Source organism: Delphinus delphis, chromosome 1, assembly GCF_949987515.2.
Source record: "Delphinus delphis chromosome 1, mDelDel1.2, whole genome shotgun sequence".
In the NCBI taxonomy this organism is placed as follows: Eukaryota; Metazoa; Chordata; class Mammalia; order Artiodactyla; family Delphinidae; genus Delphinus; species Delphinus delphis.
In genome coordinates, this window is record NC_082683.1 from 97,407,653 (window position 1) to 97,551,831 (window position 144,179).

The 144,179-nt window shown below is 42.7% G+C and overlaps 5 protein-coding genes and 1 pseudogene across 7 annotated transcripts; 2 read left to right on the plus strand and 4 right to left on the minus strand.

The window, feature by feature from the left end:
- Positions 1 to 12,024: 12,024 nt before the first annotated feature.
- On the minus strand, positions 12,025 to 22,319 carry OVGP1 (oviductal glycoprotein 1). The gene is given in 11 exon segments (XM_060027194.2): positions 12,025 to 12,287; positions 12,290 to 12,439; positions 12,442 to 12,894; positions 13,881 to 14,016; positions 15,220 to 15,336; positions 16,897 to 17,082; positions 17,183 to 17,291; positions 18,580 to 18,704; positions 19,188 to 19,353; positions 21,022 to 21,078; positions 22,058 to 22,319. Coding segments are annotated over 11 exon segments (1,671 nt in total). The 5' UTR covers positions 22,138 to 22,319; the 3' UTR covers positions 12,025 to 12,195.
- A 9,906-nt stretch (positions 22,320 to 32,225) lies between these two features.
- On the plus strand, positions 32,226 to 35,970 carry LOC132435182 (NEDD8-conjugating enzyme UBE2F pseudogene; annotated as a pseudogene).
- A 271-nt stretch (positions 35,971 to 36,241) lies between these two features.
- On the minus strand, positions 36,242 to 73,455 carry WDR77 (WD repeat domain 77). 2 transcript variants are annotated; one of them, XM_060027217.1, is made up of 11 exons: positions 73,411 to 73,455; positions 44,140 to 44,286; positions 43,693 to 43,878; positions 42,766 to 42,907; positions 42,438 to 42,487; positions 39,975 to 40,045; positions 39,784 to 39,838; positions 39,249 to 39,320; positions 38,539 to 38,647; positions 37,929 to 37,997; positions 36,242 to 37,343 (listed from the first exon to the last, which is right to left on the minus strand). In XM_060027217.1, the coding sequence occupies exons 2-11, from the start codon at positions 44,252 to 44,254 to the stop codon at positions 37,184 to 37,186; spliced, it is 1,029 nt and encodes a 342-aa protein (XP_059883200.1). In that variant the 5' UTR covers positions 44,255 to 44,286; positions 73,411 to 73,455; the 3' UTR covers positions 36,242 to 37,183. The 2 variants fall into 2 exon arrangements, with proteins under 2 accessions (XP_059883200.1, XP_059883190.1); XM_060027207.1 differs by lacking the exon at positions 73,411 to 73,455 and having other exon boundaries at positions 44,140 to 44,433.
- ATP5PB (ATP synthase peripheral stalk-membrane subunit b) lies at positions 44,521 to 61,595 on the plus strand. Its single transcript, XM_060027229.1, has 7 exons — positions 44,521 to 44,675; positions 44,952 to 44,988; positions 48,655 to 48,800; positions 51,532 to 51,695; positions 52,084 to 52,209; positions 57,230 to 57,409; positions 58,466 to 61,595. Exons 1-7 carry the CDS (start codon positions 44,636 to 44,638, stop codon positions 58,541 to 58,543), a joined length of 771 nt encoding a protein of 256 aa, XP_059883212.1. The 5' UTR covers positions 44,521 to 44,635; the 3' UTR covers positions 58,544 to 61,595.
- An 11,547-nt stretch (positions 73,456 to 85,002) lies between the features above and the next one.
- On the minus strand, positions 85,003 to 92,007 carry TMIGD3 (transmembrane and immunoglobulin domain containing 3). Its single transcript, XM_060008801.1, is given in 5 exon segments — positions 85,003 to 85,094; positions 86,902 to 87,002; positions 87,722 to 87,788; positions 89,483 to 89,830; positions 91,896 to 92,007. Coding segments are annotated over 5 exon segments (648 nt in total). The 5' UTR covers positions 91,936 to 92,007.
- An 11,500-nt stretch (positions 92,008 to 103,507) lies between these two features.
- ADORA3 (adenosine A3 receptor) lies at positions 103,508 to 107,775 on the minus strand. Of its 2 annotated transcripts, XM_060006825.1 has the most exons (3): positions 107,757 to 107,775; positions 105,831 to 105,935; positions 103,508 to 104,129 (listed from the first exon to the last, which is right to left on the minus strand). In XM_060006825.1, the coding sequence occupies exons 2-3, from the start codon at positions 105,923 to 105,925 to the stop codon at positions 103,523 to 103,525; spliced, it is 702 nt and encodes a 233-aa protein (XP_059862808.1). In that variant the 5' UTR covers positions 105,926 to 105,935; positions 107,757 to 107,775; the 3' UTR covers positions 103,508 to 103,522. The 2 variants fall into 2 exon arrangements, with proteins under 2 accessions (XP_059862808.1, XP_059862802.1); XM_060006819.1 differs by lacking the exon at positions 107,757 to 107,775 and having other exon boundaries at positions 105,831 to 106,213.
- Positions 107,776 to 144,179: the final 36,404 nt, after the last annotated feature.

Genomic DNA, 144,179 nt, shown 5'->3' on the forward strand with positions numbered 1-144,179 from the left:
ACATGAATAGAAGTGATACTGAGGCAGGAACAGTGGCTGACAAGGCAGGGGATGAGGATGGAGGTGAATTGGGGTTAACCTGCAACTCCCTTCCCTTTGACAAAAAGAATCTATTTCTTCCATTAGACAAATGCAGCAGAAAAGAAAGAAGGAATGACTCAAGTACAGAGACAACTCAGTTCAATAAAATCAATGCACTATGTGTTAGTAGAGACCGCTGATGAAATGACATAGAAAAATACATACCTACATCCACCACTACCAACCCACATACATCTGAATTGATAATGCTTTGCATCTTTCTTTCCAGATATGTCCTAATTATATTGGTTGAAGTTTTGAGGTCCCAGAGCAATAACAGTTTTTAATTCCCTGGAGGCAGCATTTCTGCATGGGAAGAACCTGTTCCAGATGATTACTGATAACAGTGTGTTGCAAATTCAGCTATTGGGCTTACTTCAAACAGGAAAAGTGCTCAAAAGTAAAATCCTCTATTGGGGGAGTGGCTAAGATGGTAGAGTAGGAGCTCTACTCTGAGTCTGAGCTCACCTCATCCCATGAGCACACCAAAATTACAATTATTTACAGAGTAACTATTGATGAGAATGACCTGGAAACTAGTTGCAAAGATTTTCCACATTTAACAATATAAAGAAGGAACCACAATGAGATGGGTAGGAGGAGCAGAGATGTGGTATAGTCAAGACTCACACACCCATGAAGGTGACGCACAAACAGGAAGATAATCACAACTGTAGAGATTCTCCCCCAAAAAGTGAGGGGTTCGAGGCCCACATTGAGCTCCCCAGACTGGGGATCCTGTAACCAGGAAGACAAGCCCTCGGAATGCCTGGCTTTGAAGGCCAGTGGGACTTGCCTACAGGAGAATCAGAGGACTGTAGGAAGCAGAGACTCCACTCTTATAAAACACATGCAAAATCTCACACACTCTGAGACCCACTGCAGAGACAGTAATTAGAAAGGATTCTGGGTCTGACCCACTTGTTGATCTTGGAGAGCCTCCTGGGGAGGCAGGAGGGAACTGGGACTCCCCCTGTGGACACAGACACTAGCAGCAGCCATTTGGTGGAGCTCCTTCTACCATGAGGACACTGGTACTAGCTTTGGAGTTCTTCCTCTAGCCAATTAGTGCCAGGGGCTTACCTGCCCACCAGCCAGTGGATACCAGTCCCAGAACCACACAGACTGAGGAGCCAGCCACGTGGGAACTCAGCCTCACACACCAGCCGACCAGCACCAGCCCTGAGCTCCCCCAGGCTCCCCATAAAGCTGCCCCAGAACCCATAACTACCCAGCAGTGGCTGTCACTAGACCCATAACACCCAGGCCCTGCAGCCAGCTGCACAAGGACTTGGCTGCAGCTACCAGTGGGCTAGATTTGGTCCCAGGACCAAGCCTGCATGCCTACAGCTCGTGCTCCTCAACAAGAAAAGCCACCACAATGAGAAGCCCGAGCACCTCAATGAAGAGTAGCCCCTGCTTGCCACAACTAGAGAAAGCCCATGCACAGCAACAAAGACCCAATGCAGCCAAAAATTAAAAAAAAAAAAGAGATCGTTAACTTAAAATAATTGCATACATATATATAGAGAGAATATATATTACTTATGTTTTATATATATCATATATAGGGTTGTTTTATATATATAACTTATGTTTATATATAATATATATTACTTATGTTTTATATATATAGGGTTGTTTTATATATATAAAATATATATATATATATGGCTGGCCAAAAAGTTCATTTGGTTTTTTCCATAGATGTTATATATATATTACAAATATATTATATATATTATATATATGTTACATGATATATATATATATATAAATTACTTTGGTACCACAATCCATTGGTACCACAATCCAAAATCTGAAGGTCTATAATAGACACACATACACACAAAAAGAAAGAAATCCAAACATAACTTAAAGGTAGTTATCAAATCACAAGAGAAGAGAGCAAAAGAAAAAGAAAGGAACAAGAACTACAAAACCAACCCCAAAACAATTAACAAAATGGCAATAAATACATACATATCAATAATTTCTTCTAATGTAAATGCACTAAATTCTCTAATCAAAAGACATAGAGTGACTGAATGGATACAAAAACAAGACCCATACATATGTGGCCTATAAGAGACTCACTTCAGATCTAAAGACACATACAAAATGAAAGTGATGGGATGGAAAAAGATTCCATGCAAATGGAAATGAAAAGAAAGCTGGAGTATCAGTACTTATATCAGACAAAATAGACTTTAAAATGAAGATGATAACAAAGAAGGACATTACATAATGATGAGAAGATCAATCCAGGAAGAAGATGTAACAATTATAAATATATATGCATCCAACATTGGAGCACCTAAATACATACAGCAAATATTAACAAATGTAAAGGGAGAAATTGACAGTAACACAATCATAGAAGGGGACTGCAACACCTGACTTACATCAATGTCAAGATCATCCAGACAGATTCAATGAGGAAACACTGGCCTTAAACAACACATTAGATCAGATGAATTTTTATATATATAATAGATATATATATAAGATAGGTAGATAGATAGAGAGATAGGTAGATAGATAGATAGATAGATAGATAGATAGATAGATAGACAGATATTCAATCCATATGAAACAGAATACACATTCTTTTCAAGTGCACATGAACATTCTCCAGGATAGATCACATGCTAGGCCACAAAATAAGTCTCAATAAACTTAAAATTGAAATCATATCAAGTATCTTTTCTGACCACAACAAAATGAAACTAGGAATCACCTATGAGAAAAAAAAACTGCATAAAACACAAACGCAGAGAGACTAAACAATATACTACTAAACAACCAGTGGGTCACTGAAGAAATCAAAGAGAAAATCAAAAAATATCTAGAGAACAAAAGAAAACAGGAACACAATGATCCTAAATCCATGGGATGCAGCAAAAACATCTCTAAGAGGGAAGTTTATACCAATATGAGCTTACCTTAGAAAACAAGAAAAATCTAACCCTACACCTAAAGGAACTAAAGAAGAACAACCAAACCCAAAGTTAGTAGAAGGAAATAAATAATAAAGATAAAAGCAGAAATAAATGAAATAGAGACAAAAAACAATAGAAACAATCAATAAAACTAAGAGCTGGTTCTTTGAAAAGTTAAACAAAATTTATAAACCTTTAGCCAGATTCAACAAGAAAAAAAGAGACAAGAACTAAATAAATGAAATTAGAAACAAAAGATGAAAAGTTACAACTGACACCACAGGAAAACAAAGGATCATAAGAGATTTCTATAAACAATTATATATCAATAAAATGGACAAACCTAGAAAAAATGGATAAATTCCTAGAAACATACAATCTCCCAAAACTGAATCAGAAAGAAATACCAATTACCTGTATGAAAATTGAATAAGAAAAAAATTTTCCAAACAGACACAAGTCCAGGACCAGTTGGCTTCACAGGTGAATTCTTCCAACCATTTAAAGAAGAGTTAATGCCTACCCTTCTCAAACTCTTTTTAAAAACTGAAGCTGAAAGTATGCTTCCAAACTCATTCCATGCGGCAAGCATCACCTGATCCTAAACCAGACAAAGATGCCACAAAAAAAGAAAGTTACAGGCCAATATCATTGATGAACATAGATGCAAAAATCCTCAACAAAATATTAGCAAACCAAATCCAACAATAAATTAAAAGAATCATCCACTATGACCAAGTGGGATTTATTCCATGGATGCAAGTATGGTTCAATATTTGCAACTCAGTCAGTGTGATACACCACATTGACAAATTGAAGAATAAAGATATATGTTCATCTCAATAGATGCAGAAAAAGATTTTGACAAAATTCAACATCCATTTATGATTAAAAACTCTCAACCAAGTGGATATAGAAGGAACATACCTCAACATAATAAAGGCCATTTATGACAAATCTTCAGCCAATATCATACTCAATAAGGAAAAGCTGAAATCTTTTCCTCTAAAATGAACAAGACAAGGGTGCCTCTACTCACCATCTTGATTCAGCATAGTATTGGAAGTCCTAGCCCCAGCAATCATATTAGAAAAATAAATAAAAAGAGTCCAAATTGCAAAGGAAAAAATAAAACTGTCCCTGTTTACAGATGACATGATACCATATATAGAAAATCCCAACAAAGCCATTAAAAAATCATTAGAACCAATAAATAAATTCAGTAAAGTAGCAGGATACAAATTTAATATACAGAAATCTGTAGCATTTCTATATACTAACAACAAAGTATCAGAAAGAGAAATTAAGAATCAATCCCATTTACAATTGCATCAAGAAGAAAAAATACCTAGGAATAAATCTAACCAAGGAGGTAAAAGATCTGTACTCAGAGAACTGTATGACACTGATGAAAGAAATTGAGGCAACACAAACAAAGGTAAAGGTATACCGAGGTCATGGACTGGAAGAATCAGTATTGTTAAAAAGACCACACTATCCAAGACTATCTAGAGATTCGATGCAATCCTTATCAAAATACCAATGGCATTTTTCAAAGAACTAGAAAAAATAATTCTAAAATTTGTGTGGAAACACAAAAGACCCCAAATAACCAAAACAATCTGGAGAAAGAACAACAAAGCTGAAGATATCATGCACCCTGATTTCAAACTATACTACAAAGCTACAGTAATCATTTGATGGTATTGGCACAAAAACAGACACATTGATCAATGGAAAAGAATAGAGCACTCAAAAATAAACCCACACTTTTATGGTCACTTAATCTATGACAAGGAGGCAAGATTATACAGTGGAGAAAAAACAGGCTCTTCAATTAATGGTGCTGGGAAAAATAGACAGCTATGTGCAAAGGAATCAAACTGGACTACTTTCTCATACCATATACAAATATAAACTCAAAATGGATTAAAGACTTAATGTAAGACCTGAAACCATAAAGCTACTAGAAGAAAACATAGGCAGTATGATGTTTGACATTGTTCTTAGCAGTATTTATTCAGATATGTCTCCTCAGGCAAGGGAAACAAAAACAAAAACAAACCAAAAAAATAGGACTACGTTAAACTGAAAAGCTTTTACACAGCAAAGGAAACTACCAAGAAAACAAAAGAGCCACTTACTAAATGTGAGAAGATATTTGCAAACCATATATTTGGTAAGGAGTTAAAATCCAAAATATACAAAGAACTCATAGAACTCAACATCAAAAAACAAACAACTCGATTTTTAAAATGGGCATAGGACCTGAATAGACATTTTTCCAAAAGATGTACAGATGGTCAATAGACACATGAAAATGTGCTCAACATCACTAATCGTCGGGGAAATGCAAATGAAAACCACAATGAGATATCACCTCACACCTGTCAGAATGCCTATTATAAAAAAGGCAACAAATAACAAGTGTTGGAGACGATATGGAGAAAAGGGAACCCTGTGCACTGTTGGTGGGAATGTAAATTGGTGCAGCCACTATAGAAAACAGTATGGGCGTTCCTCAAAAAATTAAAATTAGAACTTCCGTATGATCCGGCAATTCCACTCCTGGGTATTTATCCAAAGAAAACAATAACACTAATTCAAAAAGATGTATGTACCCCATGTTCATTGCAGCATTATTTACAATAGCCAAGATGTTGAAGCAACCTAAGTATCCACTGATAGATGAAAGAATAAAGAAAATATTATATATATATATATATATATATATATATATATATATATAATGGAATATTACTCAGCCATAAAAAACAATGAAATCTTGCTATTTGCAACAACATGGAAGGACCTAGAGGGTATTATGCTAAGTGAAATAAGTCAGAGAAAGACAAATATAATATTATTTCATTTATATGTGTAATCTATAAAACAAAAGAAATGAACAAACATAACAAAATAGAAACAGAGTCATAGGTACAGAGAACAAATAGGTGTTTGCCAGAGGGGAGGGGAATAGGGGAATGAGTGAAAAATGTAAGGAAGATTAAGAGGTACAAACTTCTAGTTACAAAATAAATGAGTCACAAGGATGAAATGTACAGAGTGAGAAATATTGTCAATAATAATGTAATATTTTTGTGTGGTGAAACATGGTAACTAGATTTATCATTGGTGGTCATTTTGTAATATATAGAAATATCAAATCACTATGTTGTGCACCAGGAACTAACATAGTGTTGTAGGTCAATTATACTTCAAAAATAAATGAACACATAAAAAACTCATAGAAATAGAGGTCAGATTTATGGTTACCAGAGGTAAGGGGTGGGGGGATGCGGGAATTCGATGAAGGTGGTCAAAAGATACACTTTCAGTTACAAGATAAATAAATACTAGGGATGTAATATAATGATAAAAATATCATGTAACAACATGATAAATATAATTAACACTGCTGCATGTTTTTTTGTTTATAAATTTATTTATTTTTTATTTATTTTTGGCTGCGTTGGGTCTTCGCTGCTTTCTCTAGTTGCAGCGAGCGGGGCCTACTCTTCATTGTGGTGCACAGGCTTTAATATCCACTTTGTAGCCAATTTTAAAAGCAGTTAATGGCTTTGCTGATGGAAACTAAAGATTAAGATGTGATAACTAATGTAAAATGCATTGGGGACAAAGGATCCTGGCACCCTTGTCTACTGGGAAATGGCTGCTGGCAACTTATGCCAGAACAATGAAACAATTTGCTCTTTGGCTCCAGAAGGTATGTGCTTTTTTGAGATTTACAGTGTACTCTCTACTGCTTCTCCTTTTCCTCCTTCTTGCTTTGATTAGTCTCACCTATAGCCTTCATATATGATTCTCATAGTCCATGACACACTATGTTTTTTTTTTTTAGTTCATGAATTTATTGAATGCCTACTCTGTGCTCACCTCTGCACTAAGCTCTGGGAGTACAAAGATAATTAAGAAATTGTCCTTGTATGTAAACCTCTGCATTCCTTCTGGAATGACTGAAACATATTCAAATTAGGAGTCTATGTGGCTTGAATATCACTCTAGGCATTCAAATGGATGTTGAATGAATGAGAGTGAAATTAAGAGTATTCATAAAGCAAGCAGAGAGGAAGTGATAGCTCCTGGTGGGATAAAAAGGCTTCACAGAAGAGGTAACATTTGAGTAACAATCCTACAGGAAGCTAGATGAGGAAGTAAGGGAAGTGGAAGAGCCATTGGAGGCAGAAGAAAAGCTTAAGCAATAGCATAAAAGAGGAAAGTAAGTTGTGTGATGAGTTCAAAGAACATTATGACGAATGAACGTAGCCAGAAGGGCAATTCTCAGCATGGTTCCTCACCAGCCAAGACACAACCAAAGGACCTGCACTGGATCTGCGCAATTCTCATCATGCTAATTGTAGCTATGAAAATTATTTTCTGCTCGAGAAAACATTTGAAATGAAAAGGACTATAATGGTAAAATAGGAAAACTCTTGAGTCTTCAATTATATTAAAGCAGTACATAGTCACTACCTTCAGTATTTTAACTATTATTCTGTCAAATTATTTATGACATGCCTTACCACACCAGAGCACCATGTGTGGCACTACTGGACTACGGTACTTGATACCAATATAAGCATGATTGTAAGGCCTATTGATACATGTTTATTTAAAGCATTGTGCTATTGACTCTGCTGTTAATAAATGAACAAATGACCCTCTGGAGGAACAGCTAAAATACGTGCTTACTTTCAGAATTCTAGAGGTACATTTTTATTTATAATTGGATAGACTATATTAATTAACTTTATAGACCAGCATGATTATATAACTTATAGGCTTTGTATTTTTATAATTTTTATTTTTTGCATATATTAAGTGTAGTTAGAAGGTATTTCATTGATTGCTCTCCATAATTCTTTACTTTTTAAATTTTTAAAATATTCTTAATTTTTTAATATAATTTTTAAAGGTTTCCATTTACAGTTATTGTGAAATATTGGCTATATTTCCTGTGTTGCACAATATATCCTTAAGCCAATAGTTTGTATCTCCACTCTCCTACCCCTTTTTTGTTCCCTCACCCCCAACTGGTAAGCATTAGTTTGTTCTCTATAATTGTGAGTCCACTTCTTTTTTGTTATATCCACTAGTTTGTTGTATTTTTTAGATTCCACATATAATAAGTGATATCATCCAGTATTTGCCTTTCTCTGTTGGACTTATTTCACATAGCATAATGCCCTCCAAGTCCATTCATGTTGCTGCAAATGGCAAAATTTTATTCTTTATTACGGCTGAGTAGTATTCCATTGTGTACATATATACCACATATTCTTTATCCATTCATCTGTTGATGGACACTTAGGTTGTTTCCATATCTTGGCAATTGTAAATAATGCTGCTATGAACACTGGAGTGCATGTATCTTTCCAAATTAGTGTTTTTGTTTTCGTTTTAGATATAGTATTTATATACTATAGTTCAACAAGCATTCACAACAATACCATGAGTTATATTAGATTTTTTCAGCTCCAAACTCCTTCCCTAGGAATTCACCGTTCCCCTACCTCCACTTCCTTCAAGAGAGGTAAACCTTGTTAGTGCTCCCTCTCCCACTTCTGGTCTCAGTGATGGGTACATTATTTAGGCCCAGAAAAATTTTGGAGCCTCATTCCCTAGAAACAATGACTGATACCAGGATTAGCACATGACCCTCATGAGGCCACCAGGGTCTTTCTTGCAATTGACATAGAGTTATCATGTGAGATTAGTATTCCTTCCACTGGGAAGATATTACTTTGGGGATTCCAGCAGCAATCGACTTGATCAGATGAAGAAGAAAATTGTCTGCAAAATTAAGGCAAATAAAAGCAGGCAGAGATTGTGTGTGTGTGTGTGTGTGTGTGTGTGTGTGTGTGTGCGTAAGAGAGAGAGGAGAGAGAGAGAGATCCAGCTCTACTGACCACCTCAGAGCAGGTACAGTGGGGTAAAACAGAAAATGAACATCTTCATCTTGGGTTGTGTGATTTCTCAGCCTGACAATTATTAGCATCATCTTACTTTAAATTTGGATTCTGTTCGTATATTTCTATCCCTGCCATGCTTTGGGGAATTTGTATTTCTAAAGCACTCTAGCTCAGCCTGAAAATTCTGTGATTTTTCAAATCTTAAAACAACTCCTCACCCCCCAAAAGTGCACCATCAAGAAACAAGCTACATGGTGATGGATGGAAACTAAACTTTTGGTGGTAAGCACACTGTAGTGTATACAGAAGTAGAAATAATAATGCTGTACACGTTAAAAAAAAAAAAAAAAAAACAAGCTACAAATACTGCACAGCCCATTGGAAGTGTAGACTCTCCACAGCCTGCTTCAGAAGCGGTCATGAAGGAAATGGGCAAGAGAAGGCTCCGAGACAGCAGTCAGGAACATGGCCGGCGTATCACGTGCCAGGCACTCTTCTAAGTGTTTTAAGCATATTAATTCACACACTGAGTCCTCACATTTACCAACAAGGCAACTGAAGCCTGAAGAAGGTAAGTAACCTACCCAAGGTCACAAAAAAGCAAAGATCAGAATAAACACATTCTAGTCTGGATACACACATGAACCACACACTCTGCTTCTTCTCTGAAATGGACAAGAGATTCCTATCAGAGAGAACTAGGGGCTGGCAGGTGAACTAACCAAAGAACTCACACCCTGCCAAGAAGGGAGTCTTTGTAATTCATAGTCAACAGGATATGAACTTTGTAATGTTTCCCATTCTTTTATTTTTCCAAAGGGAATTTTTACTGGGCGAGATGAAAATAACTTGCCTTGTAGTTTATAGGTTATCAGGCCATGGGGGTCAACTTAGGACATAATCACGAGGACTGTGAACCACCCAAAAACCTTGGCCTTTGAGCTGCAGGCAGTAATTGAAGGGACTTTGGAGTCAATTTCCAGGAAGATAATAAGTGGTTCTAAACATAAAAGAAGGGTTTGCACAGATATTTGAATGGCCAAAAGGGCAGATGTATGGCAAAGACTGCTATTTACCCCCAATATCTGTTCTTACTTTTATATATGTCATAGTATAAAAATCTAATATTTACCTGAGTCCATGGCCTACCAGAATAAAACCAGTATTTGTCAGGTTTCATTGCAGAATGAGTTCACTTTCAGAACAAGTTCACAAGAGAATGTGTGACCTCAACATTGAACTCCCCGCTTCCCCTTTACTTGTGACCAGTACAGGGTAGAACCTTGACTGCCCACCGATCTATGTTTTGAAAGAGATGATGAAGTTGGAAGTTCCAACCAATTTACAGCTAAAAGATAAGTTCCCAGAAGCTTATAAGTGAGATTTTTAAAATACAGAGATAAATAGAAACGGCCAGACAAATTACCCTTGAATAAAGCACATGTAGAAAAGGGGACAGAAAAAAAAATCACAAAGATTCACCAGAAATATTTATTGTCCATATAGGAGCTAGTGGAAAAAGCTCCACCTCTATCTCTTTTCTATACTATAAGAAAGACCAATTGACTATATAAGCCCTAACCTTTAAGGAGATGAGTATAGGGTTTATACAAAAAGTAGAAGAAGAAACAAGATAATCCGGTGTCCAGAATGAAATGACAACCCACCTCTATTCCATCAAACCTTAATACGAACATGGAACCCTTTGATCCAATTGCGCTATCAAAGCACGTGTACACACACACACACACACACACACACACACACACACACCTGTAAGTTTAGCTTCTCTTAAACACAGGAATATTGAGCTTGTATGGTAGGTTACTGCGGTAATATCCTCCAGTTTATTTTTGCCTCCCTGTATCCACTTGGATAATTCCCTACCATTCTAACTCTGGGTTTGGTCATTTGACTTGCTTTGGCCAATGGAACTACAGTAAATAAGATTCAAGCAGAGACTTAAAAATTGTCTATTGGAGATTTCTCTCTTGCTTTCTAGTAACAATGAGACCACAACCATGTAAACTAGCCAGTTGAAGAATGCAAGTTCTCATGCAAAGAGACCTCAGTCAGCCCAGCTGAGGCCATGACAAACCAGTCCACCCCAACCCAACCCACTAGCTGATTGAAGATGCCTGAGCCATTCCAGCCAAGACCAGTTCAGACCATAAAAACAACCTGGTTTTTCAATCCAAAAAAAAAAAAAAAACCCCACCTAGTTGAACACAGCCTAAGTTACCAAATTTTAGATCTATGAGCTAAATAAATAGCTGTTTTGTAAGCCACTAAGTTTTGAGGTTGGTTTCTTTCGCAGCTTAACTGATTTGGGATTTATGGTGTGGCAACATGGTCCAGGGAACATGTGCCCACACATGTGTGGATACAGACTACACCTGCTTTAATCATTTATGATAGGTGCCTGCTCCCACAGGTATTTTAATGAGACCCTTACCTTAAAGTCTTGGGAGGCTGCACTTGCAAAAGAAAAGGTAATATTGGTGGTAGATCTGACACTCACTAGCATCACTGTTTCCCAGAAAAGGGGGGCTAGAAATTGGTCCTGTGTCCATATTGACTATGAGGGTCAATCATGCCCAGGAAAATACTCTGTAGGTGGACTGCAGTGTGTAGTATAGGAACTGGTGTTTCTGGAGAAGACCTAGAAGTTTGCAGGTAACACAAAAAATAATGATTTTGTCTTCCCCTCCACCACTTCTTATGGAGAGAATAGGTGGGGGTGTTTTTTCAGAGACAACTAAGACTTTACAAAGTAGGGAATATAATTGGAAGGCACAACCCCCTCCTCCTTCTCTCAGCCCCCTTGGGGAGTATGGAAAACTTCTCTAGAGGAGATTCTGGCTCTGACCAACAGTGAAGTCAGCAGTTGTTCATGGCAGAGAGGGAAGCACATAATGGACACTGGAATCCACATCAGCATGGGCTAGACACAAACTCCCTCTTTCCAAAAATAACAGGAGAGGAAAGTGACCTTGAAAGGGAGAAGCTGATAACTGGCTAGCACAGGTCATTTCAAGAAAAGAACTTCAGAGAACTCAAATGAATTCTTATGCTTCCAGTTTATTCAACAGAAGAGAGATTAACTCAGTGTGGCCTGGGGCCTGCTTTGCCCCAAGAATGGTTTATGAATGGCTGGGCACAGGCAGCTTTGGTCAGGGGACCTAGAAGAAAAGGCAAGGACTTTCCCCAGTTTCTGCCAACAACAGATCTTAGGATCCTCAGTCCACAGCAGAGTTTTCTGGATTTTCTTTCTTTAGAGAGAGAGGACTCACTGGAAGGGTTACTGAGTCATCAGAGGAATGATTCCATCAGTGGGAACAAAGGGCTTGTCAAAAGCAAGAGGAGTGTGTCCTGGGGGTGAGATGACAGGACCAGAGAGTAGCATCCAGTTTTCAGCTTCTGTGTGAAGACCAAAGTAACCCACCAGGGGTTCAGGGTCCACCTCAGAAGTCAAATTCTCTTCTCAAGAGTCTCAGTCTGCCCAGCAGGGGTGACTGTCATCTTTCCTGAGGGGATGGTCATCTTCTCAGGGGCTTCAGCCTTCCTTCTTGGGGGCATGGTTTTCTCTCCAGTCTGAAGATGCATAGGAGCCACAGTTATCCCTCCGGGGGTCACAGCCTGGTGGCCCACAGGGGTCATGGTCTCCTCTCCAGGGGTTTCAGTCTTCCATTCTGGAGCTAGGGGGTGTTTTCCAAAGGACAGAGTTTCCCTTGTAGGGGTCACAAGCCCACCTCTGGGGACTGTGGTCATAGTTTCAGACTTTCTATGGGTCTCGGTGGCCACAGCCTCCCCTCCTGGGGGCAAGATCCCCAAATCAGTGGTCAAATCCTTGATCACAGTCAGCCTTTCTGGGCCAATTCTTGAAGAATTCACAGCAGTTGAGAGCCAAAAGTTTGGTGGAGGAGTTGAGCTGAACTCTAGAGGAAATCATCAGAAAAGGTTGAGATTCCTACCCCTTCCTTCCCATCCTATTACTGGCAGGACTAGACCCACTCCAGGGCTGAAGTAGCTGCTCCCAAACCAGAATTGGAGGATTTCCTAATGTACCCACTTGAGGACATAGACAAAATCTCAACACATGGAAGCCCTGCTCCCCTACCTCATCATGTTAACATGATCCCAGGGACCCATGGGTACTCAGTGGGTCTGTTACATTTCCAGTGAGTAACCCCAAGGATGAGTCTGCCAGTTCTCTATGCTTAAGCCCTTGATTTGACCTTTGCACCTTGAGTAAGACCTTGCCCCCCAAAGCCTATTTCTTACTTGTGGAATCCTCAGGGAGAACCCTTTTGTGTCCCCCCATCCTGGGAGGCACCAGGAACAAGGCTGAGGGCCAGGAAGCTGCTCTAGACAGCATGCTGTAAAGAATTGGGTTGGAGTCCCATTTCCACCCCGACTGGCTGTATTATCTTTCTGAGCCCTAGTCTCCTCACAAAATGAGGGTTATAGACCACCTCCAAGATTGTTGCAGCTCTAGCATGCCAGGTTCCATCTCCTAACTGCCAAGGCAGTCTCTACTATCAAAGAGATATCAAAAAGAAACCTAATTTCCTTTTCTGGCTCTTGTCCCATGAAAACAGGAAAAAGAAATAGAGAAATAAACTAACATATATTGTGTTCACTATGAGCCAGCAAGTTTTCATTCCATATCTCATTTAGTTTGTATAATGTCCTGAGTGTAAGGATTACTCCCATTTTGTAGATGGGGAAAACAAAGCTCACAGAGGTCAAATAGAGCATGCACTCAAACCAAGATGAGAAAGCAGACTAGCGTGGCATCAAAGTTTATTCTCCTCTTTCGGTGTCATGTTGCCTCACCAAAGCCTTTAGATCTAACAGAAAGCACGCACCAGTAGCTGGGTGTGCAACAGCCAACCCCAGTTTCCAAGTCATAGCTACTCACCAGCCTTCACCAGGAGATTATTCAACGTGTAGACAAGGGGGAAAGGGCCAGTTCCACAGAAAGTGCCCCTGACGTCATCCAGGTCCAATGTCCACACCATGGCCCCCCCAAAATGCTCTCTCATTATGAAAAATGCCTGAAAAAGCAGTAGTCAGTCAACCCACTGTACTAGGTACAATGGCAAAAACAGATGGGCTCTCAGAAGGCAATATGGCAGGATGGTTAGGCATGTAGTCTGGATCTGAATCTAGCCTCTACTGCTTATTAGCTATGGGATCTTGAAAAAGTTACATAAAGCTATGTGTCTTAGTTGCCTCATGTGTAAAAAAAAATGGATAATAACATTTCCAACATTTTTAGGATCCAAAGAACTCCTACATGCACATGTTACAACATGGATGGAATTGGAAGACATTATGGTAAGTGAAATGAGCCAGTTACAAAAAGACAAATACTACGATTCCACTCACAGAAGTACTTAGAGTAGTTAAATTCATAGAGATGGAAGGTAGAGCTGGGATTACCAGGAGCTGCATGAGGGAGGAACGGGCAGTTGTTTAATAGGTGTGGAGTTTCAGTTGGGAAGACAAGAAAGTTCTGAGATGGATAAGGGTGATAGTTACACAACAATGTGAATGTACTTAATGCTACTGAACTGTAACAAAATGGGTAAAATGGTGACTTTTATGTTGTATATAATTTGCCACGATTTGAAAAACAATTTTTAAATTCCTACATGTAAAATATTTGGAGCAATGCTTTGCACATAGTAAATGTTCATAAATGTTAAATACTGTCTGGCTCCCCAGCCTGCTAATCACCACTATCATCATATTAAATGATAGATATTGCTTTAGTTTTTAAAAATCACATCAACATACCTTATACCGTAGCGATGCTAGAAAGGAGGAGTAGAGCACATAATATTGTACCCTTTACACATATAAGAAAATAAAGGCTTTTATCCATGATTTTTTAAACTTCAGATATAAATGAAAGGAGGATGTTTAGCCTTGAATCCAGGTTTTATTATTACTTTATGAGTGTTTTCTGTAAGGCTGATGGAAAAGATACAATCTGTCACATCCAAACAGCTCCAAAGCCAAATCAGTTGGCTCCTTCTGGGCTTTACTTCTCCCAAATGTAAAATAAGAATGAACCCCATAATTGTTAAGTTTGAAACTGAAGATTCTGAGATTTTTTTCTACTTACAGGCTAACAAGTTAACCTGCCAGTTTTATAGGTACACACACACATACACTCACACACTGTACAGACAAAGGCCTCATGGAAGCAGAGGGAAACTCTATGCTGGAGCAAGAAAGGAACAAGGTCTCACCTTGTAACTGAAGCTGACGGCATCATCATAGCCAACCCACTCCTTCCCCTTGTAGGCATATGGGACATACTGATCATCAATCCAGCGCTTCTTCGCTCTCCAGATGAAGGAGCAGATCTGCCAAGAAGATCACCAGGTCAGTTCTGTGCCACGGAGGGAAGCGCCAGCAAGGATAAAGAACCCAAGAATCCCCCACCAGGGAGTGAGAAGAAGGCAGACCAAAGAGGGGGCGGGGAAGCCACTCACAAGGGACCTTCTCTCTATTCTGCAAAATTCCTACTACTGCACATTCCTTCCTCTGACATCCGCGATGGATAAACAGAGAGAGAACCAAGGAGTGGCTGACATCCTTAAGTAACCAAACCAGGGTTTGGTAAATAATGTCAATACCAAACTACTACAGTAACAGACTTGACTCTGGACCAAACTGTATCTTTTACAAAGAATTTTCATGAACAAGTATCTCCTCTGTTCATTAAAACCAACATAAACTGCCCCATCTAGGTAGTTATCAAACTAACTTTCGAATCTATAATAAATATAAAGGTCTCAAAGGTAGGGAGAACTAGGTTATTACAATCAAAGAAGCATTGAGTGTGGACTGGATACCCATCCCTGAGCTGGAGACCATAGACTGCAAAGACGTAGATGTGTTCAAGTTGGGCTGCAGAAGTTAATGTATAAGGTTTGTTTTTGTTTTTTTAATTAAAGGTTTAGTCTACCAAAATTTCTTTGACCCATAATGTCTTTCAAGAACACTCCTTCAACTATGTTATCACTCATAACCATGCTTCATTGGACTAGCAGGAAAACATCTCCAGGCAGCCAGCACAGAATAGAGATTGGAGAGACACCAGCATCTCCACTACTACCTCAGGTAAAGACACAGCTCACCCCCTGGTGCCCCTACACACCTGTGTCTATGTGCCTGCTGTTCTCTGCCTAGGAGGTCCTTCCCATCTTGTCATTCCTGCCCATCAGGACTCTACCTGTGCTTCAAAGATCTGCTCAAAATCCACCTGTGCCATAAGACATTCACAGGTAATATAGCCACCCACTCAGTGCCCCTTACTGTCTTCTCTTTTGTTTCACATCCCTTGGGTCCATGTCTCTTTCCTTCAGTCAACAGTAAGCTTTGCTGAGATGGGGATTAGGGAGTGGAATTAGGGTAGAGGAGAAAGAATCTGTGATGGGAGATGCCTTGAATTACTTCAAAATTATCTAGTAGTGGGAGGGAGCGATTCAGGGAGCAGGGAAGAAACAAGATTGGCCATGAGTGGTTATTGATTGAAGCTGGGTGAGGGGTATCTGGAAATCAGGGAGAGTGAGAGGACATATATATATATATATATATATATATAGCAAATATTAATTATGTTTAGGCCATATATTAAGTCAGGATTGACTTAAATATCTTTTAAGATTCTTCTAAGGGGTAAAATTATCTGTCCTGCTCCATTCAGACTCCACCTAGTCCCTCACCCCTAACAAAGGACTCAAATAACTTCCCCAGAAGAAACAGAGAATATCCCAGAGAGTGGGTTTCCCTTGCCCCAGGAAACCACCTCCTTGTCCTGTCTCCAGCCCTCATTCTTGCCTTTCTCCCTGTCCTTGCTCTTGCCCTGGGCTGGGGTGTGAGAGCCCTAACTAATAGACAGAGCTCCCCATTCCTGTCACCTCATAATAAGCCAAGAAGCCAGCTTGCTTGGTGTACTTCCCTGGAGATGCCGGTCCCACAGCTTCTGCCCACAACTCATTCTCAGAGGCTTTGAGGAGGCGAAAAGTACGTCCATAGGTGGGGAGCCCCATAAGGAGCTTCTCAGGTGCTGCCCCAAGCTTTCGCCAGTAGTTCATGGCATATGCCTGCAGGCAGGAAGAACACAAACCCCTCCTTCTTACCAGGAGCCAATGGCCTGACTCAGGGACAGATTTCTGGGCCACATGAGAGCTTTCTCTTTCTTACCGAAGATTTGGGGTCCTTGGGCACAGAGAACAGCGGGCTATTGTGTCCTGTGAACTTTTCCCAGCTTCCATGTAAGTCATAAGACAAGACGCTGATGAAATCCAGTAGTCTGTAAGGGGCAGGAAGAGGAGATATGAAGATCGTGCTAGCTAGATTTTCAAATCCAATCATCACAGCGATGACTAGCTAACTAGCTGTAAATTGGGCACCCAACTTCCCTGCCATTTCTGCCTGTGGGGACGGCCCAAGCTGTGCCCTCCACTTGAGAGGCTGCCCCTGGAACACACAGCTGGTTAGGGACAGCGGTGCATCAGGACCTATGCCATGCTGAGAGTAACCAAGGGAGTGAGCAGGGGTCAGAACAGAAAACAAAGGCATTCAGGCTGATACAAGTGCAACAGAAGTCTGCATAAATCGTCATGTGTAAGCAGTTCTGACCCACAGCATGAAAAAGCTTCTGTCCTTCTACCATTATAGGAACCATTGAAATCTATGTCTTCCAGAAAGCTTTCCAAATGACAAAGTATAATTGAGCCCTACCAGGTCACAGGTGTCCAGGTTAACATGGATTATCTAATTTAATTTTAATCTGTCCAATGCCCTAAGTACTACAATTGTCTCCATTTTAAAATGAAGAAATTGAAACTCAGACCGTTATCTAATTTGTCTAAGGTGACCCAGCTAGGTGAAGGTGGTCTCACTCAACCCTGCCTGGCTGTAAGACCAACACTAGCCAATTGTGCCCCACTATGTCTCTCACCTTTCCTGCCACCATGGAACCACTCTCCTTAAGTGTAATCACATGCAAAAATTGCGTGTGATTTCTGGTGTTCTGCCTCTACCTCAGTTATCACATCTGTGAATACCCGATTCTTGAGCTTTGAGAAAATTAGTCCAGAGCTGTCCAGAAAGTTAGGAGCTCTCTTTGCCTGATTTTGTAACTTTTGCATGAAGACCTGTGCTCTGAAAACTGGGCCTGACTGGGCATTCGTATTTTTGTTTCAGTGGCAGTAGTTGGTAATTAATCCATCTCTATGATACCAGCCATCTGGCACACAGTGTATGCCTAAGGGGACTCTGGGACAGCAGAGGCCAGACTCCTGGATTCTTCTCCTAGAGACCCAGCGATAGGCGATACAGATCTCTACCCGAGAGGATGCTGTGGTGTGGACTGGTACTACATCACCTCCCTCTGATCTCCTAAGGAAAGCCCAGAATATAATGGAATAACCCTTGTCCCCACCTATGCTCCTGATCAGCCCACCTCCCAAAGGTGCACTTACAGCAGGGCAGGAACTTGAAAAGCTCAAGGACAGTGCTTGGGCACCTCTGGGGTTCTGAGCTTCAGATGTCTCCTTCCCTCCAATGTCCTGCCCACCAACGCAGCACCCACTCACCTTCCCAGGAGGTGCACATCATACGCTTTTTGGATGACACGGGGATCCCCAGAGACAGCAGCGGAGAGCAGCAGCCTTGGACGCATGGTGAGCTGCGCCTCCTTCCTGAAAGCAAGCAGGAGCTCCTGGGAGGAAAGAGAGGCAGATGCGAGAACCAGACAAAGCAGAGTCTGGGAAAACAAGACTCATCCAAGAAACCTTTATTTACGGAGCCCCTTGAGCCAGGAGAGTCAGACACAGGCCCTGCCCACCGGCTCGTGAGAAAGGCGGACGTGAGCCAATGTGGTAAGTCATTGAACAGAAGGCTGGCAGCAGGCCCAGGAGCAGAGTTCAGACAGCCCACCTGAGGGAGTCCAGGGGCTGCACAGAGAAGGCATCACTCAGGCTGGAGGGCTGGGCCAAGGCCCGGATGTGACAGAGAGAAAGAGCCGCCATAGGGCCCTTGCTAGGCAGCTCTTTGTCCAACACCTGCAGGTGATGGCAGTAAACAACCTTCTGTTACCATGTCTTGCCCTTGTCCCCGGCCTTAGGCTTCCCCTGTGCCCTGAGCCCAGATATGATCAAAGTAGAATCATTTCTGGATTCGGGAGCTGCCAGGCTGGCCTTACTTCAAGTAAGAAGACAAAGGTCCAGCGGTCATGCCTGGGGCTGCCTCTGAGTCCAGGGTACAAGAAGAAGAGGTCCAGACCATCAAAGCCATGTGTCCTCAGGAGGGCTATCACTGAAGTGACAAACTTCTGCCGGTTGGCGAATGTGGACAACATCGTGGTGAACCTGCAGGGAGACCAGAGGTGAGGCCAGGAGTGTTTTCTGCACAACCTCAGCCTCCTTTACAAGACCCCTTGGTTCGCACCCCATGGAGGGCACGGTGGATGTGACTGAGGAAAGGAAGGCAGGTCTTTGAAACTCTCAGAGCTTCTTAAAGCCCCTCCCAGCACGGGGCTCCAACACCCAGGAATGGGGACTTCAGGCTCCAGGGAAGATTTGTAAACCACAACTTCCCCTGCCAGATGGAAACAAGCACACAGCTTGGGGTGGAGAGAGCAGGCTCAGGCCAGCTTGGCCTCTGAAAACATGGTCCGCCCCTAGCCACGCACTGTCCCTCTGCTGTTTCCTCGTGGGTAACAGCTCAGTCCTGACACCCTGTCCTGGCACTGACTTTCTCTGCCTGAACAGATTAGCGGAAGGAACATGAGCCAAGGGCGAGCATTTCCAGAAAGATCTCTGAGCTAACGTGGCACAGGAGGGCCATGCTCAGACTAGGAGTTCTGTACTCTTTGCTCTTTTGTTCTTTGGCTGTTTGATTGTTTTCTTTCTTTCTTTTTTTTTTTTCTAGTGCTTTCTCTTTCACAGTGAAGACACTATTGGAAAACTTGTAAGTTATCGGAGTTGAACTTTAAGCAATTTGGGACTAGTCCTGAGTGCAATGATTAGAAAATTAACCAGATTCAGACTTAGGCAGGCCTAGTTCCATTATCTGGTTTCCACCCATAGCTGGGCCATCTCTCATGGTCACCTGTGTGAAATATGGTAAGTTTCTTAAGCTCGTGTTCCTGCTTTTCTCTGCAAATTTAGAATGTAAACAGCCACTTTGTAAGCCTCTCCCAAGTAACCACGAGATAATGCATGCAAAGCCTCTGGCCAGCGTTTGTACACAGCGAATGTTCAAGAAGTCGTGGCCCAGGGAGAGGCGAGGCCTGGGGTCAGGCAGAGCCAGTTCTCACCCAGCTCCCTGCATCCTCCCTGCATTGCTCCTGGGTTCTGTGCCAGGTGCTTCCTCACATTCCCCCACTCTCAGGCTTCCAGGTGCCCCTCTCCTACAGCTCCTTCCTCTAAGGCAGGAAGGGAGGCAACTCTCTACCCTTGGCCTCAGCCATGAAATAGGGGGAAAGTTTCTTCAGAGAACATGAAGGCAGTTTGTCACCTCCACACTGCCTAGTGGAGGGTAACGAAGAGTAGCCACCATGCACTGGACACAGACCATGTGCCCAGGTGCTCAGCTGAGCATCTGGTTTATATCACTTTCTTTCCTCCCATCCTTTCAGGTTGATACCACTGGCTCCATTTATAAAGCGAGGAAACCCAGGCCCTGGGAGGCTTGGGGTTTATCCATGTCCTAAACAAGACTCCTCCCCTCTCTGAGGCAAAAGCCCTGCCTCTTCTGAAGCATTGAGGGGACAACTGTGAGCACCCCATTTTCCCTCTCATTTCCCCCCAGCCCCCTTCCCACCACCTCCTGGACCTGCCTTGTCTCCCCTCATTCACCATGGAGGAGAGGTCGGGGGACCCTGGACTCCAGGGCCAGGTCAGGACTCGGGGGAGTACTAGCGTGTCTCCCCACAGCCCAGCTGGCTCCCCACTCTGTCCTCACCTCCGGCCTGCCTGCTTCTCCCCCATACACCGCCCCCACCCCAGAGAGAAGACCTGACAGCACAGTCTCACCTTGATGTGCCGAAGTTCCACCCCCCGATGGACAGCAGTGTCTTCAGCTCCTTGTTCCTGTGATGCAGGACAGAGTCTGTGAGCTGGGTTCTCATTCACTCATTTGGGGACTGTGGCAAGTAAGGGGGATGGGAGGACAGGAACGGAACGGGGGAGAAGGGTGGGGGAACCTAAGGAAGAAAAGAGCAGAGCCCAGCAGAACCCAAGAAGGGAAGAAGGAAAAGAGGGAGAACAACCAGCCCACACAAAAGTCATCACACCCAGGAACGCCAAGGCTGCCCAAAGGCCCCCAAACTCCCCGCTCCCATGACAGTCCCATAAAAAGGAAAAGAAAAAGCCTCCTAAAATTTCTCTTCACTCACTTTCTTAGTCACAAACGTTTACTGAGCAATTATTATTTGCCACTGACTGCTTTAGGTGCTTGAGATACAGCAGTGAACAGAGGATAAGCTCCCTGCTCTCCTCTCCAGAGCTTATAATCTAGTAACATGGATTTTTCCTACCCTTCTATACCATGGATGCAGTGACAGACCACCCCCTGGACAGGAGAGCCCAGGAGTCCTGGGGAGGGAGTACTGAGCACCAGCTCTCTGCCGGGCACTGACCCAGCCACTGGTGAACAAAGATATCACAGACATTGGCCCTTCCCTTGGGGGGCTCATTTGCAGGTGATACATGGTAACAGAAACACTAGCATTTGTGAAGCATTTGTGATGCACAGCCCTCTCTGAAGCGCTTGAACAGCATTAACACATAGACTCCTCAACACGGGGCTTGAAGGGTGAGTTGGGGGATGCCAGGCAGAGAAGAGAGAGGAGGGCATTCCAAGCAGGGGCCACAGCAGCCACGAAGGCAAGGAGGCAAGGACGAGCTGAGAGGGCTGGTCAGTGGGGAGCTCCCAAGGCAGGGAAGCTCCGGAGAGCCCTGGACAGGAGGTTAGGACACAAGAATAAGAGGAAAGTGGACGACTCACAGCAGAAAAGGATTAACTCTCTTCCATTTGTAAAATACAGCCCCACATCCAAAGGGAACACACCTCTCCTTGAGCTTGTTGAACTCTGGGTAGAGGATTTTCTCATCCTGGGGATCCTTAGGAACAATCTGATTGTTGTTCATTGAGGCAAAGGCAAATACCAGGTGGGTGCAGAGAAAGGGGTCCAGGTCCCGGGGCAGGATCGAAGCAGGGCTGGGCCGACTAAATGCCCAGTTGGTGAAATAACACACCAGTTTGTGGGCAGCACCTGGCAGGGGAGAGCAGGCATTTGTTGGCAGAAACCAAGGTGGGGATGGAGCTCAGCTTCCACAGAGCAGCGTGGACACAGCTCAAGAGGCAAGGCCACAGTAACACCCCCCAACTCACACCCCAGAGCTACACTGAAGGCAGGTCCCTCCCCCACTGCTGGGGTCCCCGGGGGCGGGGGGAAAAATGCCTTGTGAAACCCTGGTCAGAATGGATCCTCGAGTCTGGATCCTGGCACAAGGAGTGAGCCAAACAGCAGGTGACTGAAAATCCTCTGCTGAACTGCATTGGGTCAGCGATCCCCGACACGGAGCCAGGGCAGGGCGGGGCTGCAAGAGCGCTAGACATGGAGCACTTCTCAGGTGGACACTCTCCCTGGCTCTGGAGAGGACCACACAGGGTCCTTACCATTGTGGTGTTTCAGCACAAGAACCAGCCCTGCAGGACACAAAGGAGGAATCACACGCAGATTCACAGGCACACCCGGAGTGACACACCCCAGCACACCCTCCAGTTCTGAGTACACCCACCAACTCAAGCAAATGGAGACACACACACCCTTCCCTCTTTCCTCTTCTCTGCACTGAGCAGGTGAAGCCAGATCTATCTGATCTCCTTTCCACTTCAGTAAACACCATACGTATACACACATGCTTTGCACAGGGACAACCATGACATTTAGAAGTCCCAGCAAAAGCTCTAGGTCAATGGTTCTCAACCCTGGATGCTAATTTAAAAGTAGTGATATCCTGGCTCCTCCCCTAGATATTCTGAATGAACTGGTCTGAGGTGGAAGCCAGGCATAAAAATGTTTAATGTGCAGCCAGGGTACCACCACTGCTCTGATCTCTCCTCCCTGGGCCCCTCTGGCCCTTCACTGTGTCCTGTCCTACCTCTACCTAATCCAGGGCCCCGAGTCGCAGAATGCTTCCCAGGAACCAGCGAGACAATGAGCTTATGAAGCCTGGCACCTCCTGAACTAAGAGACATTGTGGGGCTGGGACCCACCACACTCACCAACCCAAAGCAACAGCTTCCCCATCTCCGTGGTCTGAGAGCTGCAGGTCTAGACCTCGAGCCCCTTTATATGCTCTTCCCCAGGTATGACCCTGGGACAACACTGGGATAGCCCAGCTAAACACACACAAAACCAGGAACAGTGATTAATGGGCAGCTGCCCCAGAGTCACAGTGACCCCAGCATCTCCCGTCCTCCCGTCCAGCAGAGCTATAGCTCTCCGATCCAACAAAGCAACAACTCCCTCTGACACTGGCACAGAGCGGGTGTCCACCATGGGCCCTGGCGAGGGCAGGGTGGCACTCAGCCCCTCTTTCTGGAATTCAGCCCCATGTGGACTGAGTATGAGGAAGAAACACTGAAGGGCAGCAGTAATTCTATTGTTATAAGATTAGTGGTTAGAAAAGCTGTGTAATGTAAAGTTTAAAAGGCCCAGTAACATATGTATATGTATAACTGATTCACTTTGTTATAAAGCAGAAACTAACACACCATTGTAAGGCAATTATACTCCAATAAAGATGTTAACAAACAAACAAAAAAGGCCCAGCTATGGACTCAGGCAGGCCAAAGTTTGAATTCCAGTGTCAAAAATTAGAAGTTTTATCATCTTGGGCAGTTATTTAGCTCTTTGAGCTTCAGTTTCCACACCTGTAAAATGGAGATAACACTTGATCTTACCTCATAGGGTTTTATATGAATAGAGATAATGTGTGAAAAACTGTTAGTTCAGTGCTTTGCCTATAAGTAAGGGCTCAGTGAATGGTAGTAGTTATTAGGGATGGCACAGGAGTTTCCTCCCAGAGCAGGGTTCTCAAACTCAAATGCTGACAGGCAGGTAATGTAAATCGGTGAAGTGGACACAAGAGAATAGTTTACTTTCCACTTGATTAGAATAACGGTTCAAGTCCAGTGATACACTTCAACTTCTCTTATCAGGAGACAACAGAGATTGGTATGAACAGGGACAGCACTGAGTAGCCACTAATTTCTGCCTTACAGTGAAATAGAACCAATCTTTTGGAGGATTCTTCAATTTCTCAAGAGAAGACAGAAATCTGAATTTTTGTTTGAGTCAACAATGTTTGAGCCAGTATATGAGCCAATGGTGACACTGTCATGAGAGGTGTCATGAACCTAAGCAATATAATGAACCCAATTTTGGACACCTGGGAGCCAATTTTTTAAAAATATAACAATAATATGAAGGATAAATAACATAGATCTATACTCCAGTGTTTTCATGATCTACTAGTTTTCTTTTCTGCTATCGAGGCTCTCAGATCATGAGTAGGTCCCATATTTCAGGGTGTGAACCTCAATCAGGGGGAACCAGAAACTGGATGTTCTCAATGTATCCACTATGTTCATCCTCTTGGAGACTTACACAGCTCACCTAATCCACATGCCACTGAGGTGCTAACCAGATGTCAATATAATAAATGACACTGGGAAGTAACAATGACTAGTGGTTGAACTCACTTCATTTCCAATATGAAGAAACTAGGAAAGTTTAACTTGTATCAGCAGGTTGCTTGGATATCATGGAATAAGAACAATAAGTTGGTATAGAATGTTTAGGGCAGGGATATTTCACTGAAACTTGGGAAAGCCAGAGAATACCCCACCCAACAGAGGCTGTGTCTCCATTTGTTCAGCCCTCTTTGCCTTCCTTTATGTATTCAATGAATATTCACTCAGCACAGGCCAGGCCCTGATAGGCACCCTGGGTATGTGGTGATGAAGACAGTTTCTGCTCAAGAAGCTTCTAGTTTAGTGAACACATGAATCACACTCCTCAGAGCCAGTATGTGTCCCTCTCTTGTATCTCTCGGATGAGTGTAGAGTAAAGCACATGAGTTTTGTTTCCAAACAACCTTGAGATCCAATTCCCGCTCTGTACTACCATTAGGTCTCACCTGCATGTTCAATGCCACCCTCCATACCTTCAGCTAATATTAATCAGAATCAGGAGATACTTAAGCCTCATAAATGCAGTGCTGGATCAGATTTGGCAACATCTCGCACCATTGGTAGATTACCCCTGGTGCGGTTTCTAACTCTAGTGACCAAGCTCTTACTTGTTTCCCAATTCCCAGCCCATGTGCCTTAAGTCTTGTTTCTGGGTCTCTGCTTTGATTTCTCTTCCTGGTTTATAACTGTAGGCACCACAGTTGGTTCCTAGGGCCTGTGTCCTGACTCATTCTTGCCAGGCTCCTGGGGCCTTACTGCCTGTCTTTTTAGACCACCCTGGTGTGAATGCCTGTTTCTCTCTGCTTCAAAGCCTCCCTTCACCCCACCTCCTGCTCCCCAGATACCACATCACTGAGATTTCCCGCGAGGTTTGTGCCCTTCCACCCAGACTCCTGCCAGGGGCACTAGCTGTTCATGCTGTACCCATCACAGGGCCAGATCTGCCTGCCAACTGAACCTCCTTCGCTTGAACCTGGCTCAGTGTTCTGGGCTCCTAGTCTGCTGCAGTGGGCAAGGCTGGATCCCAGACCTCCCTCTTCCATACATTCAAAAGTGACTAATGATGCTGAGAAGAACGGCAAGATATAACAATGGATGCCCAGGAGTGACGTCTGCTTCATTCCGGGATGACTGTGCCAAAGAATTGGCAACTAAGCCTCTGTGTGTAGGAGATGATGAACAGTGAAATGCTGAGTGAGGGTCAGGTTGAAAGTCACTGTGCCACGTTGCACTGCTCGCTCCCAATCCTCCTCCCTGGGTTCCTGCTGTCAAAAGTATGACCGTTGCTTTGTATTTTCACACACCCACCCAGATGCTTAGAAAACACTCCTTCCCAATGCTCAGCCTGTTCTCACGAAATGAGAAAAGGCACGTACAATACCTTTTAGTTGGCTTGCTGAAGAAATCCCCACTGCAGCACAACCTTTTCCACATTCTACACACTCAACTAGATGAAGGAAAGATCACAGACGTGAAGGGCTGTGGGTTTAACAAAGCATTTGACCAAACTTTTCATGATTCTCATGCGGAAGAATTGGAGAAGTATGACTCGAACAAAAGCAATTGGTTGAATAACATAAGAACACAAAGAGTGTTGACTCCAGATCAGTGTAAACTTGAAATAGCCTTACCACATCTCTAAAATGAAGGAGATAGACTAGAGCATTGTTTCCCAATATTTAATATAAAAGATGATTTTTGGTTGTACGTTAGGATTTTTTAATATTTATGTGGGTTTTTTGGGGTTTTTTGGGGGTTTTTTTGCAGTACACGGGCCACTCACTGCTGTGGCCTCTCCCGTTGCGGAGCACAGGCTCCGGACGCGCAGGCTCAGCGGCCATGGCTCACGGGCCCAGCCGCTCCGCGGCATGTGAGATCCTCCCGGACCGGGTCACAAACCCGTGTCCCCTGCATCGGCAGGCGGACTCTCAACCACTGCGCCACCAGGGAAGCCCCTATGTGTTTATTTTGTGTTATAAAATGTAATTATCCAAAAACGCCATTATTTCTTAGATATTATTTAAGTGTAAAACTTGAGGCAATTTGAAAAAGAATATTTTAATAAAGCAGTAAAGGTAACACTATTTATTCAATCCCCTTAGAAGTCATTTTGAGAACATCACAATCCTATAACCCAGAAACTTCACTTTTAGAAATCTGCCATGCAGACATATCTGCCCAAGTACGCAAAGAAAGTATGTTCACTGCAGGTTTACTTGTAACAACAAAAGACAAACAAAACAAAAGGGAAATCCCAACTGACTAAATAGCCATTATTTGGAGACATATAAATATGTTGCTACACATCCATGCAGTGGCCTCTTTCTTTACTTTTTAAGCCAGTTGTTCTCAATTGGGCAATAATTTGCTCCCCATGGGACACTTGGCAAAGTCTGGAGACATTTTGGTTGTCACGATGGAGGCGGGGTGCTACTAGTACCTAGTGGGGAGAAGCTGAGGATGATGCTAAACACCCTACAGAGCACAAGACAGCCTCCCACAGCAAAGAATAATCCATTATTGATAATTAATAATCCCAAGGGTGAAAAAAAACCCAGTTAAAGCAGAGTTGCTTTCATTGTTGTTCTTGTTCTTTTAATTTCATCACAAACCAGAGATCAGGTATCTACTTACCCCTTATTACCCTAAATTTAAAATTAAATAACTATTTCATCTATTGTGAGCTCTTTTAGTCAGAATACGTGACTGATTTATCTTTGTAGCTCCAGAACCAGCAATTAAATGGTCTGCCTTTGGAATGAATGAGCTAAGGAAAAGCACAGCCAAGGAGCACACTCTGGCTTAGAAAGAGGCAACTGGCATTGGGTCCACTTATAGAAGCAGGGATTGTAACAGCTATATTTTATATTACTTGTTTTTATCTTCCCATTTCCCTCCTGTTACTTTATATGAGGGCACTGTTGATGGCTAATTGTTTAGGTTTAAAGTGAAATTATGAACAAATGAACATCATCCCATGATGATAAATAGCTGATGGAACTTTGGGCATCTCTTGTGTTGAGGTCACGACATTTGACCTGCATTTCGGACAAGAGAGGACAGTAGGGGGCAAACAGGCTGGACCACAACAGATATTTTCCAATTGTCCCTCTATCTCCCCATCCTTCTCCACCTTGCTCTCTGCCCCTGCAAGTCAGTCTGTTTGGACTACATCCAATAGCTCAGTGGGCTCTGCCTAACAGAAGAGTAGAGGGAGGAAGGAGAGTGAGGTCAGGGTGTTTATTCCGCTAAGGATCACTCCCTGTGAGGTCACATCAAGATGACCATAACCCTCCTTCGAGGTTCACTGCTCCTCTCAAGGAAGACTGCTCGACCTGACTATCTCTTCTTCCAGTTTCAGGTAACCTCGCCCTGTAACAGCTCCACTCTTCTAGCCCTGGCTTCCTATACTAGCTCTATGATTCCCCTACACCACTCCCAAAACTCTGTAGTTAGTCTCTTTGTAAATAAACCCTCTTCACATTATCTTAATTTGAGTATACCACCTGTTTTCCTTAGGACCCTGACTGACAGACCATATAATCTTGGATCATGTTGCTTAATCTTTATGAGCCTGTTTTCCCACCTATAACATTAAAATATTAATAATTATGTTTCAGAAAAGACAACCTACTGAATGGGAGAGAGATTTGCAAGTGATATGTCTGACCAGGGAGTAAATTCAAAAATACACAAAAAATTCAGCCAATTCAAAAAACAAACAAATCAATTTAAAAAATGGGTGAAGACCTCAATAGACATTTTTCCAAAGAAGATATACAGATGGCCAACAGGCACGTGAAAAGATGCTCAACATTGCTAATCATCAGGGAAACGCAAATCAAAACCACAATGAGATATCACCTCACACCTGTCAGAATGGCTATCACCAAAAATACAACAATAATAAATGTTGGAAAAAAATAAATAAAAATAAAATAAAATAAATGTTGGCAAGGATATGGAGAAAATGGAACCCTAGTACACTTTTGGTGGGAATGTAAATTAGTACAGCCACCATGAAAAACAGTATGGAGGTTGTTCACAAAATTAAAAATAGAACTACCATATGATCCAACAATTCCACTCCTGGGTATGTATCTAAAGAAAATGAAAACACTAATTTGACAAAAATACATGCACCCCAATGTTCATAGCAGCATTATTTACAATAGCCATGATTTGGAAGCAACGTAAGTGTCCACCAACTGATGAATGGATAAAGAAGATGCGGTATATATGTACAATGGAATGTTACTCTGCCATCAAAAAAAATGAAATGTTGCCATCTGCAACAACATGGATGGACCTGGAGGGTATTATGCTTAGTGAAGTGAGATAAGGAAAGACTAATACTGTATGTTTTCACTTACATGTGGAATCTAAAAACAAAAAGTGAATCAACGTAACAAAAGTAGTAATAATTACCTTTCAGAGTATCCAGATGATTAAAAGTATTACTTTAAATAGAGTGTTTAAAAGGTAAATACTCAAAAATATAATGCACTATTAACTATTTGCATTTGTTAGGTGCAACAGAAAACTCAACTAGAAGCAATTTAATCAAAATTAAAACTTATTAACTCACATTAAAAGAAATCCAAAAGAGGTGGCTTAATCAGCACTGCTTAATTCAGGTGTTCAGCACAATCATCCAGGACCCAAGTTCTTGATGTGTTTCTTCTCTAAAGGACATGGTCACCTGTATCTGAACAAAATCAAAGTCCTGTTGGTAAATATGGAGGAAGGAGGGAGAATAGTTATTCGACAGCCAACTGCGCCTGCTACACTGTTATTAAAGTGTATGTTAATGAGCAGCTGCCCAACCTTTGGTGGCACATGAGAGTGGATGGGGCCCAGAAAGGCTCTTGGGGAAGGGGGCGGGGGTGGAGTCAGCAGAGCAGGGTCAGAACAAGACAGAAAATACCCTTCATAGAAATCAACGAAGAGGGGCTGTTATTCCTGATGATAGTGATGACCTTGCTGGAAGATTCCCGTAACTCTGACAACAGCTTCTATTCACTTCCAACCTCACAGAACATGCAGCATTTTCCCCACTGGACCAAGACAGTAATTGTCAGGGTGGTGAGGCTGCAAACAACAGACACCAGCTCTGGCTAAATCAATCAAAACAGGAATTCAAAGGAAAGCCTGTAAGGCAACTTAGAATCAATGGGCATGTTGTAGAATCAATGGGCATGTTGTAGAATCAGTCTGTTGTTTTTAATTGAGGTACAGTTGATTTATAATATTATATTAGTTTCAGGTGTACAACACAGTGATTCATTATTTTTATAAACTCCATTTAAAGTTATTACAAAAGAATGGCTATATGTCCCTGTGCTGTACAACATACCCCTGTTGATTATTTATTTTATACTTAGTATTTTCTGTCTGTTAATCCCTTACCCCTATCTCACCTCTCCCTCCCTTCCTCCTCTGCACTGGTAACCACTAGTTTGTTCTTTGTATCTGCAAGTCTGTTTCTGTTTTGATATATACATTCATTTGTTTTATTTTTTAGATTCCACATATAAGTGATAACACAGAATATTTATTTTTATCTGTCTGATTTATTTCACTAAGCATAATACTCTCTAGGTCCATCCACATTGTTGTAAATGGCAGAATTTCATTTTATGGCTCAATAATATTCCATTGTATGTACGTACATCACATCTTCTTTACCCATCATCTGTTGATGGACACTTAAGTTGCTTCCGTACCTTGGCTATTGTAAATAATGCTGCTATGATCATTAGGGTGCAAGATTCTTCTCAAATTAGTGTTTTTGTTTTCTTCGGATACATACCCAGGAGTGGAATTGCTGGATCATATGGTACTTCTATTTTTAGTTTTTTTGAGAAACCTGCATGCTGTTTTCCATAGTGGCTCCGTCAATTCACAATCTCACACTGACAGTGTACTAGGGTTCCCTTTCCTCCACACCCTCACCAACATTTGTTATTTGTAGACTTTTTGGTGATAGCCATTCTAACAGGTGTGAGGTGGTATCTCATTGTGGTTTTGATTCGCATTTCTCTGATGATTAGTGATGTTGAGCAGTTTTTCACGTGTCTGTTGGCCATCTATATATCTTCTTTGTAAAAATGTCTATTCAGGCCTTCTGCCCATTTTTTATTGGGTTCTTTGTTTGTAATAATGAATTATGAGAAAGAGAAATTAAGGAAACAATCCCATTTACAATCACGTCAAAAATAAAAAAATACCTAGGAATAAACTTAACCAGGTATGTGAAAGACATATACTCTGAAAGCTATAAAACACTGACGAAGGAATTTGAAAATGATACAAAGAAATGGAAAGATATCCCATGTTCTTGGATTAGAAGAATTAACATTGTTAAAATGTCCATACTACCCAAAGCAATCTACAGATTTAATGCAATACCTATCGAAATACCAATGACATTTTTCACAGGACTAAAACAAGTAATCCTAAAATCTATATGGAACCACAAATGACCCCAAATTGCCAAAGCAACCTTGAGAAAAAAGAACTGCGCTGGAGGTATCACACTCCCTTAATTCAGGTGTTCAGAACAATAATACCACAAAGCTTGAGTACAAAGCTATGTTAATCAAATCAGTATGGTATTGGCACAAAAATCAGACACATAAATCAATGGAACAGGATAGAGACCCCAGAAATAAACCCACACACTTATTGTCAATTAATCTATGACAAAGGAGGCAAGAATATACAATGGAGAAAAGACAGTCTCTTCAATAAGTGGTGCTGGGAAAACTGGACAGCTACATGTAAAAGAATGAAATGACAACATTCTCTAACACCATATACAAAAATAAACTCAAAATGGATTAAAGACCTATATGTGAGCCTTGAAACCATAAAACTCCTAGAAGAGAACACAGGCAGAACACGCTTTGACATAAATAACAATATATTTTTAGATCTGTCTCTTAAGGCAAAATAATTAAAAGCAAAATTAAACAAAGGGGACCTAATCAAACTTAAAAGCTTTTGCACAGCAAAGGAAACCATCAACAAAATGAAAGGACATCTTACTGAATGGAAGAAAATACCTGCAAATGATATGGCCTATAAGGAGCCAATTTCCAAAATTTATAAACAGCTCATACAACTCAGTATCAAGAACCAGTCTTAAAACACAGTCAGGATCCAAGAAAGACTATTTATAAAAAAAAAAAAAAAGACTGCCAGGGTCCTGCCATGGGAAGTCTGGTTAGAAAGTTCCACTGGTGGAACTGGTGCTGCCGCCACTGGGCTGTCCACTCGTCATTGCCAGACACCTATTCTTTGAATCTTTGCTGCACTGCCTCCAGATTTAAGTCCTACATGGGAGCAGCCAAATGGCCAAGCCTAGTTCAGCTGCCTACACCCTGGTGGCTTAGGTCAAAGAAAAAAACAAAACCTAGGCCCCTTTAAGCTTCCATAGTCTCCCCTCCAAAGCACATCAGTGGAATCCATTTCAAAAGCGCATGCAACAGGTTACTTCGCTGTTTGAGATCTTCAGCATGGCTCACAGCACCCACCATCCGGTGGCAACCAACCTCATCTCCTTTTATCCTGCACCCCCACCTCCATATTTAGCCCTAGCTGCAGTGACCTCCTTCTCTAGAAAGCTCTAAGCTCCTTCCACAGCAGGACTCTCACACTGCCACTTCCATCTGGAATTCTTCCCCAGCCCCAAGCATCAGCTAACTCACATCCAACCTTTAGGACTCAATCCAAATGTCACTTCATCAGGGAAGATTTGCCACTTCTTCATGTCTGGCTATCATCCTTCTGTTTAGCAACCTTTATTTCTTTTGGCTAGCACTAAAACATTATTCCCTTCCTGTCTCTCTCTCTAGACTAAGCTGCCGAAGTGTGGACTGACCATGTCTGTCTTGCTCGCTACCACACACAATGCCCAAAAGCTTCTGATACACCACAGCTGCTCACTCTTGAATGGCTGGTGACTTCCCTGCCTGGTTCCTGACCCATCTAGAATTCTCAGTAGATAAAGCCAATGCTTCTCAAACTTTAACATGCAGGAGTCACTGGGGAAGTTGTGAAAATATACTCTGATTTTGGAGGTCTGAACATTCTGCCCTTCTAACAAGTTCTAGGTGATGCCAATGCTGCTGGTGCACAGACCACACTTGGAGGAGCAAGTCAACACCTTATGAGGTCAAATGATAAGCCAGACACATAGCACAAACACTGTACGATTCCACTCATAGAGGTACCTAGAATAGTCAAGTTCATAGACCTGAAAGTAGAATGGTGGTCGTCAAGGTCTTGGAGAAGGAGAGTTATTGTTCAGTGAGCACAAAGTTTCAACTTGGGATGATGGATGGTGGTTGCACAATGTGAATGTACTTAATGCCAGGGAACTGTACACTTAAAATGGTTAAAATGGTAAATTTTATATTTTGCCGTATGTTTTTTTAAAAAACAACTTAAGAAAAACAAACAATGCCCACGTTGGCCCTGCCAAGTACAGACTGCAATAGGGGCCCAGGAATGGTGTGGGGCACCCAGCCTGTGTCTCCAGGTGCCGAGGTCAAAGGTAGCATTAATGCTAACTCTGCCAGGCAAATTGACATTGGATAATGGTCAGGGGCCTGTACCTGAGCCAGTTTCTATCCTAATCAGAGGGTTTCTGTGAGAGACAAGTTGCTTGTTAAAGATCTGGCAGAATTTGAAGCTGATATACTTAAACATGTAAAGTACATTTTCTGATTCAAACAAGCTTCATTCCTTTCAGCTGAGATCCTAGATAAGGGTTACCATTGGAGTGGAAAATTTTAGTTTGAAGTTCCTAATGCTTATAACATGGTGCCTCCCAAAGTGAAATATACCAGAATCTGACAACCAACATCACAGTGACAATGAAATGTTTACATTCACTGAAGGAACTTGCACCCAGTAGCACTGGCTTTCCCACCAGAAAGTTGAAAGGATGGTGTTTGGGGGTGAAACCCTTTACTTACTGACCTTTTGAATTCTGACGATCTCTTATATACTGAAGAAGCAGAACATCATTTACAAGACAAGGAGAGTTTCCAGAATACGTTGAGGACTACATTAAACCTTACTCTAGATGATAAAAGATTTTACGATCAGTGACTGTATCTATAACTTAAAATGAGTTAACACTTCCTGTCCTGATCTTTGCACCTCCTTCACTCCCTGGATTGCACTAGTCCTACGACCATGTAATGAAGATGAAAAACTCCACAACTGCCCGTTTTTGATGGAGAACTCAATAAGAAAATGTGTTTGGGGCTCAAAACTGGTCTTGCTTCCTTTACTTTTCCAAAATCAAGCTATATAGACTGCTGATGCTCTTGAGAGATTTTAATTACATCAAAATAGAGACTAGAGCTTCCTCACCCTTTTCCAAACAAAATCAGTTCCCTGCACAAGTGATTCTAAATTTCAGTGTGACCCAGAGATTGGCAGTAAGAAAGTTGCTATGAATGGTGATTTGATATGAATTCTTTCAGCTTCTTTCACATATGTTAGCTCTCATTAGGTTCCCTAAAACTTCCCTAGGATGCATACAAATATTTGATGTATGTCTTACTGAAAGAAATGCTTATGTAAGTATAGTTTGGAACAAACCTTTTTTTTTTTTCTATTCTTTTAGTTTGTAGATACAGTTAAGTCAAACAACTACAGAAATACAAAGAATATGAAAGCACATTGCTCATATTGTCCAAATGCAACAAGAAATCTGCATTTTACAAATCAGAGCCCTTTACTTTTGGGTCTAGATGTGGCAAGAGTTTTGGAGCCCTCTGTAACTGAGTGATTAAAAAATAAACTACAGAGGGCTTCCCTGGTGGCCCAGTGGTTGAGAGTCTGTCTACCAATGCAGGGGACACGGGCTCGTGCCCCGGTCCGGGAAGATCCCACATGCTGCGGAGCGACTAGGCCTGTGAGCCATGGCCGCTGAGCCTGCGCGTCCGGAGCCTGTGCTCCGCAACGGGAGAGGCCACAACAGTGAGAGGCCCGCGTACCGCAAAAAAAACAAATAAATAAACTACAGGGACCCTCCCACACCCACCGTCCCAATCTCCTGCCCTTTCTATAATGCTGCCCAGAGGAAACATGGCTGGGAGTCCAGAGCAGTCAGAGCTTGGGTGATTTTGCTGCCTCAATGCGACTGTGGATCAGCAGTTAATGCCTATAGAGCTGGTAATTGACCAGCCTCCTACCGTCCTGTAGGGCAGGACAGATCTTGGAGAACCAGCCTGATGTCTGGAGCTGCCTGAAACAGTACTTGAGCCAACCTCAGTGTTTGTTGCTCTGAGCACCAGAAATCAGAGGTGGAATATAGTCGGTCAGGTTAGTGGACTTCACAGTAAGAATAAGGATAGGAAAATGGACTTACTCCAGCAATTGGATATTTGAACCAGTGAAATTAAATGCAAAATATACGCTTGTATGGTTTTAAACAAAGAAAACAAAATGAGCCCATTTCCACCTGTGGTCAGCAAATCTGTGCTCACTCTACTGAAACTACTCCCAAGTCAATGGCCTAGTAAACAGCACTGCATGTGATACTACATTTCTGATTATTTTGAGGTCACCTTCTATTCTGAACCATCTTTTTTTTTCTCACTGTTATAGACACATTCAATCACAATTGTGAGGGTCATTCCTACTGTGACTTCGATTACATTTGCAAATGTCTTGGTGATGATCATGAATAGATGTGAATTGCTTGCATCAGCACAGATCTATCTGAATCTAAACTAATATTTTTTACATTAAGTAACATAGTTCTTCAAACTCTAGGTTTTCCTTCGCTGATGTCATTTTAACCACCTTCACACATTATATTCATTTCCTTGGACTCTTATCTCTTTCACTGACTTTTCTCTCTACCATTCTTCAGTCCATGAGGAACATGCCCACGAAAATTTAATTCCTACCCACCTCACCCTCTACCTCACTTTCTCTAAGTGATCACAAATTTTAAGCTTTTACCGCTGAGAAGAACTTAAGTGTTTCTACCAACACATCCTATTACCCCCCAAGAAGTTACACTTACGAACAGTGAGGGCTTCAATTCCATCTCCCCGCAAACCCGACAGTTAGATCATATGACAACAAATTCCCATGTTTTTACTCCAGGGTAATTGTGAGAACAGAGCTCACGCTCAGCAAGGGTGAAACACAGAAGCTTTACTTACAAATACTTTGCCCATGAAACTGCCCGTTTCATGATATTTTAGCTAAACGAAACTTGCAAAACACAAAGGACATAATTGATTTAATTTAGTTTCAATACAATCAGTAATTGATCCATAACTTCTAAGTGGCAGTAGCCACCAACCAAGTAACCAAATATTTACCTTAAGTTCCAACTAGCTACTCTGGGGGGCTGGGGAAGCACACAAAAAAGTAACAGGCTATAAGAGATACCCTGATGACTCACATAAGTAGCAGGTCTAACGGCACATGACATACACGCTTCAAAAGACAAGCCAACAATGAATCAACTTTTTATTTCACTGACCGGTACTTCCGATTCTTTCTCTGATGCCGAATTCAAAATTTTCAGAGTCCCCCAAAATAGCATTTAGGCTTCCTATATCCAGAAACAGGGGCCCAGAGGCAAAAAAGGTCAGGCCCCAGACTGTTTTCAGGTGGGAAAGTGGCAGACATTCCTATGCAAGTCTGTGTCAGTTTTTAACTGAAATGCCTTTAAGCGCTCCATCCTGAAACTCTTCTATGGCATCTATGACAGAAATACACTCATCTCTCATATACACAACTCCATGGGGGTCGGGGGTGGGGTGGGGGCATTACACAGGTACCAGCCAAACTTCTTATTAAGCCAGAAACTGGACTTCTGGCTCAGTTTAATAACAAGGGATGCGCAAAACTGTGGTGAGTGTCCTGGCTCTTCCTCAAGGTGAGCTGGGCTGGATGTGAATGGAAGCACTGCCCATGACAAAGGTGAATTTAAGCTCTATAAAAAAATAAAATTGCTCCTATCTCTATGAGCTGCTTCCAAGAATCCAGGGATGCCCACATCCCATACCTCACACAGACATGGCCCAAATTCCTCATGCAAAGCTACGTGGGAAGCATAAAATCTTTTGTTAACTTTGGGGCGGGTGCGGGGCAGGGGGGAATGGGGATTGGGCCTTGGGAAAGATGCGGGATGGATTTTTTATTCCTCCCATCAACAAAAACTATTTACCCACATACACACTCAGATCCATGTTCAAGGAAGTTTTTCTTCCCTGGCTACAGGACCCCAGAATCCAGCCTACCCCAGGCTGAGAGACAATGCCTATTAACTGCACAGATCTGGTGTACCAACATACTGTAAAAGGCTCCTGTGTTGTCTCACCAACTGAGAGGGAAGGGGCAAAGGGAGTGGATACTCATTGGGGATTTGCTTTTTGTCTGAAATCCAATCTACTCAGCAACACTCTTAGGTCCAGGCTCTGGGAGAGGTTCTGTGGGCACGATATGGTGGATGACCTGATGGTCCCAGCCCACCGTGGTAAGAAGGGAGTGATTGAGCGGGGACCAAGTAGCATCTCTCACAAAGTCTCTGTGGGCTCGGCTTCTAAACCTACAAGAGAACAAAGAAAAGTGTGGGCATAGTAAGAGACAGAGGAAAAAGCAGAAATGGAAAGAAGAGACCCAACACACCCAGGGCACACCTCGCCATATATATGGCCTAGTCACCAGCATAGTGGTGTAGCTACCCACAGAAGACTTCATCATCCAGTCTAGAACCCTATATTCATAGAAGAAATGATAGCTAGACCAAGGGTAGTGATCTGAGCCAGTATCTGACAGCATCTCATGGCAAAGAAGGAAGTACAATCAGATCTTCTGTCTGGTGCCTTTCACCCTATAGCAGGTTGCATTTCCTGCATGAGGTTCTTTGTGTGAAAAGGGTAGACCATCTCTTTCTGGGAGTCAGTCGGAATGCCAGGCTCAGAAATCACACCCACCACCACATTCCTCCTCTACCAGGGACAGAGCTGGTTGTGAGTCAGTCCCCAGAACAGGGAGACAGTCAGCAGTCGGCCTGCTTCCATTACCAAGTCTCCTTGAAAGAGACAACCCAGTTTTCCAAAGAGAAAAAGGACCCAGCCACGTGTTGCTCCCCTCCCTGATTCCTGATCACAGGGCTCCACGGCACACTTACACCTCAGAAAGGCCTGAGTCCAGCACAGCAAGGGAGCAGTCTTCACTGACAGAGGCCAGGAAGGGAGCACTAGGAGACAAGGAGGAGGTTGGGAAACATAAAGCCCATGGTTCTCAAGACAAAACCTGACTGGGCAGTCCCCAAAGCCCACCTAAAATGATCAGAGAAGGTGGCTTGATCCCCACTTTGGGTTAAGGCCTGGCTACCACTCAAGTCTAGGTACAAGTTCCAAGGAAAGATGAGGAAAATGGAGCAAAGTCAGGGTTGACAGCCATCCTGGCAACTAACCATCCCATCTAGTCCCTCCCTGTAGCTTCAGTGATGATTCAGAAACACAGGTTTTCCAACCACACAGCCCTACAAGCCCACAGTATTAATCATTTTGGGTGTCGAGCAGGAACAAGACCATATTTTAGCCATTTGCAGTCAGAGACCATACAACCCCCAAAATGGACTACAGTCTTAAAGAGATCTTTCACATTCCAAAACCTCAGCTACAACAGTGCCTGCTTTAAGGAGCTACCAATCAGCTAATGCTACGTCAACACAAGCATCCCCCCTCATTCTTCCTATTCATACCCACCAGGCCCTTGATGACAAAGAACAGTACCTGTGCGGGGAGAACACCAGCCCAGTGACACACTGGGAGTGCACAGCTGAGCTGAGGGCACAGCTTCCACTCTTGGTGTCCACAAGGGAGACAGTCCCATTCTCATCACCTGAAGGAAAGAGGGAGTACCTCACAGAGGTTACGAGCATGGGCTGTGGACTCAGCCAGATCTGGATTTGAATGCTAGGTCCTCCATCCTGAACAAGTTAACCACCCTAAGCATTACAGAGAAACATTACAGAGCAAGGGAAGAAACTGAGCATCAGCTTCCTCTTTGGTAAAGTAGGAATAACTAGTCATTTGGGGGTTCTGGAAATTAAATTAATGGATGACATAATTGTTATCATAAACTATGTCACCACACACACAGCCATATCACCGTGTTAATGCAACTGTCCGTACTATACAACCATATTCCCCATGTAGCAATCCACTTGCTTTGCGGTCCACTGACTTCTAGCCATGAATACAAGAGCCACAGCAAAGAGTCAGGAATCAAATCTACGAGGGCAAAAATCACCATGTTCTCCAAAGCTAAACTAAAACCACTTTTGGATCATCCCACCTCCCTACACCCCCATTAATATAATTCACCTTGCGCCCAGGTGTGCTGATGAGACTGAGCAGCCAGTCTCTCGAGTTATGGGGTCAGCTCTCTCACTCAAACTCCCCTCCCCAGAGTCAACACACAGTTCGACATGCTGCCTTACCAAAGACAAAGACTTCACTCTGCTGAGGATGCCAAGCCAGGGAGGCGGGAAGGTAGCCAGAGGCACTGCAGCCTGCAAAGGGAGGAAGAGGGGTCTGGAACGAGACTCCGAGCCCAGCTCTGAGCCAAAGCTTCCCAGGTGAAGTCACTCGAAATCCCAGGAGCACCTTTATTCAGTGTCCCAAGCCCTGCTAAGGCAGTCCTGTCCTCATCCTTGACCCTCACAACCTACATCTACCCATCAGCCTCCTGCCCTTTCCAGACGTGAGTCACGGGCAAGTTTCAAAACAAAGCGTGAAGATAACAGCTCTGACCCCTTTGTTCGCCCATCCAGGAAATATAAGTGACCCACCCAGTAACTAGCCCTTCCTCTTGGGACCCACTGCACACAATGTGCCTCAGTGGGAAAGAAAGCAATTGTGTCATTTGTGTCAGTGACTGGGCATCTGGCAGCTTTGCCTCTGACTCTGGCCAAGGAAAGCCTCTTCCAGGTGGGTTCCTAGTATCACTCTCCCACCACTGGCTCTCAGACTCACCCATCTGTGATGCTGGCTTGGGACAGCGGGTATCCCACAGTAAAATCCTACTGTCCTAAAAGAAGGAACAGAAAAAGGGCTTCACAATCCAAAGAAGCAGCTGCTGGCCAGAAGCCCTCCACGCTAGACTTAGGTCTAAAGGGTCTGAGTGCGGTTAGGATGTGGGAAGGGAAAAAGAGATTATATCTCACCTCACCACATGAAAGAAACACAGAATCCTTGTGGGGAGAGGCAGCAACACAGGTGACCTGCCCAGAGTGAGCTGTAAAGGAGACAGAACAAGAAATAAGACAGAGAAGATGCAGGCATTACTATCAAGCAGCCCAGACACTATGAAGGGGTAGGAGGGAGGGTGTGAGAAATAGGCCTAGTCTCATGATGCAAATTAACAAATTCTGTGAGATTTTTGGATTAGATGAAACCTAAGAGGAAATGTTGATATCATTATAAAAACTCAAAAGGCCTGGAGAAAAATGAATCATGAAAGACATGAAAGATAAATTAAATGCTGAATAAGAACAGGAGAGGAATTTACAGTAAAGACATCCTAGAATAGCAGTAGCACACTTGCCTCCAGGTAGCATACAAAGACTTCTGAGGGAGTTCTGGACACTGCGAGTTTTAAGGGAATTTCTCTAATGTTCTTCTTCCATATTGAACTGAGAAGCTGCCTATAACCTGCCAGCAGTGCTGACCTCTACTCTCACAGTCACCCTTCTCCCCCATGTGTAGAAGAAATACACACCTCTCACCCACCCCAAACCTTACCATGATGCTCAGGAGTATAAAAACCTAAGGCATAAAACAAAAGGGGCTTTTCCTGAGACAAAGAAAGAGCACTTGTGTAAAATTCTGTGAAGGAGGCTGGCCTTTCTCAGCCACACCACAAACACAAGTGTGGTTCTGTGACTGATCTCTTCTCTTTAATAATGAGAATTTTGAAACATATGACAGGTGGTTGTCATAAGGATGTACATAGCTTATCTGAATTTAAAAATGAAGTCAGACTTTTTCTGACTGAAAGTTAAGTCCCACTTGGCCAACTGGCTTAACAGTGCATATGGTTTTTGGCAGTTAGGTTATTTGGTAGATGTTTTACATAAATTAAATGAGCTTAATCTGCAAATCCAAAATTTTGACAAACATATATTATAAAAGTGTACAATAAATGACATGGCCAGATACAACTTTCTTTGCAACTAGTTAAATTTAAATTAGATACTAATTTTAAAATGTGTGAGAGGGTACACTTTTTCAAAATTCTTTTAGGGCTACATGCTAAAAATGTTAAAGCTCTCCGCTAAATGTTAATTACAGGCTGTGGAAACCACCTTCTCCAAAGTGATTTAACCAGACTTTCTGAGATAGTCTGAATGTGGCTCTGCCCTGAGACAGAAGTGTGGGCTCAAACTACCTTCCATAGAATCCATGGAAAGCCAACACGAGGAAAAGGAATGTATTGCTCACTTGAGAAAAGCAAAGCTTTGGGACCAACACCATGGGGGAGTACAAAAGATGAAAAAAAAATATGTGGTTCCTCTGCCCTCAAGGAATTTGGAATCAGTGGGGGGAATAAGAATAAACACAAAGAACTAATTAAAAAGGCTGAAAGGAACAAGTGCTGAAAAATAGTTATTTAGCATTGACCAGAAAAACACATTGTAAGTCTAGGAAACAAAAGGCAAGTACAGTAGACTTTGAGCACTGACATTTTAACATTATTGTCTAACTATCTGCAAGTGACCATGAAGCTCCAGGAGATATATGAGTTTATGATTTTGCTTCGCTCATATCTGAATCACGCACTTTGAAGTTAGAACTGGCAGAGAAAGGCACTTAGTCACTGGGGGAACCCGTGATCACCCATATCTACATCTCTTAGCCACACACACATTAACGCTCTATACATTATCTTCATTAAGATTTGGTATCTTCATGAGGAATGGCTCCCAAAATAAAGTCAACTGCTAGTGCTGCTAATGAAAGTGAGCAGAAAAAGGAACATTAATAGAAAGTGATGGTTCTCACCAAAAAAATGAGATTTTATAGAGGTGAATATTCAAAAGTTCAAGATTCACAAGTATCAGGGTTTATACTTGGAGAATGCCAAAGATCTACTGTGATTGGGTTTAGATAGCATGGTATGCTTGAAGGAGTGACAGGAAAAAGGCTTGAATGCCAGGACATGAACATGAGATTTTAACCTGCAAGCCACAAGAAACCAATGAAAGACTAAAGATTACAGGTAGAACAATGAGATGAGTGCCACCGTCTGTAATAAGATAAAGCCTGAAAGTAAATGGGAGCATAAGAAATGGAATGGAAGGTCACTGACGAAATGGAAAAAGACTCCAAAGAACTTGGGGACCAACTGATAGTGGGAAACAGGAGGAGTGGAAGAGGACTGGGATTTTCAGCCTCAGGTGACCAAGAAGGTGGTGAGGCTGTCAATAAAAAAAAAAATATAGGGAAATTATGAAAAGGGCTAGAATCGACATTGGAGCCTGACCGTAGTTTTGGAAGAAATATACTACCAGGCAGGAGAGCAAAGAATTGATATCACTAACATGCAAGCAAAGTTCAAAGAGCCCAAAGGGGAGAATAAAAACAAAACAGCCAAGGCCAGGACTGAAAAGGAAGGAACATGCACTCACCTCGGTATGAGTTCAGAATCATCTGCTGAGCAAGGTCCCAAACTTTGATGCTAAGAAGCAAAAGGAAACAGAGACTTAATTTGACCTACACTACCTACATAAAAACGTGTGTTCAAATAAGAACGCCCTATGTCTTTGCCTACTGGACTTCTGGTACAGCCTACTTTTACCATGGATTGCAAAAATCTCTAAGAAAACCTTATAGGCATATCATAATTAGTCACTGGGTTCTTATAATGAGCCCAAAACATAATTTAATGAGGCTAATATGATGCTAAAGACACCCAAAGGAGGCCCAGAAACAGGAGCGATGAGAGGAGGGACCCACCAAAAGTCTTTGCTACCACTGACAGCTTGCATGCCAGAGCTTAGGACACTGACTGTAGACACGATGTCATCGTGCTCATACTTGCAGAACTTGCTGACAATTAGTGTCTCATTCTCATCCAGCTCCCACAATTCAACAGCACCTGTTGGGGGTGGGGAGTAGGGTGAGGGAAACAAGCTTGGATTATGCCAAGACAGAAATTCGCTTCTAGGATTCTAAGCTCTCAGGAGACAAGGAGGAAATCTCCCCAATGATCTGAGTAGCACACAGGCCGTATGGTTAAATATTCCCAGTTATTTGGACACTAAAGTATTTGTTGAACAATTTGAATAAATGTCTTAGAGTCATAAAAATATGTTGAATAACATAAAAATATGTTGTACAGTGACTAAGTATAGAAAATCATCAGACAGCTGCCCTGAATATAGAGTGTTCAAGCTCAATCGCCAGAGAGGCTCAATCTTTAATGTCCCACACTTATCCTTCCATGCAATGCCTGCCAACGTCCATATTCTGATTTCTTTTTTTTTTAATGTCAAAGCCTCCATTGCTGAGACTGACATTCAAGGCAAAGAAAGCAGAATAAAGGCATTTAAGAATAAAATGGGAAGAAATGGAAAGAGCACAGATTGGCCTCGGCATCATCTTTAAGATCAAGATTATCCTTGGTTTGGGGTTGGGTGGATACAGAGAAGAAAAATAGTTCCAATTAATTTCTTAATTTTGTTATGGATTATACTAGGAATTTCCACCAAACAATTTAGAATCTTGGGGAAGGTATTTCCTACCTACACAGTTACTCTCCTTCGGGACCAACACCCTCAAGCTCCCCCAAGCACTGAGTATGGGATTTTAAAAATTGAGCACAGCCCGACCTATACCCATGGCCTCCATCCCACCTGTAAGGTTGAGGAGAAAGTGACTCACCTGAATCGGAAGCCACTAGGATACCTCTGTCCCCTACCCAAGTGAGGTCAGCCACTCCGGCCTCCGTCTGGACTCCAGCGGAGCAGAAACCTTCGTTGGGGGCGGCACAAGGGTCCTTGAAAAGCCAGAGGGAGCCAGCCCAGCAGCGGCCACTCAGGCTAGAAGCCCCGAGCAGAAGCGCCCCATCTAAGGGAGATACAAGTTGTCAGCGCGTGAGGAGTGGAAGGGCTAATCTCCCTGGTGACCGCCCAGCAGCCAGCTGGCCGGGTCTGGATCGGAGCCCAGGAACGCCGAGCACGGCTGGGGACTGAGCTCAGCGACGCGAGGCAGGGGTGAGGATGGCATGCGGGGTAAGCGGGGGGCTGGGGGAAGGCTGGAAGGTTTAGTCCCGGGAAAGGGCATTCGGGGTGGGGTGAGGGAACTCCCAGACCCAGGACCTAGGCTCACCCGACCGGTACCGCGCAGCCTCCAATTGCCGCTCCATACAGGCTGGTGCATTAGGGGGAAGGTTCCACTCCCGGGCCTCCGGGGGCACTAGCGGGGGCGGGGTTTCCTTCCGCATCTCCACGATTCCAACTCCAACCTAGACCCAAACTGGACGCCCGTCGGAGACTCAGCTCCGCGAGCCACCACGTGGCCCCGCTATAGGCCTCCGCCCCTCCGGCCAGGCTACAGCCTCTCTACATCTCGCGAGAATTGCTTCTACGATTCCATTCCCGTTTCCAGCGAGCAACCTCTTGCCGCGGGCTCTCAGTGCCCTGTGCTTCTTATCGCAAAAAAAAAAAAAAAAAAAAAAAAAAAAAAAAAGACCGGAAGTTGATGAAAAGGGCACGATGTTCTCTTCTCGCGAGACTTGTGAGCGACCATCTTGTTTCTGCCCCTGACAGAGTCTCCTGTAGCGGTCACTGGGGCGCGAAGACTGTTGTGTGGACGCTATCTGACAATGTTGTCCCGGGTGGTACTTTCTGCCGCCACCGCAGCAGGTGAGAGGTGCAGACCCTAGTCCAGGCTAGCAGAGTGATTGCAAACCAGCGCGTCTAGGGCTACTTGGAGCGGGTGGGAGGAAAGGGGATGAAAGGCGCGGCGGGATTTGGGCCTGCGTGGAGAGTTGATTAGTGCCGCTCAGAAGGAGAGTGTGGGGTCTCGGGGGATAGGAATGGGGGACGCATGGCCTTAGTGATTGGGCTCCGCGGGGACCGAGGAAGGGGCAAACCAGATTTCACGGTGACCTTGCTAACCTGTGCCTTGTGTATTTCTAGCTCCCTCTCTGAAGAACGCAGCCCTCCTCGGTCCAGGGTAAGTGTAAGGGGTGTAATACTCCCTTTTGTCCGTGTTTTATCACCTATTTCACTTCTGGGTAATCTGTTCTTACCTTTGGGCCGGTAATTACCTTTCTTTAGGTTATTTTGGAACGCTTCAAGTCTCATTCAAACATGTGTGCTCCTGTTACTGCCTGGAACACCGTTGTGTCACTTAATGTGTTCTAACTAAACTAGAAACTGGTTTTGGTGTCCCCTAAGCCCCGCCCCTCTCCCTTGTGACCTTCAGCTAGCCACAGCTGCGGCATCTCTAGTCGGGGTTACTAGATTGCATACCCTAGGACAAGTTTTGTTAAATAAAACAGTGAAGCATATTGTTTTTAATCTGCCTCCCAGATTCCAACTTTTACTGTCAGGTCAGAGAAATTATTCGTCGTTTCAGTAGATATTTATCTTGCCACGCACGTAACCGAACGTAAAAAAAATGAGTAAGGTTAAGTACCTGCCTTCGTGGACCTCACGCACAGTCTACCAGAGGAGGCAGCTATAAAATGGTAGTTTACAGCGAGGATTCCAAAGCTGAAAGAGGGTACACCGGGCTCCTCCACTTACAAGTGGGACCTTACTGTGGGACCTTAATTTCCCCTTGTGCAAAATAGAATAGTACATTATGGATTGTGAAAATTAAGGGAATTAATTCCTGGGAACCCTAAAAACAGTGCTTGGTACATAGTATGTGCTTAGTAAATATTAGAAGGTGTTACTGATATTTCATAAAACGTCAGTTTTCTTTGGGATTTCTCTTTTTACTTCCAGACTTAGTCCTAAATCTTGAAAAATTTGATAACAATCCTGTAGCTTGAAAAAGTGGCTTTGGTTTATCTGTAATTTTTTGTATAAGCAATAAAGTGAGGCTATAATTGGCTGCTTCCAACTTCTCAGAGAAGAAAGATTCCATATAGACAAGTAAATAATTGTAATATAGATAATAAATACATATACAAAATGCAAGGAACATCCTTGATTTCTCTTTCACATTTCATGTCTAATGCATTAGTAAGGCTCTTTCTCCAGATGATATCCAGACTCTGACCACTTCTTCCACTACTACTGCTACTGGAGTGTGAACCACCATCACGTTTCACCTAGGCTATTTCAGTTGTCTCCTAACTAGTCTCCTTGAATCTATATTCTTGTCCCATTACAGGCCATCCTCACAATAGCCACAGGGATTCTGTCAGTCCCCCCACCCTTCCCCTGCAGAACCCTCTAGAGCTGCCCATCCCACTTGAAATCAAATCCAAACTTACCTTAACACAGAAAGTTCAACATGGGTTGACCCCATCCTACCTCTTGATTTACCTTCTTACATTCTCTTTTAAGCTCATTCTCTAGCCTTACTGGCCTTCTTGCTATTCCTCTGAAAACTGCCAAGCTTATTGTTGCCTCAGGACCTTTGTAGTTGCTCTTCTCTCTTTTCCCCAGGTCATTGGCTCAAATGTCATCTGATCTACCAAAAAAGCCTTTCCCTCACTCCGTTGCTCCTTAGCCCCTTCCTTCACCTGTTTTTCTTCATGGCACTTAAAACTGTCTGAAATTGTGTATGGACCTATACACTCAACACTTCCCAAACCCCTACTAGAATGTCAGAGGCTGGGACTTTGTCTGCTTATTGTTAAACTCCCGGTGCCTAATACAAGCAGAAAGTCAGTAAATGTTTTGTTGAGTGAGTAATTGTCAACCCAAGATTGGAAGGCCTTTATAAAGGATATACTCAAGATGTTCTGAAGGCTGGTTGGTCTTGGCACTCATTAAGTGAAAGGTATACCAGGCAGAAGGAGCAGCATGAGGGTTTTTTTGTTTTTTTTGTTTGTTTGTTTTTGAAAGCTGTAAGTAGTTCCATATGGCTGGAGAGCAGGAGAATGAAGGAAGATGAGGATATAAAATTTGACAGGTGCTGAATCACGTATCCTGTATTAAGTAGTTTGTTTTCTGTGGGCAGGAGAGAGCCTGTTGAAGAGTTTTAAAGTCAAATTTGCATTTTAAAAACTTTCAAAGCAGCAGGGAGGGGGCTAGGTTCAAGGGGTATTTGAGGAAGAGCCAAGAGAACAGATTTTGGGTTACTTACTTGTTTAGGCAGGAGTAGATGAGGGCTTGACGTGAGACAGCCAGTTAGGGAGAGGATTTGTGTTCCCCTAAAGCAAGTTCTTTAGTGCTATGATTTAAGTCAGTGGTTCTCAACCTGGGGCAGTTTTGCCCTCCAAGGGACTTTTGGCAATGTCTGGAGACACTTTTTGGTTGTCACCACTGGGTAGGAGGGGGGATGCTACTGGCATCTGGTGTACAAAGGCCACAGGGATTCTCCTAATTATTCTAAGTGCACAGAACAGCCTTCCACAACAAAGAGTTGTCAGTAGTTGAAAATGTCAGTAGTGCTGAGGTTTAGAAACCCTGATTAAAATGAAAGAATCTTGAGCATGATTCTCAGATTTCAAAAGTTGGTGAGGTAACTCAATACATTGGGAAGCAGAAATAATATTCAAAAGACAGGCAGTGAACAATAATCAATGAAATAATGTAAACTCTTACATTGCAAGGAGATAAGAGAGAGGGGAGGGGAGGGACAAAAACATACTTAGAATTTGAAGGGGATTTAGCTCGACAGCAGATATGAAAAGGCTAGAGGATTTTATTTCATCAGAATCCTATGTAGCAGTATGCTGTAACTGCTACAGATACAATCTTAGGCTACTTTAAAGATCAGAATAGTTCGCAGATCCATGATAATAGTACAGTGGTTCAAGCCCAGCGATGGCAATAGCAAGTTCTCAATATGTATTGATATTTGTAGGATGAATGAATCAGTCAAGCTATATTTCAGTTCAGTATTGTGTTCAGTTCTGTATACTTCATTTTTGTAAACAAAACCAGTTTGCTGCTTGTGGACAGTCAGGATTGTGAAGGAACTGAGATGTTTAACCCAGATACATGAGTGTTAACTTACATAGAAGAATAATATTAGAACCAATGGATAGAGGTTTCAAGGATGTATGTAGCAGTTCAATTCAAAGGATGATCATAGTTAGAGCTATCCAACACTGAAAAAGCATGTTTCACTTAGTGGTTATTTAGCACCCCAATACAGAGAATATTCAGAAAGGTCAAAGTTCTTGCCATCAGGGAGCTCACAGCACAGTGGACATGTAATAGCTAACCGCTTACATAAAACTTTACCATATGCCAAGCACTATTCTATATACTTTACATTTATTAACTCAGTTAATCCTCACAGCAACCCTCTAAGGTCATATTCTTTGTTCCTACTTTACTTTAGAGAAATCAGAGACTACAAAAGCATAAATTAAAATTTGAACCCAGATAGTCTCGCTGCAGAGTCTATGTTCTTACATAATTCATTGCTAGTAATAGACATATAAAGTGCTAGACAGATGACCCGTAAGACTTAACAGAAGGGATTCTAGTATTGGGTAGAAGGTTACATACAGCTTTAAGTAAGTTGTTTCCCCTTATCACACAGCTAATTATGGGACCCTAACCTTCCTGTTCTTGGTCTGTTCTGTTCCCATTAAGACAGTGGGAAACAGCCTCAATCCTCATCCCTATTTGTTCTTTTCTACAGTTGTTCATACATTGTGTTCTCTTTAAAGAATAGGCTTTAAATTTGTGTAATTCCTACCTGTAGGGTATTGCAGGCAACAAGGATCTTTCACAAAGGGCAGCCAAGTCTTGCCCCTGTACCACCTCTTCCTGAATATGGAGGAAAAGTTCGTTTTGGGCTGATCCCTGAGGAATTTTTCCAGTTCCTTTATCCTAAAACTGGTGTAACAGGTGAGCATTTGCCCAGTGTTTGATAGTATGTTTAGATGGTATGGTTTATGTTAATCTAGCGTTTTAGTGGTCTCTTAACCTCTTCCACATGTACCAGAAAAATCAAGTCAGTTGTTTTTAAAGTAAAGTGTGGAAGTGATTCAATATAAGAATTGATTTGGTTGCTTTAACTTGTCTTTGGAATAAATTTGTTTGGGATTTTAACTTGATTTTATAACATTGTCTCCATTTCTTGTTACGCCAAATTTATTGACTGCCTGCTGTATGCTAGGCACTGTTCTAGGCATACAGTGGTGAACTGAAGTGCCTGCCATCATGAAACATACATTCTTTTGTAGGATAGACAATAAGGAAATGAGTAACTGGGGAATTCCCTGGCGGTCCAGTGGTTAGGACTCGGTGCTTTCACTGCAGGGGCCCGGCTTCCATCCCTGGTCAAGGAACTAAGATCCTGCAAGCCGCACAGAGCGGCCAAAAAAACCAAAATTGAGTAACTGTATAATACATTTTCAGGTAATGATAGAAAGAGCTGTGGATTAAAATAAAGCCAGGTAAGGCAATAGAGACTCTGTGTTGTATGTATAATTACGAAAAAAGAGCTGGGCCATGTTAATCAGGGTTTTTTTTTCCTTTTAAAAAGGCATAGGGACTTACCTGGTGCCGCAGTCGTTAAGAATCCGCCTGCCAATGCAGGGGACACAGGTTCAAGCCCTAGTCCGGGAAGATCCCACATGCCACGGAGCAACTAAACCCGTGTGCCACAACTACTGAGCCTGTGCTCTGAAGCCTGCACACCTAGAGCCCTGCTCCGCAACAAGAGAAGCCACCGCAGTGAGAAGCCTGCGTGCCGCAACTAGAGAAAGCCCGCGCACAGCAACGAAGACCCAACGCAGCCAAATGAATAAATAAATAATTTTATTTAAAATAAATAAATAAAAAGGCATAAACTGTACTGAAACCTTACATTTTTATAATACTATATGCTTTCACTTTATTTAATCCATACAACAGTTCTATGAAGACTTTTTTTTTTTTTTTTTTTTTTTGCTGTACTGTCTGGAGCACAGGCTCCAGACGCGCAGGCTTAGCGGCCATGGCTCACGGGCCCAGCCGCTCCACGGCATGTGGGATCTTCCCAGACCAGGGCACAAACCCGTGTCCCCTGCATCAGCAGGTGGACTCTCAACCACTGCGCCACCAGGGAAGCCCGAGACTTTCTTTTTTTTAATAAATTTATTTATTTATTTTTGGCTGCGTTGGGTCTTCATTACTGCTTGCAGGCTTTCTCTAGTTGTGGTGAGCAGGGGCTACTCCTTGTTGCGGTGCGCCAGCTTCTCACTGTGGCGGCTTCTGTTGTTGCAGAGCATGGGCTCTAGGCACACAGGCTCAGTAGTTGTGGCTCGCAGGCTGTGGAGCACAAGCCCAGTAGTTGTGGCGCACGGGCTTAGTTGTTCTGCGGCATGTGGGATCTTCCCGGACCAGGGCTTGAACCAGTGTCCCCTTCGTTGGCAGGTGGATTCTCAACCACTGTGCCACCAGGAAGCCCTATGAAGACATTTTTATTACCCGGAACTAGAAAACAAAGAATTTGCTGAGATTTATTCTCTCTTTAGTGACTGAGTTGGACTTAAACACAGGTTCTACAGTTAAGTTTAGTGTTCTTACTACTACATGCACTGCCTCTCTTGCTGTTTCCAAATATTGCTATGACCATGAAACATTGAAAACCAAAGTTTTTTTTTTTTTAATCTCTCCAGGGAGTGGCCTAAGGTAGACTAAAATTGCAAGAAACATTAATTTCCTCAGACCTCCATAGCTGATAAAAATGCTACATATGATAGGCCTTTCTTATCAATTCACATTTAAAATTTATACATTGAAGGCAAATTTTTTTTAAAAAATGAACTGTTGAAACTTTGTATGGGAAACTGGGTAAAATATATTTGAGAATGTAACCCTTTTATTCTCATAGTACATCCTAACATCCTTTGGTACCTGTATTGCTCAAAAACATTGTAAACTGCTTCCCCAAAGACCTGCTTTGACCTTACCTAGCATCTAATGCGGCATAGAGGAAAATCCTAAAGAAATGTACCTTATGGTTTGTGTCCTTTCAGAATTCATGGCCTGGTTAAAGAAAAAGATGGCTATATTTGAAGCATTATAATAAGACACTACAGGAGTTGAGAATCCTGTTATTTAGTTCTTTTACATACATGCTTCATAGTTGTATCTGTTTTGTTTGCTTATTTCCAGTGTCAGGTTCCTATTCAGTAAATAGGCAAGAGTGGATAAATTTTATTCTGACCAATGTCCCCACTCAATAAATAGTATATTTTGCTGCACAAATTACTTCTGGAAGTAACTTGACATCTTTATAAAATACTTCCTGTTAGTTGAGCAATTGTACCAGATACTTAATATACATTATTTCTCAATTTCATCAACCCTATGAGGAAGGTACTATTCCCATATTACAGTTAAGGAAACTAAGCTCAGAGATCATCTATATTGCTCAGTGTTTTATAAGTTGCAGAGTCAGATTTCCATGGGTCCAGATCCTTGTTCTTGCAACCCTACCATACTGGTTCTCATCTAGTGTTCCGTCTTTGAATCTGATTATTTAAAATCATGATTAACTTTGCCTTCAACTAATTAAGTACGGAAGTATCTCTGTCTTCCCCTTTTAGACATAGTATATCCATCATAAAATAACTTTTTCTTCTTTTAGGACCCTACGTGCTCGGAACTGGGCTTATCTTATATTTACTCTCCAAAGAAATATATGTGATAACTGCAGAGACCTTCTCTGCCATTTCAGCAATAGGGGTGCTTATCTATGTAGTTAAAAAATATGGTGCCTCTATTGGTGAATTTGCTGATAAACTCAATGAGGTAAGAACCATAAACCTTATTTCCTATTTTAGACCGTAGTAATCGTGTCAAAGCCATCAAGTGATGTTTTTGGTACGAATGATAGGGGCAGAGCGTATAGAAATGAATCTAATTATAATGATTTCGGTTATAAGTGTTAATGTTATTACTAACTTGAGATCAAGTTTTAAAAATCTACCAAACTTTCTCCAGCTTTTCCATAGTGTTGTTCATTCAACAAGATACTGCATAGCTATTTTTGGCAACTCTTTTCACGGATTTGTATAGTTCTCCCTATGTGTGGGTGTTTTCACAAATGAGGGGTATGACTTCGAGGAAGCATAAAATGAAACTTTTTTATTACCCTTGGTACTTTCACTGATCTTTGTTGTAAATATCATAATTGCAGCAAAAAATTGCCGAACTGGAAGAAGTGAAACAGGCTTCCATCAGACAAATCCAAGATGCAATTGATCTGGAGAAGTCACATCAGGCACTGGTTCAAAAGCGCCATTACCTTTTTGATGTCCAGAGGGTAGGTTTCAGAACTTTCTAAGGCAAGTGAAGTTACTCATTTGTGTGCATTTAACACAAAAAATTAGAATCTTATGAGGAATAGTTGGATAAGTTGAGCATATTTTGTTTAGAAAAGAGAATATTTGGGTGGGGGTCTAAATAGCAGTTACAGATATTAACTATACAGTGGACCTATCCAGTAGAAAAATAACTAGAATTATTACTCTAAAACTAGAAAGAGTAAAAAGTATAAAAGGACACATTTTGAGTCCACACAGAGGGAAAATAATTCATTAAGTTATAGCAGATTAAAAAATGGCATTCATTGTAAAATACAGTAGGTGAAATACATGCTGTGCATTTCATACATGCTCACTATAAGAAAGTCTTACTTAACATACTTGCTATAAGAAAATCTGATACCTCACATTCCAGATTCACAAAGCAGATTCAGATGGCCGGAGAGCTTTTTACTATGATCAAAGCATAATTAGATTCTAAAATATTTAGTTTCTAAAACAACTTTAGGAACGTGTTCAAGCATTTTGTTGTTAATTACTTTGAGCCCAGTACTTTATGCCTGATATTTAAAGTGAGATGAGCTTATATTGAAATTTTATGTATAGAAACACCTATGAAATGAAAAATTAGGTGCTAAGGTAAAATAAGTATCTGAAATATTAAGGGTTTGGGCCAGTATTTCCTAGTGTAGTCTCGGTACCATGTGCACCAGTCATCTTTGATGCAAATTTTTGGACCCATTCCAAGACCTGTGAGATTAGAACCTCTGTTAGGAGCTATCCAAGAGTTTGTATTTTTTTTTAAATAGGATCCTGAGAGATTCTTAAGCACATAAATGTTTGAAATCCTTGGAAATTTTTAAAATATCTTTCCGTGCAGATTTAGGTTACAATCTAAATGCTTCCTGCCTCATAGAAACTATGTATGCACAAACAAAATCTGGCTTTTGAAGATGTAGCTTTTTTATAAGATTCAAATGATAGTCATTAAAATTTTTATTTATTTATGAAATATTTAATAGGTGTATTTTATATGTGAACACTGGTCAAGGCAAGGTGCTGGGAATACAGCAGAGAGCAAAACAAAGTCTGCCTTCCTGGGGTCTTTCTCCTAGCCAGGGGTTGAGAGAAGGACAGGAGAAAAATAATTAAGCAGATGTGAATGTCAACTGGTATGAAGTACATGTAGAATAATGAACTTATGTTAAAGGAAAAGGGATTTTAGAAGGAGGGAGTTACTGTTTTTATTGGGCAGGCTAGAAAGGCTTCTAATGTGATAATTTGAATAGAGACCTGTCAAAGTGATGGTTCAGGCTGTGTGGATTTCTGAGGAAATAGTATTCCAGGCAGAGGGAAGAACAATTGCAAGGGCCCTAATCCTGGAAGCTTGCTTGGTATAGACAAGGAAAAGTAAGGAAGCCACTGTAGCTGAAGTGGAATGAGTGAGGAGGAAGGTAAAAGGAAGCAAGGCAGGGAGTGGCCAAGGGCTAGGTCATGTAAAGTCTTATAGGCTTCTATGAGAACTTTGACTTGTACTCAGAATGAGAGAGAAAGTCATTGAAGCTTTTAGGCAGAGGAGTGATATGATCTTGCTCGTGTTTTGAAGGGCGACTCTGATTGCCTTGTTGAAAGTAGCCTTCAATCTTGTATGCATTGGTTCGAAATGCCAGTGAGTTAGCCAAATAGAGTTGTTAGGTAGACCATTAGATATATGAGTCTGGAGTCACTGGGAAGAATTCCAGACTGGAGATGAGGGAATCATGAGCTTACAAGAGGCACAGCTGTAAGACTGGAACATGAAGGAAAATAACTGGAGGAAACAAGGATTATTTTAATTTGTAGTTGCCCTACTTATGGTCAAGTAGTAAGGGTCTAAGAATTTGGCATAGGATTTAGCAACATGGAGGTTGGTGACCTTGGTAAGGGCTATTTGAGTAAGTTGAAGGAAAAAAAAAATGGAAGAAAAGAAATTGGAGTCTGAGTATAGATCACTGTCAAAATTGTGAAGGAGTTTTACTGTATTGGGCAAAGAAATGACTCAGTAGCTCAGAAGGTAGGATGTAGTAATCAAGAGAGATTTTTTAAAAGATGGAAAGTATAACTACATGTTAGCATCTGATAGAAGTTAGTAGAGAGAGAAAAATTGATGCAAGAAAGGGGTGGGAGTAGGGAGGAATTTGCTGGAGCCATGTCCTTCAGTAGGCCAGAGAGTTTAGAATACACAGGTGGAAGGGTTGGCTTCAAGAGCAGAGACAGTTCAGCCATAGTTAAAGGAAGGCAAAGTATGTGAGTATGGGTCCAGGTAGATTGGTTTATATGGTGGTAGAAGTTTGTGAAGTTCTTTGTTTCCTTTTTCTCAGTGAAATAGGAAGGTAGGTCATTTGTTGAAAAGAAAAGTAGTCAAGGAGATATACTAGAGATTTCAGGAGAAAGAAGAACAGGAGAGTGAATGGACTAAAAAAAAAAAAAAAAGATGTACCTAGAAGTATTAAGGGCCTACTTGAGATTAATATCTGAAGCCTTTATATAAAACAGGCAGACCTATAAGCATTCTCATTACAGACTAGAAGATGACAATATACCTGTCACCATTACTAATTCAATGTTATTCTGGCAGTAGAGCTGATATTAGAGAAGAGAAAGAAATAAGAAGTATAAAAATTAGAAAACATAAAGTTATCCTTACGTACAGATTACCTGATGATATATCTCAGAAAGCAGAGAGAATCAACGTAACTCTTAAAACCATAAGCAAATTCAGTAAGGTATTTGGGTACAAAATTAATATCTAATACACAAAATCACTAGCCTTCTGTATATAAATATCAGTTAGAAAATATAAGAGAAAAAGGTAAACCATTTAGGAAGAGATACCTAGGAGTAACTTAACTAGAAATAGAGTCTTTTGGGCTTCCCTGGTGGCGCAGTGGTTGGGAGTCCGCCTGCCGATGCAGGGGACGCGGGTTCGTGCCCCGGTCTGGGAGGATCCCACATGCCGCGGAGCAGCTGGGTCCGTGAGCCACGGCCGCTGGGCCTGCGCGTCCGGAGCCTGTGCTCCGCGGCGGGAGAGGCCACAACAGTGAGAGACCCGCGTACCGCAAAAAAAAAAAAAAAAAAAAAAGGAGTCTTTTTACTTTAAAAAATGTGAAATGCTTGTGAGGTATAAGCTTCTGAGAACCTAGACTCAATAATATAAGGATATCAAATTCTCCCTACTTTAATCTCTAAATTTTACACATTCCTAGAAAGAAAATACTAATAGACTAGGAGTAGGGGGTGTTGGGACTTGAACAAATTGATTATTACTAGAAAAAGTAAAAAATATTCAGGAGTATTCTGAAAAAGAGAAGTAGTGAACAGTCCTACCAAATATTAAAGCTCAAAATTGTAAAGGAACTTTAAATAAATAGCTTGGCACACTACATGAATAGAAAGTCAGATTGGCACAGCACTTGAGAGAGAGGGTCTAGAGATAGACCTAAACTCATAAGGTAGTTTAGATCGGTGGCATTTTCATCTTAGAGGGGAAAGACAGACGGGGTATCTTTGTAGGTACAGAGTTGTTTTCCTACTTTTTGCCTTATACCAAAACAAATTTAAGGTGAATTAAAGATCTTTAGATAAGAAATGAAACCATAAAAGTAGAAAAAGAGAACATGAAAAACAATACAATACCCTTGGAATGGCAAAGCCTTTCTAATAAAGACAACAAAATGCAGAAACTTGTGTGGTGACGTATGTTAACTAGACCCATTGTGGTGATCATTTCACAGTATATACAAATACCGAATCATTGTGTTTGTATGCCTGAAATTAATGTAATATTGTATGTCAGTTATACTTCAATTTTTAAAAATCCAGGAACTATAAGAGGAAAAATTAAGTTGATCTCATTAAAAATTTAAGTTTTACATGTAGAAGTTACCATAAACAAAGTTAAGAGACAAACTAGGAAGAACACATGCATTCCATATGACACAAAAGGGTAGTTACCTTAGGATAGACCAACATCCCAGTAGAAAACTAGGTGTAGGACATGCACAATTTATAAAGATGTAAGTAAATGTAAATGGCTTCTAAATATGTAAATTTTCTCCTTAGAGAATGACAATTAAAATTGATGTTTTTTTCTGCTTATCAGAATAGTCGAGAGTAAAATGTTTTATAAACACCATTGGCCAGGGTTTAGAGTAACAAGCATTTGTGTTGCTGGTGAGAGTATGAAGCAGTACAACTTTTCTGTGGAATTGGACAGTGTTAATCACAAGTTAAAATGGATCTTTAAGAGCCTGGGCTTTGTAGCCTGACTCCTTGTAGTCAGGTCTTGGCTTCACAGTTCATTTGCTCTATAACCTTGGACAAATTCCTTAGCATCTGCCTCTGTTTCCTCCTCACTGTAAAATGAGTATAATAATAGTAACTATCCCATGGTGTGATTTTAAGATTTAATTGAATTGACACACAGTGTTTAGAACATAGTAGGTACTCAACAGTTATTAGCTATTATTTGACCCAGCAAGTATTCACACATAAGTGCAAAGACACATACAATATACACAGCAGCATTATTTGTTAAAGAATTGGAAGCAACCTAATCTATTAATAGAGCTTAAATAAATTATGGATTATGAGACACCAAAATAGTAGAATCCAATGTAACTTTTAAAATTAAGGTGGGTCTTTGTGTCATAATCAGTAAAAGTGATGTTTGTGTGTGTACATATACCTATGTTTTGTTTATTAAATATTTCTGGGAGAAAATACAAGAAATAGAGGAAGATGGTAGCCTATGGAGGGGCTGGAGGAGACTTATTTTTTACTGCATATACTTTTAAATATATTTTTACTATATGCTGTTAGAATTTTTCTACCACATGCATGTGTTACCTATTCATATTAAACAAATGAATTTTGCATAAAATACAGGTAATGATGGGTATTCTAATGGGCAGAATCCTCAGAATGGAAGTGATCCTTTAACTGTGCAAACAGTTTTCATCACTTCTTAATTTTCTTCAGAATAACATTGCCATGGCTTTGGAAGTTGCTTACCGGGAACGACTGCATAGAGTATACAAGGAGGTAAAGAATCGCCTGGACTATCACATCTCTGTGCAGAATATGACACGTCAGAAGGAACAAGAGCACATGATAAACTGGGTGGAGAAGAACGTGGTACAGAGCATCTCTGCGCAGCAGGTACATGATGTTTTGAAGCTTCTGGAGTTGTATTGATATCTCTGACAGGATAAAAATAGCTGGTAAGGAGTCTTTAGCCTAGAGACATTGGGGTGGTCCTGGTTCACTTTTCTGGTTAGTGGTAACCTAGAAGATGCTGTACAACTGCCTTGGTAGGTTGCCTCCCTCCTCAAAGTTTGGCTTCCAAAGAGTCTCTCACCTCATGGATCAAGAGGAGTGGAAAGATGGTTGAGAACACTCGTTGAACAGACGTATGTTCAAGTTCCAACATTTGGGAAATATTAAGCAACATATTTCATTTCTCTGTAAAACAGAGGCTGGACAAGTCTTCTTCTGAGCCTCTTCCATTTTCTGAATAATTCCATGATTTCCATTCCATGCCATTTCCTCTTCCCAGCCACTTAATTCATTGGTCTTGTGTTTTCTATTTTTTACCTAAATGTGATTTCCTTTTTAAATTTTATGTTCTTTATTTACTTTTGACTTTATTTCTTCTTTCCTAGATTTATAGTATACTTAGGCATTTCTGATCATTTTCTGCATAACCATGCAGGACTAGAAAAACAGGGTCTGTCAACATTTAATGCCTTGGGTTTTTTAAAATAAACTGTCTTTTACATAAAAGTTATATACTTATTTAAGAAACTTGAAAAGACAAAAGTATACAAAAGAGACTAAAAGTTATTTTTATTCTTTCTTAACATTTCTCTATTAGTAATGTTTGTTAGGTTGGTCTTTTTTAAGCAGCTATTAGCTGTAAAACCTAACATCAGTGGCACATGGTTACAGGAGTATCTAGCTTCAACCTCTAAACAGGTTTCACTGATGAAAGCTATGAGCCAGGGGACTTTAAATTCCCTCCATTTGCTTAAAATAAATTTTGCATCTCCCCCATGTTAAATAATTAAATAATTTTTTGTAGTCTATCATATTAAGCCAGTACTCCATCTTGAGATTCCGAGGAACCTCTTATAGGAGGTATCCTTTAGAATTACAGTGTTTATACCCTTCCATGATTTGAAAAGTTCTAACCAGCTTTCTCTTTCCTTATCACAGGAGAAGGAGACAATTGCCAAGTGCATTGCAGATCTAAAGCTGCTTGCAAAGAAGGCTCAAGCACAGCCAGTTCTGTAAATGCATCTGTCCCAATTGAGACAGCTAGAAACAGTTGACTGACTAAATGGAAACTAGTCTATGTGACAGAATCTTTCTGTATTGCTCTATACTGAAGTTAGTTTCCCTTTCCTAAAAATGAAAAGTTTGAGTTTCATGTAATGAGAGAATTAAAACAATCTATTGGCCAGGAAGATGTTTCTCTCATCCTTCTTGCTCTGCATTTTGAGTTGTTCCATGATCACTTTCGAATAAGCAGTTTGCTTTGAATAAAGTTTGGTACCTGACTAAAAATTGTCAAGTTAGAGTTTAAATTTGAATTAATTCAGCCATCTTACAATAAAGTGACGGTTGAAACAAAGTTTTTCAAGATGCATAATTTTCTGAAATGTTATTTCAACATTTATTATATGGGTAAAATTAAAGATGTCATTGAGCTGATAATATTGTTTATAAAACTTAGTGGTAAGCTATTTCTTGCTGACAGGTTATGGAGAATTTAAAACTTTTCAATATTCTTAAAATAACTAAAGGAAATATTGTATATCAAATTATATCATTGACTTTATTTTCATTTTAGTAGTATGTCAACAGAAAATTATTATGGACTCAATGTGTCATAAAATCACTCTGAAGAATCCAGCAGATAGTTAGAAGATTCTGCCCTTCCATTGGTTTGTCTATATTTAATTCTCCCATACTTGTATAAGGATTTACTTGTAAACAGATGGATAACTTACATAATAGGAAATATTTGAAAATACGTATCATATGGATAATTGCCATTTTCATTGACTTCCTAAGGTTTTAATTATATAACAGTCATTTAAGTCAGTATTTATTTATTGATTGATGGCTATTGTATTCATCTTATATAGAAATCAAACTGATATCATTATTAAGATGTTACTTAAAGGAGATTTTGATAGGGTCAGCAGAGGTGTTCCAAATTATTCATTAAACAAAGAATTGCCGTGCTAAGCACAATCCTGCAGTGGTCATACAGAGATAAAAAGTTCCTACCTCAGGGAGTTAAATATCTACTGGAACGGCAGTAAGAATATGTGATACAGCACAGATTTTAGGTGTTTTGAGAGTGTAATGACAAGCACCATTTTAAGTAGTCTCAATAACCTCATCAGTTTCCTTGTACCTAACTGTATCAGTCAGCATTCAGTCAGAGAAACAGAGCTACTAGGATATATGTTTATAGGTAAGGGATTTGACTTTATGCTGTCACGGGAGCTGGTTAAGCCATCTCTGTAAGCTCTTAATCTGTTTCTGATGAAGGAGCTTGACGTGCATGGAGCAGGCATTTAAGAAGGGAAAGTGGATGTGAAATGGGAGCGGGTAGGAACAAGTGGAAATAACAAGCACGGACTGAAACCCTTGTCAGTTTTTATTACCTCAGATCTTCATGGTATGATTGTCCTGCAAAACCCCAAGCCTTTCCTCACACACCTGGTCCAAAGGTTAGAGAAGCTGAAGGATGACCCAGAGAAGGGTTGGGAAGTTATAGGCCCAGCTACAATTGGTGAGTTAACAGATTAGCACCAGTATGTATAAGCCACAAAGTTGCTTCTTTGCATTCGCACAGGCAGCTAGGCTAGGCATGAGGCTGTCAAAGTCCTCTGGCCAGTCACTTCATAATGAGAACAGTTTCATCTGGGTCTCCTCATAAGGCTATCAGATCCAAGCAGAGACTGACAGTGTGCCCCATAGTCCCCAGAACCAGGGAGCCAGATGAATGACATCCTGTACTCACAGCAACACTTACAACATGTTTGTATGGTTAGCCAACACGATGCTGTGACACCTGGACTTTACTGTTGCAGCCAGCTGTAGAGCATATGCTGCTCCTTTTGGACAAGGATGTGCTGGGGGAGTTTGTTTACCTGTGCCCAAGGAGCATGGTATCACAACCGAAAGTGAAGCCAGTCAGGAATGAAAAGGAGGTAATAAGCTGAGCAGATTTCCTAGAGGGGAAACGCCAGACTACAGCCCCAAATCTTTACCTTCAGAATACCAGAAGTTCATTTCTATGTGGTGGATGTGGTTTGGTATGTACAAATTGGCTGCATGGTAATTGGTTGTGCAGTCTCAAGAGTATCACAGTTATTTTTTAAATGTATGGTATGAAAAAGTTCAGTTGATTTGAAGTATTTTCGTATTAGCAAAAGAAATAGATTACATTTGTCAATGATAAAAGGGAAATGTTGGGTTCTTTTGTCATAAATTTTGTAATGACCGTAAAAATAATTTCTAATCCATGATAGCTAATAAGAATCTGAAGATCATTCCATCAAGTGGTCAGTTAAGTAATTCACTGGCTATTCTTAGCATCATTCATGGTGGAATAACCAGATATCTTTCCTGATCTGCTGAAATACGAAGTAGTATCACCTGTGATGTAATCTAGCCAGACGTATTTAACCTGAATCTCTCAGGACTTAAGATGTAAATTCCAGTTTCCAGGAAATGCAGGAGATAGAGGGACATTATAAATGACACCAGGGGAAGTAATTAAATTAGGGATTATGCTTCCATTTATTGGGTCATAGTGTTTTTCATTAAAATTTTTAATGTTCTCTGTTAAGGTCCTGTACCTTTTTTTGTAAGATTTATTCTAAAGACTTTCTATTCTTTATTAAGATTATAAAACGTACGTGGCTTAAAAGTAAATTTTCTGTTTGTTGGAGTAAGAAAATTAAGATTCAGATTCCTGCAACTTTGTTGCTGAGGTTAAATGCAATTAAGATGCAAAATGCTGTAACATTTGCTTCCAGTCATGGTAGACTAGGTAATTCAGACCAGCTCTCCTACTGAAGAAATTTTTCGCATCTGGGTGAAATATAAAACATATCTTAAAAATATTAAAGCACCGGATGGCCCTAGAGATTGTCATACTGAGTAAAGTAAGTCAGACAAGGACAAATATCATATGATATCGCTTATATGTGGAATCTAAAAAAATGGTACAAATGAACCTATTTACAAAACAGAAATAGAGTCACAGATGCAGAAAACAAACTCATGGTTACCCAGGGGGAAAGGGGGCGGGAGGGGGGGGATAAATTGGGAGGTTGGGATTGACATACTCACACTACTATATATAAAATAGATAACTAATAAGAACCTACTATGTAGCATGGGGAACTCTACTCAATACTTTGTAATGGCCTATATGAGAAAAGAACCTAAAACGAGTGGCTATATGTATATGTATAACTGATTCACTGCTGTACACCTGAAGCTAAAAACACTGTAAATCAACTGTACTCCATTAAAAATTAAAAAAAAAAAAATCTCTGCCTAACCTAGAAGTTTTGTAATTTTAGCTCCCACCGTAAGGATATGTTACATAATTTGTAGATGGTGTGAAATAAAGAGTTTAAGACTTTTTTGTTTTTCATATGAATTCCCAGTTGTTTCAGCACAGTCTACTAAAAAGATTATCTTCCCCCCCCAAAAAAATAGAATAAAATAAAATAGACAATAAGAACATACTGTATGGCACAGGGAACTCTACTCACTTCTCCATAATGACCTATATGGGAATAGAATCTAAAAAAGAGGGGACATATGTATATGTATAACTGATTCACTTTGCTGTACAGCAGAAACTAACAACATTGGGAATCATCTATACTCCAATAAAAATTAAAAAATGTTAAAGCACCAAGAGATCATGAGAAATCATCAGATCAAGAACTGAGAGAGAGTGGAAATTCAGAGAGGTGAGGTTAGCCCTCAGGACCATTTTTGTCCTGGGAGCATTTGCCCATCTGAAAGACATGGCTAAGACACTTAGTCATGTTTTTGGTCGTTTCACAGGGCTAGAGGAACAAAACATGGAGTTCAGGACCCATCAAGAATAGAGACCCTACATCATTAATCATTAGAGAAATGCAAATCAAAACTACAATGAGATATTATCTCACACCAGTCAGAATGGCCATCATCAAAAAATCTAGGAACAAAAAATGCTGGAGAGGGTGTGGAGAAAAGGGAACACTCTTGCACTGCTGGTGGGAATGTGAATTGGTTCAGCCACTATGGAGAACAGTATGGAGGTTCCTTAAAAAACTACAAATAGAACTACCATATGACCCAGCAATCCCACTACTGGGCATATACCCTGAGAAAACCATAATTCAAAAAGAGTCATGTACCAAAATGTTCATTGCAGCTCTATTTACAATAGCCCGGAGATGGAAACAACCTAAGTGCCCATCATCGGATGAATGGATAAAGAAGGTGTGGCACATATATACAATGGAATATTACTCAGCCATAAAAAGAAACGAAATTGAGCTATTTGTAATGAGGTGGATAGACCTAGAGTCTGTCATACAGAGTGAAGTAAGTCAGAAAGAAAAAGACAAATACCGTATGCTAACACATATATATGGAATTTAAGAAAAAAAAATGTCATGAAGAACCTAGGGGTAAGGCAGGAATAAAGACGCAGACCTCCTAGAGAACGGACTTGAGGTTATGGGGAGGGGGAAGGGTGAGCTGTGACAGGGCGAGAGAGAGGCATGGACATATACACACTAACAAACGTAGTAAGGTAGATAGCTAGTGGGAAGCAGCCGCATGGCACAGGGATATTGGCTCGGTGCTTTGTGACAGCCTGGAGGGGTGGGATAGGGAGGGTGGGAGGGAGGGAGACGCAAGAGGGAAGACATACGGGAACATATGTTTATGTATGACTGATTCACTTTGTTATAAAGCAGAAACTAACACACCATTGTAAAGCAATTATACCCCAATAAAGATGTTAAAAAAATAAATAAAATAAAATATATGAAGAAAAAAAAAAGAATAGAGACCCTAGTAAACCACCACTGCCTACCACCACCACTACCATTCGCACAGTCAGCTGCACTCTAGGAATAAAGATGAAGACAAATAACCAGCCCTTGGGAGTTCCCTGGTGGCCTAGAGGTTAGGATTCCGGGCTTTCACTGCTGTGGCGTGGGTTCAACCCCTGGTTGGGGAACTGAGATCCTGCAAGCTGCGGGGCGTGGCCAAAAATAAATAAATAAATAACCAGTCCTTAATGAACAGTGTCCTGCTGTGAACAGATGACCCAGTAAAAACTCAAGCCCCGAACTTGGATTAAGGTGATCACAGATTGCTGGTGCCCCCAGGTGGCTGGCAAAAGCAATAAAAGAAACCTTGTTTGGAGGAAGATAACATGATTCTAGTCTTGCACTCCGATCACTACATTACGTTGTGTTAAGACTCCATCTTAGCAGGCTGGAGAGAGACTCTCCTGCTGGCCTTGAAGAATCAAACTGCCAGGTTGTGAACTGCCTGTGGACAGGACCACATGGCAGGGAACTGCAGGCAGCTTCTAGGACCTGAAAACAGACTCTAGCTGACAACCAGGGCCCTCAGTTATACAGCTGAAAGAAAATTTATTTGTCCAGCAAATAGGGGACGTGGATTTTCCCCAGTCAAGTCTCTGATGAAACCAAGGCCCCAGCTAATACCTGAACTGTAGTCCGGTGAGACCCTGAAACAGAAAACCCTATTAAGCTGTGTCCCAGCCTCTAACCCACAGAAACTGTGAGAAAAGAAATGTGTACTGTTTTAACCATCTACGCTTGTGATAATTTGTTATACTGTGATAGAAAACTGATACAGCAAGGATCCCTAGCATTTCCATGCAGCATGATTTTTCCTGATTCACCCACTGTGGGTTGCCTTTCAGGGGGTCCAATCCAATTTCCCACTTTGGTGCAGGCTTTAGACTTGGTTTCCTGACCTCATACAAGGCCTTCAGACCCAATCTTCAGGTCACCAAAAATTGGTGGCTATTCCCAGAGCAAACCTTAGCTTCAGGTCTCACTCAACTCTCTCCTTCTGATCTTTGAGGATTTCCAACATCTAGTTCAGCCATGCATTTTTTTTTTTATAATTTTATTTTATTTTATTCATTTTTATTTTTGGCTTTGTTGGGTCTTCGTTGCTGTACACGGGCTTTCTATAGATGCAGTGAGCGGGGGATACTCTTCGTTGCAGTGCACGGTCTTTTCATTGTGGTGGCTTCTCTTGTTGCGGACCACAGGCTCTAGCCGCATGGGCTTCAGTAGTTGTGGTGCTCAGGCTCCGTAGTTGTGGCACACAGGCTTAGTTGCTCCACAGCATGTGGGATCTTCCTGGACCAGGGATCGAACCCATGTCCCTTGCATTGGCAGGCGGATTCTTAACCACTGCGCCACCAGGGAAGTCCCCAGCCATGCATTTTTAAATTATGGTGTTTCAAATGTTTTATCCAGGATTTGCTGGTGTTCTTTAACGAGAGGATCTCTTTAAAAGATCTAATCTGCTGTAGGTCTAGGGATTTCCATTCACTCTTTAACCCACTGAAGTCTGACTCCCCACCACTACTACACCCCAAGCTGCTTTAGCAAAAGAGATCAGGATCTCTTCATTTCCAAATTCAATCAACTCTTTCCAGTCCTCATTTTACTCAGCCTCTCTCTCAGCAGCACCTGGCACTGTTGGCCACAGCTTTTCCTTCCTTCTTTTCCTCCCTGGCTTCTAGTAGCATATGTGTGCTATTACTGCTGTCACTGTTTCCTTGCAATTTCCTTAGCTGACTCCACTTTTTCTGCCTTCCTGTTAAATAGTGGTATTCCTCAGAGTTCTAAGAATGTTTTATTCTCATTCTACAAACTGTACCTGGATGATCTTATCCATCCCCATGGCTTCTATTGATACTATCACGTGTATGCTGACGGCTTCCTAATCTATACCTCACATCTATTAGGCAGGGTAGGTTAGGTTAAGTGAGGTAAGAATCTATCCCAAAATCTCAGTAGTGTAACATGAAAAAGTTTATTTCTTGCTCACACAGAATCCACTGCAGGTCCAGGTGACCCTCCAGAGAAACTATCCTCCATACGGTGACTCAGTGATTCAGATATAGAGCTTGCAGCCTCACCTTCTCATCACAAAATCTCCATAATCACCCTGAAGGGGAAGGGGTCAGAGGAGGTCTTCCTTAAGCAATTAAATGCTTCAACTAAAAGGGAAATACATCACTTTCATTCATAGACCATTAGCCAGAGCTTATCACATGGCACTACTAAACCACAAATGAGGCTCGGAGGCCAGGAGGAGAGGAGCTCTGGTTAGCGTTGAGAACTAGTACTCCCTACCACACAAATCTAGATCTCTTTCATGGGCCCCCAACCTGTGCATCCAACATCCCTCTCGACCTCTCTACCTGAATGCTCCCATAGGCACCCTAGACTCAATGTGTCCAAAAGTAAACTCATTATATATGCCCAATCCTACACCCCCCTTCTGTATTCTCACCATCAGCTGGTGATCCAAGGCAGAAACCTGGGAGTTATCTTGAGCTCCTCTCTCCCCCTTACCTTCCTCTCACAACTGAAAAAAGACTAGATTCATCATCTTTTTGCCCTACCTCCTCTTCCCCACAGCCTGTGCCTCTAATCAGATCATCCCTGTTTCTCACCTAGAACTCTGCCATACTAAAGGACTCCCTGCCCACTCTCTGTCCCACTGCCCCTCACCAGTCCCTCCTACACTCTGTTGGCCAAACCCAAATGTAATCATGTTACATCCTTCAGCACTGTCTCCATTGCCTCTAAGGTGAGGGTTGTTTAGGGTCCTCCAGCATGTGAGCTTGTCCTTCCTCTACAGGCTTTCTCTTTCCATTCCCCATCCCCACCCACCCTCATTCCCTGTAGCACCAGTGACGGTGAAATACTTGCATTTCCCTGAACATCACAAACATGACAAAGCATGTGTTTGCTCAGGCTGTTCCTCTGCCTGGAATATGCTTCATTCCTCTGTCTGCCTACAAAATGTGATTCATCTTTCAAGATGCAACTCAAACATCATTTTTTCTATGATGATTTTCTTGACACCCACCCTCTCTCCTTTTTTTTTTTTTTTTTTTTAGAGAGAAGGCTTGAATTTTTTTTTAAAGAAGATGTTGGGGGTAGGAGTTTATTAATTAATTTATTTATTTTTGCTGTGTTGGGTCTTCGTTTCTGTGCGAGGGCTTTCTCTAGTTGTGGCAAGCGGGGGCCACTCTTCATCGCGGTGCGCGGGCCTCTCACTGTCGCGGCCTCTCTTGCTACGGAGCATAAGCTCCAGACGCGCAGGCTCAGTAGTTGTGGCTCACGGGCCTAGTTGCTCCACGGCATGTGCGATCCTCCTGGACCAGGGCTCGAACCCGTGTCCCCTGCATTAGCAGGCAGATTCTCAACCACTGCGCCACCAGGGAAGCCCCACCCTCCCTCGTTATTGTGCAACCTGAGCCCTTTCTCTCTGAGTCCCACTCCATCCTGTATGTCTGACACAGCATCTACAACATTTCATTACACTTACTCCCAAACTTAACAGTATGTTTGGGTCATAGTAGGTGCTCAGTAAATGTCTGATTAATTAATCCTCACTCTAGGTCTGGAACTACGCTGTTTCCTTCTCTGGCTGCTCTTCCTCCTTCTGCCCTTTGGAGATATCTCTGATCATAGTCTTCGACTTTTTATCCTCCCTTGTTTTTTCTACCACGCTCCTAAACATCTCTCAAGTTCATTTACATTTCTTTGTCTCTCCACTGCTACCTACCACCCTAGTCCAAGTTAACCTATTATCCCTCAACTGGATCGCTGTAATAATCTCTTAACCAGTCTTGTCATATCTATTCTGGCTCCCTTCCAATTTATTCTCACCCCCCCCACACCCCCAGTTTTCGTGATTGTTTAGAAAGCAAGTCTGATCACATCACCCTTGTTTAAATACCTTCAGTGCAGATAAGCCCACCTCTCTTGTCATAAAGACAAAAGCTCTCAGGGAACTGGCCCCCACCTGGTTCTTAAACTGAATCCCCATCATACTCCATACCCACCCCAGCACCCCAGCATCACCTCACACACTTCCTTGCTCTTTCACGCCAGCCTTTTATTCAGGGGGCACGGGGGGACACTTCCTGCCCTCCTTTCTTGCACAGAGCTTTTGAATTTCAATGTTCTCTTCCCTTTGATCGTTACTACCACCACCAGCACCACCCACCCCCATCTTGGCCTAGTGGAACTCCAGCTCACAAAAGATTTTGGCTTATTCTCTTCCAGGAAGCTGTCCCTCGTTCCCTCTATCATAAGCATATACAGCCAGGGATCCTGCACAAAAGGCTGTTTTTTTGCCCACCATTATGTCCTCAGAACTTAGAACTCAGTACATGGCACATAGTAAACGTTCAGTAAGCAATTTTGGAGTGAATGAACAAATGAATTCTCTTGGCCACTGAGATTCAAACACTTGGAGTAATCATGGACTCATTCTGCTATTTCATTCCCTGTATCCAGGTCCCAAGTCTTAGAACTTCCAATCTTATTATACCTGTGGATGCCTCCCCATTCCTGATGCTCCTGCCCTTATTAAATACCTGAGATATTGCCATACTCCTCCAGCTTATTTCCTTGTCTCTTTCTTTACCCACAATTTATCTTATTTGATGTGATATAATCTTCCTTAAAGGCCATGTTTATCATATTATACCCCAATTCAAAAACCTTTATTTGTTTGTCATTAATGCTTAAAATATATTTTTTGCTTGGATTTAAAGACCTCCACAATATGTCTCAAATCTATCTATGCAACTATTTTCCATGTCTCACCCTTTACCAAGGCCCCACTCTTGAACCATGCTGATATCCCAGAAATCCATCACTCAACGCCCAGCAACCAATCCTGGGCTTGGGCACTTCCTCACGCAGTCCCTTTCTTCTCCCCCATCCACCCTCCAGGTCTCCCTGCACACAGTCCTGCCTGATTCTGCCAGCTCTGCCAGCCCTTTCCTTCTTCCAGGACTGCGAGTTGCTCTGCCCTCGGCCTGAAGCTGTCTTCCCCAGGAGGTTCTTTGCCCGGCCAGCTCGTTCTCATCCTCTGGTTCTCAGGGTAAATATCACTCCTTGGACAGGCCTTCCCTGGTCATCCATTTTATCTAAAGATGTTCTCCCATCATTTACTCTCTGGCATGCCCCTTTGCTTCTTTCCTTCATGGCCCGTAACACATCCGTGATTAATCTGTTGTTTTCTTGTTTGTCGTTGCTCTTCTCAAATAGACGGTAGGCCCCATGAGGAGCTTTTCTGCCTTCTCTCTGAAATACCCACAGCACTTAGCCCACTGCATGGCCCACTGTGTTTATTTAATAAGCATATTTATTAATACAAGGTATTAATACAAGGTAAATGATTCGCCTTCCCTTTGAAGAGATCTCCATGATCTTAAAACACTTAAAAGTCTGTCCAGCCCTCACTAAACTCTTAACACCGTTTGCTCTTTGTTTTTCTTTATCAAGAGCATTTCCCTGGCTAGAATAAATGGGACTATGACATACCTGATGACAATGATAATGTCACACCACTGTGACCCCTACTATATCTGGCATGGTGGTCACATATTCAATAAATACTTAATTAGAAATAAACTTATCTCCCTGTGTTCTGGCATTCATGTGTCAAAAGATATAAAAGCAGCTCTCTGCTTATGGAATTAAAAAAATACAGTGTTGGCCACAAAGAGGATGTCTGCTCTGGAGTTTAGACAAGATCTTTGTGACGCACAGCTTGGTGTAGCAGTGCCAGTGGCAGTGGCAGTGGCAGTAATCACTATTGCATCATTCTGAAAAATAGGGGTGGTAACAGAAGCAGCAGGTGAAAAGTTCAGTCTTAGACAATGGCATCTTAGGACCAGACTTTTTCTTAAAAGGTAAACGTGTTTACCCCATGCTTTTAATCTAGACGAAATAATCACCAAAAGAAAATGCTACCTAATTTATAGTGGTTTCTGTACCTTTTTTCTTTTTAACTTTATTTGATGGGGGAAAGGTTGCATTTGAATGCCTGAATTTAGTTGGTAGATTTTATGACAGTCAGTAAGGTTCACCAATGCTGGACAAAATATGAAAAAGTATACATATATAGCACTGTTTCTATTTTAATTTATACTTCTATCAAATGTTTGGAGTGTCGTTTTCAAAGGGAATGTGTTTCCTGCTTTTTTTGGCCTGGATCTGTAAGTAACTATTTCCCTGTGGCGTCATGTGATGGTTTTGTCTTTCAGGGTGGGGGACCGAGCTTTTGTTTCAGATGGCTGTGCTAACATTTCTTTGGGATGGTTGTAAATTCAGAGCCACTCATGGGAAGGTTAAGATTTTATGGAAACCTATGATCCTCCCCTCTTCCACCTCCCCAGTGATATAGTCTAGTAAAAGTTCATAGGATATGTTTATACTATGTTTAGTGTAAAACGTGTATTTCAATATTTTAAAAATACTATATAAATATTTTACAGTGCTCTACAAAGAACACCGTTGACTTTTATATTAGAAAAGGAGCAAAAAGTGCTGGAAAAATTGTCGCCACTGTTGATTCTGCCATGGATGACGGACTTTCTATTCTCATGGCTCAGAATTCTCATCAAATTTCTCTGTTGGCACCTTTCTTGTTATCTTAGATTACATGCTCTTAAAAAGTTTGTTTGATTGTAAGGCACTTGATAATGTTGCTGTTGCTGTTCTAACTGGTACATGGCAATGAGGTGTCCTCCTCCCAATCCTCTCTATGTCCAAGGACTTAGAAACTGATTCACTTTGGAGAGCTGAGCAATTAAACACAAATGATCAATGGCATTTATTGTCTAACTAAATTACCTTAAAATACGGTAGATATAGCAGAGCCAAAAAGTCTTATCATGGGTTTGCCTAAGTATAAAGTAAAATTGTGGGCTCCTAAAATTTTTTGTTATTTGATTTTGTTTAAATAAAAGTGGGAATAATTTTTATCAACAAACAGGAAACTGTAAACGCAAGCTATAGTACATAGCTATAACAGAAAGACCTATCACCACTAAAAGGCTTAAAGAAATTTTCAGTAAGATAGGAAAATGTTTATGGTAAAAATCATAGTAAAAAAAACAAAACAAAACAAGGAGATATGAAAAAGTATCTCAACTAGCTTTTTAAAAATGCATGAAATACAACACAAAGGAAATACACTAAAATATTAACGATAGGTAGTGGAAGTTTGAGTGATTTTACTTTTCTGCTTTTAGGTACTTAATACTTTTTAGTATAAATAAATGAGGGAAATACAGAAAGCTGAACGTAATAGAACTATAGCTTAGATAAGGGCATTTTCACACTCGAAAATATAATGTGTGAACAAAATAGAAGTGTCTGATGCAGCCTAGAGGAAGGACCTTCAAGCACAAGTTAGTCGGTTTATCCAGCGCTGCCAGGGAAGAGTGAAGCAAATGCATCAGACCTAGATGGCACTCAGTGTTAAAATCAGCCATTCTGCTTCTATCATACTTCAGTTCGATGTTCATCAAGCAAAATTATGGTTTTAATTGGCTTTCTCATACATTTTGATAGAATGCACTGGTTATACCAACTTGTTTCTTATGTTATTCTAGTTCACACAGCAGTCTCCTGTGAGTTGGTTGGTGTGAGTCAGTTCTGGAGCAATCAGTCAATTCTTGGTGCCCTGATATGATCAAATTTATGAACCTGCAAAGCTGAGGACTGCCTGCTGAGCTACAGTACTCACACTGTAAAGTATGTGACCACTGATCTCACTAGAACACCCACCCACCACTTGCCTCTCTCCCACATTACGGCTCTAATTTTAAGATCACAGTCTCAGAATTGGCCACTCTGCTGCGTCTCCTTTCCAAGCTTTCTAAGAGGTACCTTTTTTAATTCTCAGGAAAAAGCAACATGGGAAGTAATATTTCCAAACTTGAACCAAACAATAGTAAGTCCAGGACAGAACCCATTACCTGCCTCACTGCTGAGTTAAAAGGGAAAGGAATCACTAGAAACTGCTGAAGGGCTGTAATGAGACATTTCCGAAGTTGGAAAAATCAGATTTTACCATGATGCAGGGTCTAATGCCAAGAAGAGTGAAAAGGGGAGCAAGGAAGAATTATCTGATCCTCCAAATTTGAGGAAAGGGTATCTCTGTGCTCGATATTAGACCATCTGGGTAGTTTACGAGACTCTGGCTCCCTTCCTTAACTGCTATTCTACTTGTGGCATAAGTATTAGAAAAGCTCACTAAGGCTGCCTTTGGCTAGTCACTGTTAATAGCTTTCCTGAAAAACAAATGAACAAAAATAGGCAGCTATTCCCAAGGTCAGATTCCCCAGGACTTTGGCAAATGCTAGTTCTGGGTTTCACTTTTGGTTCTTTACCCCCTGGCCTTGAAATTCTCTGCTTAAGTCCCAGGAAGCATTTGTCCCTAGGGTCTTATTAAAATCTTTAAGGGAGCACCTTGCAATGTCTTTATCAAAGGGACATATGGGGCTGCAGAAATACTAGGCTCTTCTTTCATTTGTGTAGCTGATTTTTGTTTAAGTCCTGATCTAGTTTTCACGTTAAAGTACACAATGTTCTCTCCTTTTGAGGAGCTGTAGCCCTGTCGTTAGTCTCCACTGGTTGCTTGGATAAGGTGGGATATGTGGGTGCCCTTAAGCTGGAGAGAGACATGGCAGATGCACTAATGTCCTTTGTGTTCTCTCAAAGACAGACAAAGCACCCACTCCACAGCAGCCCCGGCAGTGACCTCTGCACCCTGCTTCTCTGGCCACCCCGAGTAAGCAAGCATCCTCCCACCCGTTTCCTCTCATACCGCATGATATTTGACTTTGCGTTGAATGCTTTGCCTTATGGACTTGGGGAGGGAGGTCTGAGGAGAAGGGACCAGAAACAGAGGAGGAACTAAATCAGTTTTTTTACCTTCAGAGTGTGTTTCTTAACCTGGGGTCCCCCAAGCCTCGAGAGACTCATGAATTCCCTAAGCTTATAGATAAAATTTGCTCTGTGCAGTCCTGTGAACATTTTTAAGGGGGAAGAGAGCCACAGCTTTTACTGAGCCCTCAAATGGATCTGGAACCCCAAAGCCAAAAGTTGAAAACCCGGGGGTGAGATTGAAAGTTAATTAAACACTGTGAAAGCTATTTCAGGGATTTACCCATAGGTGGGAAAGGTTACCCTCTGGTCTTTAGGAAAGGACTTCAAAAAGCCCAGCGGGTCATCTGCTCATTTTCTTCACCACAACAGCAAAGAATATTTGGTCTTAACCTTTCTTGGTGGGGTTCTACTGACACTGCTGCTGATGGCCCTTGTCTTCCTCATCATAAAGAGCTACAGAAAATGTAAGTCTCCAAGAGCTGCGACAGCCCTTCTTTTTCTGTCTCCGAGAATAGAGTTAGCTTTAAGGGGGAGTAAAACTTGCATAGCCCACCCTTTCTACAGACCGAGGACTCAAATCCCTTTACTTCTCTCCTGGCCACTCCCACCTTCCACCCGCCCACCTCCAACACCTCCCCACAACCCCATCCCTTCACCCAAGATTGAAGAAAGCAGCTTCCAATTCCTCCAGGCCCCATTGGTGAGACTTGTCCCTCTTCTTCCTGGCACTTGTGGCAGGTCACTCCAGTCCCGGGGCCCTGGATCCCCTCTCAGTTCCTCCAGCCGAGGTAAGATGACCACACTGTTTCCTGGATATGGAGGCCTGCTGCCAGGGGAATTTCCTTCTATCGACTAGAGTAGTGTTATTTCTCTGGACACTGGACAAGTGATTCTTTGAAAGGCTCTTCTGATCTCTTTAAGTTGTTTCTAAATGTCACTTGCTTCTAAGAGACACCTTCCTCCAAATTGAACTCACTCATTCCTCCTCCTTCTTCCTGTGTAGTTTTCACCCCCAGAGGAAGCACTTACCTATGCCAACATGGCTTTCAAAATCTCGAAAGAAAATAGAAATCACCTGACCGTGAACCATTCTCAGACTCGGACTCGTTGTCTACGCTCAAATTAAAGTGACAAACTCACCTTGCCTTTCCAGTGAGGCGTGAGTCCCATTCCTCTCATCTCAGCTCCATTGTCTTCATACATCACTTTCCCTTTTAACAAATTTTGGACTACGACCTGGGTGAAACCACAGTCGGAGTTGTCTGGGTGTGATTGGGCAATGCTAGCCAACAGTTTTGAAGACCAAGGGTCAGTCTTTTTCCTGGCCTGAGAAAAGATTGCTGGCCCTCCCACTTGGATGGACAGCGAGTTAGCCCCTTGAGGGCTGAGACGGCCTTCCTTGTCCCCTTCCAAGTGTGTGGTACAGAGCTCAGGGCACAAAGAGTATTCCCTCAGCATCATTGATCAACTTGGGACAAGTCAACCAAATGAACAATCTAGAGAGGATTACAAATAAAAGCAAACTCTCTGCAATGCTGGCTCCTTCTCCATCATTGGTGTGTCTTTCCCCATCACCTCCAGAGGTGCAGAGCTCATCCACAGCCAGAAAAGCCTAAGGAGGTGATGGTACTCTGGAACTAACTCAGGATCGATTGGGACACAGGTCTCAAACTCTATCACTAACTAGCTGCCTTCATTCATTGCGGCAAGTATGTTAAACTTTTGAAGCTTCTATTTCCTCATCTTGAAAACAGAACTAATAACACTTATCTCTTAATGTAAGAATAAATGAGATATCATATATGTAAGTACTCTGTACATCCCAGAGCTCTATGCAAATACAAGGTCCCTATTGGCTAAAGCACTATTCAAATGTGGATATCCATCTCCTTTCTATAGCATATGATATATGCCTAACACTCTACGGGAACTAAAGATTAATCTAAATGTTAACCACCTCTGCCAAATCCCAATGAATAACCCCATAGACGATCCTAGTAAAAATATGAATAAGATTTTTTTTACTAGGTAAGATTATTCTAACTCTCCTATGTGAACAATAAAAAAGAAAGAAAATCCAGGAAAATTCATAAAAATAAGCAAATAAAATATGGGAAGGCTGGCCTTAACAGCTAACTAAAAGTACTGTTTTCTTAAGAATGTCTAATTAAAACATGTTAATGGTTCATGAATAAATAAATAAAGGGATAAAATAGCAAGACCAGAAATAGACCAAAAGCACATGAGGAAGTTTAGAGTATGATGAAGATGGCATATCAAATCATTTGGGGGAAATTAGTTTATTCATAAATGGTGTTGAGACAATTAAGTAACCATGTAGATGAGAATAAGATCAGATCTATATCTGACTCCTTGTATCAAAATTCCAGATGTGTCAAAAAAATTTTTTAAAAATCGTAAAAGTACTGGAAGAAAATATGGGAGGACTTTTAAAACAACAGAGTGGAGCATGACTTTGAATGCAGGACACCTGTTCAATAAACCAGAAAAGACTAATTAGCTTTACTTACAAAGTAACATTCAAAAGACAAATGACATGTTGGGAAAATACTTGCAGAGCATCTTGTAGACAAAGGGCTGATCTTCTTAATCTATTAAGAGTTCCTATAAATCAACAGGGAAAAAAATCAACAACTCAATAGAAAAGAAAAAGGACAATGGATAATGTTGGGCTAGTCACAGAAAAGGAAATATAAATGCCATTAAACATATGAAGAGAAACTCAACTTTACTCATATTAAGAGAAATCATAATTAGAACTACAATTAGATGATATTTTTCATCAATAAGATTAGCAAAATTCAAAAAGTTTGCTAACAAAACGTTTGGGCAAGATTGTGGGGAGCTAAGACACACATATACTACTGGTGGGAGACTGAGTTGACACAACTACTGTGAAAGGCATTTTGGCAACAGCTAACAACATTTCCAATTCTATTTCTAAGAATGTATCCTACTTAAACATGTGGGGAGTGACCTATGTAATTTGAATTGCAGCATTCATCAAACTGACTAAAACTTAATGAGTCTTGTTATACTCCAATCACTATTCTGAGCGCTTGGCGTGTGGTCATGGAATCCCCACAAAACACTAGGAGGTTACAGTTATTATTATTCTCATTTCAGATACAAAAATGGAGGCACAGAGAGGTCAAACAACTCGCCTGAGTTCACACTGTTACACACTATTACTGAGTTTGCACCTGTATTTGTATTTATTTAGTCTGTCTCTAAAAGAAAACACCACTAACTGATCTTAGTAATTGCCCCAGGGGAGAGGAACGTGATAACTGAGGGACTGAGGGGCAGGGATGGGAGGAGTTATGCTTTCCCTTAAAAACATGTTTGTAACTTTTGAAGTTCTTCATTGACCTTGTTGAGGATTTTCAGGGAGCCTGATACCTAGTGTTCACATTTCCCACCTGAATTCTAGACCAACTGAGAAACAAGAGGACTCAGGAGATGGAGAACAAAATAGTATCTTTATTACAAACATAGGAGAATATAAGCATAAACCATGGCTGCCGAGAAGTGGGCTTCAGAACCCTGAACTCCATGCACCACGGCGAGCCCCCGCCCCTCCCGGCAACCCAAACAGAGGCTCACCTGCCCACAGAAGCTGAAGAAGAGACCATGTGCTCTTTGAAAACTGCACACAAGAGATTTAAAAATGAAGAGGAAGGAGATGGGTTCAAGATGGCAGAGTAGAAGGACGTGCGCTCACTCCCCCTTGCGAGAGCACCTGAATCACAACTAACTGCTGGACAATCATAGGCAGGAAGACACTGGAACTCACCGCAAAAGATACCCCACATCCAAAGACAAAGGAGAAGCCACAGTGAGATGGTGGGAGGGGCGCAATCACAATAAAATCAAATCCCATAACCGCTCAGTGGGTGACTCACAAACTGGAGAACACTTATAACACAGAAGTCCACCCACTGGAGTGAGGGTTCTGAGCCCCACGTCAGGCTTCCCAACCTGGGGATCCAACAATGGGAGGAGGAATTCCCAGAGAATCGGGCTTTGAAGGCTGGCAGGATTTGATTGCAGGACTTTGACAGGACTGGGGGAAACAGAGACTCTAATCTTGGAGGGCACACACAAAGTAGTGTGCACATCGGGACCCAGGGGGAAGGAGCAGTGACTCCATAGGAGTGACTCCATAGGAGACTTGCTGATGTTGGAGGGTCTCCTGCAGAGGCAAGGGGTGGCTGTGGCTCAGGGTGGGGACAAGGACACTGGCAGCAAATGTTCTGGGGAGTGCTCCTAGGTGTGAGCCCTCCCAGAGTCCGTCATTATCGCCACCAAAGAGCCTTTGGCCTCCAGTGCTGGGTTGCCTCAGGCCAAACAACCAACAGGGAGAGAACTCAGACCAACCCATCAGCAGACTAAAGTTTTACTGAGCTCTGCCCACCAGAGCAACACCCAGCTCTACCCACCAACAGTCCCTCCCATCAGGAAGCCTGCACAAGCCTCTTAGATAGCCTCATCCACCAGAGGGCAGACAGCAAAAGCAATACAATGGAGAAAAGACAGCCTCTTCAATAAGTGGTGCAAGGAAAACTGGACAGTACATGTAAAAGTATGAAATTAGAACACTCCCTAACACCATACACAAAAATAAACTCAAAATGGACTAAAGACCTAAATGTAAGGTCAGACACTATCAAACTCTTAGAGGAAAACATGGGCAGAACACTCTATGACATAAATCACAGCAAGATCCTTTTTGACTCACCTCCTAGAGAAATGAAAATAAAAACAAAAATAAACAAATGGGACCTAATGAAACTTCAAAGCTTTTGCACAGCAAAGGAAACCATACACAAGACCAAAAGAAACCCTCAGAATGGGAGAAAATATTTGCAAGTGAAGCAACTGACAAAGGATTAATCTCCAAAATTTACAAGCAGCTCATGCAGCTCAATAACAAAAAAACAAGCAACCCAATCCAAAAATGGGCAGAAGACCTAAATAGATATTTCTCCCAAGAAGATATACAGATTGCCAACAAACACATGAAAGAATGCTCAACAATCATTAGAGAAATGCAAATCAAAACTACAATGAGATATCATCTCACACTGGTCAGAATGGCCATCATCAAAAACTCTAGAAACAATAAATGCTGGAGAGGGTGTGGAGAAAAGGAAACCCTCTTGCACTGCTGGTGGAAATGTGAATTGGTTCAGCCACTATGGAGAACAGTATGGAGGTTCCTTAAAATACTACAAATAGAACTACCACACAACCCAGCAATCCCACTACTGGCCATATACCTTAAAAAACCATCATTCAAAAAGAGTTATGTAGGGGCTTCCCTGGTGGCGCGGTGGTTGAGAGTTCACCTGCCAATGCAGGGGACACGGGTTCGTGCCCCGGTCCGGGAAGATCCCACATGTCGCGGAGTGGCTGGGCCTGTGAGCCATGGCCTCTGAGCCTGTGTGTCCGGAGCCTGTGCTCTGCAACGGGAGAGGCCACAACAGTGAGAGGCCCGCGTACCACCAAAAAAAAAAAAAAAAAAAAAGAGTCATGTACCAAAATATTCATTGCAGCTCTATTTACAATAGCCAGGACATGGAAGCAACCTAAGTGTTCATCATTGGATGAATGGATAAAGAAGATGTGGCACATATATACAATGGAATATTACTCAGCCATAAAAAGAAACAAAATTGAGTTATTTGTAGTGAGGTGGATGGACCTAGTGTCTGTCATACAGAGCCAAGTAAGTCAAGAAGAGAAAATCAAATACCGTATGCTAACACATATATATGGAATCAAAGAAAAAAAAAAGTCATGAAGAACCTAGGAGTAAGACGGGAATAAAGACACAAACCTACAAGAGAGGTAATGGGGAGGGCGAAGGATAAGCTGTGACAAAGTGAGAGAGTGGCATGGACATATATACACTACCAAATGTAAAATAGATAGCTAGTGGGCAGCAGCCGCATAGCACAGGGAGATCAGCTCGGTGGTTTGTGACCACCTAGAGGGGTGAGATAGGGAGGGTGGGAGGGAGGGAGATGCAAGAGGGAAGAGATATGGAAACATATGTATATGTATAGATGATTCACTTTGTTATAAAGCAGAAAATAACACACCATTGTAAAGCAATTATACTCCAATAAAGATGTTAAAAAAAAAGAAGAAGAACTAGAATTCTACAGCCTGTGGAACAAAATCCACATTCATAGAAAGAGAGACAAGGTGAAAAGGCAGAGGGCTATGTACCAGATGAAGGAACAAGATAAAACCCCAGAAAAACAACTAAATGAAGTGGAGATAGGCAACCTGAGCCCACATACCACAACTACTGAAGCCTACACGCCTAGAGCCCGTGCTCCACAGCAAGAGAAGCCACTGCAATGAGAAGCCCCCGCACCACAACCAAGAGTAGCCCTCGCTCACCACAGCTAGAGAAAAGCCCACGCACAACAACGAGGACCCAAGGCAGCCAAAAATAAATTAATTAATTAATTAATTTTAAAAAAGAGAAAACAATAGCAAAGATCAGTAAAACTAAAACTGGTTCTTTGAGAAGATAAACAAAATTGATAAACCGTTAGCCAGACTCATCAAGAAAAAGAGGGAGAGGACTCAAATCAATAGAGTTAGAAATGAAAAAGGAGAAGTTACAACGGACACTGCAGAAATACAAAGCATCATAAGAGACTACTACAAGCAACTCTATGCCAATAAAATGGACAACCTGGAAGAAATGGACAAATTCCAAGACTGAGCCAGGAAGAAATAGAAAACATGAACAGACCAATCACAAGTAATGAAATTGAAACTGTGATTAAAAATCTTCCAACACACAGAAGTCCAGGACCAGATAGCTTCTTAGGTGAATTCTATCAAACATTTAGAGAAGAGCTAACACCCATTCTTCTCAAATTCTTCCAAAAAATTGCAGAGGAAGGAACACTCCCAAACTCATTCTACAAGGCCACTATCACCCTAATACCAAAACCAGACAAAGATACTACAAAAAAGAAAATTACAGACCAATATCACTGATGAATATCGAGGGAAAAATCCTCAACAAAATACTAGCAAACAGAATCAAACAACACATTAAAAGGATCATACTCCATGATCAAGTGGGATTTATTGCAGGAATACAAGGATTCTTCAATATATCCAAATCAATCAATGTGATACACCATATTAACAAATTGAAGAATAAAATCCATATGATCATCTCAATAGATGCAAAAAAAGTTTTGACAAAATTCAACACCAATTTTGATTAAAAAAAAACTCTCCAGAAAGTGGGCAGAGAGGAAACCTACCTCAACATAATAAAGGCCATATACAACAAATCCACAGCAAACATCATTCTCAATGGTGAAAAACTGAAAGCATTCCCTCTAAGATCAGGAACAAGACAAGGATGTCCACTCTCACCACTATTATTCAACATAGTTTTGGAAGTCCTAGCCATGGCAATCAGAGAAGAAAAAGAAATAAAAGGAATACAAATTGGAAAGAAGAAGTAAAACTGTCACTGTTTGCAGATGACATGATACTATATATAGATAATCCTAAAGATGCCAACAGAAAACTACTAAAGCAAATCAATGAATTTGGTAAAGTTGCAGGATATAAAATTAATGCACAGAAATCTCTTGCATTCCTATACACTAACAACGAAAGATCAGAAACAGAAATTAAGGAAACAATCCCATTCACCATTGCAACAAAAATAATAAAATACCTAGGAATAAAGCTACCTAAGGAGGTAAGAAACCTGTACTCAGAAAACTATAAGACACTGATGAAAGAAATCAAAGATGACACAAACAGATGGAGAGATATACCATGTTATTGGATTGAAAGAATCAATATTGTGAAAATGACTATACTACCCAAAGCAATCTACAGATTCAATGCTGTCCCTATCAAATCACCAATGTCATATTTTACAGAACTAGAATTTAAAAATCTTAACATTTGTATGGATTCACAGAAGACCCCAAATAGCCAAATCGATCTTGAGGGAAAAAAACGGAGCTGGAGGAATCAGACTCCCTGACTTCAGACTATACTACAAAGCTACAGTAATCAAGACAACATGGTACTGGCACAAAAACAGAAATTTAGATCAATGGAACAGCATAGAGATCCCAGAAATAAACCCACATACTTATTGTCAATTAATCTATGAAAAAGGAAACAAGGCTATACAATGGAGAAAAGACAGTCTCTTCAATAAGTGGTGCAAGGAAAACTGGACAGTCACATGTAAAAGAATGAAATTAGAACACTCCCTAACACCATATACAAAAATAAACTCAAAATGGATTAAAGACCTAAACACAAGGCCAGACACTATAAAACTCCTAAAGGAAAACATAGGAAGAACCCTCTTTGACATGAATCACAGCAAGATCTTTTTTGACCCACCTCCTAGAGTAATGGAAATAAAAACAAAACTAAACAAATGGGACCTAATGAAACTTAAAAGCTTTTGCACAACAAAGGAAACTCTAAACAAGATGAAAAGACGACCCTCAGAACGGGAGAAAATGTTTGCAAACAAATCAACGGGCAAAGGATTAATCTCCAAAATATATGAACAGCTCGTGCAGCTCAATATTAAAAAACCAAACAACCCAATCAAAAAATGGGCAGAAGGTCTAAATAGACATTTCTCCAAAGAAGACATACAGATGGCCAAGAGGAACATGAAAAGCTGCACAGGATCACTAATTATTAGAGAAATGCAAATCAAAACTATAATGAGGTATCACCTCACACCAGTTAGAATGGGCATCATCAGAAAATCTACAAACAACAAATACTGGAGAGGGTGTGGAGAAAAGGGAACCCTCTTGCACTGTTGGTGGGAATGTAAATTGATACAGCCACTATGGAGAACTGTATGGAGGTTCCTTAAAAAACTAAAAATAGAATTACCATATGACCCAGCAATCCCACAACAGGGCATATATCCAGAGAAAAGCATAATTCAAAAAGCCACATGCACACCAATGTTCATTGCAGCACTATTTACAATAGCCAGGTCATGGGAGCAACCTAAATGCCTGTAAACAAACGAATGGATTAAAGAAGATGTGGTACATATATACCCAATGCAATATTATTCAGTCATAAAAAGGAGTGAAACTGGGTCATTTGCAGAGACATGGATGGACCTAGAGACTGTCATACAGAGTGAAGTAAGTCAGAGAAAAACAAATATGGTACATTAACGCATATATGTGGAATCCAGAAAAATGGTACAGAGGAAGCGGTTTGCAAGGCAGAAGTAGAGACCCAGGTATAGAGAACAAATGTACGGACACCAAGGGGGGAAAGCGCGGGGGCAGGGGCAGGTGGTGGGATGACTGGGAGATTGGGCTTGACGTATATACCCTAATATGTATAAAATAGATAACGAGTTAGAACCTGCTGTATAAAAAAAAGAAATAAAATTCAAAAAAAAAAAAAATGAAGAGGAAGGGCAGAGTAGGCACACCTGGTTCCTACCTCCAGACTCACTCATCAGACAGACCACTCCACCTCCGCTGGGGTGTCACTGAGGAGTGTCCCCGCAGTGGAGCTCAGTCCATGGGGGAGGAAGCTCCCTCCACGAATCTCTCTTAAAAAAACATAAGTAACATTTTTGAATACCAAGGTAAGGAAATTAAAGTGCAAAGAGAGATGACAAAATTTACCCAATGTCTCCCAGCTAGTAAGTGGCAGAACAAAATTTAAATCGAGTCCTCTCACTTCAAATTCCTTGCATCTTGCCTCCACCCCAAGTTGTCCCAGAGTACGTATAGTGGCAGAGAAACTAGAAAGGTAAAGCCAGGGGATGTGTTCGAGAGAGCATGTTCACTCTGAGATGGAGCAGCTACTCCTGACAGCTGGACATGGAGGGGAAGACAGAGGAAGACAGAGTTGATAAATGAGCCCCCATCACCACCTGCAGTGCAGCCAGCCACACAAGGTCAGCAGAGCGCCAGGAATGCCCTTCTCCCCCCGCTGGCTGTGGTGCGCATCCTTGGGTAGGACTCTCTCAGTTTCAGCTGAAACTCTGAGCCGACATCAAAACAATTCTACCAACATTGAAGCTAGAAGCCACATCAGCTTTCCAGTTCAGGGCCAGTACCTTATGAACAGCTGCAAGAGGAGATGTAAACATCGTCCTATGGCCACACAATACGTGAAATATCAGATTAATTGCTCTTCCCTCTGTTTTTTTGAAGCTTCCCAGTTTTAATAGCACAGCCTTGTATTTACAAAGTCTTGTTTTTTTGTCTCTTTATCATGAAAACTGGTGCGTGACTAGCCTTGCTGGAAGAGGAAATGAGTAATTAAATAATTGACCACAGATTCAACAAGTCTTTGCTTGGTGTGGGAAGAAACATGGTTGTGGATGCTGGATCATGGAACCAGAGCAAACCTGTAGGATTCTCAGGGGAAATAGTTTTCCAGATAAGTAAGTGTAAATCTTCCAAGACGTCTATGGATGTCTTCATCTGTTGTGGAATATTGCTGTCTACTATCTTGCCTTGTGTAGTGGGATGTACAAGCCAACTTGTACATCCAGTGTACAAGGCCAGCCCAGACTGGATTGCTATTTGCAGAACTGGTGGGCTAGTGGCTTCTTTATGCAAATTTAATACATGGCCACAGGGGAAGGATTGGGCTTGTTTTGTGGCTGAGGCGAGAGACAGCACTTTTTTTTTTTAAAACATCTTTATTGGAGTGTAATTGCTTTACAATGGTGTGTTAGTTTCTGCTGTATAACAAAGTGAATCAGCTATACATATACATATATCCCCATATCTCCTCCCTTTTGCGTTTCCCTCCCACCCTCCCTATCTCACCCGTCTAGGTGGTCACAAAGCACTGCGCTGATCTCCCTGTGCTATGCGGTTGCTTCCCATTAGCTAGCTATTTTACATTTGGTAGTGTATATAAGTCCATGCCACTCTCTCACTTCGTCCCAGCTTACCCTTCTCCCTCCCCGTGTCCTCAAGTCCATGCTCTACATCTGTGTCTTTATTCCTGTCCTGCCCCTAGGTTATTCAGAACCATTTTTAAAAAATTTTTTTTAGATTCCATATATATGTGTTAGCATACGGTATTTGTTTTTCTCTTTCTGAGTTGCTTCACTCTGTATGACAGACTCTGGGTCCGTCCACCTCACTACAAATAACTCAATTTCATTTCTTCTTATGGCTGAGTAATATTCCGTTGTATATATGTGCCACATCTTCTTTATTCATTCGTCTGTCTATGGACACTTAGGTTGCTTCCATGTCCTGACTATTGTAAATAGAGCTGCAATGAACATTGTGGTACATGACTCTTTTTGAATGATGGTTTTCTCAGGGTATATGGCCAGTAGTGGGATTGCTGTGTCATATGGTAGTTCTATTTGTAGTTTGTTAAGGAACCTCCATACTGTTCTCCATAGTGGCTGTATCAATTCACATTCTCACCAACAATGCAAGAGGGTTCCCTTTTCTCCACACCCTCTCCAGCATTTATTGTTTGTAGATTTTTTGATGATGGCCATTCTGACCGGTGTGAGGTGATACCTCATTGTAGTTTTGATTTGCATTTGAGAGACAGCACTTTTGATGTTGCTTGATCTGAGACTCTGGGTGGGAGGGGGCCAGCTGTGTGGGAACACGGAGGATGGCAGCAATGGAGTGGCATCCACACTCCCTCCTCTCCCCATCAGGGTTCTGAGTAGCTTTGAGTTCCCTACCTATGGAGAGAGGGTTTAGGGTGGAAGCTGAAGGAACTGTGCTCATAAACGAGTGAGTGAGAGCCTGGACCTACACGTGCAGGGCATGTGCAGAACCCTGTCCCAGCCCTGCTCAGACTAGAGGGCAACTGAGTGTCCTGAGTGCAGAGACCGGCCAGCACCCTACCAGAAGAGACTGGAAGAGCAGGGTTTTTATGAGGGCAACAGAGGCAGTGGTGGGGAGCCGCCAGGGTCTGAAATAGCAGGAGAGACACTCTACGGGAAGAGAGGGTGCAGACATTCATGTAGGAGCTAAGAGTTTGGGTAATTCTGGCATTAATGACAGTATCACCTCACCTGCACCCACAACTGCTGATGCCCCCGTATTGATTTGTGTTTCCTGATGTGAATGAATATTTCTCTTAATTTATCACACCTTGGTTTCTCGCTGATCAGAAGCAGGTATGCATTCAGTCTAGTGGCAGTTTCCCATACAGGACAGTCTTCGAGCCAAGAGAACCTAAGAACCCCTGATTTAGCCTCTCTCCCTTTCTTTGGGTAGAACAGCATGTAATACCAATTCAGAAGTAAATTGGAATACTATACTTTAAAAGAAACTTTTCCAGAAATACTCTCCCAGTGATATCCTGAGAGAAGTTAGTCATACCTTGGAGTTCATTCAACACTGGGTCAGAAATTTATTGGCTAAGTAATACAACACAAGTGATCTCCTGGCCCTCTGACCAAGATCTGGCCCTTTTCTTCACCTCTGACAAGCCGAGTGCGTGAGAACTAAGATCTTGAGATGTTATCCGACCGTGGCCTTGCTTAGGCGTGGCCTAGCACAGCCCCTCTGGCTGCCACCGTTCTTACGTAACTGCAAATGATAGCTGGCAAGGTTAGAGGGGCCTTCGAATGCCTGAGATCAGAATCAGTCCCCAAGATGTGGGCCAGTTGTCATGGTGACTCTATTGTAGCATCATTTTATTTTTCAACTAAATAAAAGAAATCTTCAGATCCATCTGTTCAGTATGAGCCATTGCCTTTGGAGTCAGGACATGAGAGAGGGGCTTCAAAGAGTCGTCTACTTTGTTGGAAACAGAAAAGGAAAATTGAGTTGAGATTTGTTGCCTACTTCTGCTGGGCGTTTCTGCAGCAAAAGTGGCAAACTCTGTCATGGGTGCTCCATGGAGACCAAACACCGAAGTTTGTTTTCAGGGTGGAAATCAGATGTCATGCCTTTAAAGGTCATCCCTCAGTCAGCAGGAAAGCTTGGTGCATGGGGCCTGTGTTCACCTCTCACCAGGCTCTGGTGACGTGAATGCAGCTGGACTCCTTCAGAGCCCATAAAGGACCCTGATTGCGGCTGTCACGTTCCCATGGCCTGAGTGTGAGGAAGCAGGCCGTGGCTAAACCAAGTTGTACAACTCCTTGCTAAAAAAGAACAGGGTTGGGTGCCATTGCTTCAACTTGCGTAGCACCACGCATCTCTCCTTCAGAGTACTTACTCTAGTTGATGATCTCACGTGTGTGTGTGTGTGTGTGTGTGTGTGTGTGTGTGTGTGTGTGTGTCTGAGATGGCTTGCCTACTTCCCACTCTACATTATACGCTCCATGAAGACAGATGCTATTTCTTTGGCTCAGCTGTGTATCCCAGAATCTGGCGTGGTCCTTGTTTATTGAATGAATGAATGAATGAGTGAATTAGTAAAAAATCCTGGGGAGTATGGGGTCCTCAATTGATAGAGAAGAAAACAGGCCCAGAGAAGTAACAAGTTTCCCAAGGTCATGCCTTAAGGAAGTGACAATGGGTTTTGCAAAAACCTAGACTCAAATTGTGTCCCAAAGGGAGAGGTCTTGGGTAAAACCAAGCGAGATGTTGCCTTGTCTGCATCCCCCACCTCCACAGTTCCCACAGCTCTTAAACGGCAAAAGGCCAGAAATGCCATGGGAGCCACTGCTTTGATTTCTTAGGACTCCTGCTCTGCCCCCGGGGCCAAATTATCACAGACAGAGAATGAGGCCTCACAGCCTTAGCTTTGGATTTCAGGTTTGTCTGGCTGTAGACCCTGTGTTTCGTTAACAGGTGTTTCTGGTTTGTGTTCTCTCATTCTCTAAAATGTTGTTTCCTACACTTCCATACCCAGAGGAGGTTGGAGTCTGTTTTGTAATTATGCCTACAGTCTCTCCATTGCCCAAGGTATTTCTGTGGCTTCTGAGCATAAAAAGAAAACAATAAAAAACCTATTAGACAAACAGTGGCACTTGTCTGTGATGCTCTCTCTACCCTGTGTCCACTTGAGAGGTTAGCCAATTCACCACATGGTGGCCTTCTTCTATTTAGGAATAGGGCGCCCTACAGATCAGGGAGTGGTGGGCACAGGGCCCAGGATAGAAGGGTCAAGGAGGGAACTTACCGGAAGTGTGGGGACCACAGAGGAAGCTTGGCTGCTTTTCTGGCTTCTGGCTAGGCCTTTACCTGCAATCGCCCAAGGGCAGAAGGAGGCACAAAGCTGAAAGGCCTCTCCTCCCACGGCTCAAGGCTGGGCCTGAGGCCCTTGGGCCTGTCCTCTTCCGATCCTGACCCTTCTTCTCAAGGAGACCTTTCTATGCCTGCTTACCCAGGGGCCCCAGAAGCTCCTCTGACGTCTCAGCCTCCCTCCTCGCTGGTCTACACACATCTCCACTTATGAGGGTTACAGTGCTCTCTCTGCCACCTCTCAGAGAGCATTTGTCACCGTGAAACAGAATTGCCCCTAGCCCATGGGCAGGCGGCACGGGATTCCAGGGGTCCAGGCAAAAAGAAGAGGGTCACATTCACCCATTTGAAAGCTGTTCCTTGACCCCTTTCATTTTCCCCAATTCCCACCCACACCACCCCAACTGCTACCTACCCCTTCTACTCATTTGGCCTCTCCTTCTTCTGGACAAATGACTGATGATAGAGATGGTCCCCAAGCCCGTGCTCAGCATGCAGATGATGGGAATGGTCATCCTGGAAGGAATCAGACACAATCCGTGTCCCTTGGAAGACACCATCTTTTGGTTCTCTGCTCAGGATCCCCTTTTCTGGGACCCGTCCCCTCTCCCTGCCCCTGCTCTTGCCCAGTTCCAGCAATGCCTGGCAACCTGGATTCCTTCAGAGCACCCGTCTCCTCCAGACCACACTTGATTGGACCTGGGGTGGGTGTCTGACCAAGCTGGGCCCAGCCCCCTCCTCGGGAACTAACATGGGACTGGAAGTGGGAGGATGCAGTCTCAGGCTGGCGAGTCTCTTGAACAGGGGAAGAATAAACTCGGCAGCTAGCAATGGATTATCTTCTCCTACGGCAAAGATGAAATATAAAAGGGTAGTGGGGAGAGAGAGAGGAAACAAACACACATAAGCGGAGCAGATTAGAGATGGAGATAAATCCTGATGACATTCAGACCCTTTCTCAGGGCTATCACATCCCTGCCCTCTCATTTCATCAGTCATTGCTCTCTCCTTATGAAGAATTTCCCCCTTTAGCTAAAATAGCCAGAGAGCATTCTTGCTGCTTGTGATCAAGAGTCCTAAACTATATTCTTTTGAAAGGAAGCAAATAGTCACACTGAAGACAGTTCAGGAAGAGAAACAATACACTGCTGAAAAGGAGCAGGTGCAAACCCACCGTCATGCTGTGTTGTTACTGCCCACCCAAAGTCTGCTTGTCTCCTAAAGTCATGACTCACCTGGAGTGATCTGCCTTGTGGACAACTTTGGAAGAACCGCAGCTTCTATTCTTGTTGCCTGATAGGTCTGTGTCAGAAAGGATTTGTTGAGAGTCAAATAAGGCCCATCCCCAGGCCCTTCCTTTGCCTTCTGCATCTCTGCACCTCTGCCTGTCATTCCCTCAGTCTCCAGAGAATTAGTGCCCTGGGTGACTGCTGGGTCAAGTCCAGCTGTTTATGGGTGCCCTGCACAGGGCAGAGGTGGAGGGAACAAGCAGGGCTGTAATCCAGCCCATATACTCGTTTGCCAAGCCATGCACCTTGCCACTGGGCTCCATGCACCTGGAGGAAGGGGCATCTTTTCCAGATTTGCACAAAGGCGCTGTGTTGACTAGATATGGCCTGTGGTTAGAGAGTGCCAGGCTGAGTGCCAGTCCTATCCTTAAGGAACTGATCAGTAGGTAACATAATTGCCACATCGTGCTTCTGACAGCCACCAAAACCCAACGGGAGAAGGGCCACTATGGTCACCCACATTGCCACCTGTGATAAGACTGGGGTGTGGGGTGTGTGTCTGTGTTTCATTTAAACTAAGGAGCACACTTAGGTGGGACTTCTCTCATCCTGAGCCTAAAACTCAGGACAGACTACACAGTTAAGTAAAAGCAGAACCACACAAAGTAGAAACGCTGCAGGCGTGAAGGGTATCACACATTCAGTAAGAGGCTTGCTGAACAAATAACCAGTTGGTCAAGTGTGAGCAAGGCCCTCTAGCACCAGGAGGAGGCTTCCCGGAGCTTCCCTTAAGTCCTCTGTTTTCCTACTGACACTGTGCTCTAGATTGCACTAGAAAAAGGCATCCCTTCTAGAAATGGAAATAATGAGAAGTCACTGGAGGAAAAGAAGAAGAAAAGAAAGATAGTACTTTCCATAAGCAGTGTGCCTGAGACAGGTTTTCAGCATTGGACAGAAGGATTTGGGGGAGCATCTGGAGACTCTATGCCTTCGCCCGGGCCCAAAGGAGCAACACACTGGCTTATACAGACTTACCCCTCCAGGCTGCTCCACCCACACCCTTCCGGCAGCCTCCTGGTGCAAACTGTACTCCTTAAAAGAAAGCACTGACCTCTTGGACCATATTTATCCCTGTAAATTATGAAATTATTTAAGTGGACAGTTTTTGAGGGTGCTTGTCTGGGTGCTTAGACCACTTTTTTTTTTTTCTTTTTTTCTTTTTTTTGCGGTATGCGGGCCTCTCACTGCTGTGGCCTCTCCCATTGCGGAGCACAGGCTCCAGACGCGCAGGCTTAGCGGCCATGGCTCACGGGCCCAGCTGCTCTGCGGTATGTGGAATCTTCCTGGACCAGGGCACGAACCCGCGTCACCTGCATCGGCAGGTGTACTCTCAACCACTGCGCCACCAGGGGAGCCCTTAGACCACTTTTTACAGCCTCAGTCACGCCTCAAGAAGTGAACCTTCAAGATTCTAGACGTGCAAGGCAATGCTCTCGCACCTGTCAGCCTCCCAAGTTCCATCTGTCAGATGGCTGTGAGGGGAGAGAGGTGCCAAGAGCACCCCAGGGCAATGGACCCTCCTCGTCCCCAAATTCCAAGTCAGTTGTCAGCAGCAGCAGCAGCTATCCTACTATGGAGGGAAGGAGAGGCCAGGTTACCCCAGAGAACCTAGGGGGAGCCCGAGTTGTTGCTCTCTAAGTATTTACCACACCAGCTAACATGCACTGCTGTGGGTTACCTGCAGCTGGACCCCCAACAGGCTCTTACCTCTCCCAGACCAAAAATTGTTGGCCAGGGCTCTTCTGTTGTCAGTGACAACCAGCTCTGTAAAATCCATGTCATCCCTGGCAAAGTCCCACTGGATGCTGCACCAGTGCCAGCCCGTATCCTCCTTGGTCAGGCAGGACACAGTGACAATAAGCTGGTTTCCTGTGTCCCTCAGGGCCACACGGTCAGTGCTGTTGGGGGTGAAGGCGATGATGTTGCAATAGTCCCGGAAATAGCCTCGGCACCGGTATTTGGGGTGGTCCTTTTAGTGGGCATCGTAGTTGCAGATGGCAGAAGCTGTGTCCAGCACAAAACTTTCCTTGACCTTTTCGTCCATGACCATAGCATCTGTGAAAACACATATAGACAAACACTATTGTTCTTTTAAACACATTGTAGTTCCTGCACCCTGGAGGAAAATTAATTAAAGCATTGGAGGCCGATTTTTGCCTGCTTTAGGGTTGGCAACTGTTATGGGCTGAATAGTGTCCCCCTAAAATTTATACGTTGAAGTGTTAACTACCCAGTACTATAGAATGTGACTACCTTTGGATTTAGAACCTTTAAAGAGGTAATTAAGTTAAAATGGGGTCGTTAGAATGTGCCCTAATCCAATCTGACCGGTGCCCTAATAAAAAAGATTAGGACACAGACAACAGAGTGATGACCATGTGAGGACACAGTGAGAAGGCGGCCCTCTGCAAGCCAAGGAGAGAGACCTCAGGAGAAAGCAAACCTGCCAACACCTTGATCTTGGACTTCTGGCCTCCATCACTGTAAGGAAACAAATTTCTGTTGTATAAGCCACACAGTCTGTGGTTGTTACAGGAGGCCTAGCAGACTAATACAGCAACCCTGGAGAAGACTTCTTCCCTGGCCTAAGACCGGGTAAAATACATCTCCCCCTCTGCACGAATTTAGGCGGCTTCTCATGTTGCTTGCAGGGGAGGGTAGAAGAGCCTGAGGCTTCCTGTTAGTATATCCTCTGACCCTAGCCCCCCACTCCACCTTGGTATCCTCGAGAAGAAAGTAAGGAGGTTTGAAACAGAAACAAACTCACAGACATAGAAAGCAAATTTATGGCTACCAAAGGGGAAAGGGCAGGGGGAGGAATAAATTAGGAGTTTGGGGTTAACAGGTACACACTACTATATGTAAAATAGCTAAACAACAAAGACCTACTGTATAGCACAGGGAACTATATTCAGTATCTTGTAATAATCTATAATGGAAAAAAATCTGAAAAAATATATATATGTATAACTGAATCACTTTGCTGTACACCTGAAACTACACAACGTTGTAAATCAAATATACTTCAATAAAATTTTAAAAAATAGAAAATAGGGCTTCCCTGGTGGCGCAGTGGTTGAGAGTCCGCCTGCCGATGCAGGGGACACGGGTTCGTGCCCCGGTCCGGGAAGATCCCACATGCCACGGAGCGGCTGGGCCCTTGAGTCATGGCCGCTGAGCCTGCGCGTCTGGAGCCTGTGCTCTGCAACGGGAGAGGCCACAACAGTGAGAGGCCCGCGTACCGCAAAAAAAGAAAATAATTATAGAAAAAGAAAGTAAGGTGGTTTAGAGGTTTCTGATAGATGTATAGGGCTGAAAACAGAGATGTCTGGTTCTATCTGTCCTCAGGGGCTAAGAACTTCATGTTTCCTCCATACCAGACCAGTGTGGGCACATCTGTCATCTCAGGATGTTGCATAATAAGGAAGTCATGTACTTCACATCCAGCATGATAGTGGCTGGGGAAGTGTCTGACCAAGGAGACGAGATGGGCAACAGAGACCACCCCTCAGCCTTCCAGATGTGCACTGGGGCCTCCTCAAATGCTGCCTCAAGTGTAGCTCACAGTGGGTGTGACCAGCCTACAAAGCAGGCTCACATCCTTGATATCATTTGACATGGTATGATATTTTGTTCTCAGATGGACCCCATAAGAAAGATTGTGTGATACTCAGTTTACTGGCCTGAACACTGACTCAGAGAGGTGCAGTGACTTTCAAAGGTCACAAGCCTGGACAGTGGCAGAGCTGGGGCCAGCCTGGTCCTCTGAGTCTCATCTTTGGGGTCAGGCATGGGCAGAAAGTGGGAAGTCCAGTCCTCATATATTAGCACAAATGTTTTTAAGGGGAGAAAGGGGAAAGGAAGGGGAAACTTAAACTGAGAGAGAGGATCCAGACCCCTCATTTTAGCTGAGGGCTTCAAATTCCCCCACAACCCCTTCATCAGATCAAAGAACAAGGACTAATTTAGACAAGATCTATTTCCACCTCCTTTTATTTTCCCATCCCACTCCTTAGGTGGTTTGAGCTAATAAGCAAGAACTCCAGGTAGGAAAGGAAAAGAAAATGCACAGTCTCTGGGAAGCTTGGAGGGCTGGAGATGTTCCTTCCCTATCTCTTACCTGAAAAGACAGTCAAGGAGAGCAGAATGAAGAGCCTCATGACTGGAAGGAAGTGAACCTTCAACTGGGATGACCAGATGGACCCAGTGGTCTTAGGAATCCTAGATCTGTTTTCAGGAAATAGGAATCTTTGAGTTTAAGATGGTTTTATCCTGTTTGGAGTGACCAGGGAAAAGAAGGACCAACCAGTTAACCCAAGAAGTGCTACTATGTATAGGTCCCCAGGTCGTGCACTGCACAAGGGTACCTCATCAGAGGGATGCCATTTGTGGACATCAACTTACTTATATAGTAATATGAGAAAATTCTGGGCTTCCTGGTAGAGCCCAGAACAGCAGTGAAGATCCCCCTCCTGGGTAAATCCACTCTGGCACACGAGGCACACTCAGAAGGGCACATGTGCACACACCATCACTGGCACACATTCGTCTGTGCGACAGTGCCCTGTTCTGCCAATGGTCCAGGTATCATACGAGGCCAGGCCTCTTGTCTGTTCACCACTCTTGGAAGTCCAATTCCTATTTAGCTGAGAGGAAGACTAGTAATGAGATTCATAACTATCCTGCCTTCTGAGTGGATAGAGGGTGGAGCCTGAAGCAGGTGGAGCCTGGCATCCGGAGCATGTGAGCAGGTGAAAGTGAGGGTTTTTGTGCATCAGTAGAGAGGCTGCAGCCTAAAGACATCTTGAAAGCTTTCTTGGGACAAAGCAAGGCTATCTGTCCATGCAGCAGAAGCTTCCCCTTATTCCTAATGGGACTCATATGGCCTGGCCACTGATTTTTAAAGTTTGAATTATGGAACCACCCTCAGTTGAATTTAAGCTGAATGCTTACTTATCACATCCCCAAGCTAGCACTTCTCATCAAGGGCTGGACGTGGGTGATTGTCCAGGTTTTCAATAATGTCCTCTCTTGAGGAAGGAGAGCCTTTCTCTAATTCACACCAAGTCAGTATATGGGCCAGCAGCAGGCCTGCATCATGGTACGTGTTTTACCTGCATCATGGTAGGTGTTTTGCTTATATTGCCTCATTTATTCCTTACGAAACATTTATGAGTTCAACAATTAAACTGCACAGGGAAAAAATGAAGCAGGAATCTATAGATTAAAAGGGGCTTAAGAGACATATTGATAAAATTGCAATATATGGAATTTATTTGGATTCTGACTGAAGGAAACAATTGAGAAAATTTGGACAGTGACTAGATAGTTGATGATATTCAGAGATTATTGTTGGGGGACAGAGTCAAGATGGCAGTGTGGGAAGACGCTGAGTTAGGCTCTCCCCACAACTAGGGCACCTGCCGGTCACTGGTGGGGGACCCTGATGCCCAAGTAGACAGGAGGAACCCCCAAGTGAACCAGTAGGACACGGGGGCACTGAGGGGGAAGAATTGGAAGCCAGACAAGATTGGTGCCCCTGAGGCTGGGGAGATCAGGACAGGCAGGCAGGAGGGACTCTCCGGGAGGAGCAGGAAAGGAGCAGAGGGCGATCGCCTGGCCCACTCAGGCCTAGGGAGGCTGCTGAGCTCCCAGGCCAGTCCTCTGTCCTCCAAGGCCCCCCCACCCCACCCCGGCCGCATTGGTCCTGGGGGCATAGGAAGGAGCCCAAGGGGAGAATAGGAGAGGCAGGCAGGAGGGGGCCTCCGGGACCAGGGGAGCAGGAGAGGGGAGGAAGGCATTTGCCCCACCCACTCAAGTCCAGGAAGCTTGCTGGGCTCCCAGGTGAGGTCCCCTGCCCTCTGAGACCAGGGGTGGGGGACACGCCTGGACCCCTTCTGTTCCTTGAGCCTAAGCCACAGCCCCCAGGGCCTTTTCCAGCCCTATGGGTCCTGAGCATAGGCCCCGCCCAGCACCCAAACCTCTCCCTTGCTTAGGCCCCGCCCTCCACAGCCAAGGCCTTCCCCTCCCCTTTTTTTTTTCTTTTCTCTCCTCCTCTTCTTTACTATTGTGATACTGACGTACCTTCTAGTTGTTGATTCATCTATATTTTTATATTCTTTCTAACATATCTGTTAGTTTCCTAGTCTAATTTTATTTTTTACTTTGTTATTGTTCTCTTTTTTGATTTTTGGCACCCCATGCAGCTTATGGGATCTTGGTTCATGAGCCAGGGGTCAGGCTGAATCTCCTGTGGTGGGAGCTCTGAGTCCAAAGCACTGGACTAACAGAGAACCTCAGACCCCAGGGAATATTCATTGGAGTGAGTGAGGTCTCACAGAGTTCTTCATCTCAGCACCAAGACCCAAGCTCTACCCAGTAGCCTCAAATTCCACTGTTGGAAGCCTCAGGCCAAACAACAAGTAAAACAGGAACACAATCCCAGTCACTAAAAAAAAAAAAAAAAAAATTTCACAGATGAAGGAGTAAGGTAAAAATCTACAAGACCAAATAAATGAATAGGAAATAGGCAATCTACCTGAAAAATAATTCAGAGTAATGAGAGACAAGATGACCCAGAATCTCAGAAATAGAATGGAGGCATGGATTCAGAAAATACAAGAAATGTTTAACGAAGATCTAGAAGAACTAAAGAACAAAAAAACAGAGATGAACAACACAATAACTGAAATGAAAAATACACAAGAAGGAATCAATAACAGAATAACTGAGGCAGAAGAACGAACGAGTGAGCTGGAAGACAAAATGGTAGAAATAACTGCTGAGGAGCAGAATAAAGAAAAAAGAATGAAAAGAATTGAGGACAATCTCAGAGACCTCTGGGACAACACTAAACACACCAACATTCTAATTATAGGGGTCCCAGAAAAAGAAGAGAAGAAGAAAGTGTCTGAGAAAATATTTGAAGGGATTATAGAAAACTCTATAATCTCTTCCTTGACATGGGAAAGGAAATAGTCACCCAAGTCCAGGAAGCACAGACAGTCCCATACAGGATAAATCCTAGGAAAAACACACCAAGACACATATTAATCAAACTAACAAAAATTAAATTCAAAGAAAAAATATTAAAAACAGCAAGGGAAAAACAAAAAAATAACATACAAAGGAATCCTTATAAGATTATCAGCTGCTTTTTCAGCAGACACTCTGCAGGCCAGAAGGGAGTGGCAAGATATACTTAAAGTGATGAAAGAGAAGAACCTCCAACCAAGATTACTCTACCCAGCAAGGATCTCATTCAGATTTGATGGAGAAGTCAAAAGCTTTTCAGACAAGCAAAAGCTAAGAGAATTCAGCACCACCAAACCAGCTTTACAACAAATGCTAAAGAAACTTCTCTAAGCGGGAAACACAAGAGAAGAAAAAGACCCACAAAACAACTCCAAAGCAATTAAGAAAATGGTAATAGGAACATACATATTGATAATAACCTTGAATGTAAATGGATTAAATGCCCCAACCAAAACACACAGACTGGCTGAATGGATACAATAAAAAGACCAATATATAGGCTGTCTACAAGAGACCCACTTCAGACCTAGGGACACATACAGACCAAAAGTGAGGGGATGGAAAAAGATATTCCATGGAAATGGAAATCAAAAGAAAGCTGAAGTAGCAATACCTGTATCAGATAAAATAGAATTTAAAATAAAGACTGTTACAAGAGATAGGAGGGACACTACATAAGGATCAAAGGATCAATCCAAAAGAAGATATAACAATTATAAATGTCTATGCACCCAACATAGGAGCACCTCAATACATAAGGCAAATGCTAACAACCATGAAAGGAGAAATTGACAGTAACACAATAATAGAGTAGGGGACTTTAACACCCCACTTACACCAATGGACAGATCATCCAATCAGAAACTAAGTAAGGAAATACAAGCTTAAAATGACACAATAGACCAGATATATTTAATTGATATTTATACAATATTCCACTCAAAATCGGCAGAATACACATTCTTCTCAAGTGCACATGGAACATTCTCCAGGATAGACCACATCTTGCAACACAAATCAAGCCTCAGAAAATTTAAGAAAATTGAAATCGTATCAAGCATCTTTTCTGACCACAACACTATGAAATTGGAAATCAATTACAGGAAAAGAACTGTAAAAAACCGAAATACATGGAGGCTAAACAGTGTGCTACTAAATAACCAAGAGATCACTGAACAAATCGAAACAGAAATTAAAAAACACATAGAAACAAATGACAGTGAGAACACAATGACCCAAAACATATGGGATGCAGCAAAAGCAGTTCTAAGAGGGAAGTTTATAGCAATTCAATCTCACCTCAAGAAACAAGAAAAATCTCAAGTAAACTATCTAACCCTACACTTAAAACAAGTAGAGGAAGAAGAACAAAGAAAACCCAAAGTCAGTAGAAGGAAATAAATCATAAAGATCAGAGCAGAAATAAATAGAAACAGAGAAAATAATAGCAAAGATCAATAAAACTAAAAGCTGCTTCTTTGAGAAGATAAACAAAATTAATAAACCATTAGCCAGACTCATCAAGAAAAAAAGAGAGAAGTAAATCAATAAAATTAGAGGGGCTTCCCTGGTGGCGCAGTGGTTGAGAGTCCAGGAAGATCCCACATGCCGCAGAGCGGCTGGGCCTGTGAGCCATGGGCGCTGAGGCTGCGCATCCAAAGCCTGTGCTCCGCAATGGGAGAGGCCACAACAGTGAGAGGCCTGTGTACCGCAAAAAAAAAAAAAAAAAAATTAGAAATGAAAAAGGAGGAATCACAACTGACACTGCAGAAATACAAAGGATTATAAGAGACTACTACAAACAACTGTATGCCAATAAAATGGACAGCCACGAAAAAATGGACAAATTGTTGGAAAGATACAATTTTCCGAGACTGAACCAGGAAAAATTAGAAAACATAAACAGACCTATCACAAGTAATGAAATTAAAACCATAATTAAAAATCTTCCAACAAACAAAAGTCCAGGACCAGATGACTGGACCAGGTGAATTCTATCAAACATTTAGAGAAGAGCTAACACCCATTCTTCTCAAAACAGATGGAGAAATATACCATGTCCTTGGATTGGAAGAATCAATATTGTGAAAATGACTATACTACCCAAAGCAATCTACAGATTCAACGCAATCCCTATCAAACTACCAATGGCATTCTTCACAGAATTAGAACAGAAAATTTTACAATTTGTGTGGAAACACAAAAGACTCTGAATAGCCAAAGCAATCTTGAGAAAGAAAAACGGAGCTGGAGGAATAAGGTTCCCTGGCTTCAAACTATAGCACAAAGCTAGAGTAATCAAGACAGCATGGTACTGGCACAAAAACAGAAATATAGATCAATAGAATAGGTTAGAATGCCCAGAGATAAGCCCATGCACATATGGGCACCTAATTTACAACAAAGAGGCAAGAACATACAACGGAGAAAAGAGCGCCTCTTCGATAAGTGGTGCTGGGAAAACTGGACAGTACATGTAAAAGAATGAAATTAGAACACTACCTAACACCATACACAAAAATAAACTCCAAATGGATTAAAGATCTAAATGTAAGACCAGACACTATAAAACTCTTAGAGGAAAACATAGGAAAAACACTCTTTGACATAAACCATAGCAAGATCTTTTTTGACCCACCTCCTAGAGTAACAGAAATAAAAACAAAAATTAAAAAATGGGACTTAATTAAAATTAAAAACTTTTACACAGCAAAGAAAACCATAAGCAAGACGAAAAGACAACCCTCAGAATGGGAGAAAATATTTACAAATGAAACCACGGACAAAGGATCAATCTCTGAAATATACAAACAGCTCATAGAGCTCAATATCAAAAAAACAAACAATCCAATTAAAAAATGGGCGGAAGGAAGACCTAAATAGACATTTTACCAAGGAAGACATACAGTTGGCCAAGAGGCACATGAAAAGATGCTCAACATCGCTAATTATTAGAGAAATGCAAATCAAAACTACAATGAGGTATCACCTCACACAGGCCAGAATGGCCATTATGAAAAAATCTGGAAACAATAAGTGCTGGAAAGGGTGTGGTGAAAAGGGAACCCTCATGCACTGCTGGTGGGCATGTAAATTGATACAACCACTACGGAAAACAGTATGGAGTTTCCTTAAAAAACTAAAAATAGAACTACCATATGACCCAGCAATCCCACTACTGGGCATATACCCCAAGAAAACCATAATTCAAAAAGAGACATGTACCACAATGTTCATTGCAGCACTATTTACAATAGCCAGGACATGGAACCAAACTAAATGTCCATCGACAGATGAATGAAAGAAGATGTGGCGCATATATACAATGGAATATTACTCAGCGATAAAAAGATATGAAATTGAGTTATTTGTAGTGAGGTGGATGGACCTAGAATCTGTCATACAGAGTGAATTAAGTCAGAAAGAAAAACAAATACGGTATGCTAACGCATATATATTGAATCTAAAAAAAAAAAAAAATGGTACCGATGAACCTAGTTGCAGGGCAGGAATAAAGATGTAGACATAGAGAATGGACTTGAGGACACGGGGTGGGAGGGGGAAGATGGGGCGAAGTGAGAGTAGCATCGACATATATACACTACCGAATGTAAAATAGTTAGCTGGTGGGAAGCAGCAGCATAGCACAGGGAGATCAGCTCAGTGCTTTGTGACCACCTAGAGAGGTGGGGTAGGGAGGATGGGAGAGAGGCTCAAGAACGTGGGGATGTGGGGACATGTGTATGCATATAGCTGATTCACTTTGTTGTACAACAGAAACTAACACAGTATTGTGAAGCAATTATACTCCAATAAAGATCTATCAAAAAAATTTTTTTAAAGAAATTATTGTTACATTTTTTTTCAGATGTGATAATGATATTGTCATAGCCAGCCTCTAAGATGGCTCCTGACATTCATGCCATTGTGTAATCCCCTCCTAATCTGAATCAGGGCTAGCCCATGTGATCAGTAAAATATGGTAGAAGGGATGGCATATGACTTCCAAGGCTAGGTCATAAAAGGTGTGCAACTTCCACCTCAGAAGTCACACTGCTCTTTCTTTCTTGCGGAAGTCAGATGCCATGTTGTGAGGACTCTCAAGCAGACATGTGCAAAGGCCCATGTGGAAAGGAACCAACTTGCGACCCACCTTGGGAGTAAATGTACAACCCACCTTGGGAGTAAATCCTCCAGCTCCATCAAACCTCCAGATGACTACAGACCCAGCAACCTCGTGAGAGACGTCAAGCATGACCCACCCAACCAAGATGCTCCTGAATTCCTGACCCACGGAAAGTACAAGAGATAATAATTATCATGTTAAGCCTCTAAGTTTGGGAATAGTTCATTACATAGCAATCAAGAATTAATACTGACATTGTGGTTATATTTTTTTAAGTAGTCCCTATTGCTGAGAAAGCTGCATGTAAAACAAACACTCAGTATTGCTCAGAGGTGGCACACCGTGAAACCGAAGAAAGTACCAACAGAAGGAGATTATGCACAGATATCAGGAAAATGCCCAAGACAGGAAAAAGTAACATTCTAAAGCAAATGACAGGCTCAGAGTTACAGAGAATAAACAGGTGTGTCTATTAGCGTTCTGAGTATTATCTGGTGTTATTAGTTCTGTTGCTCCCTCTAAGGGTAGAATTAATTTTCACTCTATTTGATGTGTAAATAAAAAGGTAAATGGGTCATAAGGATAAACCAAATTTTTAAAATATCTTTTAGAAATACAAACCGCAATGTTTACAGATGAAATAATTTGATGTGCAAAATTTCAAGATAATCAGGGTAAGGCAAGTTGGTGGGGTCATTAATGAAACAAGGCTGGCTGTAAGTTGATCATTATTAAAGCAGGACAATAGGTATATGAGCCTTCGTTATTCTAATCTCTCCACTTTTGTGTGTTTGAAATTTTTCATAACAAAAAGTAAAAAACAAAACGTTGACACAGGTATTACTAGTCTCCCATTTTACAGATGAGAAAAATTGAGGCTCAGTTAAAGTAACTGCTAAATTTAAGTTCACACAGCTAGTACAGCCGCCATGAGCTGATGCTAAATCTGAAAGAAAAAATTGTTCTTTCCATCGCTCAATTCTGCTTCCCCAGTAGTAACAATATCGCAACACTGTAGAGCACTTTAGAGTTGAGATTTTACATTATGCCAGTCATCCGAGTGGTTGGGGCAAGATGCAGCCTCATTTTTCTCATTCCCATTGTACCCAGTATAGTATCTAAGGGCAGAGTTTCTCTAGAAAATGTGAATTTAATTGTAAGAAACTGAAGATACAAACGGACCATGGCCAGACCATATATAAAAATAGAACTCTGGCCCACTACCAGCCCAGGAAACCAGCCCCTTATCTATAGTAACTGGCCCAGGAAGCCAGCCTGATGTAAACCAGACTTATAGGAACTCAGGCCATTATTCCTAGTAACAATTCAGAAAGCCAAACAATAATCCCTGTAACAATTGGCCCTGAATGGCCAGGATCTGATGAATAACTGACAGCTTCCCTAATTTTTGTCCTGCTTCCATCTACGAACCAACCAGAGAAAGTCAAGTATGCCCCCTAACCCATCACACAGGACGCCCCACTTCTAGTCGGCCTGCCTACAGCCTCCCCAGGCCAACAGTCTCCAGTCGGGGTGTACCTGAAGCCTTCTTTTTTCTACTATAAAAGTGTCCCACTCTTCTGCCTGCCTTTAAGTCTCTGCCAAAAAGCAAAGGGCAGTGACTGACTCCTTTGCTATAGAAAGCTCAGAATAAACAGGGTTTGTTTGTTCTCATTTGGTTGGTCTTCACTTATTTCTACTGTTGATTTGATTTTAAAAATTGAGTAAATAAGCCCAGCTACTCAGCATCTACCTTTGTTCCAGTGAATCTGTCTGGAGGAGGAAGGAGCAAGCAAACCTCAGTTTTGTCTCGGTGGTCTTTTTTGTCTTATTCCTTTAAAATGAAAGCCCAACAGCCACCTTTGACAATGTTTAGCTGAAGGGAGCTAGCCAGGAGACAGACTCAGGGAAACTCCAGTGACATTAATCTCTAAACATGAAACCAGGGTAGATCTCGCCGCTTCCAGCCCAACTCCTCACCAGTGAGTCTTGGTTCATCTTTTTTGAGTTCACGCCAAAAGATGTTTCACTGTAAGGGCCTCTTCTGGGCTGGTGGAGTCCCCTAGCTCAAGAGATTCTCATTGACTCTCAAGCCCCCCAAATACAACTTCCTACAAGCCTTCAGTGGGTTTGCTAAGCCGTGACTGTCAGAAAGGAAAAGAGAGAGAAGGAGGGGAGGAGGAGAAAGGGAGAAAAAAAAAAGTTTTTCTGAAACTCTGGAGCTACAGCTTGTCTGATGACACCAAATGACTCAGGACAGACTGCTGTTTTCTTGTGAGGCAAGCGGTCCCTTTAAATCAAGTTTCCTAAAAGGGCACATGCCCAATGTTGCTATAGCAACTGGGTTAGAGGCCAAGAACCAACCAGCACTTCCCTCAAGTCTCCAACTGGGCAAAGGTGAGTCGTGGGCAGAACAGTGTGCCAGGAGCACCCAATGCCCCAGAGTAGACCCAGGGCCTCGTCCTGGAGGGGCATTTTAACTAAACACAAAAATTAATTTGGGGGAAAATGCTGAAATCAAAAGAGGGGATACCATTAAGAAAAAATTAGAGGTGGGGGAGGCTTGTCTTTTGAAAGAAAAAAGATCCCCCAAAACGTTGATGGGGAATTTGTCAGGACAAAAGTCCCCTCCCACGTCCAGGGACCCCCAGGAATGGAGGGCGGGGGTGCGTTGCAGTCCTCTGCCTCTAACATAAGATTGTGAATGGCACCAGGAAGTGGGTGGGCGGGGTGACCAACGGGTTTGGCATCGGTAGAAAATGCTACGTGCGTGCGAGCTTTGCAACATCGCACATAGTGTTGATTACTCCTGGGCTGACAAGAGAAGACACGAGGACATTTCCCTGAAGTGCAATGTTAACAAGATAAATAGGCTTATCGGGCTCTGGCCTAAGATTAGGATCAGGATAACCTTTCAAGATTGGCTAAGAATTAATTAGAAAAACGTTTCAGTACAGTTATCTTCTTTGATGTGGTTTAACTGAAATCCCCATCTTGCTGCTCTCATCAAGTTAATATATTTATTGTCTTGGGAGTGAGAGTCCACAGCTGCAAGTTTGGATAGCCCAATCAGAGATGCCACCCCAAACTTCCAGAGCCACACTTAAAGCCCGAATGACTTGACTAGAACGCCATCCCTGTCTGGTGTCCCAATTGGCAACAGCAGTTAATGCAAAAAACCCAGCAGTCTTTTTTTTTTTTTTTTTTTTTTTTTGGCGGTACGCGGGCCTCTCTCTGTTGTGGCCTCTCCCGTTGCGGAGCACAGGCTCCGGATGCGCAGGCTCAGCGGCCATGGCTCACGGGCCCAGCCGCTCCACGGCATGTGGAATCTTCCCAGACCGGGCCACGAACCCGTGTCCCCTGCATCGGCAGGCGGACTCTCAACCACTGCGCCACCAGGGAAGCCCCCAGCAGTCCTTGAGTATACAAATCATAGTTTGTACCCATGATTCTGTTAATTGTACATAAGGTGGACTTAAGAGTTTGGAATTTGTAGAAATGCCAAGTCACTCTGCATGTCTAGGGATAGTTAGCAAGAATCTTGGGTTCTCCCATAAGGCAGGACTGCCTTGAAATCCTGGCTCTCATACTCGTTAACTGTGTGATCGTGGACAAGTTACTTAACACCTCTGTGCCTCAGTTTTCTCTTCTGCAAAATAGAGATGGTAATAACGGTGGTACCTAAAAGACTGTCAGGACCAAAAGAGAGAACGCGTGCAAAATAGTACATAGAAAGTGCTCAACATATAATAGCTGTCTGGTGTCTCTTTTTGCCCCACTCCCGCTATTCCTATTAAATTATAAAATACCAGAGGAGATGATTAAGACTCAGCTCTAAGAATCATTTCTTCTCTAACACTCGATGAATGGTTCATAAAGTTGACAAATGTTCTGATCAGCCCTGGAAAAAGGAGCAGGGTGTTCTGGGGCCAGGGGTGAGGGTCCTAGAATTTACACAGACGAACATGCCACATGGCATCAGGTAGAAGCAGGCTGAGTGCCAGGAGGAGCCAGCTGGGTCTTCAAGACCCAAGTGACCCTGACCCTCAGCAAAGAGCTACACAGCAATTAGTTATCATCTTTTATTTACTCAAATACATTTACAGGTGAATCCAGCAAGTTAAGTCCCTCTTAAACTCAGTTCACTCCTTGCATTCCATCCATCCTCCAGGTATCTGCTGAGAGCAGGGTTCTCTGCTTAGTTCCATAATGGAGTAGAACTGAGTCACCATTACGTCCATGTCCAGCCCAGTTGGGACCCTTTTGTCAGTAAGTCAATGAGGCATCCTTCAGATTCCATGACTTCTGTTTGGGAAAGAGGAACACAGGCAGTAGTAACAATAGACTATTGTCCTCAAGTCAGACACCCAGAAAATTGAATTAGAAAAGAAGGACAAGAAAAAAATTGAATTAGAGAAAGAGGGTAGTAGGGAAGATAAAATTGGAGACAGCCAGCCAAATGCATCCCACATCACTGGAAGGAATCAAACACGTGAGAGCCCATGGCCCGGGTGGGTAGGCCCTCAAGTGTTTGTCCATGCTGAATCTGAAGGGTAATGGAATGGAGAGTCATCTTTCATGGATAGCTACTCAGAAGTCTGCTCAGTGCTTGAGTCCAAGCAATTAGAGGGCTGGCAGATCACACAGGATTTGAGGATCAAGAGATAAGTTTCCTTGAACTTCTTTATTTTATAAGCATAGACGATAGGGTTCATCATGGAGTTAGCATGGGACAGCAGGATGCCCAAGTAGAGCACAACTTGTGGTACTTCACCATTAAAGTAGATGATACAATTGATGATGGATAAAGGCAGCCAGGACAAAGCAAACAAGAAAAGAACCAGAAACAGAGACTTGGCTGTCTTGAACTCCCGTCCATAAAATGCACCTGTCTCTTTGGAGTTAGAAAAGTTCTGATTGAGTTTGTTCCGGATGACATAGAAGATGTCAAGGTAGATGGCACACATGACAACTAGGGGAATGAAAATCCAAGTGAAGAAGCTGAAGTAGACCATGTAGTCCATCCTCATCACGGAACGGAATTGGCAGGAAAGGAAGGTGAGATTTTTGTGGTACTCTGAGTTCAGTTTCATGTTCCAGCCAAACATGGGAGTCAATCCCACCAGGAATGACACCAGCCAGCAAAGGCCCAGAGCCAACCATATTCGTCTTTGAGTGGTTAACCTCTTGTATCTGTTGGAATGGAAGAGAGTCAGTGAGTTCACAGAGGAATTGCTAATGAGTGGGGGGAGATGGAGCTGGAGGGTGTTGGTATTCTATGGTGATTTCAGCTAAACTCTACTGGATATGAAGACAAGATGAGCAGACAATGATTAGAGAAAAATACAGCAAAGTTCTCTGGGCACTTTTCTAAAGAAGTACAACCTCCAAAGCAACAGGAGTACGTTGCCTAGAGTCAGGGGCTTGCGTACCCCATTCACAGTTCCATTTCCAGCCCAAGAATTCTTCAGTCCCTGGGAGGTAAGAGTTATCGATCAAAGTCTCCTGAGATCGCCTTACCTGGGGAGAAATAATCTGCTCAAAGCATGTTTGCCTGCTGTGCTCTGCACTGGTTTTTTGTTTGTTTGTTTTGTTTTTTGGCTGTTGTGCTGCTGTCCATAAATTAGACTCTGCCTGTCCCACACTTACTCCCTACCTGTGTCTGCCCCTGTTTCTCTATTTGCACTACACTTGGGGTTTGAGTTAGACTCCACTCTCATGGAGTTGCAAACATCATGTTGAGGTGCTTCCAGGACCTTAAAAGACTCATCCAATCAAAAGTCACCATTTCTCCTTAAACCATTCTTCCTGACAACATTCTACATAGGCTATAAGAAGGAAGCAGATTTTAAGTACTGGCTATGTACTCAGTAGACTTTCTCTCAATAAAATCTCATGATAAACTGGAGATATTTTTATGACAAACTCCATTTCATTGATGGTAATGGTGAAAATCATAGTAGTTACAGCTACCATTTACTGAGCACAGACTGTGTGTTGGGCATTTTTCTAAGAGCTTTACGTGTATTAACTCATTTGATCTTATGGGAAAAGTACAATTATCATCCCCATTTTATAGATGAAAAAAATGAAACAGACAAGTTAAGCAACTTGTAGAAGCCAAAAGTGTTGGAGCTAAAATGGAATGGAGGTGAATCTGAGTTCAGAGCATCTTAACACTATGACGAGGAACTGAGACACAGGAAGCTAAATAACTTGCCCAAGATCAGGCCTCAAGATCTGGGATTTGAACCCAGGCTCGTTTGTATCAAAAGTTGTCTGTAGCTCCCTCACCATGCTCTTTCCCCAAGAGAAGAGAGGAGCAACAAGATACCAATGTAATTCAGGACACCTGGGGAATTCGATTTCTTCATTTGGCAATCTGTTCTGTTCACATGGTCACCTGAAAAGTTGTTACTACTTTCTGTAATGGAGAACTTTTGTGGTCCCCTTCTCAACATGGAAGAAGAAACAAAATTAAAATAACTTTAAAATAGCCTACATTTGCAAAGAAGAGAAACATCAGTTTATCTCCTTCTTTTCTCTCTGCTTATCTTATCATCTAGTATGTTTCTATCATTTCTAAAAGTCAAGAGCATTTTTCACTAATTAAAGATGCATCGAGTTTTTATCATCTTTAGCCCCCCAGGGTATTGAGCATATACTCCTGTAGTCAGTGGGGAGGGATTAGAGGGTTCCTCTGTTTCTAGTTCCCAAGTCTCTACTCATCGTTGTTAAACCCTTCACACACCAAGTGGTGAAAAGAACCTCTTTCAAGCTCAGAGGCCAATTTGGATTTGTTTCCACTCAAAAAGTCTGAGATCTGGAGGTTGTAGCCCCATTTCCCAGGCACCTCTATCACTGCCCCACACCACCCCTCTCCAAGCAAGTTACCTGACCGTGAGCTTGACCCGCAGGTATCGGTCCACGGCAATGGCTAGCAAGGACATGATGGAGGCGTGGGTGAAGATCAGCAGCAGGCAGGTCATGAGAAGGCAGCTATGAAAGTGGATTGTGACACCCAGGCTGATGACAATGGCCAAAGGCATGACCAGCACCCCGACAGCAATGTCAGCCAGGGCTAGGGAGACAATGAAATAGGAGGTGGTGTTCTGCAGGCTGGGGTTCAGTTTGACCACCCAGATGACCAGCACATTGCCCACTATGGCACAGAGCCCAATGAGAATCTCCACAGTGATGTAGGTAGCGTTGGCCAAGGACACGGCAGTGCTGTTGACAGGCATCTCGCTTTCCAGGTGGAGCCTCCCAGGTGACATTTGTGCCAACAAGATCCGTGTGGACCAGTCAGCCTAGCTCTTGCCAGGCATCTCACCAGAGGTCCAGGTGCAGCAGCCACAGTCCAGAGCTCACAACACGCCCATTCCTTCTCTTCTCTGTTGGAAACCCCTCTCCCCCTCTCCTTAGAGACAGTCCATCACAGGGCCATCACTTTCAGCCCCAATGCAGGCCGTACGCCCCTGGGCTCCCAGAAGCCTGGAGGACAGTTCTATGTGGGCTGAAAGTGAAAATGCTGCTTCTGTTAGTTCCCCTGCCCCTGGAGGGCTACTTAAGCCCCATCAAGACAAGCAATGCTCTTCAGTGGTGTTTCAGGAAGTGAGATGGGCCAAGAGGAAGCACAGAGCCAGGAACACTCAGCAAGAAGATGGAAAGAATGAGAGCTGGGTGGGGGCGTGTTGGTAGCATGGAGAAGACTCAGCATTCATTTACTCAAGGACTAGATAAGAATGTCACTCTGGGTGGGAGAGGAGCTGGGAGCACTGACTAGTGACATTCTGGCTTTCTGATAGCTTATCAGAAAGATCGCACAGTAAGGAGGCAAGCAGAACCCACAGAAGAGAAAGAAATAGCCTTTGGTGGCAGGCTCCTAAACTTAGCCAGAATGTACTCTTTCTAAAGAGTACACTCCATAGACTGACTGTGTCCCCCTAAAACTCATAGGTTGAATTCTGACCCTCAAGTCAAAGTAGTTGGAGGTGGTGGCTTTGGGAGGTTATTAGGTCATGAGGGTGGAGCCCTCATGAATGGGATTAGTGTCCTTATAAGAGGGACCCCACAGAGCTCCCTTGCCCCTTCCACCATCTATGTACCAGGAAGTTGGCTCTCACCAGACACAGGTTCTACTGATGCCTTGATCTTGGACTTCCCAGCCTCCAGAAATGTGGGAAATAAATCTCTCTTGTTTCTAAGTCATTTAGTCTTTGGTATTCAGTTATATCAGCCCAAAGGTACTAAGATAGCGCATAACAGTAAGGACTGAGAATTCAGCCACATGAGTTGACTCTGCTGGGGCATAGCTGGAACACAGCCTTTGTATCAAAGATCTTTTGCCAAAGAGACAAACTAAGATTCCCTGTTCAGAAGAGCAAAACTTCAGCACCTCCCGTAAGCATCACATCTGCTGACTCTCATCTTCCCTTCTCAGCCCACACACCCACCATGCCCTCACACTAGCAACCAGCCTGTGTCAGATCTATTTGAGGGACAACAGGATGACCAGCCATGCAGAAAGGAGGGAAAGGGCAACATGTACACATGATCACACAGCATACCTCCTGCCCTCCGGCCCCAAGCCCCACCCCCGCCCTGCAGGAACAGCCATCTACCTGAAAATCAGACCCACTCCCTGAAGTCGCTCACCTGGGAACTCCTGGGAATCAGACACTTGAATGCAATTTTTATTTGGAGTTCCCCTGGTTCAGGGGTTTCTCAGTGCCGCCCAAAAGGGTTATTTAGAGAGACAGCAAAAGGAACAGTTGGACCTAAGCCCACACTGTGGATTGAAGGGTTGATAATACTTACCTCTAAGCACCAATCTACGTAGAGCCAAAAAATAAAATTTGACGATCACAGGAGTGCTGTTCTGGTGTTTACTAACAAACACCTCTCACTGGGGCACTGGCAAGATGCCTCAGCATGGGGCCTGCCAGGGTCTTCTTTAGTTGTTCTGCTTCGGCATCATCCGTCGACACCCCTACCCCCCCACTGCCCACCCCCACCGCATCCCAAGTCTGTCTGGTGTGCCTTGCTAATCCCTGCTAGACTTGCTCAGGGAAATGAGCCAACTCCCCGGACATTAAGTGGCAGTCCTCTCCAACTGCATTTCTGTCGCTCCAGCATTTCCCAATGTTAGCCGTGCCCACATCCCTGCACTTTGGGAACATGAAAGGTGTCACGAGCCTCCAACGTGACCTCTCATAAATGTCTCTACTGCAGCTGCTCTCTTTATCTCTGCTCGGGAGAAGGGAGATATAGAGAGCGATTTCTAGGAGGCTGCGTGCGACCGAAACAAGTCCTCCTCGCTGTAAAGCCGTTGTTGAATCTTGGTAATTCACTGCCAACAATGTACCCCGGCTCCTGACCCTCAGCCACCCAGTAGCACCAAAACCTTGTGGGAGAGAAAGACCCTCTGGGGTAGCAATGAGTCGTGTTGCCTGGCTGTGGTGATGGTATAGCTAAGGAACATTTTTCCTGGAGGGTTTGGTAACCCCGGGTCTGCCTGGGGTGGACGAGGACAGAGCGAATGGGCTCATGGCAGAGTGGAGCACAGACAGCTGCTCTGTGTTTGGGAGCTGGACAGACAGTGGACAGTTCCTGCATTTAAAGAAAAAAGCCTGTGGCCCTTGTGCAGCTGTGGGCCAGAAGCTTGGGGGAGGGAGAAGGAGGTGGAGGCCAGGGAAAGAACCACAGATCCATCCTACCGGAAGTGAGCCGAGCTGTTAGGGATGGAAGTGACAGCAGGAGCTGGAAACCTGACTGGTGGGTGTTTTCAGATTCCAGCCTAATTCCCCTCCTTTAAGACCCAGGTGAGTCCTTCCAGAATCAGCCCATCTCATCTGGGTTAGAGAAACCAAGTAGAAGGTTTTTGCTCAAGGACCAGTCACAAGGGCAGCGTGGTGGGGACAGGATAGCCTGAAGCTGTAACCCACAGGAACAAGGAGAGACAGGGGACACACTTGGGGCCACTGACCCAGCCACCGCCTCCCCCCACTTCCCCAGGAATTGTTCCCAGAATCCTCTGCACAAACCTGGGGCATTTCCTCTCCATGAATGAAGGAAGCCCTTCCTTTATATTTTCTGAGTAGACAGAGCCCACCGATACTCAGGGGGCTGATGTGAGGGGTGAGGAGGAAGGCTTTCACAGCCACTTAGCATTTTGGTGTAAGACGGGGCCCTGAGTGTCCTTTTCATTCTAGACCAAACACCAAAGGGCAGCCAGGGAAAGAGGACAGAGAAACCAGGAGGAATGGTCCCCTTTCCCCATCCCCCCAACCCAGTCCACAGCCACTCTTAGTCAGGGAACTACCCTCATCACCTCTGAGCCCCCTAACCCAGCCCCAGGTGCAGCCTCCATGTTGCCCCCGCCATCAAGTCCAGACTCCTTGGAATGGCGTTGGAGGCTCTCTGTGAGGGGCTCTCCCAGCCCCTGCAGTCTCCTGTTGCCCGGTTCATCAGGAAACCATAAGCGCCACTGGGCCACGTGTCCCGGGGCTCAGAGCGAGCTCTTTCACTTCCTCTCCCCTACGCACATGCTTCTTTCTGGCTAGGAAGGCCCTTCTCCTGTGCATCCACACAGAAAACAAGCACTTTTCCTTCTAGACACTTCTCAAACTGAACCTTGAAGAAAAATTTTCAGACCCCACCCGCCCCTGTCCCATGCTGGGTTTATATAATCCCTCCCCTGTTATTCTTTGAGCTCCTGGAAGGCAGGGATCTACCCTTTTCATTTCTGCATTTCTATCCCCTACCACAATGCCTGGCAGCTACTGGGTGCTCAGAATATTGACAAATGAATGAGTAGGAACCTCAGTGAACCAGGGGGCATAAACTCAGCACTGGGTATAGAATACCAGCACTGGGTATAGAATACCAATCAGCTAGGACCTGTGAAGCACTTTCCATTATACCAGCTGCCGTGCTGAGCATTTTATACATCTGATCTCCTTCGATTCTCTCTGATGAAGTAGATACTGTCATTACTGTTGAGGCTCAGAAGGGTTAAGTAACTTGCCCCCCGGGATGCAGAGCTAGGAAGTGGCAGCGCTGGCATTCAAACCCAGGTTCCCGGCTTCCGTAAATGCATAAACGAGAAGGGCTTGGGCCCCAAGGGGATCTCTGTACCAGAAAGAAAACCTTTTGTTGGACCAAGGTGCCCCACACACAAAAAATTTAATAATAAAATAAATTATAAGTGAAACGTGGCTCAGCAGATTTTCCCATCTAAAAGAAAGCCCATGTCTGTTTAGGTTCTACTGAAAAAACCTGAAAATATGGAGGAGGGAAGGGTCTGGGAGGAACCATGAGCCTGAATCAGAGAAAAAGCAACCGAAGTCCTAGGGAAAGGCCTCTCGTGTCCCAAACCCTGGCCTGGAGCCACCATGGGCTGAGGCAACTGGACTCAGATCAACTGGAAGGCCACAACCTGGCCCTTGGGCTTCTGCTTAAAAGCCTAAGAGCCCGGCCAGAGATGGTTCATCTGATCCTTTGCAGCTTCTCAGAAAAGCCTGGGAAATCCCAGCACCCAGCCTGCAGCAACAACAAGACGCAGTGTTAGCAGGGGCCCAAGGAAAGGACTCTGCAGCCCCAGAACTGGTGCAGGTGGTTGCTGAGACAGGATGTCAGGCAGGCGGAAGGTGCTGGCTTCTGCCAGGGTCTGGCTCTCACTGACTCGACTGCTGCCTGCAGAGTTGCACAAAATCATTTTGCTCACTTCCTCTTGGCCCCATCACCACTTCCCCAAAGATTTATATTTTTATAGAACTTGATGCTTGCCAGCCAGCAGCAGAGGCTTAGAAAGAGCAAGTGCTCAGAGTCCCTCCAGGACGGTGGTCTGCTCTTTCTCCCCCTCTGCCAGCCCCCCTTCCTTCTCTGCCTCTCAATCAAGCCAGAGGGAGGAGGCTGTGCCGATCTGCAGCCACTGTCCCCAGGGGGCTTCCTACTAGGACTTCAGCTGTGACCAAGGAGCCAGGGACTCCCTATAGCCTGAGTTCAGCAGACTAACTGAGAGCCAGTGTGATGGGGGAGGAGAGAGGTCAAGGTTCCTTCACTCTGAGCAACAGGAAATCCTGCCCAGCTAAGGGGAACGGTTCCTGGCACCTACGCCCCACCCACCAGACCCTCCACCCACACTGAGTGTGTCAGAAGGCCTCTGGGCTCTAGTGGAGAATCCAGAGAAGGGTTCAGCTGACTATATTTATTCCAGGTTCTAGGCACTTAGGAAGTGAGGAGGTGTTCCGACTACCGGAGTCTTAGCAGGTAAGAGGCTTTTATTCCTGTGTCCCTGTTGGGGTGCTATGTGCAGCAGTGACCACCAGGTGGCAGCACATTTCCACTGCCACTCAGGGTGCAGACTGAGCAATAAAATCCCTGAGAATTTAGCAGCACAGCCTCCGAGCACCACCTAGCCAGCCCCCTCAGATCGCGACAGAGAGAGATTGCCATCTGCCTAAATTCAATCCAATCCCAAAGAATATTCCTGGGCAGTGCCAAATTCCATCCTCTTGACTCAAGGGGCTGAGAAGCAGCTTCTCCTTTTAAACCCGTGAGTGTTCCAGTAAAAACAATATTTGGTGCCCTTCATAGCGTGCAAAACACGGTCCACGTCAGTAAATGAACACAACAACCCCGCAAGGTAGGTATCATTCGTCTCATCTCCCAGCAGGAGAAACTGAGGCAGAGAGACAGGGGGATCTACTCAAGGTTGCCCATCTGGTCAGAGGCAGTGTGAGGATGGAGCCATCTCTGGCCTCCTTGACGTGGGGCGAGGGCTGTGGGGGGGACAGAAACCACCCGGGGAGGTCCCACCGGGATGTTTCGCTCCCTATGCCTATGTCACCAGGCCCTCCCTCGGTGCCTGCCAGTCTCTGACCTGTCCTCTCCCTTCTATGGGCACAGGGCCCACTGGTCCATTTTCCCGGCCTTTGCTGGAATGCTTCCTGTCTTTTGGTGCACATGATTTCTCAAACCACCTTGGGTCTCTTCGCAATCCAGCCTCCTCTTCATCACAGCCCCAGGCTTCTGACCACCCATGCCGGGTGTCTCCACAGTCCCCGGGGTGGCCAACTGTACACCCTGCTCTTGATCCCCACGCCCTTTGTCTAAACACCAGAAGGTGTAAGAATGAACTCCGGAGAGAGCAACTGCTGATCCTAAACGTTTCCAGCAGGACCATGCCCCGGGCCCCGCTTTTTAACTTCTACCTAACAAATGTGATGACACTCCTGCAGGAATTGGGTGGGAATGCCCCTGTTTTGATGACATATGTGTCTTCCCCTCCTATACTACAAGGCCTCTCATATTTATGACCATGAGAGCTGCATGATTGGATGCCAACCAACCTGTGCCAGGCACTCTGCCAGGGGTTGTACAAGTCTACAGCAACCCTGCAAGTGAGTATTATTAGATCCATTTCACAGATGAGGAAACTAAGGCATGGTAACCAGTGAATGACTTGCTCTGGGCAACACAGCCAGTAAATGGCAGAACTGGGCCCAAACCCCAGTCTGTCTTGCCTTCAAAGCCCTGGCTCTTCTCAAGGAACCCCATGAGGACAGTTACACATCAATTATGCCAAAACCCCAATTGTCATTTGGGCAGAAATCCTTCAGTGTCCTAGTTGATAAGACTGGCTTCAGAGGTCAGGCCAGCTACTAGGGGCAATGTGTTATTGGGCCAATTGTCTGCGTTCCAGCACCTGTCAAAGCTCAGCTCAGCAGGGGGGTATCCTGGACCTCCAGAGCAGCCAGTCCCCTCCCCCTCCACACTCTCTGCGTGCAACTCCTACAGTGGGCCATATGAGGCAATGGCGTCCTGGAACCATATTACTTTAGTTCCCTGCTGAGACGCGTTCCCCGATAACCTCAGCCTCTGCGTTTTATTAAAGGTAAATATGGAAGGCTGTCAGAGGAAGTATGTACTGCATTTCATCATGACCAAAGATACTATCTGCTGCTATGTTCCCTATAGAAAGTTTCTCAAGATACATTTCTCTGAGGAGTTTAGTGTTAGGAAAAAAAAAAAAGTTGCCTCTCTTAATAAACTAGCCTGCTTTGTTGAACTGCTTAGTGGTAGAGCTTTGTATAATTTGGTTTTGTGTGGGCAGCCAAGAGGCTCCGCACTGGTGTTCTGTCTCAGTAACCACGCTCTGCTTAGGTATCCCACGGCATCTATAGGCCCCGCGTCAGCCCTTGGCACCTGTTGTGTCGGGGATTCCGTCGTGCCTTGTTCTTTTATTATGAACGGCTCCCATCGTTTTTGGAAGTGGGCAAGCTGTAAATAACGAACACACAGAACTGACATTAGAAGGCCCGTTAGTGTTTATTTTGAAGGCAGGTCTGCCGGTTGATTCACCCAGGTTCTTAAACAAAGATTCTTGTCAGTCCCCCCACGCCTTGGAGGGGAGGATATTTTTCCCCGGACGAGTGATCCACAATCATATTTTAGATGATCAGTTTGGGCAAAAGAAAAAAAACGTCGACACTGGAAATGCCCTCTGGGGTTCAGTGAGCCCTTTGAGGAAAGCTTTCAATACAACACTTGAAGCATCAGTATCCAGCAGGATCTGGTAAATGCTCCCTTAGGAATGATGCTGTATAGAGCATAATATAATGATTCTCCAGGTGGAATTTATTTTTATTTATGTAACCCCACCCACTTCCACAAAGGACTGAAGTTACTCTACCAGGCTGAGTCAATAGCTTCCCCCTCTGTACTCCCACGTCATCTCACACATTCCTCTGTTTGAGCAATTATTACACCACTTTGTAGTTATTTAATTACATGACTGCTCCTCTCACTAGCTAGCAAACCCCAGTAACTAGTAAACTCCTTAAGTAAACTCCATAAGAAATTATACCTTATTCATCTTTATATCTCCCTCCCTCTCCCCTTCTGCCAAAAGTACCAAGAGCCTGAAATAGTACCTGGCACATAGGAGACCTACAATCAATTCTCATTGGATGTGTGTTGCATTATTCTCAGGTCTCTCCGCTCCTCACCTTGCAGGAATGCTGACCATATGTCTCTACGTCCACTGCGGAGTCAGGAGGGATCTAGGAAGTCCTCTTGCTCACCAAAAATAGCTTTTTGCATCTAACTTCAATTGCAAACCAGTACAGATAGAGAACAACATTTTTCTGGTCAAAGTTTGGGTCTGGTCAAAGGCACCCTCAGGGAGAATGTCTGCTATTTACATTACAGTTTGTGGTTTCAGCATTTTTATATACAATAGCCTATTTCATTCTCTCATCTCTGTGATTTATCTAAAATGGTGCCCTCTACACACACACACACACACACACACACACACGCGCGTGCGCGCGCGCACTCTCCGTCATCTCACTCTGTTTATTTCCTATGTTACCCCTTTCACAACCAGAGCACTTCATCAGAGTTTATTCCTTTCCTCACTTGGCTTGTCACTGCTCTGTCTGCAGGACCCAGAACCACCTCTGGTCCTGGCTAGCCCATTTAGTGTGACACATGATGTAGTGTGACAGATCACTGGGTTTGGTATGGGGTTTCCAGAATATGAGGATTTGGGGTGGGAGGGAGCAACAGAGGAATCTGATGCCCAGAGTTGCTAGTTCAAGGTCAAACCTGGAGCAAGCAGCCAGGGTTCTTCGCCAGCAGAAAGACTGGGAACCCACGTGGTTGGGAATCCCTAACGATGCGCTCCCCAGTTCCTGCATTTTCTTAGGGTTGATTCTCTCAGTCTCTTGCTGGAGGGGCTCTATCCATGTTCTGCTTCACTGGCTCCTTTGTCATTCTGGTCCCCCCTCTCTCTGAATCCGCAAACCGCCTAGGACCCTCCAACCAAGTCTGTGGTTGATTTTTTCTTCTTTCATGCCTGCACTTGAGCCTTGACCAGTCTGCCTGTCAACCCGTGCTGATGGGTGCAGTGGTGGGTGCTAATGAGTTACACCTGGAGCACCCCAGATGGGCCTAATGGACGTTCAGCTACAGTGAGATGCTTGACGGCACGCACATCCGTGCCTCTTCATCCAGGTGCCAGGCCCTTCCCACTCCGCCCTCACCTGACATGCTCCGGGGAGAAATCACTGTCCGGTCCAGGCCTGTGCTGCAAAACATGCTCATCTGTCTTTTTAAAACTCTGTTTCTAAATGGATGATGGCGGACAAGTTGTTCATTCTGTGTCTTCATTTTCCCCTTGATAAGTGACAAAGATACCTGACCGAGGGCTGAGGGAAGCAACGTGGGCCCGGCAGCTGGTCCACGGTCTTGCTGACCTCCCCCTCTACCAGTGTGTGAGCGCTACAGGGGAGGGTCCTGGTTGCACGGTCAGGGTCACGCCAGCGCCTGGCCACTGCTCCACCTAAGAGGTGCTTGATAAATATTGAATTAAAGGAAAATCATTTCACACCTACCAGCCTCCCCAAACCGTGAGATACAGGCTTTTGGGAATCCAAGAGGAAGGACTCCCCAGATGCTGGTCTCTTCGGCACTGACTCTCCCAGTTTCTCAGTGGAGCGGCTCTACTCCTGTCCAAATCCCCCAGCAGTGCTCCTGGCTTCTGAAACAGGAAGTGTCCAAAGGAGATTTGGAGGAGGCGGTATCATCTTCCTCTCCCTTCTCCACAGTTGCCAGGGTAACTTGCTTACCCCGTTCCAAGTGGTTTGTTAGCATTGGAGATGGTGCCCACCTACCCGGGGAAGCAGAAGCAGGCGACCTCGGTGGGCTCCCAACCGTCCCATCCATGACTCCTCTGTGAGCCTGGGGAAAGGCAGCTCTGATCTGAAGACGCTCAGTTCCAGACATGCTGTCTGCCAGGTCACTGGCCCCTAAGAGCCACCCTGGCCCCCGACGTGCCCCAGGTGACACTCTCCCAGCACCAGTCTCAAGAGCAAGATTATCCCAAGCAATAATCGTAGTTTCCATTTCTCACGTGTCATTCATTCTGGAGGGCCTGGCACGTCACTCGACACTATTCACCACTGGGAAGGGCCCCCTCCTGCGCAGGGTGTAAGGGTTGCTGAATATTACAGCCAACTCCTGCCGAAACAACTGCATGGCAAACCTGGGGGCACATGAGGCCCACAATTTAACTTGAATTACATCTATTTGTATTTGCTGTCAACCCTCAACACCAAACATCATCCAATCTTTCATTAACCGTGGAATCTTTCCTGATTTCAAGGCAACAAAGAAATAAGTTTGTTTTAGGTCGAGAGTTTAGGCTCAGAGCCGGGCTGTGGAGCCAACTCCAATCACTGCCGGCTTCCAAAATAGCATCTCATTCTGTCCTTGTCCCTCCAAGATGAGCCAACTGGCCTGCTCTGGCCATTCCCAGTGGAAGGCTAGACCTTGCTTTAATGACCATGACTTCAGCTGGGGCAACAGAACTCTAGGTCACTGCAAGACAGTCCAGCCCACGCCCCTTTGTCCCCCACCCCCGTGCCCTGCCCAGTGCCCATGACTAGAGCTTTTTATGTGATTCTGGAGTTGGCACACTCTCCCTTTCTTGCCAATAATGCCAGCTGTTGTTTCTGAGCAAATGGAACAAATGACCAACGTGAACTCCACGCAATCTATGGACTGGAAACAGCTACAGGGAGGCAAGGGCAGCCGCTGCCTAGGGTGGGACTGGGGGAGATGGAGGAGGGGTTTGCGAAGGAAGATGCAAGAACCTCAGGGAAGAGGGCAAAGGGTGAAGCCTCAGCAGAGAGCCACAGAGAGGCACAGGGGCCTTGGTGTAATGGCCCAAGACTGCTGCAGGCCTCACCACTCCTCCCCCGTTTCGCTTCCAAAGATGAACTCGGCTGCGTCTTGACCAGATGAACGGAGTATATGCATAGCCTTTTATAAATGCCATTTTAAATGTTAAATTCTCTGTTAAAGCTGAAATGGATCTGAGAAAACAATAGGTCAAACTCCCGATTTCACAGGTGATAAGAAACGTTCAAAGACAAAATAGATGTGTAAGTGAGAGGCCAAGTCTAAACTAGTACCCAGCAGCACCACTGCCCCCTGCAAGTGCGTGCGCGCGCGCGCACACACACACACACACACACACACACACACACACTATACCACACCGCCTCCAAGTCAGGTAGATGAGGAAGGAAAAGAAAAAATAGCAAGTAGAGATTGCCTACTATGTGTCAGGAGCCACAGTAATACAGCGACAGCCACTCACCCTCCTGTGGGCGCCCTCTGGGCCTGGCACAATGCTTAGTGCTCTGTCACACGCTCTCCCTTGATCCCTGTCAAGGCTCTGTCGCAGAACACATCCTTTTCATCACATCTGCTCTTTGCAGTAGGGAAGTTGCGTTTAGAAAGGTTCTGTAACTCAACGAGGTAGCACTGCTTGTAGACAGTAGAGCCAACATCCACCTGGGTCAGTCACCTGCCCAACCCCTGTGCCACATGCCCCGGGCTGCTCGTTCAGTCCCGTTGCAACCTTGAGAGGTGGGTTTTGCCAGTCTCTGCAGATGAGAGACGGGGGTGAGCAGCTCGATTCCGGAATTCAACAGTAAGACAGCCCCAGGATGTGCTTTTCCCCTCAAGTGGGAACCTCTAGAGGGAAGCGCTAGTTCTTGACCCCAGACTCTAACCTGGAAAGGCCTTTCTGAGCATCGCACGGACTGGCTACCGGCACAGCTGGTGGGACATAGACTGGGTCACAGGGGCTGCCCAGCCAGGACTCCCACCGAGTAAGCCTGAGCCTCATTCCCTGGGTCTGGAAGAGGAAACACCAGTTTCCTAAACTGCCCCCTGCCAGTCCGCAGCCCTGCTTATTTGATGAAGGAAACACCAGCGGAGGGGAGTTTTCAGGTTCTGGATGTTGCGTGAGGAAGGGGCTGTGTGCTTCCTCATGGGAGCGGGTGACGCTGTCAGTCTCCCCCGCAGCAGATGACAAGGAAGGAGGTCCCTGCGAGGAACTAAAGGTGCCCTGCCCTGAGGCGATGGGCCGGGTCCTCACAGGCAGCTGAGCCCAGCCGTAGGTCTGAGAACTGGAGGGAAGCAGGGACAAGGAGGTGGAGCTCTTGGGGGGGGGCTTGGTGGGGGACGGTACTGGTTCCCAGGCACCCCCAGGGGGTCACTGTGCCGTCAGCTCCGCTGCTCTAACGCGGGGGTGGAGGGTGTGGAACTCTGGGGCTGATTCATCCGCCACACAATTTGAGGACGCTGGTGGTACACCCGGCCGGAGGTGCTCCTCTGGGAGTCTGCGAGCAAGGGATGCGAGAGGGAGTGTTCCCCGCAGACCTGAGCCGCTCTTGTCAGCACAGCCCGGCCCAGAGAGGGCGCCCCCATTAAGATCAGGTCCAGCCGTGATGCCCATGCTCTGTCGCGGGTGTGGGTACCCATTCACTTACACGCCCCAAGAGTCCCGGAACTGCAGCTTCTGCGATTCCCCCGAGGTGACTCATCTGGGCGCTGTGTCTCCCTCCCCAGCTCCCATCAGCGGAGCCTGAGGCTGGGATTCCTCTGACAGTCCTGTTGTAGGAGAACCGGGCTTGGGCTCTGCCTGCCAGGACAGCGCCCTTGGCACGCGCCTTGGCACACAGCCTGCCCTCACCTTCCACGATCCTGTACACATCACCTGGGCTCGAGCTGACCTAAGCAGGAAGGTGCTCCTTGCCACGTCAGTCATGACCAAGGAGCCAAGTTCTGACACCCGTGGCTCAGGGCAGTGTCAGAAAGGCCCAAAGCAAATCAGCAGACGCCCATCTGGGAGCAGAGCCTGTGTCCTTATCAGCCTTAGCAAGCCCCCGCCAAAACCCTGTCTCCTCAGAAACTTCCGCCCAGCCAGCAGCTGTTTCCTCTCCTATATTTAAACAACCAGGCTAGTGAACTTGAGAGAGCATTGCTGCGGGGGGAGGAACACAGCCTCCCATGGAACCCACGGGCATAGGATGACCCCGAGGCCTAGTGGCCTCTCCTAGTGGCTTGGCTTCTCCCCAGCTTCTGCTGGGTGAGTGTGGCCCAGAGTTCCCAACAAGGCCTCAAGCAGCATGGTCTGTGCAGTGAAGCAGGGGGCCTGCAGGTCTGCCCAGACGGGTGCAAGCAGCTCGTGATGCCTTCCAATAGCGATGGGGTGAAGGGGACCCGCAGGAGAGCCACGAAACACCTATCTCACAGCCCCAGCCCTGAGCACCGGTGGGTGCGACTCTCTAACACCATTACTCCTGGGGTACATTCAGGCCTTTTGGCTATTTTTAGGTGCCATTTCCACCCATATCTAAACAGAGCTGTTTGTTTAGAGGAAGGCCACCGTTTTACCAGAGACCTCTTCCTGGTTCTGCCGGCTCCCCAGGCCCAAGCTATTGTGGTCTCATCCCACTAGAGACACACACACACACACACACACACACACACACACACACCACTAGCTTCATGAAATATTTAGTGAGAGGAGGGGCATTTCAGGAATCCTCTAGAAAATATCCCCTTGTGGCAGAAAGTACCAACAGGGAGTAACCTAACGGCCCACATCCCTTCTCTCAGGCTGCCAAGCCTCGGCCATTACCAAGAAATGTTCTCCATGAGCAGCTTTACGTTGCTCTGCAAGGCAAGGAGGCTTTCCTGGACTTAGCAGTTGTCACTGGACAAGAGCAAGGACTGCTCCTGTCACTTGTGTCCTGCTCCCCTTGCCTCATCCCCATATACCGCAAGCCCCTTGTCCCAGCCGGTACTAGAGACAGGTGCTTGGCTTTACATTTTTCCTCCCTTCCTTAAACACAGAACACACCAACCAGCTGAATATTTTATATCTTGGAATCTACCCTGAGGTGGGCATTTCTGAATTTCAGCCCACAAAAGCACAGGCTAGAGTCCTACCTGGATTTAGAACCCTAGCTCTACCCCTTAGGGCTGTGTGAGTCTGGGCAAGTTACTTTGTTTGGAGCCTCTTTCCATATCTGTAAAATAAGCCTGAAATAGGTTAATGAAAGCCATTTCAAAGAATTGTCAAGGGGATTTAATGAGATGATATTTATAAACACCTGGCAACCCGCCCAGCAACACTTACTGGGTCTTGAGCGGGTTGATGAACTTTCTATTGCTGTGTGAATTATCCATTTCTGTCTGGTTTGTGTTCCTCTTCATAGTTCATATAAAAAAAGTTCAGAGCTTCTGATTAAAATCAGTGCCCCTCTCAGCACTGGCTCCATAACTACTCCCCTTGTAATAATAGAAAGTATGAGTTGAGCAGCTGCTAAGCTATGCAGACCCATCCTTTGTGTGTCTTAACACGTCTCTGTGAGGCAGGTATCAGTGTTGTCCCCATTTTATAGATAAGTAGACTGAGGTTAAATGACTTGAGCAAGAATACACATGTAGTAAGTGGTAAAGCCAGGATATGGATCCAAGCAGGCTGGCTCCAGAGCCCCCACTCGGAAACTCTTTGCCGCACCTGCATTAACTGTGGAGTGGACTGCAGGTAGCACTGTTGGGGACTTTTCCAGAACCTAAGGCGCACTGGCACAGTCCTTGCTTCCCCAGAATCTGGTTTTCAATTAGCCACACTGAATTGATCGTTTGGTAACGATAGTACCACCGATTCAGCACCTGCTTTATGCCAGACACTTGCATACATTATCTCTCAACAAGGATTTCCCAAGCTCAGCTCTATCGACAGAATTCTTTACTGTGAGGAGCTGTCTGTGCATTGTAGGATGTTTAGCAGCATCCGTGGCCTCTACCCACCAAATGCCAATAGCATCCCCTCACTCCCAAGTCATGAGTCGTGATGATCAAAAATGTCTCTAGATATTATGAAACGTTCCCTGGGCGGGGGATGCGAAATCACTCCCAGTTGAGAGCTACTGCTCTAAATGGGAAGTCTGAAGTTCAGAGAGGTTAAGCAATTTTCCCAAGGCCACAAGGCTGGCAGGCAGCAGAGTCAGAATCTGAATCAAGGTGTGCCTGACACCAAAACCAGGTATTTGTCACTCTGTCATGCTCTCTCCTAGTTCTAAATAAGGAAGGTGTGAACTCGATACTGAAATCTATTTGCCCAGAGGCAATAGCATCAATAAACTGATTCCCCACCCCGGAGAGTGTTCAGATTCTGAACTTACAACTTCTGGCTACTGCTTATCTAGACTTTGGGAGCTAAATCAACTGAGACCTAGGCCACTCTGCCAAACCTGCAAATTTAAGCTCTTCTTTACAATCCTGTCTCTCCTATGTGTGCCATGAACTTAGTTTGGACATCTACTGCACTGGTTCTTCTGGAACCATGGAGAGGCTGCGGTCTTGGGAAATAATAGCAACTCTTCCAGTAGCTTGTCCACAGCCACTTTCTAGAAACATGCTGAGGCCAGAATCACAACCCAAACTTCTGCCTGAGTTCCATCTTCTTTTGCTTCCGAGTTCATTGATTAAAAGCTTCATGGAGGGCTTCCCTGATGGCGCAGTGGTTGAGAGTCTGCCTGCCGATGCAGGGGACACAGGCTTGTGCCCCAGTCCGGGAAGATCCCACATGCTGCGGAGCTGCTGGGCCCGTGAGCCATGGCCGCTGAGCCTGCGCGTCCGGAGCCTGTGCTCCGCGGCAGGAGAGGCCACAGCAGTGAGAGGTCCGCATACCGCAAAAAAAAAAAAAAAAAGCTTCATGGACATGTTGTCATACTGAGTGAAGTAAGTCAGACAGATAAAGACAAATATCATATGATATCACTTATATGTGGAATCTAAAAAATATGGTACAAATGAACTTATTTACAAAACAGAAATAGAGTCACAGATGTAGAAAAAAAACTTATGGTTACCTGGGGGGAAAGCGGGGTGGATAAATTGGGATAATGGGATTTACATATACACACCACTATATATAAAATAGATAACTAATAAGGACCTACTGTATAGCACAGGGAACTCTACTCAATACTCTGCAATGACCTATATGGGAAAAGAAAAAAGAGAGGATATATGTACAACTGATTCCCTTTACTGTACACCTGAAACTAATACAACATTGTAAATCAACTATACTCCAATAAAAAATATAAAATGAAATCTTCATGGCCATAAAATGGACTGAATTTGCACATTATACCACTTCCTGTGACATATAACTATGCGTAATTGAAGAGAGACTGCGAGGCACATGAATATAAAGTTGCATACGGGAACCTAATTCACAGCAGAACTTGAACTACCCCAAGCCTAGATTTCTTTCATCACTTTTTATTCTTTTCTCCCCTCTCCTAGTTTTTTCTCTTCTTTGCTAAACCCTGCTGTGCACAGACATCTACCGCTGTTAACGTACTGGATGTTAGGAAACAAGGAACCACTTTCCATATGGCCTTCTTCATGCACAGGCAAAAACAACAACTAAAAGTAAATTCTGCAGGGAACTAAATAAGTCATCACTAAGAGTAGGTTCACTGCCAGAGCCTGCTAGCTTTCTTTTATGAGAGAAATGATAACTAATAGCAGCTGCGACCCATGTTGGTAAAGTCCAAAAGCCTTGGCAACCACAGCAACTGTGTGGTCGGTAGCTGCCTTCTCACTGTTCCTCAAAAGCCCCCCATAGTGTTCCTTTTGCCTAGAGTCATCACAGAAGAATTTTCATTATGAGATCATAAGATCAACAATCTCCCGAACAAGTCAGTGGCAGATCATGGCAAAAGGGGGAGTGTAAGTCTCAGTTTCCAGTGCAAGAATTTGAAAGATTAGGACTTCTACTTTAAGGTTCTATAATTTCTCAACCACACTAACAGAAGGGGAGATGAAAGTTAGTGGTCAAGACAGAGAAACTGACTCAGAGGGGCTTGTCAATGTAAGAGACTGTTTTGGACTCAAGCCATTCATTTTTCAAACATATTTTAAAGCCGTGTTTTTCAAACTACAGATCTCAATCCACTATAGAAGTATGAAATCAACTTTGTAGATCATGATCAGAGTATACTTTCAATTAAATGGAATGGAATGAAATGTATATATCAGATTACATTGCACATTGTAATTTCGTTTCAGTTATGTTTGAGAGTACAGTGGATAGCAATCAAAAATGAATTCCTGGGCTTCCCTGGTGGCGCAGTGGTTGAGAGTCTGCCTGCCGATTCAGGGGACACGGGTTCGTGCCCTGGTCCGGGAGGATCCCACATGCCGCGGAGCAGCTGGGCCCGTGAGCCATGGCCACTGAGCCTGCGCGTCCGGAGCCTGTGCTCCACAACGGGAGAGGCCACGGCAGTGAGAGGCCCGTGTACTGCAAAAAAAAAAAAAAAGAATTCCTTTCGTTTTACACCCTCACTGAAGTATAAGTAACATGCAAAAAACTTTACGTACTTAATGTATGCAATTTGATAAATTTTTACACATGTATACACCTGTGAAACAATCACTACAATCAAGGTAACAAACCCATTGCTCCCCAAACTTTCCTCATGCCCTTTGGTAATCCCTCCTTCCACTTAACTACTGATCCGCTCTCTGTTACTATAGTTTGTACTTTGTGCAATAGAAAATTATATAAATGGGGTCATACAGTAAGTACGCACTCTTTTTTATCTGGCTTTTTTCGATCCGAGTAATTACTCTGAGATTTATGCATGTTGTTGTGTGCATCAGTGGTTCATTCATTGTCATTGCTGAGTAGGATTCCATTGTGCAGCTCTATCACAATTTGCTTATGCACTCACCTGTTGGTGGACATCTGGATTGTTCCCAGTTTGGGACTATTACAAATAAAAGTGCTATAAACATTTACATACAAGTTTTTATGTGGACATAGTTTTTCTTGGGTAAATACCTGGTTACGGAATGAGTGAATCATATGGTAGATGTATATTTAGCTTCCTCAGAAACTTCCAAACCATTTTGTAAAATGATTTTACCATTTTACACTCCCACCAGTAATGAATGACAGTTCCATTTCCACTACATGGATCTTTGCCAGGGCTTGGAAAGGTCAGTTGATTTAATTTTAGCTGTTCTAGTAGTTATACAATAGTATCTCAATTAATTTGTGTATAGTGAAGTGACTATTAAATATTTTGCCCATTTTTATTTATTTATTTATTTATTTATTTATTTATTTTTGTGGTATGCGGGCCTCTCACTGTTGTGGCCTCTCCCGTTGCGGAGCACAGGCTCCGGACGTGCAGGCTCAGCAGCCATGGCTTACGGGCCCAGCCGCTCCGCGGCATGTGGGATCTTTCTGTTTTCTACTTCATTAATTTCTGCTGTTCTCTTTATTATTTTCTTTCTTCTGCTTGCTTTGGGTTTAATTTTCTTTTTCTAGTTTCTTAAGGTAGAAGCTGAGGTCATTGATTTGAGACCTTTCTTTTCTAATAGAGGTGTTTCATTCTATAAATTTCCTTTTGAACACTGCTTTAGCTGTGTCTACAAATTTTGATGTTACATTTTTACTCTTATTTATTTCAATATACCTTCTAATTTATCTTTTGATTTCTTCTATGACATACATTATTTAGAAGTGTGTTAATTTCTAAATATGTGGGGATTTTCCTAATATCTTTCTATCATTTATTTCTAATTTAGTTCCATGTGGGCAGAAAACAGTTTGTATGATTTAAATTATTTTGAGTTTATTGGGATTTGTTTTGTGTTTTCTTGGTAAATGTTCTATGTGTACTTGGAAAGAGTATGTATTCTATTGCTGTTGCATGGATAGTTCTATAAATGCCAATTAGGCCTACTTAATTGATGGTTGTTATTCAGTTTTTCTATATACTGTCTGACTTTCTATTTATTCTAATAACTATTGAGTGAGGGGTGTTAAAAATTCCAACTATAATTGTGGATTTGTCTATTTCCTCTTTCAGTTCTATCAGTTTTGTTTCATGTATTTTGAAGCTCTATTATTAAGTGCATAAATGTTTAGGATTACTGTGTCCTCTTGATGAACTGACCCTTTCATCACTATGAAATAACTCTCTTTATCCCTAATAATATTCTCTGTTCTGAAATCTACTTTGTTTGATATTAATGGAGTCTCTTCAGCTTTCTTTTGATTAGTGTTTCCATGCTGTAATATTTTCCATCTTTTTACTTTTATCCTAGTTTTATCTTTATATTTAAAGTGGATTTCTTTGGAGGCAATATATAGTTCATTCTTGCTTTTGTATATAATCTGACAATCTCTGCCTTTTAATGAACATCTAGTGTAACTATTGATAAGGTTGGATTTAAATCTACTACTTTGCTATATGTTTTCTATTTGTTCCATTGTTCTTGATTCCCTTTTTTCCTCTTTTTATGCCTTCTTTTGGACTATTTTTTAGAAAGTTTTTAAAAATAGACTTTACTTTTTAGAACAGTTTTAAGTTCACAGCAAAATTGAGCAGGAAGTACAAAGAGTTCACATATATCCCCTGCCCCACATATATACAGCCTCCACCATTATCAACAACCACAGTGTGGGGTGATTTTTGTAGTTGTTATTGTTACAATTTGTTATAATTGAAGAACCTACATTGACACATAATCATCACCCAAGTTCATACTTTACAATAGGGTTCACTCTTGGTGTTGTACATTCAGTGGGTTTTAACAAATGTATAACAATATGTATCTACCATTATAGTATCATACAAAACAGTTTCACTGCCCCAAAAATCCTTTGTGTTCCACCTATTAAGCTCCCATCCCAACCCCCGGCAACCACTGATCGTTTTACTGTCTCCATAGTTTTACCTTTTCCAGAATGTCATATGGTTGGAATTGTAGTAGTCTTTTCAGATTGGCCTCTTTCACTTAGTAATGTGCATTTTAGGTTCCTCCTTATCTTTTCATGGCTTGATAGTTCATTTGTTTTTAGTGCTGAATAATATTCCATTATCTGGATGTACCACAGTTTATTTATCCATTCATCTACTGAAATTCATCTTGGTTTGCTTCCATGTTTTGACAAATCTGAATAATGCTACCATAAAAATCCTTGTGTAGGTTATTATGTAGATATAAGTTTTTCAACTCATCTGGGTAAACACCAAGGAACACAACAGCTGGATCCTAGGGTAAGAGTATGTTTAGGTTTATAAGAAACTGCCAAACTGCATTTCAAAGGGACTGGACCATTTTACATTCCCACCAGCAATGAATGAGAATTTCTGTTGCTCTACATCCTTGCCAGCATTTGGTGTTGTCTGTGTTTTAGATTTTGGCCATTCTACTAGGTATGTAGTGGTGCCTCACTGTTGCTTTAATTTGCATGTCCCTGATGACATATGATGTAGAGCATATTTTCATATACTTATTTGAAAATCTGCATATTTTCTTTGGTGAGGTGTTTTTGTCCATTTTTAATCTCGTTCTTACTGCTGAGTTTTGAGTTCTTTGTATATTTTTGTTAATAGTTCTTTATCAGAATAGTTCTTTCTCCCAGTCTGTGGTTTGTCTTCTCATTCTCTTGACGGTGTCTTTTGCAGAGCAGAACCTTTTCAATTTAACAAGTCCAGCTTATGAATTATTTCTTTCATGGATTGTGCCTTTGCTATTGCATCTAAAAAGCCATCTACCACACCGAATGTCATCTAGATTTCCTCCTATATTATCTTCTGGAAGTTTTATAATTTTGCATTTTACATTTAGGTCTATGAGCCACTTTGAGTTAATTTTTGCAAAGGGTATATGATCTATGTTTAGATTTACTTTTTGCATGTGGGTGTCCAAGTTGTTCTAGTACCATTTGTTGAAAAGACTGTCGTCTATTGTATTGCATTTGCTCCTTTGTCAAAGATCAGTTGACTATATTTATGTAGGTCTTTTTCTGGTCTCTCTATCCTGTTCCATTGATCTATTTATCTGCTCTCTTGCTAATACCATGCTGTCTCAATTACTGTAGTTTTACAGTAAGTTAGGTAGTATGTCTTCCAACTTTGCTCTTCTCTTTCAATGTCGTGTTGTCTATTCTGGGTTTTTGGATTTCCATATAAACTTTAGAATTAGAATGCTGACAAAAAAACTTGCTGGGATTTTGATTGGGATTATGTTGAATCTATAGTCCTAAGTAGGAAGAACTGATATCTTGACAATACTGAGTCTTCCTATTCATGAACATGAAATATCTTTCCACTAATTTAGTTCTTTTTTTAAATTTCTTTCATCAGAGTTTTTGTAGTTTTCCTCACATAAATCTTGTATATATTTTCTTAGATTTACTCTCAAGTATTTAATATTTTTAAGGTGCTAATGTAAATGATATTATGCTTTTAATTTCAAATTCTGTTTATTACTAATATATAGGAAAGCAATTGAGTTTTGCAATATTGACCTTGTATCTTGCAACCTTGCTATAATTGTATATTAATTCCAGGAGCTTTTTGTTGATTCTTTGGAATATTTTACATAGATAATCATTCATCTTCAAAAATTGACAGTTTTATTTCTTCCTTCCCAATCTGTATACCTTTTATTTCCTTTTGTCTTATTGCATTATCTAGGACTTCCAGTACAATGTGGAAAAGGAATAATAAGAGGGGGCATCCTTGTCCTCTTTAATTATTAAAATTATAATTCTAATGATTCTATTTTATATCCTTTGTTAGCTCATTAGCTGTAACTCTTTGTTTTATTATTTTATAACAAAGGTTTGCAATATACAGTCTACCTTCAAATAATATACCATTTAACACATAGTATAAGGACCTTAAAACAATATATATCCATTTAACCCCTTCCCAGACTTTGTGCTATTGTCATACATTTTACTTCTATGTATGTCATGAACCTTTCAATACATTGTTATTACTTTTGCTTTCCAAAGTCAATTATTTTAAAGAGTTTTTTAATAATAAAAAAAGTCTTTTATATTTACTTACATATTTACCATTTCTAGTGCTCATTTTTCCTATGATTTCCATCTCATATCATTCTCCTTCTCCCTGTAGAAATCTCTTTAACATTTCTTGTGCAGGTCTGCTGGTGATAAATTCCTTCAGTTTTTGTATGCCTGGAAAAGCTATCATGGGCAAAAGTTATTTTTGAAAAATTTTTTCACTGGGTTTTGACAGATTTTCTTTTCTTTCCACATTATGAAGATGTTGCTCTATGGTCTTGTGTCTCACACTGTTCCTGACATGATGTATTCTTTCATTCTTTGTTCCTCAATATGTAATGTGTCTTCTTTTTATCCCTTTCTGGTAGCTTTTAAGATTTTATCTGTATCTCTGGTTTTGAGAAATTTGTCTCTTGGTGTAATTATTCATGGTTTTTATGCATGGGATCCATTAAGTTTCTTGGGCCTATGGTGTTATAGTAGACGTCAAATTTGGAAATTTTCAACCATTACTTCTTCAAACATTTTCACTGTTCATTCCTCTTTCCTCTCTCCTTCAGGGTCTCTACTTACATGTACATTGGCCTGCCTGAGGTTTTACCACAGCTTACTGATGTTCTTAGATTTTTTTTAAATTCATTTCTCTCAGTTTCATTTGGCATCATTTCTATTGCTAAGCTTTCAGATTTACTAATCTTTTATACTTCAGTGTCTAATCTGTTAATCTCATCCAGTGTATTTTTCATATCAGATATTGTCATTTCCTCACTAGAATTCTGTTTGGGCCTTTTTAATATTTTCCACATCTCTACTTAACATGCTCAATCTTCGCCTTCTTGAACATATAGAATATATTATAACTATTATTTTAAACTTTGTCTACTAATTCTATCATATGTGTTATTTCTGGGTCTGTTTTTTGACTTTATACCTCATTACTGGTCATGTTCCTGTTTCTTTACATACTAGGTAATATTTTGATTGTATACCAGGCCTTGTTAATTTTACCTTGTTAGTACTAGATATTTTTGTCCTCCTTGAGTTTTGTTCTGGAGCACAGTTAAGTTACTTGGAAACAGTTTTATCCTCTCCAGGCTTGCTTTTAAACTTTGTTCAGTAGACCAGAGATGCTTTTAGTCTAGGACTAATTTTGTCCTATGCCGAGGCAGTACCTTTATAAGAATTCTACCCGAAACCCCATTAATTTGAAGATTTCCTCTCTGGCTAGAAGAAACATGAACTATTCAGGTCCTGTCCCCTCTCCTTTTGGGTGGTTTTCTCCAGCTTTAGGCAGTTTCCTCATATGCATGTGCTGACCAATATTCAGCCAAAGACTAGAGGGAGACCCTCTGCAGATCTCCAGCACTTTCTCTCTGTGAAGCTCTCTCCTGTTCCGTGCTCTCTTCTGCAGACTCTAGCCACCTTGCCCTCCCTAGGCTCCCACCTCTGTCTCCTCAATCACCATGCTCTGCCTGGGTTTCTCCTCCCTGCTTTGCAACACAGACACTCTCCCAGAAATAAGCTGGGAGTAATTGTGGGGCTAACTTCATTTGTTTTCAGTGTTCAAATATAGTTGTTTCATATATTTTGTTCAGTTTATTACTTATTTCTGGCAGAAAACTAAATCTGATTCCTTTTACTTCATCTTGCCTGCAATTAAAAGTCTAACATGTATTTTTTTTTGTATGGGTTATGGGGTGGGGGGAAGTGTAAAAAATGCTGTCTTTGAAGACACATTTCCATGAATAATGAAAATTCCATCCATTGCAGAGTTCAGTCATGCAAAGGTCAACCAGCTTTAGAAAATCACTTCTTTAACAGAATGCTCCCAAGTTGCCTTTGTAAAGGCACTCAGTAACTTGTATAAAGATTGAGAACTTAAATTCAAGTAGTGTAAATAATCATTCAGATCATGTACAGGAGACAATGGGAAATCAATGTCAACCCTAACAAACTGCCCAGAACAGCTTCACCATGAGGAGATACCATGAGCAGAGAAGCAACTCTCAGATGCCAGTTAGCCCTGAAAGATAATCAGTGATTCTTCCTTGGAGACCTAGCCATAAGTACTGGGGCGGTAGTTCCTACCTCCCCTATGGGCAGTGATGTGCTCAGAGAGCCAGCCATTGGCCTTGGAATGGGAGAGGGATGCACCAGCTTGGCTTATTCTACAGGCCTCTGAACACAATCAGAGCAAATCCTCCTTAGTGACAGAGTTATATCCTCATCAGAAATGAGGAACTTTGGGGATACAGTAACCCTCTTCTAGGACTTCATGGTATTTAGTAGCTGAGTGAATGTAGCTTCCAAAGATTCCATATGCAAGTGCCAGTCATACTAGTAAGTTAGAGGAGAATCTGAGGTGTCAGACAAGGTACAACTCTGCATTTATGCTGCAGCTCTGGCAACCTGTTTATTAAGGAGCTTGCTTAAAAAATAGTTTCTATTTGCACTTGAAAGAGCAATCTAGCATAATGCATAATGTACACATTTAATGTATAAATTTACCAGCTTTGGACTTGAACAGTCCTGGGTTCAAATCCCACCTCTGCCACAAATGAATGGCCCTGGATAAGACTCTTAACTTCTCTGATGATCAGTTTCATCCACTTGTAAAATGGTGTTAATATTCCCTATTGCAGCATTTTGTTGCGAGAAGTGTATAGGTAAGATTCCTGGCATATAATATTCATTCAGTAAATATGGCTATAATTACAGTTATGGTAGCTATCTGGGGATGAAACAGGAAGAAAATAGGAAGGTGGGACCTCTTCATACTAGTCAAGATGAAAACATGCCATGCTGTAAGTAGAAGTACATCCAAGCTTAGGGAAAAAAAAAAACAAAGAAAATCTCATTTGTACTCCCCAGACTCTAAATTGTCAGAATTATCTCAAGTGAGGATGATTTTTCTTGGCCCTGACTGACAGTCCTTTAGAGGCTACCTTTTCCAGAGACTCAGTCTTTCTTATGACAGTGCCCAACTCATGAGACTCTGGGAGCCACTCAGGGCTGAGCACTGCCTGTCCACTGTGCATCAGGAAGGCCCTGATATGAAAGGCAATAGCACGCTCCTTCCTCCAGAGACCTTGGCTCTAGCTCAAGGGTAAAGGTGGTGGAGCTGATAGCAGACCTGGCAAAGGAGCTGCTGGGGTCTGCTGGAACAGGGCCACCTCACAGAGGCCTGTCACCAGGCCAGGAAGGTGTCCCAGCAGCTGAAACCTGATCCCTTCCCTCTCACACCGGTGTGGTTTTGGGTGGCCCCGTTTACCTGAACTGCTCTGTAGAGGAGGATCAATCTGCATTTGCATTTTTCAGAGACTGGGAGCCTACTCCTGCTTTAAAACAGCAAACTTTCCTCTAAACCAGGACACTAGATCTCAAGATGGAGACAAATGAACTATGCTTGAAATTCTTCCTGGGACCCTCCAGACCATCCCCCAAAAGGACAGTTACTGGTTAACTTATAAAGTGTGTAAAATATTTCATTCCTGTACATGGAGAACACAGGTTTTTCCCTCTGCTGAGACCTTATATTTAGTGTGGATCATTAAAGCCAGCAGGGCTAGATGCCCAAGTTCCTCGTCACACTTCCATGCACTGATTTCCACTCCTTTCCCTTCTTTGTTGCTTCTACTGGCTCCTCAGTCATCTTTCTCCCTCTTCTCTCTTTTTTTCCTCTTCAGTTTTTTTTTTTTTAGTTGTAGTGAAATACACTTAACGTAAATTTTACCATCTTAAGTGCATTACCATTTTCAAGTGCGCAGGTCAACGGTGTTAAATACATTCACGTAGCTGTGCAACCACGACCATCACCCAACTCCAGAACTCTTCATCTGGTAAAACAGGAACTCTATACCCATTAAAAAACAACTCCCAATTCCCTCTCCCGCCAGCCCCTGGCAGCCACCATTACACTTTCTGTCTCTATGAATTCGACGGCTCTAGGTACATCATCTCTCCCCCTTCTCTTTAAGTCATACCCATACGCTTTCCTTTTTACTTATAAACCCAGCCCAGTCCCCATTCTCTCCTCCTAAAAACAGAATTTTCTTAAATCTCTTCACTTGACTAGGCTACTTCAAATTCAATGGTTGCCTGCAGCCCTTAAAGGATTTTTTAAACTTGTAAACAAATAATCAGATAGTTTAAGAATAATGCCCCAAAGTACAGCAGTGTGTATTATAAAAATAAAATGTCCTCTCTTGTCCCTCATCCAAACCCAAATTTCCACATGTCTTTGCTAACCATTGTTAACAGTTTGCTGTATATTTGTCTAGAATTGTTCTCTGCTTCCATGACATTTAAAGTACAGCGTACTGGTTAATAGTAGACGCTCTGGGGCCAGGATGCCTGGGTTTGAATACTGACTTCGCTACTTAGCTGGGTGACCTTGAGCAAGTTACTTAACTTCTCCATACTTTGATTTCTTCATATAAAACTGAGCTAATATTAGTATCCATTTTATAGGATTGTTCTGAAGATTAAGTTAATAAATGTAGAGCACTTTGAATAATGCCTTGTGTATAATAAGCATTTTTATTATTGTTATTATGCATGTGTTTTTATCTTGGTTACACAAATGGGAGTATACCATGCATATTGTTCTGCAAGCTTATTTCACCTAATGAACACACCAAGGGTAACTTTCAATGTTAATGCACCCTTATTCATTGTAATGACAACACACCGTTCCACACTATGGTTATAAGAGTTGGACTGGTTTTTAAATTCAGGGTACAAGAAGCTATAGAGTACATGATAGCATGCCACAGAATATGTCCCAAGATGACAGTCTTGGGGTGTGGGGGATGACACATCAGAACTGGAGTTTGCTTTTGTCAGTGCTGAGCTCCTCAAGGGCAGGACTGATTTCCTTCTATGCTCAGAGAGCTGGTGATTGCACCGTCTCACTCACAGAGGTTTGTCCTTCACAGCTGCTATTCTTTTTTTTTTTTTTTAATATTTATTTATTTATTTTATTATTTTTTTAAATAAATGTATTTATTTATTTTGGGGCTGTGTTGGGTCTTCGTTGCTGCGTGCAGGCTTTCTCTAGTTGCGGCGAGCGGGGGCTACTCTTCATTGCGATGCACGGGCTTCTCATTGTCGTGGCTTCTCTTGTTGCAGAGCATGGGTTCTAGGCACGCGGGCTTCAGTAGTTGTGGCACGTGGGCTCAGTAGTTGTGGCTTGCAGGTCTAGAGTGCAGGCTCAGTAGTTGTGGCGCATGGGCTTAGTTGCTCCACGGCATGTGGGATCTTCCCAGGCCAGGGCTCGAACCTGTGTCCCTTGCATTGGCAGGCAGATTCTTAACCACTGCACCACCAGGGAAGCCCACAGTTGCTATTCTTATTGATCAAATCTTACAAGCGTGCCTCTCTAAACATGGTTTTCCAGCAGACCCTTGGAAAGGAAGTCATCTCCTTCCTGCCCCTTCCCATGACCTGGAGTGCAAAGGACTGAGCCCTCAGGGAAACACTATGTGTAACCTGGCAGGAAAGGAGCCTCTGAGAGCACATGAGTGATGTGAGGATAAAATAAATAAATTTTATTGTGAGCGTGTGTACATGTGTGTGTGTGTGTGTGTGTGACCTCGATGCCATGACTTGTTGCCTTCCTCTCCACCCCTGTTGACTCTCCCATGACTTTCTGCTCATCTTATGTCGGGGAACCAGAATATAAAGACAATGAATAGTCAAGACTTATATCTAGAATGAAAGTACAACATAGCTGTCAGGAAACCAAGAGGCATGAAAGTTAGAGAAACACCCTGCTCACAGGAAATTAGTAAAATGTCCCACTCTAAGGACCACATTTGGGAGCCTGGCTCAGCTACGTATCAGCTTCATGATTTAACCTCTCTATGCCACGGCTTCCTCATTTGTTAAAGTGACAAAGACAATAATATCTATTCTATAGAGTCACTTTGAGGATTAAATGAATTAAATTCCTAAAGTACCCCCACCAGGGTAAGCTCTGAATGTCAACTATTATTATCATTGTATCTAAATGTATTCTACTACCCCCATCTCTAAACCCCAGTTTCCTTTTGTGTCATCTCCTTAGGCTTCATCTGTTTAAAGAGAAATCACAGAAAAACTATCACAGAGGTTTAGCAGAAGAAATAATTTATCATTTTAGAAATATTTCCCAAAGAGGGGGTCAGAGCCATTTCAAGGACCATCTGATTAGATCCCGTAAAGCAGTAGGCACAGAAATCCCTCCAGACTTTTTAAATCAGATGGGCATTTATTCAACACATTCCTGTACAGGGTAGTTTACAAAATTAAGCTAACACAGCAAAAGGACCCAGCACTGCAGGAACTTACACACCTAAAATGGTCATCGGAGGCAGGGCAAATGTTCAGGTGAGTGGAAAGTGTTTGATGTTCCTTGCTTTACTGAAAGTCCTTATTCACAGATTCACGGAGGCCTCATGCTAATGAGAGCTGACAACTCCTGCTCATGATCTGCTTCCTGTTTTCTAGACTTTACAGCATGGGACTGACTAGAATTTTATTCTCCAGACCAATGTGTCCTATGGGGTATCTCCAAAAGAGGAGCATCAAAGGGGAATATAAAAGATGCTGGCTGTTGAGCTCTAGAAATCCAGCTGCCTTCTCCCAGCTTCTGGACACACAACGGCTTCATTGTGTATGGAGAAAAAAAATTGAACTGAAGCTTTCCTGCAAGCACTTTTGAACTTGGACCTCCAGTGCATAGATTAGAAGCCAGCTCCCAGCCCAGGCCCCCTCCTCTTCTCCCTTCTCCTTTCCATCTTTGTCAGAGAATTTAGTTCCATTTAAGTCCAGGGGACATGGCAAAAACAACACTCCAAACACCACTTCCATTTTTGGCAATGGGATCCTTCAAACAGTGAGAAATAGCCCTTCAGTTCGCAGGCCCCTTAGATTCTGCACCTCATACACTAGTTTCCTCTGCTCACTTCAGAGGGAAGGGATGGATCTGAAGAGTTGAGGCTCATTTTCTGAGTTGTTTTTTAAGGAAAAAGATACCAGCAAAAAGAACAGTCACTGATTCTTAACGCTGGAAGGACGTTAGCTAGCCACCAATCAACTCCCCGTTTTGCAGATGAGGAAACCAAAGCCAAAGAGGTTAACAACGCGAGCAGCACTTTGAGAGGTAGCCCCAGGACAAGCCATCTTAGGACACCAGAGACGCTGAAAGCCATGCCCTCATTTCCCCATTTACTTGCATTATTAACTTCCTATTAATACTTACTGATAAATTGTTATATACTGAGTCCTGTGCTCAGGAGAAGGAAGCAAAACTCGACCCTGCAGGAGTTTATAGTGATTAGTTCATTTTCTTTTCTTTGAATTCACTTCATCTCTCATATTTCTCTTTCCTGTCAATGAAATAATAAACCATTCTTTTTGTCCCTTTGGTTCAAATTTTTAGAGTCATAGACATGTCTCATGTTCACTCCTTTTTGATATACCACGTGCTATTAATTATTCATGTAAATATTCCATCTTTCTCTCAACAGACATTTATCATCCCCTACCATGAGCCAACCACTGTCCCTTTCCACCGGGGTACATTCTTTTTCTCTCTGTTCCTTCTGCTATCACCCCAATCCCAGGCTTTATCAACTTCCAATTGACTGGTATTTACAAGAACTACCTGGCTGCCTCCAGGCCAACCTCTCTGTCTGCAACAGGTCAAGTCTGATGAATTTTCCTTGAACAGTCACTGGTCACATCGTGCTTCTGCTCCTCAGCCTGCAGTTGCTTGCTTCCTATTACCAATCAATTTGGGTCCAGATTCTTCCCCTTGGTTTTCAAATTTTCCTGCAATCCCTTTATCTACCCAAATTTATTTCCCCTTTATTCTCACCTAACTATTCTTTACTTTAACTGGTGAAATTTCACTCATCCTTCAAGGCCTGGGGTCAGGTTTCATCTACTCTCTGAAAAGTTCCTCTTCCCCAGCATCACAGTAGCCACTCCCTCTTAGACCTCCCTGGGCACTCACCTCTAGTGTAAGACTGCTCAGATTGCTGTAAGGTTATTTGTTCATCGGCTATCTCCTTACCTGGACTCTGAGCTCTTGGAACACAGAGACCATCCTTTTAATGTCCTATTCCAATGTCCAGCAGAACATAGGTGCTCAATATATGTCCTGCATGGAGTGAATGAATAGCTCCTAGCGCAGCACTGAGTTCTATGCAGGTGCTCAGTGAAGACTTGCTGAGCACCTGAAGGTAGCCTGACATCAGAGCTCAACAACCAGTGATGCAGGCAAGGATGTAAATAGCAATTGTGACACAAAACTATGCTCATAAAAGCATTGTTGCTAAAGGGAAACTTCCCTTTTTGGGCAACCTAGGCCAAAGAGACTCAAAGTCCAAGCAGCACTTTGAAAGTTATCCCCAGGGCAAACTGTCCTAGAACACCAGAGAGCTCTCCTTTCAAAGGGAAGCTTCCCTTTTGACACATGATTTTAAAGAATTGGAAAGAAGGGAGTCTGAACTCACTCGTAAATGCTAAGGAATAAAAATATTATATTTCCGAGGGAAACAATCTCCCTTCACCAAGCCTAAGGAAGACATATCTAATGTGGAATTAATACATTTTAAGAAAAAATTAAAACAGTATAGTTAGCAACATGAGACACATGGGAGCTATGATAACCAGAATGAAAATAGATGTGATCTTTTTTATTGAACCACTTTAATTACTATTTATTTATTCAAGAGGATGTTTATTCAAGAGGATGTTATCCCCATGCCTTTACTACAAGAACGGCCCTCTTACCATTTTCTTTAAATATTTTCCTTAAATACCCAAGCATTTAAGATTATCAATGACTTGTTTGCTATTAGTCAGCTCATATAGCATTTTCACAATTTTTAAAAGAACGATTGCATCAGAAAATTGAACATATTAGGATGATATCATGGATGATACCAGTCATTAAAAATACACTTCCCATGATATGCAGAAAACTAGAGCAATTTCACTGGAAAATACAATTTGTGCTTCTGGAATTAGCTCTTGTTACAGACATTATCAAGTACATATTATGGACAAGATGCTGTGCAGAAAACCAAGCTGTACCTGAGCAACTCCTTGCTCTCAAGTTTACCAAATACAGGAGGAGGATTTGAGTTGGGAAGTTCATCACTCAACACCCTTCACGTGTCTACAGAAATTGCAAGGTCTTTCCATTACCAGGCTCATTGTTTAGATACGCCACATTTCTGTGTGTAACTAATGACTCTGAGAAGGCTGTGAGAAGGAGGCTCTCAGTGAGGATGTCTCTGTTTCATTGGGGCTGCTGAATCGATCTGCTCCCAGCATCTGACCCTGCGTACTGGGCGGCACCTACTACTACTTCACATTTTGTCCTAAATGCGCTGGCCCATTTTTGATCCCAGGAACCAAGTTCACTGGGTGTCCTTTGAGTTTAGAACCATATTGTCTACAAAATAATTGAAACATCTACAGTCATTGAAACGCGTATTGAGAAACATTCTCAAGAATTAAAGAACTGAAGTTTCACAAAAAGATTTTTCATTCTAAATGCACTGGAGAATAAAAAAGCTTCCCAGGACTTCTGGCATTCCTCCAGGAAAGGACTACCACACCACAGAGGAATTGGACTTTTGCCTAGTGACCTTTGGAATGACCTGAAATTTATATATTTTTTCAAATAGATGCCCTGCATGGTGACCTGGCAGCAGGATTATTTTCCCAGTCTATGATTCAGAAGCCATGTGATACTCATATTCCTCTGCAAGGGTCCATATATTCTACACCCTAGTGAGCCTGATCCTGAAGACCAACACTTAAGGATTTCTCCCATTTGAGCCACTTGCCAATGACAGAGCTATCCCACTCTTAGCAGCAGGCCCTTGCCCTGAAGATACAAAATTCCCTTCGGTTCTGTTAAATTAATTTTAACAGATGTTATCTATGTGCCAAAAATTGTGTTTAGCCACAGGAAGTTAAACAAAAGAAGAAGATCTGGTCCCTGATCTTGAAGAGCTTATAGACAATTACTATACAATATAATGTCTTAACCAAACAACTCAGACCAGGTGGGGGTGGGGGGCATTGGAATTCACAAGAGAGAATCATAGCCCAACATGGGGGCTTGGGAAATGCTTCTTTGAGAAGATGACATATAAGATGATATTCTTAAAGGAAGAATTAGAGGGTATTAATCATAAAAAAGGAAGGGTGCTCTTGGCAGAGGAAACAGTATAAGCAGAAGTACAGAAGTATAAAGAGAATGGGCTGTACACATAGTTAGGCACTAGTTAAAAAGTTATAAAAGAACTACAAGGTAGAAGGTGGGGACAGAGGTGATACAAGGGAGACTAGATTTATAGAAGATAGGATACGAAGAACCTTGGGCGACCTGCTAAAGAGTTTGGAATTATTCAGTACATAATGGGTACCCATTGGTGAGTTTTGTTTTGCTTATGTAAGGAGTTGTTTGGGTGGATAGTATTTTTTTAATTTACCTTTTAATGTTTTATTATCAATAAAATTAGCATTCATTTTATTTTAAAAAAATAAACTAGGAACAACAAGCCCAAGTAGCCAAAGCAATCTTGAAAAAAATAAAATTAAAATGTTGGCGATTTCACACTTCTTGATCTCAAAACTTAATACAAAGCTACAGTAATCAAAACAGTGTGGTACTAGCATAAAAACAGACATATAGGGCTTCCCTGGTGGCGCAGTGGTTGGGAGTCCGCCTGCCGATGCAGGGGACACGGGTTCGGGGCCCGGTCCGGGAGGATCCCACATGCCACGGGTCGGCTGGGCCCGTGAGCAATGGCCGCTGAGCCTGCGCGTCCGGAGCCTGTGCTCCGCAACGGGGGAGGCCACAATAGTGAGAGGCCCGTGTACAGCAAAAAAAAAAAAAAAAAAAAAAAAAAAAAACAGACATATAGATCAATGCGATGGAATGGAGAGCCAGCAATAAACCCTCATATATATGGTCAAATGAAAAGCTGTAGAGACCATTCAATGAGGAAAGGACAGTATTTTCAGCAAATGGTGATAGGAAAAACTAGATATTCACATACAAAAGAATTAAGTTGGACACTTACCCTACACTATAAAACAAAAATTAACTCAAAATGAACCAAATATTTAAACATAAGAACTAAAACTATAAAACTCTTAGAAGAAAACATAGGGGAAATTTTTGTGACATTGGATTTGGCAATGATTTCTTGAATATGACACAAAAGCATAGGCAATAAAAGAAAAAAATGGCTAAACTGTACTACATCAAAATTAAAACTTTTGTGCATCAAAGGACACTGTCAACAGAGTAAAAAGTCAACCCATGGAACTGGCGAAAATTTTTGCAAATTATATAGCTGATAAGAGGTATATATATAAATATTTAAAGAAATCCTACAATTCAACAACATAAAAACAAACAACCAAATTAAAAAATGGGTAAACTGGGCTTCCCTGGTGGCGCAGTGGTTGAGAGTCCACTTGCCGATGCAGGGCACACGGGTTCGTGCCCCGGTCTGGGAAGATCCCCCATGCTGCGGAGCGGCTGGGCCTGTGAGAAATGGCCACTGAGCCTGCGCGTCTGGAGCCTGTGCTCCACAACGGGAGAAGCCACAACAGTGAGAGGCCTGCGTACCGCAAAAAAAAAAAAAAAAAAAAAAGGGTAAACTGCGTTGAAGAGACATTTCTCCAAAAAGCTGTACAAATGGCCAATAAACACATAAAAGGATGCTCAACATCACTAATCATTAGGGCAATGCAAATCAAAACCACAGTGAGATACAACTTCACACCCAGTAGGATGGCTATTACCAAAACAAAACAAAACAAGCAAACAAATGAAGAAATCAGAAAATGACAAGTGTTGGTGAGGATACAGAGAAATTAGAATCCTTGTGCACTGCTGCTGGGAATGTGAAAAACAGTATGGCAGTTCGTCAGAAGATTAAATCCAGAATTACTGTATCATCCAGCATTTCCACTTCTGGGTATATCTCCAAAGGAATTGAAAGCAGAGACTCAAACAAATATTTGTACCCTCATGTTCATAGCAGCATTGCTTACAACGGCCAGAAGATAGAAGCAACCCAAATGTCCATCAACAAATAAACAGATTTTTTAAAATGCTGCATATGCAATATAATGGAATATTATTTACCCTTTAAAAAAGGAAATTCTGATACATGCTACAACATGGCTGAAACTTCAGGATATTATGCTGAGTGAACTAAGGCATTCACAAAAGGACAAATACTGTATGATTTCACTGATGTGAAATACTGAGAGTAGTCAATAGTCAAATTCATAGAGATGGAAAGTAGAATGGTGGTTGCCAGGAGGTGGGCAGAGGGAGAAATGGGGAGTTAGTGTTGAAAGGATATGGAGTCTCAGTTTGGGAAGATGAAAAAAATTTGGAGATGGATGGTGGTAACAGTATGACAACAATGTAAATGTATTTAATGCTACTGAACTGCTACGTAAAATAGTTAATATAGTAAATTTTATGTTATTTAAATTTCACCACAGAAAAACTCCTAGGAACCCAGAAAGCAAGAAAGTTACTCATAAGCTTATACAATATTCCCAATCTCCAGTACCAATTATATATAACACTCTGGAGTGGTGAATGGGAGAATACATGATGTGGTTTGATTTGTGTTTGAGGTAGTTTCCTTCAACTGTAGAAAGGAGGATGGCTTTAAGCAGGACAAAATGAAAGGCAGGGAGATTGGTTAGGTAGTGATAGAAATAAGGCAAAAGATAAGGAAGGCCTGAACTGGGGAAGTGGTAGATCACTGCTATAGAGGAACAGACATTATTAGAAACATATTTAGGACCTGAAATGAGCAAGATTTGATGAGTGACCAGTGATGAGGATGGAGAGGAAGACATCCAATTTCAGAAATTTCAGAAATTTAGTGAATAGGGCACCATTACTTAAGACTACATACACAGAAAAAACAGAATAATTAATTTAAATTACATTTAAATAACTAAAACGCAATATAATTTAATTAAATAATTTAAAATGTAATATAATGTAAATTTTTAAATAATTTAACTGAAATGTAATATAAGTTAATTAGAACTTTAAATAGTTTAATTAAAAATTTACTAATTGGGAATGTGATTGTAGTGGTTTGTATTTTGTTAACTTGGTTAAAATAACTATTTCCCAGAACTCTCTTCCCTGCATGTTTCTGTTTAGGGTGGACCATAGAGACATTTTGCGTGAGCTTTGGAAGGTGGAAGGGAAGCAGAGACCGTAATGTTTGGATGCGCAAAAGGTTGGTGCAGGAGCAGGAGGCACTGATGGAGCTCATGCACTTTGTCTCTTATCTGGGGGCTCAGGAGGAGCTGGAACACTTTGTCATGGTGTTAAACATTTACCTGAATGAGGAGTCAAAAAAGTTGAAGGAAGATCCAGGAGGAGGTAGAGAAGCTGCAGGACTGGATGCTGCCCTGAGCCAAGGAGATGAGGGGCCCGTAAAAGAGCCTGAGATGCGTAAGACCCCAGGAAAAGAGGCCGAGGAAATGGACAGTCTCAAGACGCTGGGAGTGACTGCAATAAAACTGGGTCTGGCTGAGCTGGAGAAATTTGGTAAGTCAGAATTGAAAGAGCCAGGAACATGGCCAGTGCCTTCAAAAGAAACATTTAAAGAGGAGAAGCAAGATGTGAATTTTTATGAGGTCTGTGTCACTAGAGCACAGTCATCCTACTAGCATTTCCTTCTTTATTATTTTTTAATCTATTTTATTGAAGTATAGTTGATTTATAATGTGTTAATTTCTGCTGTACAGCAAAGTGATTCAATTATACATATGTGTGTATATATATAGGTATATATATATACATTCTTTTTCATATTCTTTTCCATTATGGTTTATCACAGGATATTGAATATAGTTCCCTGTGCTATAGAGTAGGACCTTTTTGTTCGTCCATTCTACATATAATAGTTTGCATCTGCTGATCCCAAACTCCCACTGCATCCCTCCCCCTGGCCTTTTGCAACCACAAGATTGTTTTCTATGTCTGAGGAGTCTGTTTCTCTTTCATAGATAAGCTCATTTGTGTCATATTTTAGATTCCACATATAAGTGATATGATATGGTATTTGTCTTACTCTTTCTGACTTACTTCACTTAAGATAATTTCTAGGTCCATCCATGTTTCTGCAAATGGCATTATTTCATTCTTTTATGGCTGAGTAGTATTCTGTTGTGTATGTGTGTGTGTGTGTATATATATATATATACCACCACTTCTTTATCCATTCATCTGTCAGTGGACATTTAGGTTGTTTCCATGTCTTGGCTATTGTAAATAGTGCTGCAATGAGCATTGTAGCATCCCCTTCTTTAAATAGCCATTTAACTTGGGGACGATGCAGAGGTTAGATACAGGAGAAATGGCTGTGCGGCTCCTTCCTTCCACAGGAGTGGAAAGGACCGTGCTGGATGAGAGGTAAGAGCCCCAGGAAGCTGCCTCGTGTCCTCCATTTATCTGATGAAGTACTAAGCACAGTCACTGAGAAAGGAAGTCGAGGGTTGTGTAGAGAGTTTGAAGGGAGAAGTGAAGTTTGGGAACAGTCCCCCGAGGGTGGGAAAATTTTATTTAAATAAGTGCAGACTTCATACAGCACCGTTATATGAATGCCCTTTCATATGTGACTTACAATGTGAAGGGAGCATTTCTCTTATGATCATCTTAACAATACTGGGCATGTTTGACCACATTCAGACCAGTTCCTAGATCCAAAATTTATCATGAGTGGTTTTCTTTTTCAGTAACCATGGATAATGAAAGAACAAAAAAGAATTTCCCTGATCTCTAGCAGCTCTGAGAGCATCCTTTTAAATTCCTAATTCTCTGAACACTCACACAGAAGAGCTAAACAGACCTGCATTAATTCACAGTATTGACTCCCACCATATCTTACCAAAGTATTACTTGCAGATTTCTGTTTATTTCACTTGTTCTAGGAGACCTGCAACCAGCCCTGCTGAAGTACCAGATGAGTAACTTCGTATGTCTACTCCTTCACAAATTCAGTTTCCTCCTGATAAAAGAAAACATAAAAAATATAATTTGGAATGTGATGGGAAACTGAAATCAAAAGTCTATTTGCACATTTCCCCTGTTGGGTTATAATATCTAGAACAATTCTAAAGAAATTCTTTCTGCTAAATACACACATACAGCACAGGTTAAGAGTTCTTTGGTAACCCAACTGTGAAATGGAGTTTTTATGGGTATTTTTACCGATGAACCAAAAAAGATCAAACTAAATTTATTCTGTGTGGACACAGGTGTACATATATTTTGAAGCGTACAATCAGAGAAGAGCTTGATTTTGAAAGAAAAATGGACGAATTTCATTTCTGAGGAGATTCACTGCCCAGAGGGAAAAACTATACATCTGGTCTCCCTGAATACTGTCTCCCATCCATTCAACACACAGCAACCAAAGTGATCTGAGAAATATAATTGGATAACATCACTCTTCTGCTTAAAACTCACAATGGAGAGTGTTCCCCAAAATGTTAGCGCAATCACTTCTTGATGTGTCAGTGCTTTGAGGAAATGAAAAGTGAATTTCCCTCTTTGAAAGACCAATCCCTACCTTGAAGAGGAGGAGGGAAGGAGCCCTACTGCAAATTGGAAAGCTTCATATAAAAATAGAATTACCCTATTCTTATATTTGTCTTGCCAACCCAGAGTGAGCCATTTTTGAATTTGGTGGGATTTTGCTTGTTTAAAAGCACCAGGCCTTCTCAGAAAGAGATGGCAGATCATAGGCTATGATCTGCAAGGACGGGTTCCTTTTCTTGGAGAGGGCTTCATTCTCCCAATAGCTACTATATCCTATGCTGAAGGTTCCCAAAGATTCCTAATTTCTGTATTTTTTTTGTTTTAGTTTATGTTAGTTTTCTTTTTTGCTAGTAGTCATACTAATGGATTTGAAGTGCAATAATGTCATCTTAACAATAATTTATTCCTAAGTATTTTATTCTTTTTGATGGTATCATAAATGAAATTGTTTTTTAATTTAATTTTTGGATTGTTTATTGCTAATGCATAGAAATTTTATCTTTCAACTTTGCTGAACTCATTTTCTAGCTCTAATAGTGTGTGTGTGCGTGTGTATGTATTCTAAAGAAAACCTAAAGGGTTTTTTATATTTAAATTGTACCCAAATCATGTCATCTGTGAATAAAGATACTTTTACTTCTTTCTTTCCAAATTCAACGCCTTCTATTTCTTTTCTTTCCTAATCGCCCTGGCTAGAACTTCCAATAGAGTGTTGAGTAGGAGTGGTGAAAGTGGTCATTTTTGTCTTTTTCCTGATTTTAGGGGGAAAGATTTCAGTCTTTCACCATTAAGTCTGATGTTACCTGTGGATTTTTCATAGGTACCTTTTATCCAACTGAGGAATTTCCCTTCTATGTCTGATTTTGTTGACTGCTTTTTTTGTGAAAGAACGTTGGATTTTGTCAAACGTTTTTTC

Excerpts from the sequence above, each read along its gene's own strand:
- WDR77 (XM_060027217.1), bottom strand. The coding sequence starts at position 44,254 with ATGCGGAAGGAAACCCCGCCCCCGCTAGTGCCCCCGGAGGCCCGGGAG. Across the intron at positions 42,488-42,765 it reads AGTGGTAGCAAAGACTTTTG|CATCAAAGTTTGGGACCTTG; the intron begins GTGGGTCCCTCC and ends TTTGCTTCTTAG. Across the intron at positions 39,321-39,783 it reads CAAGCCAGCATCACAGATGG|GCTGCAGTGCCTCTGGCTAC; the intron begins GTGAGTCTGAGA and ends CTCCCTTTGCAG.
- ATP5PB (XM_060027229.1), top strand. The coding sequence starts at position 44,636 with ATGTTGTCCCGGGTGGTACTTTCTGCCGCCACCGCAGCAG. Across the intron at positions 44,989-48,654 it reads GCAGCCCTCCTCGGTCCAGG|GGTATTGCAGGCAACAAGGA; the intron begins GTAAGTGTAAGG and ends TCCTACCTGTAG. Across the intron at positions 57,410-58,465 it reads AGAGCATCTCTGCGCAGCAG|GAGAAGGAGACAATTGCCAA; the intron begins GTACATGATGTT and ends TCCTTATCACAG.
- ADORA3 (XM_060006819.1), bottom strand. The coding sequence starts at position 106,213 with ATGTCACCTGGGAGGCTCCACCTGGAAAGCGAGATGCCTGTCAACAGC. Across the intron at positions 104,130-105,830 it reads CGGGTCAAGCTCACGGTCAG|ATACAAGAGGTTAACCACTC; the intron begins GTAACTTGCTTG and ends CCATTCCAACAG.